At 46.6% G+C, this 122343-nt stretch overlaps 1 protein-coding gene across 6 annotated transcripts; it reads right to left on the bottom strand.

The window, feature by feature from the left end:
* Positions 1-34002: 34002 nt before the first annotated feature.
* Positions 34003-79155, bottom strand: PROSER2 (proline and serine rich 2). 6 transcript variants are annotated; one of them, XM_042991036.1, is made up of 4 exons: positions 79080-79155; positions 57961-58177; positions 39058-39310; positions 34003-37020 (listed from the first exon to the last, which is right to left on the bottom strand). In XM_042991036.1, the coding sequence occupies exons 2-4, from the start codon at positions 58096-58098 to the stop codon at positions 35987-35989; spliced, it is 1425 nt and encodes a 474-aa protein (XP_042846970.1). In that variant the 5' UTR covers positions 58099-58177; positions 79080-79155; the 3' UTR covers positions 34003-35986. The 6 variants fall into 6 exon arrangements, with proteins under 6 accessions (XP_042846970.1, XP_042846967.1, XP_042846969.1 ...); XM_042991033.1 differs by lacking the exon at positions 79080-79155 and adding an exon at positions 78924-79015; XM_042991035.1 differs by lacking the exon at positions 79080-79155 and adding an exon at positions 76474-76527.
* Between the last annotated feature and the right edge of the window lie 43188 nt (positions 79156-122343).

The following is a 122343-nucleotide window of genomic DNA, read 5'->3' as shown; positions in this document are numbered from 1 at the left end:
CCTACACAAAGTTTTCCAAAATTGGGGTTCTCTCAGATTTTAAATGTGAGGTTTCCCACACAACGGTAAGGTTATTAACCCCAAATGTTTTATCTACACAACGTCTCACTAAAGCATCCCTTGTACTTTGTGTACAGCTGTATCCGGGCGTAACTGTCCAGCTCTCAGTCTGGTGCTCGTCCCTAGACTTGTTTTGAGTGAAAACAAAATGGGGGTGGGATCCATTTAAAACAACATTTTAAAGATACTTAGCATGCTGCAAATAAAATCACATTTTTGGCGTTCTCATTTAAGTATTTTATTCTTAATCTTTGGAAATCCAAAAGGCATTTAGCCACTTTCTGTTATCTCAGTAGATACGCTTCTTTCTAGAGGAATAACTTTAAAATTTGTTGGATTATTATTCAAATGTTTGTTTTCCTTGGAAGTGGCTCTAATTTCATAGTTTTTGAGAAAAGCATTTCAAATTTTGTTGAGTGTGTATGTCTGTGTACAAGTACTCATGTTTTTATGTCATTCTGGTTCTATGAACCATTTGCTTTGTAATCTAAGAGGTAAAACTTTTTGTAATCTAAGAGGGGTTTGATGTGTTTCCTCCCCCTCCCAATCCCCCAAGAGCTGTGTGCCCCTGTATACACTTGACATTAGGAGGTGCTTGGGTCTGGAACATATTTTCAGTAGAGCCCCAAGGGCAAGAAATGCCTGCTATATCCAGAGGGGCAGTGAAGGCACCAGGCTGACCACTGGTCACTCACTCATCATCTCCGACTCTTCCTTCCTATATGATTTTAGGTAGTTATTAAGCTCTAGACCTGACTTTTCTTATCTTTAAAATGGGGTAACTTATCAGGGTTATACGAGGAAATAATAGGATAATGGACATGAGGGTCTTCACACAGTGGCTGGTGTGTAGTAAGTGCTCAATAAAGGTTAACTAGTGGTGGTAGTGGTAGTACCAGAGTTTTTGTGTGCCAGATGCAGTGTTGGATACAAAGTTGACCAACATACTCTACCCTTAACTCATAAACCCCTCAAGTGTGCAGAGAGTGCATATCAGGTTCAGACCGGGGTGGCTAAAATCACATGCATGACTTCTAACTATACTGCCCACAAAAAGATGTGCCTGAAACACAATGGGAATGCCACCCTTCAGGTGAATGTGGCCAGTGCGAAGTCCTGTTTTCTTGCCAAGTAGAAAAATAATGCCTCTGTCTCCCTGGAGAATACTGGCCACTTAAATTTAGACATAAGCCTTTTATTTTCTCATCATTTATTTCCTGTGTCTTCCTTCCCCAACAACAGCGGGTTGGTGGTTGGTGGTTGACTTGAATGTTAAGGAAAACTACATGGTGGTCCCAGTTCATAGGACTCCAGAAGTATCATGGAAGCTGTCGAGTCCTCCTACCATTCCCAAGCAAGAATGGGCTGTTGGGTCAAACCACCCCTAGTGTTTTCCCAAGGCATATCATGCATAGGAGGTCATACCGAAGAAATTCCCGGACGCACTTTGGAAGAGGTGGGATGCTTGAAACTGGTGGTGACTTCCTCTTCCAGCAGACAGAGGGTGGGCCAGGAGAATACTTCAAAGTCATGTCGAGACTGAGGTGGGGTTTTTCGTGGGCTCCTTTGAGAGGGTGTTGACAATGAGAAGTAAAGGGGGAGAAACAGGAAGCAGTTTTGAAAAGAGACAGTGGAGTTGTTCCTGGGTCTAACCAGTTTGACTACCCACCTGCGTGTGTAGCACAAGGGCATCTGGGTCTTGGCTTTCAAATCTGTGAGCCTACGTTTACTACGACTTCTGTGTGCACAGGGGCCATTGATGAAGCATTGAGAATATGAGGAATTGTAAGGAATGGCCCAAATGCTTCAGAAATGTATAACCTTGACCAAAGCTGCACTGAGAAGGTATACCCTTCCACGTCATCCCAGGACCATCGACCGCACTGCCCCCTTCCGTGACCCCAGTGTGGTGGCGGGATGCTGGACAGCACTGGCTGGAAACCCGGTTCCGCCCTTATTGGGTAAGTGTCATAACCTAAGCCCCATTGAACTCATTTGTACAATAAGAATCAAATTCTGAATTTTCCAGGGTGGTTTTGAAAATTGAAGGTAAAGCATTCATTCAGCGCCTGGTGTGTGCTAAGCTGCAGTGACAGGGATATACAAGGCAATATCCTGCTTCTAAGGAGCTTACATTCTAGGAGGGAGAGACATGTCATCAAAGCCATTAAGAAAAATGTCAAGAGTAGCCATGAGGGCAACTCTGTTGCACCGCCCAGACCACCTTGACTGAAGGCCTTGTTCTGGGAGCATTACGGGCAGGGAGCCTTCAGCGGTCCCTCCTTGTGTGATGGACTCAGCCGCAGATGTTTCTGGACGCAGCCTGGAGAGGCCCGCAGGCAGAGACTGCTCAATGCAGGAATGCAAAGGCCTGACCATCCTTGGCCTGAGTCAGGATAAGGTGAGGGCCTTTTCAACTGCAGAGCTCCCCATGGGAGTGTCATTGGGCCTGCATCACAGCCGACTTGCCCTCTACCCATCCGTCCTGCCCCCCCTTTGCACAGTGGTGGATCCCAGGAGTCCCTGGTATAAACTCCTCCTGGGGTCTGCTCTCCTGAGACCACAATGTAACCCAGGTGCTGTGCTAGCTGAGGCACCGTAGACAGTCGGCTGCTTGAGATCAGGTCTGTAGAGAAGGGGCCCTCCCTGCAAAGACAGCGGGCTCAGCCAAGACCCAAATGACAAGGTTCGGCCCTTGGAGATGGGGGAACACATATTCCAGATGAGGTTGGAGAAAAAGATGAGAGCATGGTCCACTGAGGAACTAAGGGGAAAATCAGTGGGAGGCAGGGCTAGTTATTAGGATTTTAAGCCCGAGTGAGAAATTTGGATTCCCTTCTGGGTATGATAGCACTGATTTGATCTGATTTTAACGGGTCGCTGACTTCTGAGTGGAGAGCAAGATCGTGGGGGCTAATGTACTGGGGAGACCTGTGAGGCAGGAGCTCAGACAGGACACAGTGGGGGTGATGGTGGGGAGAAGGAACAGGGTCAGACGTATTTCCTGAGGACAGCTGAGGGGACCAGCGGGGGGGTGGGGGGGGTGGGGGGGTGGGGGTGTCTCATGGAGGAGGGAGGAGCTATTGGGTCCCTGGCCTGAGCAGCTGGGTGGTGGGATTCTGGGAAGGAGGGAGCACAGTGTCCAGGGGTATCATTCATGGGGAAAGGGAGCTGCATGGAGGTGCCTGCTTAGTCTGCTGGAATAATTTGCAGAGCTTGGCCCCATACCCAGTGTTTTTATGGGCTGCCTGAGAAAATGACCACCGCCAAATTGACCTGGTTTCTGGAGACCTTCTGGTCTGTGGGTGGGCAGGCAGAGGTCTTGGCCAGAGAGCTGAGATTATGTCTCCCTGGAAAAGGGAAAGGAGGCACCAGGAGTCTCTTCTCCAGAACTACTGCTCCACATGAAGCTCTGAGAGCTCAGTCCCTGCCTGTCCTCTTGGGACCCCCGGGCCTGAGCCTGGGGCTTGAGGAGTGAGGGAACGCTCCCTGCAGGGCTGTGCAGGCCAGTGAGAATGGGGACGATTGCAAACTGATCTCTCTCTGTGTTCTGTGTGACCTGGATTTTCCTTTCCTTTTAATTTGACTTTTGTTTCTTTGCTTTGCATTGTCCATGAAAGACTCAGGAGACATCACAGGCAGCCAGGCGGTGTCGTTGCACACCTGAATCGGGCCAGAGGTCTCCCAGCCACACCTGCCAGTGTCCCTCTCTGAGGCCAGGAGGTCTCCCAGCCACACCTGCCAGTGTCCCTCTCTGAGGCCAGGGTCTCAGCAGCAAAGCCTCGGGCTTCCTAAAGTTTCAGCACCAGGCACACCACACCCACCCAGGGGCCTTGTCCCCTCCCTGCCTCTCAGCATCCCACCAGTAGGGACCAGGAGAAGGTGCCATTGGCTGACATAGCCCCAATGGGAGAAAGGCTTCTGCTTACTCAGAGCCTTGGGAGAGAGGCAGAAGGTAGGAGAGAGGATCTGTGGCTGGCAGAAGCATTTAGGTTCCTAGTGGCAATTCTGTGTGGCTCTGCCCCTTCCATATTCAAGCAACCTCTCTGTGCAGGCCCTCGGCACTCTCAGCTTCTGCTGTCTCCAATCTGAAAACAAATATGGAGATTAAATGCACAAAAGCTAGGCAACCCCCTTGTGTTGCAGGGGGGAGGAAATCCAAAATAGGTACAAAACCCCTAATGTTCCATTTTACTTTTTAAAAACTTGATAGCTGGGAGGAAAAAAAAAAAAAACCTTTGTAGTTGGAAATAAGTATAAACTCAAGAGAGGCTGCAAAAATAGTACAAAGTCCTGCAAGCCCTTCATCCAGCTTCCACCAGTGGTGGTATCTTCTATGACAATAGCACAATATCAAAACTGGGAAATTGACCTTATTAGTTCAAAACTGGTAACTAGACCACAGACTTTGTTCAGTTTCCACTAGTTTTTACATACACATTTGCGTGTATGGTTCTATATGATGTGATTCCACTTACAGATTCACCTAACCCCACCAGAGTCAAGGTACAAAACTGTTAACATCGCCACAGAGGAGCTCTGATGTGCCGCTCCCTGTCACGGGTATATTAGAGTTCTCCAGAGAAACAGAACCAATGGGACACACACAGACGTATAGGAGGACATTTATTACAGGAATTGGTTTATGCGGTTATGGAAGCTGGGAAGTCCCACAACCTGTGTCTGCCAGCCAGAGAAGCAGGACAGGTGTAATTCAGTCTGATTCCAACAGCCCCAGAGCTACAGGCCCTGTGTCTGAGGGCAGGAGAGGATGGATGTCCCAAGTTGAGCAAAAAGAGCAAATTTGTTCTTCCCCCACCCGTTCTATTCAGGCTCTCAACGAATTGGATGATGCCCACTGACATTGGGAATGGCGTTATTCTTTACTCAGTCCATCGATTCAAATACTTATCTCTTCCAGAACCCCTCTTACACACAGACCCAGACATACCGTCTGTCAGCAATCTGGGCATCCCTTAGCCCGGTCAAGTTGACACATAACATTAACCATCACATCCGGAAACTGCTAATGTGGTTTCGTGTCTATGGCTTGCCATTTTGAAAATGTTATATAAATAGAATCATACTAGTATGGGGGGCACCTGGGTGGCTCAGTTGGATAAGCGTCCAACCTTGGCTCAGCTCATGATCTTGTGTTTTGTGGGCTCGAGCCCCATGTTGGGCTCAATGCTGACAGCTCAGAGCCTGGAGCCTGCTTCAGTTTCTGTGTCTCCCTCTCTCTCTGCCCCTCCCTCGTTCTCACTCTGTCTCTTTTTAGCTCTCTCTCAAAAATAAACATTAAAAAAAGAATCATACTAGTATGGACCTATGGTGCCCTAGAAATCTATCTAAGTTGGTGCTGTGTCAATAGTTTATTCTTTTTTTATTGCTGAGCAGTATCCTGTTGAATGGATGTACCAGTGGGTTGTTTGGTTTTGTTTTTTTTTTTAACCATTTACCCACTCAAGGACCTTTAGGATGCTCCCAGGTTGGGGCTATTCTAAATAAAACTGCTCTGAATATTTGTGTACAAGTTCGTTTTTTAATGTGGTAAAATATATACAGAATTTATCATTTTCACCATTTTTTAGTGTACGATTTAGTGTATGTACAGGTTTTTGTGTGAATGTAAGTTTTCATTTCTCTGAGACGGATGCCCAAGAATGCACTTGCTGAATCATATGGTAAAGCAATGTTTGGTTTCATAAGAAACAATTGCCAAGCTATTCTCCAGAGTGACTGCACCAGCAATGTATGAGGGATCAAGTTTCTCCACATTGTTGCCAGCATTTGATCTTAACCACTGCTTTTTATTTTAGTTTTTGTGATAGGTATGTAGTGGTATCACCTTAGTTCTAATTGGCATTTCCCCAGTGGCTAATATGTTAAACATCTTTCTATGTGACTGCTTGCTAATCTATCTCCTCTTTGGTAAAATGTCTGTTCCTGTCTTGGGCCTCTCTGATTTGATGACAAGTAGTCTTGCACTGGTGTTTTCTCTGCATTTGTGTTTTTGAGTTTTTAAAAAAAAAAAATTTTTTTTTTAACATTTTATTTGAGAATAATTCTTTGTATAGATTCTGGATGTAAGTCAGATACCCAGTCTTCAGATATTTTTGTTGCCAACTCATAGCTTGTCTTTCATCTTCCTAATGGGGTTTTTGCTCAGCAAAACTTCTTAATTTTAATGAAGCTCAACTTAACCTTTCTCTTCTCATAAGTTATTTTGCATCCAAGAACTCTGTTCTTTGCCCTGCCCCAGGTCTCAAAGATTTTCTGCCATCCTTCTTTCCTAAAAGCTTTATGGTTTTACCTTTTACGTGTAAGTCTGTGATCCATTTTGAGTTTATTTTGGTGTAAGCTGTGAGGTTTAGGGCGAGGAATTTTTTTGCCTTTGTATGTTTAATTACTCCATACCATTTGTTGAAGAGTTATCATGCTTCCATTGGACTGTTTTTCCATCTTTGTCAGAAACACACACACACACACACACACACATACACACAGAACATACTGTGTGTGTCTATTTTTCGTTTCTTTATTTTCTTCCATTGATGCCTGTGTCTATCCCTCTGTGAATAGCACACTGTCTTGATTATAATAGCTCCAAATAAGCCTTGATATCAGGTAGAGGAGTGGTTCCTCCCGTTTGATTCTTCTTTGTCAAGATTATTTTAGCTCATCTAGTTTCTTTGCCTTTCCATGTAAATTTTAGAATAAATATCTGTGTCTATAAAATATTTTGCTGAGATTTTGATAGAAATTGTGTTTATTTTTGAGCTATTGTGAATGGAATTATTTTAATTTCATTTTCAGATTGTTCATTGCTTATATCTAGAGATGCAGTTGATTTTTTTTTTTTTTTAACATTGGTCTTGTGTCCCGTGACATTGTCTGAACTTGTAATTAGCTTTAGTGGTTGTTTTGTGGGTTCCTTAGGATTTTCATCATACCAGAGTATGTCATTCTGCAAATTCAGTTTTACTTGTTGCTTTCCGATCTGGATGTCTTTATTCTCCCTTTATTACCCGATCACACTGGCTAGGATCTCCAGTACAATAATCAGAGGAGAACTGAGAATGGACATCCTCGCCTTGCTCCTGATCTTAGGAGAAATCATTCTGTTTTTCACCATCAGTATAATGCAGAGAAAACTATATACTGACCAAGTACTAGCGTCTTGAGAAAAGGGGCGGCTGGGTTGGGTGAAGGCATCTGGAAAGGATTCCCAAGGAGATGAGTTGGGCAGATGAGCTCACCCAGATTAGGGAGTCTGAGTTTGTCCTGACAGTGCAGTGCTGAAGCTGGTAGCTGAAGAGGTTGGACACCAGACTGGTGATGTTGTTGCAGGCATGGCTGGGCTTCCCCGGCAAGGCAGTGCTCTCCTTACCACCGTGCCCATGGATGGGACAACCACAGGGTTTGTCTCATTCCCCATCACTCCAGGGTGTAGGGCAGACTTGGGGCAGATGGGCAAACTGAGATGCTCTCTGCTGTTCCAGGGAAGAAATCCAGAAGCCAGCACACAGAACTCTTGTCCTGGGGTGCCTGGGCCAGCTGCCACCAATAGGGACCTGTGGGCCTTCTCCCAGTAGTAGGAAACTGACCTTCATTTGTTCCTTCCTTCCAATAATCCCTTCACTTCTTGAATGCGTTTGTCCAGCACTGACTACATACACAAGGCATCTTTTGAGACATGGTACATGATGAAATAGACTAATAAGATCCTTATTCACCAGATGTTTGTAATTTACAAGAGACCTAAGTCTCAAATACTCATGAACCCAGTGTGAGCTCTGAGACAAGAGAGGCGTAAACCCACTGCTGTGGTCATTCTGAGAAGGGAAACAGTACGTGTGTGTGTGTGTGTGTGTGTGTACGTGCACGCGTGTAGGGGGTGGGTTAGAGTACGTGGGATCGGGAGAGTTCCATGGAAGGAGACACATGAGCCTTAAAAGATGCACAGGATTTTGCCAGATATCTGGCAGGAGCTTTGGGGTCAGCTTAGACTAGTGATTTTCAAACCTTCATGTGGGCGTGGCTCGAGATCTTGTTAAAATGCAGATTCTGACTCGGTAGGTTTTAGATAGGGCTTGAGAGTTCTGACAAGCTCCCAGGTGAGGCCGATGCTGCAGGTCAGAGGGTGGCTCTGAATTGCAAGGGTATAGAGAACATCTGATGTGATTTGACCAGAGACCAGTGGGAGAGAAGGACAGAAGTAGACAAGTGGGTAGGGGCCAGATTCTAGCCTGAGGAATTTGAACTGTTTGGCAGGCAGCACACAACCTCTGAAGGTATTTGGGTCATGAAGTGAGCCAGTCCAGACGTTAGGAAGATTTGCCTGCAAATCACCCAATGGAAAGACTGAGGAAGGCAACTAGAGGCAGGGTGATTTTCTATTCATCCATCCTTCACCCCACCCACACATTCACCCACCATCTATCCACCCACCCATTCACCATTCGTTCACCCACTCATCCATCCACCCACTAACATTTGTTAGATGCCTATTATGCTCCAGACCCTGTGGGAGGATGAAGACCCAGGCTTTCCTCCTGTGGATCCCGGAGCCTAGTGGGCTTGATAAACCCCTATTATGTGTGCAGGTTCTATGTGAGCACAGAAGAAAGGGGTGGGCAAGAGGCTTCCTGAAGGAGGGGACTCTTGAGAGCTTTCAAAGAACCGTGGGAGTTACTTGGATAAAGATTAGAGGGAGCTGCCTGAGCAAAAGTCAGCCACAGCAATGTGATGCGTGTGGGTAGTTGCTGGGTGTTTGAGTTGACAAGAGCTCAAGAGATGTAGTTGGGTCGCTGGTCACAAACAGTAGGGACACACACACACACACACGCACACACACACACCCTCCCTTCTCTCTCCTTCTCCTTCTGGTCCCCTGTGCCTTCAGCTCGTCATGGGCTCTGGGTCAGGGTCCCTTTGCCAGTGAAAAGATTGGGCTGGTGTGGGGGGGGGCAGTGAAGGATGGCAAATGATCTAGACCTAAACGAATTCTGCAGAAGCAGATACTCCCTGCCAGAGAGGGTATCAGAAACAGAGACCCTGCTAAGAGTATTTGGAGATCCCGGGGGTCCTGGTTTTCCCACCCGGGAGTCAAGCCATCGTAATGTCTCTTGATCAAAGGTGGGATCAACCACAGAGATGACACAGGTTTGGCTCCAGGCAAAGTCTCTGGCACGGAAGAGCAGATCCACTTCGAGACCCAGGAAGACAGAGGGAGAAGCCTGTCGGCCTGGGCTGCCACAGCCAAGTCCCACGGACATGAAGTTCTCACAGCCCTGGACGCTGAGGTCCACATCAAGGTATCAGCAGGGCTGGGCCTTGACAAGACCTCTCTCCTTCGCTTGCAGGAGGCTGCCTTCTCACTGTGTTCTCACATGGTCTTTCCTCTGTCATTTGTAGGAGAGGGAGAGAGCGAGCGAGCATGCTCCCTGGTGTCTCTTATCTTATAAGGACTCCAGCCCTAGTGGATTAGGGCCCCACCCTTACAACCTCATTTAACCTCCATTAGAGACCCTTAGAGCCCCTGTCTCCAAATCCAGTCCCATTGAGAGTTAGGGACTCAACGTTTGAATTTGGGAGGGGACGTAATTCGGTCCATAAAAGGGCCTAAGAGACCCTCTAGTCCAGCCCCCTTTTTACTGCTGAGGAAACTGAGGCTCAGAGAGGTTGAGTGGTTTGCCAAAAGTCACACAGCTAGCTGGCGTCACAACCAGAACTGGAAGTCAGGCCTGACATCTAGACATGTGGAGGAAAGGGCAGCGTCTTCTAGCTGATGTGGCTGTGATGTGGCGAGGTCTGCCATAGGCATGCCCTTGACCGGAAGTTCTCTGTGTATGTGAGAGAGAAGAGCGGAGGGGAACAGGGCCACTGTGAAAGCTGAAGGGTTGAGTGTAGACCTCAGGAAGACTTCCTGTTTGAAAAAGATCTGACTCACCGCCAAGTGTGTCCAATGGCAATTACGGGTTTTTTTGTTTTTGTTTCTTTTCTCAGAAAATGGGAGAAAGTTTGGCAAAGGGCAGGAAGATGGGCTTCATAACTGTGAAGATCCTGGTAGACTTAGGTTTCTGTGCTGATTAGGAAACTATTCCACCAAAATTTCCTGAATCCAGAAGTCTTGCCAGGAGGAAATGGTCACCGAAAAAAATCTCCCCGAACATACCTTTGGCCCAGCAGCCCGACCCTGGGGGTGAGGGCAGGGACCAGGCCTGTGCGGGGCTGTTTACCTGGGTTAGGCAATGCAGATAAGTCGCCCCGTTGTCTACATGGGGGCTGATGTTAGGGTGGACAAGGTCAGGTTGGAGCCGGCGGGTGAGGCTGTGGGCAGCTGGCAGCCAGGGCGGGGTTCAGGGCTGGGGCAAGAGGTGGGGGTGGGGAGGGAGGGGGGAATGCAGGCCCAGCCAAGAGAGCCCAGCTCCCCTGTAGGCATCCTTTCACTGTCTACCCTGCACTCTGCGTAGAGGTGTGGCAGCCTTAACTCTGATGTTCCTTCTCTCTCTCTCTCTCTCTCTCTCTCTCTCTCTCTCTCTCTCTCTCTGTCTCTCACTCTCACCTCCCAACACACCCCTGACAGCAAAGTTCTGCCCTGACCCAAACCGAAAAGATTTTTTTTTTTTTTTTTTTTTGTGAAAAACTGGTGTTTTCATTGAAAGATGAATTTGCACAATCCCTCTCAGGAACACAAATGCCATTTTTAGGAAAGTAGGAAGATTCTGAGACCTGCCTTGTCGGGTAACATGAGCGAGTGGCATTCTGAGCAGTGTGACTGCCAGTTTGCAAGGGGAGAGCATGGTCTTTGGAGAGAGGCATGAAGGTGTCTCTTCTCACTACAGCCTGATGATGAGCTGTGCTCAGTGTAAGGAAGCCACGGCTCCCCCTTCAGAAGATCAGGAAAGAAAGGAAGAGGCCCCCAAGCCTGCGAGGCCACAGCTAACATAAATAACATCCTCTCTTTATAAAGAGTTTCCAAAAGACTTTTTTTTTGTTGTTGTTGTTTATTTTTGAGAGGGAGAGAGAGAGAGAGAGCATGAGCAGGGGAGGGGCAGAGAGAGAGAGACATAGAACCCTAAGCACGCTCTGTGCTGACAGCAGACAGGCTGACACGGAACTCGAACTCCCAAACCGTGAGATCATGACCTGAGCCGCAGTCGGGCGTTGAACCGACTGAGCCACCCGGGCGCCCCCCAAAAGACTCTTTACAGAACACGAATCCCTTCTCTCGGAGCCTGCCCTTGGGTCGGGGGAAATTCCCGCTCTGTGAGACCCCATGCTCAGCCCCCCTCCACCACTGTGCAAGATGCTTTGTAATCCGTCCCTCCAGGCTGATGGAGAGACCTCCAGGCTGGCAGTTTGCTCTGTTTCCTGTGGCCGCTCCCTCCCTTGGTGGGCGAGCAGAGGTGCGTGGGCGAAGGAAGGATGTAGAATGTCCAAAGGCCAACACAGGGCCCAGGTTTTGGTTCAGTCCCAATTTCAGACGCTCGGCCCCACTGTCCCTAGAGGAAGCTCTGGGGGGAGACTGGTGATTCGGGAAATGTGGTCAGTGGGCACATAGCCCTCATTCCACACTGTTTGGTTTTCTAAAGAAATGAGTGCATTTTAAGACGGCCTCTACCGAGGAAGGCCCTGCTTCCTGCTGATGTGGCAGAATCGGTTTCCATTCTTAGTGCTCGCCTCGTTAACCAGGGTTGGGTGTGGATTCTTCGGGCCCATGTGCCCCTGCAAGTGTGGGTGTGACTTAGATCTCAGGGCTGCAGGGGTGGAGAATGTAACCCCTTCCAAAGAGCTCTTGAATGACCTTGACCAACATCCTACCCGGCTGGACAGGATATTTGGATGGTGCCCCTGACCCAGCCGTCTGACCTCAGACATGTGGGTGTGGCCTCACCAGCCTTTTGTGTTCCCTGGAAGGATCTCATCCCACCCACAGGATGCCGGGTGGGGCGGGGCGGCTGGCGTCAGACAGCTGGTGTGGTGCCCAGTCTCTGGTCACTTGCTGGCCCTGTGACCTTGGACGTTGGCCTGTCTCACCTTCAGCTTCCTCATCCTTCGGTGGAAATAATAAAGGAAGCTACTTCACAGGCTCGTCACACAGAGGAGTTACGACGACCCATATTAGGCCCTGAGCAGGGTACCTGGCGAAGTACACACAGCCCGTGTGCCCCCGTGGACATCTGAGGGGGGGTCAGGAGTGAGTCCAGGACGTCTGCTGCAGGAGAACTGCGAGGGACCGTTCATTTGAACATGAGGGCATCCACAGGGCCTTGTCAAATGGAGTCCTGGGCACTTGGCTTTGAAATAGCCTTACCTCAGAGGGGGTTTGTTGGCCCTAAATGACAAACTTGGCTTGAATAATAGACTTCATGCCGACTTCCTTAGCACACAGAGGGACGCCCAGGGGCGTTAGTAAGAGCCAACAGGTCTAAAGGCATCCTGAACTGAAAGGGCTCCTGGAGCCCAGCGACTCACTGAACACGCTGCACTAACCCCAGTGAGCCAGCTCAACCCCCTTCCCAACGCCCCCTGGGCCCCCCACTCCAGGGGAAAGGATATGCAGCCTGCAGCCAGTGCAGCACCAGAAGCGAAGACATTCCAGCAGCCCATCCTTGGGGCCTGGGATGGGTGGGCGGATGGAGGAGGCATGATGTCACTTCTGGCCTGGCCTGTGAGTCACCTTCGGGCCTCTTCCTCCCCACGGGTGGGGCCCAGGCGGCCCAGGAGCTGAGACTGAATGAGGAGATGAGGGGATCTCCCAGGTTGATGATTATAGTGGCCTGAACTCCCAACCAGGTCCCAGACAGGTCTCGGTCTCCCTGGGGCTTCCACACAGCCCTCTCTTGGCCAGGGGCCTCTGAATGGAATGTTCTGGGACCAGCAGGTGTGTAACACATGCTACAAATGCCTCTTCAGTGACATCAGAGGATCAGGGCTGGCCCAGAGGCAAAGAGGTAAAGGCTGACTTTGCCATTCCTAACTTCCCTCCTTCTCCACCCCTTTGGCCGCCCCTTCCCACCCTGGTCCTCTTTCTTTCTCTCCTCTCCTGACATGAAAACTTCTCCTTAGAAAGGTAGACTTTCGACTATAGCATTTAGACTATAGTGTAAATGACTGGCAGCATTTCGGTGCTCCATCTGCCTTTCTCTGTCTTTTTGCATGGCCTTTCTCCTGGGTTTTTGAAACTAGGATCGTGACTCTCTGGGGATACTTGGTATACCACTGATATACAAGACTATTCTTTTCCCAGCACTTACATAATATTTTTGAGATTAAGGTTAGACTTTTCTGTCAGCCTAAACCCGCATTACCCATTCCAAACCTAACACAGAGCTTAAAGGGAATTCACAAGAATGTTCTGCTTTTCTGAGCATGTGTTTACTTAACGGCTTACAAGTTTTAAGAAGGGCAAACATGACTGAACCAGCTGTAAAACTCTGTGAAATCGCAGGGGAAAACCTTTAATGAAAACCTGGGAGAGAACACAGACTGCAAGGATGAAATGAAACTACACAGAGCACTCAAGGACACAGCTGACAGTATTAAAGAACAAGGATGGATGCTTGGAAACCAGGAGGGATGGGCCATCACCAGGCAGGCCGAACAGGAGCTGCATGGGGAGAGTCGGGAAGCTGTAATCAAGGCCATTAGGAGTAAGCCGGGACTTCGTCCTTGTTCTGCACCCACACCCAACATGCCTCCCTTCTTTAGAAGCTCCCTAGCGTCTAGCCGTCTGAAAGTCGAAGCCACAGGGACTGACTTTTGACAGTATCTGATTCTAATTCCAAAAGCTTATCTTTGCTCTCAAGACCTCAGTATCATAATTAGTAAATGTATGTAGGAAGGATGAGGTTAGTTGTGTTTATGGTGAGACAGGTGAATAAATAAATAAAATGCATTGTTTTGTTAAGGACTCCATCCTGTCTCACTTCTCATGGGGGTCTCTTCCTGGAACTAGCATCATCCTTTGGAAACCTTCCTCTTTCCTCCTGCGATCCCCTTGCAGGGATCCCCCAGTGCACCTCCACGCAGAGGCCCCTCAGCACCCGTGGGCTCCAGGACTGATAGTGAAGACATTTCTCGTGACGCCAAAAGGGCCTCCCGGAGCACTGGTTCCAGCACTCCCTGGAGTGCCCTTCCTGGGTGGGGATAATCCTTTTCTCCCTCCCACGTATAGAGAAGTCAGACTCCAGAAAGCAAAGCAGGAAAATGTATACAGAGAAAACCTTTCATAGATCCAAGACCCTTTTGCCCTTAATGTCCTATGCGGACTGTAGAAATCATTTCCTCGCTTATGTACAGGTGGAAACTGAGGCTCAAAGAGATTAGGGAATAGGAGTGGCTGATGCTCATCAAGGGCTTGCTACAAGTCAGACACCGACATGTATTACCTGTTTAGTACTCCCCAACCCCACCACATAGGCACAATGATCTCTGCTTTACAGATGGGGAAATGACATAGAGTCACCAGGTAACTTACTCGTGGTCCCAAGGTAATGAACATTGGAGCCAGGACCAGAGTCCAGAAATTCTGACTCCAAAGCATGTGTATTTCACCACCATGCTGCACTGCCCTCCAGGTCACAGAGTTATTAAACACGGGACTCTGAGTTCCCATATCTTTGCCCTCTGCTGAGGCTGTCCTGAATGCCCAGTGTCTGAGGCCGCATGGCACCTCCCTCAATACAGAAGGATGTTCCAAAAGGCTCAGTTGAATAAGAAAGGCAGGGATGCACCTGCCAGCCACGTGTGCAGCTGGCACGTCAGCCTGGCGTCCAAGGACAGGGATCCTTGCTGGTCTTTGGGCACCTGCCGCTGGCACAGGATATGCACACGGGTGAGGGTGGTTTTTACCTTTCCTTATGTGCCGGCAGTTTGGCTCGGACTCCTGCCCACAGTTCAGGCTGCACTGGGGGCTGGCTGATGAGCCTGAACGGTCACCCTCGGCCAAGAGAGGCTTGGTTCTTCCGGGGGCTGCGGGGGCAGGTAGGGGGGGTCACCTCTCCCTAGCCAGATGGAGGCAGGCAAAGTCTTGATGTGCAGAAAGAAGGAGGTGCCCGGCAGCCTCCCCCGCATGACAGAGCAGGAGGCCCCAAAACACAAAACGTGAACAAGACAAGAGGGAGAGTGTGGAATGTTAGCACAGATTCCTGAGAGAGGCGAGGCGCACACACTGGTCTAGCCTGGCTCAGACCCAGCGTGCACTTCTGAGCAGAGAAAATTGGGTCCAGCTTGGGCCTGAGAGTGTGAGTGCTGGAGAAAAAGACTTCTCTGTTAGTTCCGAGCTGCTGAAATGCTTTCCCCCGTGTGGCAGAATTGCTAGTCAATGCCCCACATGCACTTATTACATAGCACTGTATTGCATCATATACTGTTAGTATTACATTGTACCTGGTACTAGGGTTGCTAGGTTCTGAGCCTCGCCTTTACCTGGCTGTGACCACGTGACAAAGTTCTGGCAACTGCATGCGCGTGGGAGTGAGGTGTGTGCAAATTCTGGGTCATGTCCTTTAAAAGGACGTGGTGTGCCCCTGCCTTTGCCATGCCACCTTCCTCATGGCAGGAATGCAAACATGATGGCAGGAACTGGAGCAGCAATTTTGGGCCACAGGATGGAAGCGCATAAGGAGGATGGCAGAGCAACTAGTGAAAGGTCCTGGATGCTGATGGATGTGTGGTTGCCATGCTAGCTCTGTCTACTCATCTGAGCCCGCCTGTGACACAAGTACAGATTTCTGAAAACCAGTATTATTTGGGTCTCTTTGTTATAGCAGGCAAGTTGATGACCTTTTTAAATTATTATTATTACTTTCACATTTATTTATTTTTGAGAGAGAGAGAGACAGAGCGCAGGCAGGGGAGGGGCAGGGAGAGAGGGAGACACAGAATCCGAAGCAGGCTCCAGTCCCCGAGCTGTCAGCACAGAGCCCGACGCAGGGGCTCAAATTCACGCACCGTGAGATCATGACCTGAGCCGAAGTCAGACACTGAGCCACCCAGGTGCCCCAGGCAAGTTGATGTCCTACGAATGCAGCTCAAAGCTCAGATAGGCTCTCCAGGTGCCCTTTGGGTGTGATGGTTTTGTAATTCCTTGTGTGAATGAAACACCACACTGTAAGGGCTCTGCACACAGCCAGGCCTCAACAGCCTGGGATCAAAGGGGGTGAATTTTGGAATTAGTTTATAGGAAAACAGAAGAAAAGACCGTTCCAGGCAGCCTCCTTCTCGGCAAGCCTGTGGCCATTTTCAGGCAAGCTGACTGGTCAGTGCTTCTAGAAAAATGGGACCAGACCTGGTTCTGTTTCATTGACACTGAGGTTATTTTGGTGAAAACAGCTGGTGGGGAAAGAAAACACCCCAAGGGTACAGGGAAGGACTGTGTTGTGGTTCAGACGTGGTGGTGACCAGGTGGTAGAGTGGCCGTGGGCTAGTTTCTGTCTATGTAAAAACAAATTGACAGTAGCTGCTCTTCACTGGGCATGGCCATCAAGGTCTGTCTCTCAGGAGCCTGGCAAGACTTTTTCTACTCATGTCTGTGGCAGGTTGTGGTTTTTTTTAAAGATGAGAGAGAGGAGACCAGAATCGGAAGCAGGCTCCAGGCTCCGAGCTGTCCGCACAGAGCCCGATGCGGGGCTCGAACCCACGAACCGTGAGATCATGACCTGAGCCAAAGCCGGACGCTCAACTGACTGAGCCACCCGGGTGCCCCTGTTGTGTTTCATTTTAGAAGATAAGTGTGGCATTCTGGCATCCAGCGTTGTCTGTGCTGTGCTGTAGTGAGGGGAGGCACGGATGAGACCATCTTTCACTATCAAGGGCCAGACGACCTTCCCCGGGACAGCTACATGTACCCTACGCCTTGCCCTCTATCTCTTCACATTAGTGCTTTTGAGGGACACCTCCCCTAAAATAAACATCCTTGTCTCCCCTAAAATAAATGTCCCTTTCATAAGCAATATTTACCTCTCTCCTGGAGAAGGCTTTTCCTGAATTCCTTCTCCACTTGACTCCTGTACCCCATGGGTGCCCGGGGCTTGAATGGGCCGCAGAGGCAGCTTTTCTTCTTGAGAGGAACTTCAGGATTGATGGTAGGTCCCTGGCCATCCAGGTTCAGCCCTGCCCATCAAGTCCACACTTAATTCCATTATTTTTTCCTCTTCTGATTTCAGTGTGGAAACTGCCTGACTAGGAAAGGACCCCACAGAGTAACGCAGGGTCACGGGGAGAAGGGGTGCTCCGTGAAAAGGTGTGGGGGAAGCCTGGGATGTTCTGACTTCTGCCACGCCCTCCTTCAGCCCCATTTATGAAATGGGTAGCCAGAGGCCCATTGCACTTCCCGCTCTGTCTCAACTATCTCTTCTGTGAAATGGGGATAATAAAAGCCATCCAGGCTCCAAGACAAGGGTCCAGACTATCTGATCTCTTGGCCCCCTGCCATCCCTGAGAACTGTAATTTTGTTTAAAAATTTTTTAGATGTTTATTTATTTATCTTGAGAGATTTATTTATCTTGAGAGAAAGCAGGGGAAGGACAGAGAGAGAGAGGGAGAGAGAAAATTCCAAGCAGGCTCTATGCTGTCAGCACGGAGCCTGATTTGGGGCTCGACCCCACAAACTGAGATCATGACCTGAGCCAAAATCAAGAGTCGGACACTTAACCCACTGAGACACCCAGGTGCCCGAGAACTATAATTTTATGGAAGACTAACTTATTTGTTTATGTATTTATTTATTTATCTGTTTATTTTTTTAAGTTTATTTATTTTGAGAGAGAGAGAAAGGGGGAGGGGCAGAGAGAGAGAGAATCCCAAGCAGGCTGTGCTCTGTCAGCACAGAGCTCTGCTCGGGGCTCGACGCCACGAACCTTGAGATGGTGATCTGAGCCAAAACCAAGAGTCAGACGCTTACCTGACTGAGCCACCCAGGTGCCCCCCTGCCTGATTCATTTAGAAACGACCTCAAACTTTCACAGAAAGGTTGCAAAAGCACGTCACAAATATTTGTCCAGATCCATGTGCGAATAAACTGCTGACATGATGCCCCATATTCCCCCGGACGTTTCGGCACGTGATCTCCACACACAAGGACGTTCTGCTACGGGACCACGACATACCTGTCGAGCCGGGAAGTGTATCTGCTCCATTCCTACCGCCCGGTCGTCCTGGCCGCCTCCGACTCCCCCTCTCTCCCCAGCAGTGGCTTCTCCCAAATGGCCCCAGCAGAGAATCACATTCGGTTGCCAGTTCTCTTCTGTCTGTAGCACACTCCTCAGTCTTGGGCTGCTCTCATGGTGTCCTGACTTTTGAGTCCTACAGACCCGTTGTTTGTGGGGGGCCCTCGGTGTGAGTGTTCTGATGCGTCCTTGCACCTGGATGCGGGTTCTGATCCTCGGGGTGGCATCGCACAAACGTGGAGCTGTGTTCTCGTCGCAGCCCGTCTGGCAGCACATGGTCTCTGTTTGTTCCAACACGGATGTAACGTTGATTCCTTGATTAGCGTCTGTCTGTCTGCCATGTTCTCACATGAAGCCAATTTTGTTATTCAGTGTTTTGTGGGGAGGTACCCTGAAACTATCTAAATACCCATTTACTCATCAAATAGTTCATTAATTCTAAATATAATTATGATTGTAACTAATTGACATAATTAATGAATTGACATATGTGTGGACTTGTGGTTTCCTATTCCATCCTGTGGGTTATGACTCATTATTATCATCATTTATGTTGATGTTCGGATTGTCCCCGATGTGGTCGGTGGGAGCCCATTCCAGCCAGCTTCTGTGTCCTTTTGATGTGTCCCCATCACTCTCTGAGCACTTCTGGACTCTCTGGGACAAAAAAGCATTTTAGGCTGATCTTGCAGTTTTCTGTCCCAAGCTCTGGAACTGGCCATTCCCCACCCCCAAAAAAACCCAAGTCTTTTTGGCAGCCAGTGGATGGTGACAAAAACTGTCCTTGATCAACTTCATTCGGGCTCCTCTGAGCCCTCTGCTCTGCTGGAACCAGGGTGGGCTCTGTCTCTGTCCTTGCAGAATCCAGTTTGAGCAAGAACCATGCTAAGTCAGTTTATCACCAGCACCCCCCCCCCCCAACCCTGACCACCCTTGCTATCTGATCAAATTCCTCGTCCCCAACCTGGACACCATATCATCCTGGTCTGCCTTCAGCAGGAATTCTGTTGAGCTGTCTAGCAGGAATGCCCTTTACGCCCATTTTTCCCCTTAGACATTTTCCATCCTCTGCCTCCCCATCTCTCCTGGGCTGTAACCCCACTTGTCATTGTTGGGGTTGGATCCAGTCTGATGTCTGTCCCCTGCCACAGACCCCCCCCCCACCCCGCCCCGAATCATCTGCCTTCCCATTACTAAGAACTGTGGCAAACCATTTTTCCTTCACAGTGCGATTCGGAAATGCTTGCGGGCGTTGTAATGTGGGCAGAACGTGGGAACATGTGTGTATGAACATGTGTCTACACACATTTATTTACATCTAGTTTATTTCTACTTCTATTGACATAGATTGAAAACATTGAGTGTACATCAACATCTCCGATTCCAGCCCAACCCCAAAGGGTTCATTCTAGTTTTCTCCTTTCTGTCTCAGTCACCCCCTTCTCAGGGACAAAGCTGGCTCTCATTGTCCTTAACACTTTCACTCCTACTGTATGTGACTCATCTCTTGTCACGCTGCCCCCTCATCCATGAAGAGGCCATCCCCCCGCCCTCCCCTGTAGGCTCTGGGGCCCTGTGCTGGGCCACCCACCCTCAACAGCTCTCTCCCCTCCCCCGCCCCCCACAGCGTGGCCCCTCCCCCATGGAGCCTCACCTTACCAGCCCCCCCCCCACCCCCCACACTTCATGGCTTTTGGCTGTCCTTGTTGTTAGGGAAGGGAGAGGGAGGAAGAGCCTATGAGAGAGCCTTTGACCATGGAATCTTCCAGTCGGGGTGATGGTCTCTGAAGCTCAGGAACCTAAGATAACCCTTGGCGATATTCACACAGACTGTTCCCTAGAGACTGAGGCTTTCTGGCTCAGGTCACCTGTGACCCTATCTGTACCTCTTAAAAAGAAGATCTGTTTGTGGCATTCAAGAGAGAACAGGTCCTTTTCCCCTTCTGTGCTTCCAAATTAGCTTCAGGCTACGCGGGTGACCTTGGATGGGTTACATGTTAATGATCCCACCAGCTTCAGGTCTGGTCAGAAAATTTTCCACGTCTTTCCCCTGGTTGTTCATGCTTTTGGGAAGCGGGCTTCGTGCCAGCAGCTTCTGGTCTGAATCTGTCCGAGCAGAGCCAGGGCTCCAGACTCCAGCGCTCATCTGGACGGTGGGCTGAGAGGGGTGAGGGGCTATTTTTGGGTTTCCCTCACACCCCCTTGCAGATTACCCTTCCAGGGTGGAGGAAGACAGACACGGTGCCATTGGACAGGAGAGACTTCAGAACCCCCTAGCATAGATAACTGGAGACTAATAGCCCCAGAGGTTGCAGGGCAAGGGGCCCATCTGCCAAGAGGCCAACGAGGCTTAAAATGCAGGGACCCTCTTCCGATTCTGTGTCTCCCTCTCTCTCTGACCCTCCCCCGTTCATGCTCTGTCTCTCTCTGTCTCAAAAATAAATAAAAACATTTAAAAAAAATTAAAAAATAAAAAAAAATGAAAAAAAAATGCAGGGACCCTCACTTGCTCAGCCTCTTCCACAGCTTGTGTGATTTGCAGTCACAGTTTTCTAGTCTTTATCTTAAAGAGGGACCCCTAAATTGTCTAAACTGTGGGTCCCACAACCTGGATCTAATGCCATGTGCCACATGACTCCCAGCCCCTGTGTATGTTCCAGAGGGCTGGGAAAGGCCCAATGACAGGACCCCCTGTGCCTGGGAAAGTGGCTTCGTGTCTCGGTCAAGAGCATCACTGCCTGGGTTCAAATCTCAGCTCTGATATTCACCTTCTGTGGGATTCTGGAAGTCACCTAACCTCACCATGCCTCAGTTTCCTCAGTACTACATGCCTCACCTCCTAGAACTGATGTGAGGATGAATACATTCATTTGTGTGTGAGCTCTGTCTGTCCATCTGTCTGTCCATCCATCTACCTACCTACCTACCTACCTATCATCTGAAACACACAGACACAGAAAGAGTCCCCAGAATAGCACTTAGGTAAATTATCTATCCACTGTGCTGCCATGAAACCGTACCTGGGTACATGTCCTGCGGCCTGGAGAGCCCTTAATCTTCCCCTCGTTCTTCAAAGCCAGAGATTGTTCCCTAACTTCTTTGCCTTATTTATGGAAGGTTTGAAAGACTCATAAAGGTTTCAGAACATTTAGAACTGGGGCTTGTGGTCCTGGGCTGCTTTGCCAGAGAGCAGCCTGGCCTCGCCCTGACTCATGGGCTCATGCACCCAGGTCAGCAGCCAGGGAGGCAAAAGGCCTGTAGCTCAGCTGTGCTGCCTCCCGGCTCTCTCCCCGAGGGAAGGGCCTGCCTTGCCCTGTCTCCGTGAGGCAGACAATGAGAGGATTGGGGGGCTCGGGAGGGGTCAGGCTTTGGGGCGCTCAGGAGGGCTGCTGGCTGGCAAAGTGAGGACAAAATGAACCGGCTTGTGGGAAAAACCACCACCACCAGTCTCAGAGGATACTCTTACCTGGAAGGTGCCTCCGCTTTGTCCTGGGAATTTCAAGCCTCCCACAGGAGATCGACCACGACCACATGGGGGACTGTGGCCCCTTTGCCACTGTCCTGCCCACCTCTTATTGTTGGAAAGCCAGGGGCTAGACTCTTGAATTTCGTTTGCATTTCTTTCTTCTTCCCTAGCCTGCTGTGTGAGGCTACAGTGAGCAACAGCTCTGGTCCGGGCTCTGGATGAGGCTGGCCTGCTGGGGCCCTGGCTGGGCCTCAGAGCTCGGGTCCTCCCGCAAGGAAACCCTCTCTAGGCACCAGCCTGTCATCCGGGGGGATTCCCTTTCTCTCCCAACTTCCCAGGACATGACCTCCGTGGTCACTACCACCATTTTCTTCCCTCCTCCTCCTCCACCCGCTGCTACCTGGCTTCTCTGCCCACCAACCAGCCTTTCCTTCCCCAACCCCACACGCATCCCGAGGTTCTGGGGTCCCAGGAAGGCTGCGGGGCTTCACTTAGCATAGGGAAGCCGTATCATTTCAGTCCCTAACAAAGCACTTTTGAAAATAAACGGTGACTGTGGGACAGTGACCACAGGCAGAGAGACACTATCCGGGTCACCAGGGCTGTGTGGCCACCCTCTCCCAACACTGGTCATTTCATACTTCCCTGGCTCAGCTGGTGTTCCAACCAGCCTGTGCGGTCCTTCCTTCCCCTTCTGGAATAACCACAATGCTTGCTTCTACTCAGGCGGAGCTCCTGCCTCCTCTGACCTGCCTCTGACTGCAGGCGAGAGCTGGCTTGTCCTGGCTGGCCAGACTGTTAGGTTTTGGGGAATTCTACAGGCCATCTGTGAAACACAGCCAGCATCTTAAAATTAAATGATATGAACTTACAATTAACTAAGGTAGTAAATACCCTAAATTCAGCACTTCCTAATTACATTGCTATTTTCTGTGCTCTTGATGTTGTTCACGTCTCCTCTGTGTTTTGCGGCAATACCATGGGCTGGTTTGCCACCGTAGCTTGCTTTCCACCTCTGTCTCGAGCGATGTCAGGTTGGTGGCTGGAAATTGGCCGTAGTGGGGGGCAGCTCCCCCATTGAAATGGCCCATCCTATAACCCAGGGCTCGATTGGCTGTTTTACGATTGTCTCTACTTCAGAAAGTGACGTGAGAAGGAAGATGTTAGTAATTCGGATTAAACGTAAGAGCATATTTTGCATCCCTTGCTATTACATTATGAATCATCCAAAAAACAGAGGGAACATCACAGCATTTGAAAACTTACCTGGTTTAGCAAAGAAGTTGCTCATATGAAAAGAGGTTTCAGTTTCATAGATATAAATTAGTAGGAAAGGGAGAGTTTACAAACGGATCACATATCAGATTTAAGGAGAATAGGGGGCACCTGGGTGGCTCAGTCAGTTGAGTGTCCGCCTTCAGCTCAGGTCATGATCTGGCAGTCCGTGAGTTCAAACCCCGTGGGCTGTGTGCTCACAGCTCAGAGGCTGGATCCTGCTTCGGATTCTGTGTCTCCCCCTCTCTCTGCCCCTCCCCTGCTCGTGCTCTCTCTCTCAAAAATAAATAAACATTAAAAAAATAAATAAACTGTAGTGTGTCTCACCTTCTGAACTTCTTTATTTTTTTTAATGTTTATTTATTTTTGAAAGAGAGAGAGACAGACAGAGCACAAGCAGGAGAGGGGCAGAGAGAGAGGGAGACAGAATCTGAAATGGGTTCCGGACTCTGAGCTGTCAGCATAGAGCCTGATGTAGGGCTCAAACCCACGAACTGTGAGATCATGCCCTGAGCGGAAGTTGGACGCTTACTTAACTGACGGAGCCCCCCAAGCGCCCCTCACCTACCGAACTTCTTGAGGACAAGGACAACTCTGTAGTTCTAACACTTAATGCCTGGCGCATATTATGTACCCCTCCCTACATGTAATGAAATAATTTATGGATTCAGTAGTTGAGCCAATGAAGGTGACGCTGTGCACTTTCCATGCATTTTCTCTTCCTGGGGAGGGACTGCATTCCAGGCCCTCTTGCACTGGGGTGTGGCCATGTAATGAGTTCAGGTAGGTTATTTGTGTGTGTGGTATGAGTAATGCCAGCCCCTCTCACACAAGACCCCCCAGAAGCCTCTTCCTTCCCTGATCTAGGGACCAAGTGTTCCTGGTGAGGTAGCCACATGACAAAGGAGGATTCCTGACCCACGAAGTGACTTTGAGTAAAAGAAGCTTTTATTTTGCTCAGCCACTAAAGTCATGGGGTTCCCTTGTTACCACAGTGTAGCCTAATCTGTCTTGACCAATACACTGAGGAAGCTGGGATGTGGCAGGTGACTTGGACCAGGCTGCATAGCTTGTCGGTGGCGGGGCCGGGCCAAGAGCCTGTCTTCATTTTCCCTGTGCATACGACCTCCCGAACACTTTTTCAGAAGTATAGAATACAATGTGGATCTGAGGTGGATTTTGTTCAAAGCCGCATTTCAGAGGGGAGCTGGTTAAGACCCACCCGTGGTGAGGCCTCCTGAGGCCACCAGCCCGGCAGGTACGCCCACCAAACATCCTCCTTCATTAGAGGATCAGCAGGTATGGCTGGCGTGTGGGGTTCAGTCTCCCATTAACCGTCATTAGCCTGGCTGATGTTTCACCCATAAGCACCCCTCCCTGGTCCTGTCATTTACCACTTCCCTCTGAGAGTATCTGGACAGGTCTGGGACTTGAAGGGAGAGAGAACCAGGTCTGGAAGGGAGACTCTCAGGACATAGAACTCAAGCCCCAAAGGCAAGCAGAAAAGATACCACCACACCCCCATTCTCAGCTGGAGAAACCTTAACTCAGTCCCACAAATATTTGTGAGTGTGGATTGTGTCGGGCATTAGACTATACTATAGTACAGTATGTATAGTATGGGCTTAATATAGCATAGTATGTATAGTATAACAGGTATAGTATAGTATTAGCATATATGTCTAATATGTGTATAGCGTAGTATAGCACAGTATAGTATATGGCATGGTGTAATATAGTATATGTAGTATAGTATGTATAGCATAGTATAGTCTCTAGTATGGTATAATATGGCATGGTATGGTATGGTATGGCATAGCATATTATAAAGCATTAGTATAGCATAGTGTGTATGGTATAGTATTAGTATAGCATAGTACAGTATGTATAGTATACGTATAGCACAGTATAGCAGAGTATAGTATGTATAGTACAATATGTGTAGCATAATATAGCATTAGCATAAAAAGCATGTATAGTGTAATATGTGTAGTATACATAGTAAAGTATGTATAGTGTAATCCGTATACATATGTATGGCATAGCATATACTACTACATACATAGTATATAACATGCTATATTACACATACTGTGCTATACTATATTATACATATTGTACTATGCATACTTTGCTATACTATACTATGTATGTATGTATATTATGCTATACTATACCATGTGTAGTATAATATGTACAGCATAGTATGCTTGTAAAGTATAATATAGCATTAACATATAGCATTGTATAGTGTGGATAGTATACAGAGTATGCATAATATATGTAAGTGTATTATTAGGATAGCATAGCATAGCAGAGTAATTTTTGTCCTTTTCTTCCTCCCCTGAAGGCGTGGCAGTTTTTCCTTTCTCTGATTACAAACCAGCATTCTGGAACCATCCGGTTGAAGTCACAGAGCCCTGAGTGGTGGGGTGATGTGGAGGTGAGCTGGTATGTTCCTGACTCTACCCACCTGTCATGACACTGCCTTCACCAATTCTCCCTTGCCAGGTGTTCCCTCCGTGACTTCCGCTTACCCCTCTCCTTGAAGCACTGTTCTTGGCTTTGTGGTTTATTTGCTTCTGTCTTGGCCACTAGGATGTAAGCCCCCCAAGACTCTTATTTTGTGCTCTGTCTCTGTTCTGCTGTCTCCCCAGCATCTAGAAAGTGTTTGTTGAATGATGGCTAGACTGCAAGTTCTGTGGCAAGGATTGCTCCCCTGCCTTACATCATGTCTTATACCAGCACTGGGTGACTGCTACCCCCCCACCTGTGCCCTCCCCTGCTGACTGCTTTAGTCCCCACTTGCCCCCGGTCTTTGTACAGGCCGTGCCCTCTGCCTGGGACACTCTTCTCACCTCATAGACCCATTAACTCCTGCGTGCCCTTCAAGTCAGTTTGGCCACCTACCCTGACAGGAGCCCTTTCCTGCCCTCTGCCTCCTCCTCTGTCCTCTGTATTTCCCCTGTCACAATGCTGTCACACCTTCTTCTTTTTTAAAAATATTTATTTTTGAGAGACAGAGAGAGAGAGAGAGAGAGAGAGAGAGAGAGAGACAGACAGAGACAGAGCATGAGCAGGGGAGGGGCAGGAAGAGAGGGAGACACAGAATCTGAAGCAGGCTCCAGGCTCTGAGCTGTCAAGAGAGCCCGACGTGGGGCTTGAACTCACGAACCACAAGATCATGACCTCAGCCAAAGCTGGACACTTAACTGATTGAGCCACCCAAGTGCCCCAATACTGTCATACCTTCTTGCAGTTACTGTGTTTATCTGTCGGTCTTCTCCCTGGGCTGCCAGCTTGCAAGCATGGGACTGTGTGTACCCTGCTCACTAGTCCATCCTTGGTCCTTAGGGACAGCACATAGTAGATGCTCCCATACTCATAGGATGAACCAATGGATGCTGATCACAGCCAACCTGTGACCTCTTGGTCCACTCAAGGCAGACCCAGAGATGCAGTGGGGGGGTTATAGGCCCCTTGTCTGCATGAAGGTTTCCACTGATCCTCTCCCCTGTAGTCGTCATGGGCAGGACCAAGAGAGTGGCCCACGTCCACTGTTTTTTTCTCTCTCTCCCCCCGCACCCCCTTCTCTTCCTTAAATGGGATTATCTGCTTTCTCAGTTATAAAAATAACACACACTCATTGTAAGACTTCTGAGCTACTCTTGTCTTTTAGTGTCCACACACTTATTCTATGTAAGGGCTATTAATTAAATGCCTACTATATGCCAGGTGCCACACCAGGCATTGGGGATGCACATGGTAGGACATGGTCCCTACCTTCCAGGGTAGTACACTCAGCACCTATTCTGCATTTCAGGTTACCTCCCGCAGCTGCGCACCTTAGAAGGTGGGGTCTGTTTTCTGTTCACTAGCCCAGTGCCTCAGACTCACATCCATGGAGGGCTCGCTCACATCAACTCCTGGGTCCCACCTCCAGTTGCTCGTTCAGATCTGAGGTGAGTCCGCTAAGTTGCAATTCTAACAGATTTCCTGATGATGTTTATTCTGCTGGCCAGGGGAACCACACTTTGAGAAACACTGCCCTAGGCGATACCACTCTTACAGTTTTCAGAAGTTATGCACATCTGTTATCTCATTCAGTGTTTCAGAATCGCTCACCCGAGAGTGCCTATGACGGGTGAGCACTGCAGTGGACTTTTAAGCCCGGGTCTTCCTATGGGATGCTGCCCACTCTTAGTCGTACCAGGTGGCACCTGCAATCCCCACCGCCACAGGACTCCTGAGAAAGCCATGATGGGTCCACTCAGAGCAAGGGAGGTCAAGTTGCAGAGGAAGGCTCCAGGAGAACATTTCTTGGAGGGAGGGATGCAGGGTCTAAGCCCTACACTCTGGAAGGAGAACTGGCTTGGGTCCCGATGGGCTGAGAAACGGTGACTTAGTAGAAGAGTTCCTGGACCCCCTCCACCTTTCTGCAAAGGAAGGGAGCCGGCCTGGGGGCCTCCTGAGATAGGTGTGACTGGGGCCCGGATCACTCCACCTGCTTCCCGGCGACCGCTCTGGAAGCTCTGGCTGAGAGGCCCCCCTCCCTCTGCCCCAGCACCTCCCTCTGCCAGGACTGGCTGTGTAGGATGGAAAGTCTGAGGGCCACAGCCTGGCCAGACCAGCAACTCAAAATAGGCACTTCCTTCTTGGCAGTGAGGCAGCCAAGGTGCCAAGGGGTACACAATCCCCCAGTGTTCCCTGGAGCCTTTCGGGCGCTAGGCTGGGCTGCGCACTTCCTCGTCTGGGAGGAGGCCTCAGGAGGGGGCGGGAGGGCCCAGCTCTGAGAGGAGCTCTGTGAGTCCCACAGGGAAAGTAAAGGAGACGTGGAAAAGTGTGAACTTTGAAGAGGGAGTCCTCTGATGTTGTATATGTAAGCAGGAAGCCAGACCTACCCAGTTCTGGGGAAGAAAAATAAGCTCTGGAGACCTATTTTTAGAAAGCGGCAAAATTCTGTTTCTCAGTAGGCGGTGGAATTTAAATCTAAAACTTGTTTCATTGCTGAAGTAACCACAGGACTGCATGTAGGAATGGGGCCATGGTGAGCAGTCATGTCTGAGTGAGGCTATTAGGCTAGTGCCCACTCACCCCTCATGGCACTGTACTTGCTCATGGCCATTCCAGAAGTCTCTGTAGGAATTCTCATGTGGGTTTTGTGGTGGTAATGATGATCAGGTGGAGATGGTAATGATAACGGTGATCAAGATAATGGTGGTGATATTGATGCTGGTGGTGATGGTGATGATGTTGGTGAAGGTGTTGTGCCAGGCCTACACTTGACATATGTGATCTCATTCAGTCCTTACAACAGCCTTATGAGGTGAGTATAGGTCCCCCCCATTTTTTCAGGTGAAGGAAGTGAGGCTCAGAGAAGTTAAGTCACACAGCCAACTATCATAGGGCTGGGATTCAAACTCAGGTCACGATACCAACAAAGCCTGCTCTACATGAACCCATCACAAAATCTCAGATTTGGGAGGGGCGACACTGAGCACAATTCCTATTGCTTTCCTCCTCCAGTGCACTTGCACCGTCTGTTTGCACACCTCCATGGCGATGGGACTCACACTCCTGTGAACACTTCTTTCCTTTCAGTCAGCTCTAGCCCCGCGAGAGCTCCCTGTGTGCAGCTCAAGTCTCTCTTTGTAGAATTTCTCCGGCTGCACAGAATTATCCGTTCTGACAGCCCTGTAAGCCTCTGGAGGCGGCTCCCATAGCCTCTGAAGGCCTTTCTGTCTGTGGGTCCGACATGCTCAGTCTTCTTAGTGCTCTCTGCTCCTCATAAAGCCCTGTGGGGCTCGTGTGGAGCCTGGAATTGCATAGAGCACACTGAGTGCAAAGTATACCTCTGAAGGTGGATCTGACTTCTAGAAATAGCAAGTGGTCATTTGGAATCACTGTGCACGTGGATGATTAAGCTGAGGAAAAAAAAAACTGGTTTAAAAGATAAAATTGAGTAATTTTTAAATCTGGCCCAAACTGGCACTGAAAGTAGTTATTCCTAGAAGAAATGAACCAAAACATAATTTAACCCCAGCAACATTCGTTATTAGATGAAGGCTAGAGCCTCGCAAGGCATGGAGATGCCCAGTTCTCTGAGCTGGCACATCCCAATAAAATGTAGACAAAACTCCACCTGTGAATGTTGGCAGGCTAGTCCTGACTTCCGACATGATCGGGGAAGGACCGCCACTTTGTGCTGCAGTTGTGTCTTGAGTGAAATCTGGTTAGAGATTTAAAATGGGGAGATGGGAGCGCCCGGGTGGCTCAGTCGGTGAAGCGTCCGACTTCAGCTCAGGTCATGATCTCACAGTTCATGAGTTCAAGCCCCGCACAGGGCTCTCTGCTGTCAGTGCAGAGCCGGCTTCGGATCCTCTGTCCCACCCTGTCTCTGCCCCTCCCCTGCCCATGCTCTCTCTCAAAAATAAATGAAGGAATAAATAAAATGGGGTGATAAAGGCTAGCCCCAGCACCCTGAGCTGGGTGACCTCCAGCAGAGGGTGAGGCTGAGGCCGAGGCCAGGCATGGGCCGCTGCTCTGCCTTGCCCTGCTCAGAGCACTGATGCTCTGTGCAGCCGGGTCCCGGACTTTCCACTGGAGCCTGGCTGCCTTTCCAGTAACAACCACAACTTCAAAGGACTGCCAAGGAGCAGATTGGGCAATGTCCCCGGTGAACTCGGCTAGCTGCGTGTGCTGTGTGTGCATGGGAGTCCTGCACAACGTGGGTGTTGGAAACCACGACTGGCAATTCCGGATTCCAAAAGCAAGTCCTGAAGGAGGGAGTGGAGGCATGGAACCTGCTTTGAACTGGATCCCCTGAGGCAAGGGTCACCCGCAGCAGCTCCAAGAACCCCAGCCCGCTGAAAGGCCTTTCCCAGGCCCAGGGACACAGTCCCATTCCTCTCTCCAGCTCTGCACAGCCCACTGTAATGCTCTCTCCACCAAGCCTGACTGGCGGAAATGAGTCCGTCTTCACCTGCCTTCCCTTCTTTCCCTATAGACGCCCTGCCCTCTGGTCCCTGGGAGCTGAGGCGTAGCTGCACGTCAGGGACGAGCCCCAGTGAGTGGCGGGCAGACAGAACGCTTCGGGAAGTGGCTCCGTGCAGGACAAGAAGGGCTGTGTTGAGGGGAAAAGAGATGGTGATCTCGGGGACCCTGGGGAGGGTTAGCCCTCTCCACGCCGGGGAGAAGGGACAGCTGGCAGGCATCAGCCTGCAGCAGCTTGGGCAGCTTCAGAGTGTGTGGAGAGCGGGGCATTTGCACCCCCTGCAACAAGGGTATGGACCTACTAGCCCCCCCATTCCTGCTGAAGAGGAGAGAAGGCTGCATTTTCTTATCTGTAAGGGGTTGTCACACCCCCACCCGCAGGCAGCCACGAGGACTAGGTGGTAATATTTAGTACCACTCACAGTGCCCAGCATACAGACAGGACGCGGAGATTTGCTGAGTGAATCTGTGAACACTGTCATACTCGGCACCACTCGGTTCAACTCCTAAGCTTCACAAATTATTAGTTCCAGGCAACTGTTGTACATTATTAACATTTTAATTGAGTTCATTTGGTCTTTAAGATTGGACTGAAGAATAAAGGGCCTTACAAGAAGTGTCACAAACACACAGACTGTGAGTCGGGAAGAGCCTGGTCGTGCCCCAGCAACTCCGGGAGGCCCTTCCGGAACCTTTCTGCTCTTTGAAAAAATCTTCACAAGGTAGAGGTTATTTCCCCCAAATTCAAAATGTTTCGACACCATCTAAGTGAAAGGATAAACTCTGTCCTATCTCATGGACCAGGAAACTATACAACGAGAGGACCAGTGGGAAGCAGAAGAGAACCTTCTAGCATTGCCCTATCAGTAACTCATCGTGTGTGGCTTCTCTGAGGATTTACATAGTTCTACAAAGACCCCGGATGCCAGAATGCACTTTGGGTAACAAGGGCAAGCCTCTGGCAGCGCGCCCCAATACTCCAGGGGTGCACACCACTCAGAAACAATCAGCAGGTGCCGAGGACAGAAACCAACCAACTGGTCACCTAGATGCTAGTGTGCATGCACGTGCAGGCATACGTGTGCGCACAGAGCTCCCTGTTCTCTGCAGCCTTTATGCCTGACACAGATTCCTCGTCCACTCAGCCCCACCCCTTAAAGGCATTTCCAGAACTCAGGTTATTGTTACCCTTGGCACAGTGCTTCACACACAAATACTGGGAGGCTGGTTTATGAAGTGTGACGTGTTTATCAAGGACTAAGTTCCATTAACCTCTGCTTCCAAATGTGAATTCCTACCTCTGGCCTGGGGTCGGACAGCACAGCCACAGCCTTTACAGCAGGTGGCAGGGGGGGCATGGGAGGGGGGTGACCCCTGAATTCTGAACCTAAGCCACCACGCTAGGAGCTCCAGCGCCCAGAGAGCAGACCCCGAGGCCCTTCCAAGGGTGGGTCTTCCCTTGGAAAAGGTTTTCTGAACCTCAGAAGCAAGTTCAGCTGGGGAAGTAGCTGGCTTCATGGAGCTTGAAGAAGCGGAGGGAGTCAAGAAAAGCTACCTCGAACTCAACCAGTGGGGCCGGGAGATTCCTTCAGATTCGGTTTTGCTCTAGATCCTGGCACACCCCCAAAGCAGAAAGGCCTGGGGACTGCCAAGGAATCTGGAAGGCAGAAAACAACACCAGGAGGCGTCCCAGGATCACACAGTTCTCAGGGAGGGGTGGACCCTGCTCCCACCTTAGGGCCATTTATGCTTCTTACAGCCTTTCACCATTTCGGTTTTCTGGGCCATTTCTGGAAATCACCATGTTTCCCCTGCATTAGCTCATTGTTGACTGAAAGTTCATATGGGTTAGATAATAAGAAGCAATCTTTACAGAGCCTGGCTGGCAGGTGCGGTGATGGGTGTCTGCCTGGCTCCTGGGGTCAGCAGTGGCCTCCCCAAAAGGCCAGTAGCCAGGAAGAGGGTGAGCTGGCTGCTGATGTCAGTGCTTGGTATTTCTTAAGTGTTAGGATCTGGCACATGTAGGGAAGGGTTTTGTTAACTTTTTTTTTTTTCAATAAAGAGACATTTTAGAAGGACTAGAAACATTCACACACAAAGGTTGACCATTCTTAATGCTAAAAAGCGTGGGCTAAAAAGCGTGGGCTGGAAAGTGCCCTCTGGTCTCCATCCCACTGCCCGGATTCTTCTCTGGGTGGAGGGACAGATTTCTCCCCAGCAGCGCTGCCACTCATGGGGAAGAGGGCGAACCCTGTGGGCCTGGTCAGCAAGTGGCCGCATTCCTGGCGCAGACACACGGCCAGCGGCCTCTGTTGCAGAGTCCCCATCTTCCCAGGACACGGCGACTCACAGCCCTGCCTTCTCTTTTCTCAGGTATCTGAGAGCAGGGCTTGTCCAGCGAGGAGATTAGAAAAGGATAGGAGCTCATTCCCATACGGTAAAGCCAGAGAAAGCCTTGCTGTGAAGAGAACAAACAGAACCTGTTTGGTGGCTTGTCATTTCAATGACAACACGAACCTTTCACAGGTGAGCATTCCTCACACGCCTCCCCTTCCTCCTGCCCCTGGTGGGGGCGGGTGGGCGGGCAGTGGGGTCACCCAGCGGGAGCAGGGGAAAAACACGAAAACAAGTTACATGCCTTCAGAGAACCCAGGGGTTTGATGACAAACATTTAAGAACCCAAGGGAGAGTCGAGGGAGAAAAGTTTATTAAAACTTGCCCAGGCGATAAAAATCACTCCAAGAAGAAACAATGCCTCATTCTGCTACCTCGTTTAGGGAAACAGCACAGCAGGTACACGTTTCTTGATAAGAGTGTATTGTTTTCATATTTATCTTGTTTCTCTCTCTTCATTCCTCTTGAATAAACATAAAGAACTGATTTCTTAGATCACCTGTACGAAAAACATCACCACCAAATCCTCTGAAGAGTCAGAGTCCTCATAGCCAGAGCGGTTGGAATTTAACAAGAGAACACATTTCTGATTAAAAAAAATTTTATTTATTTATTTTTGAGAGAGAGAGAGAGAGAGAGAGAGAGAGCGAGCGAGCAGGGGAGGGGCAGAGAGAGAGGGAGACAGATTCCCAAGCAGGCTCTGCATGGTCAGCGCAGAGCCCAACATGGGGCTCGAACCCACAAACCACAAGATCATGACTGAGCTGAAACCAAGAGTTGGACATTCAGTGACTGAGCCACCCCAGGGCTCCCCGTTTCTGATTTTTCACAAATAAAAAGGCCAATCCTAAGGGTCCCTTGAGGCCTCACTTATGAACTCTGCTAAGGTCTCCATGAAAGCTGGTTTCAAAAGGGGAGCCCCTGTGGGGGCCCCCCCATGAGGAATCTTGCATGAAGAACCCCATACTGGAGCAGGCTCAGGCCGTGTGCACTTTGAGAGACTCAGTGACACCCTGTGCCTCAACAGGGCTTGTGAGAGGACAGTGTGAGCTGGGGTGAGAAAAGCAGAGATCAGACTTTCTGCCAGTTTTGTGTGGATTAGCAGGCACAGAGAAGTCACCCAGCGGAGCGGGCAGGAGAGGGGCCGGGACAGATGCTTCACTCTGGTAACTGCTAAGTATTACTGTTTGCAGGTGAGACTCTGGTTTGGCCATGTGTACATACCCTCCTAAAAGCAAAAAATTTTCTTCCCCCTGATTTCAAGTATTAAGATAAATGGAGAATGATTTACAGGTATCACTTTGAAAACAATTAGGCACTTAAGATTCATCTTTTCTTTTCGTTACAATTTTGCTTTGAAATGTGGTCCTTACAATTCCCTTGAAGATGACCCCTTGTGAATGTCTAATGCCTCTTTGCAAAGTAGATGTTTTTGTTAATGTGATATGCACACATACAGGAGTTAGTTCATCAGCAGCTGTAATTTGAGCCTCATACAAAACATGGCTTTCATTACTAGGGTTCGGGGCCCAAGAAATGACCAGATTAATAGCCAGTATAATTATGAATAAATAGAAGGAAAGGTTATAACCACTTAAAATAACTGAGTGTAAGTATAAAATGCAAAAACAAAGCTGTTTATACTTAAATCTCTACATTTATTTTTCCAAAAATGTCATTACGAGAACAAATATACTCCTGTATAGTCAAGTTCACCTTAATCACAATGAAGTCATAGGATAACTTAAAAGAGATAATCCTCGTATTTAAAGGATGTTTAAAATGTCAGCCATAATCAAGACCCTCTAATTTGAAACACCATGTACGGCATCTCACTTTGTAAAAAGGTAATACATCCCTCAAGACTTCTTCAAACAAATCCAACATAAATAGGAGTACAATAAAAACTATTTTCAAAACCAAAAAAATCAAAGCACCTATTTAAATTAAATCCATCAAGAGTCTATAAGATTATTTCAGGAGGACACGGGCCGGATGAGACACTAAAAACTATAGTTCTAAGGAAAAAAATGACAATCATTTTATGTAACTTGCTATAAGGCAGATACATACTATATACGAATACTATAAAGGACGCACTTCACAGCACATTTAAAAGTATGAATTGAAATAATACTCAACAGGAAGAAACTGATTCTGTGACACTGGCTGAGACAGAATAACAGAAGGGCGTGACTTAAAAGCGTGGCCCTTCCCAGTCTATTTTTAGAGGCTTAAGACTCCAGCCTTAAATAGTTTTAATAATGCTTGTGGCTACAACTCAGCTTGTAAAACATAGTCTGGGAGAATACAGTTCTTTTCACATCGTGTAAATCAGTTTGCTGCTTTTTCCCCTTGAAAACTAATCCCAAGGTCTTGCTCCCAGAACACGAAGGGGTCTTAAGAATTTCTTTGTTTCCGTCTGTTAGGTAGCTGCCTTGGAACATGCACAACTAAAACTGGGTGATAAGCTGAAAGCAGGTTAAAATTTGGTGATACATCTCTTAAAAGTGTTCTTCTCTAAAGAAGGAACTGTCTGCTTATCTGGAAGCCTACCTGGGCTATTATTCTTCTTGTGTACAGAGCAACTTATGGGTGAGGAGAAAGCACTTTGATTATGGAGATGTGCCCTTTTCAAGGTGCCAGTCTCGATGTCACCCATCACAGCTGGGACAGCAGCATCTGTCAAGGGAATGGGAAGGCCTGTCTCGCATCCTGTAGTCACTTGATAGGGTTTTAAGAAGTTTATGTATGTGTACTAATGAATGTGCATACGATACCTATGTGTGTGTGTGTGTGTGTGTGTGTGTGTGTGTGTGCGTGCGCGCACATAGGCTTCTATAAACACATATTATGTACACATATATACACAATACACACTCACCCACGTATCCCCCAGTGACATGGCCCCCGCGGTCTGATCAGACTTGCTTTCTGAAAATTACCACCTTTTCCAAATCCACCCTTTTCCATTCCACTCCCAGAACTCAAAATTATAGTAAATCATACTCTAAAGGTTTCATTTCAATTTTCAATTAAAAAACAGGCAAACCAAATTCTACCCAGAAACAAAGGCACGTCTAGGGCTAACACACCATCCTTTATCCTTCAGAACCAAACAGAAGACCCAAAGAAGTATTTGAAGACATTACGAAAATTAAACAGGCATTTCGTTTTTATTTTCTTAGAAAAGGAGGGGGAGATCCCTGTCATAGATAACTGAGTGGAAGAGACCTAAACTGGCTTGCGTGTCATGTCCTTGGGATAAAAGTCAACATTAGGGACTGAAGAATAACAAATCAGACCCAATCCCCCTCCTTCTGAATCCTCAAAAGGTACGATGGCATTTCGGGTGTTAACGGTTATTCTCTGAGCCCCCGGAAAAAGGAAGACAAGATATGGGGCCGGACTGTCTTTCACAGAAGGCTATTCCTACTCAGATGCGGCCACAGAGCCGGGTGGCACTTACTGTCCCCAGTCCCTCGGCCCAGACCACGGAGTCCTGGCACCTGTCACGTGTCTCCCTGCACAGGGCACAGCACGGGGGCTGTTGCTCCGCCCCTTACGTGCACACCCCGTGCCCTGGCCACCCAGCCTCCCCAGCCCCGCTCTCATTCTCCATCACAAGTTCTCCTTGAGGAGGCCGAGCTTCCGCAGGGCCTCCCGGCGGGCCTCCTCCGTGGAACCGCGGCCAGAGAACTGGACGGTGATGCCCTGGGGTCTGAAGCCCACAGCCCTGGGCAGTGAACCTGACCTCTTCCTAGCATCCTGGCCGCAGTCCGGCTGCCGGTGCTCGTAAAAGCTCTTGCTGGCGTTCTGGCGAGCGAGTTTGCTGGTGAGAGCCGGGTCTGGACGGAAGGTGACAGTTTTTCCGGTCGAGACGAAGGCACTGGGCTCGCTCTTCAGGACGTCGTGGATGCTCTGGAAGCCGTTGGCCAGCGGCGGGGACCATTCCGTCTGCACGCCTCGGGACCGCTGAGCGCCGGGCTGCCCGCCGGCCTGCACGGACACGGCTTCGTGGACGGGGCCGGCCTCGCTCCGGCCACGCGGCCCCTGCTCCGGAGAGCCGCTGCTCCCCTGCTCCGCGAGGTCACCCCCGGGGGCCCGGCCTTCGGGGTCCCCCGGGGACAGGAAAGAGACCCCGTTGATGTTGGCCAACACCCGGGCCTTCCGCTCCTGCACGCTGACCGCCGCCCTGGAGATGGTCTTGTTGAACTCCTTCCCCGCGCTGTTGGTCACGCTGATGTTGCTGGGGAAGCGGTGAACCTTGGGCGCCGGCTGCGCCGGGTGTCTGTGCCACGGGAGGCGGCCCCCCGTCCGAGGGGTCGCCGAGGGCAGCGTCCTCCACTCCCCGGGCCTGCCCTCCTCGGTGGGGGACGCCGGTGAAAATGTTTCACTTCCCGCCAACTTCTCGGACATTTTCTGAGCGATAACCAGGGGGGTGGGAACGGAGCGGGGCAGTTTGGGGTGCTCCGCGGGAGCAGCGGGGGCCGGCAGCTCTCTCCTGGGGGGCTCTGTCGCCGGGGCGGCCACCGGCTGGGAGGGCAGCACCGGAGGGGCCTCTGGAGCCTCGGGGTCTGGTGATGGACGACCCTGGGCTTCTGGTTTCCCGCATTCGAGGACCGGACTGTCTTCCTTCCCGGCAGGGCCAGCCCCTGAAAAGGAGGCAGAATCTTCATAAGCTACCACCTTATGTAAAAATAAATGCATCCCATTGCTTTCTTGCTGAATTTAAGAGCCCCCCCCCCCCAGGGGGACATAATGCCATTGTCAGCGGCAGCACCTCCTGTCACCTAAACTCCCTGGAACAGTGAAGGAGAAGGTCCTGGGTGAGTCTCACCCCCTACTTGGCAAGAAGGAAACGATCAGTGATGGTGAAAGACTCGCGTCTGAATGCTCGGGACCTGGGACGCACACCGCGCACGCGCAGGCAGGCTTCTAAGGAGGCGAGTAAACAGGAGGGAACGATAACCCTCCTGGGAGGGGGTGTCACCGAAGGAAAATGGAGACGGGACGGACGGGTGGCATCCTCCTCCGCCTAAACAGATACAGATCGCAGGTCACCCAATACTATTTGCACTTACAATCACGCACCTGTCTCCCACTGCAAAACTGTAAGCCGTGTCTAATTTTTATCCCTGTATCCTCAGAATCTCACCCAACGCCTGCTGGGGCAGGCACTTAAAACCGCTGTGGAAGTATCATGTTAGACACTGATGGGCAAGGCGGCTTTCTCTCCATTAAGTGTTTTCCTTGGCACAAGCAGATGATCTGGCACTTTTAAAGGACCAGCAGGTGCAAATGCATTTTAGGAACTACACTTCAAAGACGTGTGATAAAAACGGGACATCTGTAATTAAGTCTCTTCTTTGAAGACACGGCTGTAAACTAAGCTCCTCATCTGGAGTCTGGAACCCCAGTCTATGAAATCGGTGTAATGCACAGCCTCACGCGCACACACACGCACACAGAGGGAGAAAAAGTATTTCTAGACGCTTGTGACAAATGGCAGTATTTTGTAGTAAGAGCCAAAATACTTTCCCTTCTGTTTTTCCCTCCTCCTTTCTAATCCTTATCCCCTTGCTATGTTTATTTCCAACATCTTTTCCAGTCAGGAGAAACAGTGCAAGACAATCCCACCTCATCCACCCCCTTGCTCTTCTCACAGCACTCAAAGGACAAAAAGCACGCCTCTCCTTTGAGGCTGCCCTGAATCCAACAGACCTGCAAAGTAGACACTAAGCCAAACTCTTGCTGCCCTTTTCCTGTTTTCCTGAACCAGCTAACTTTTTAGCCCAAATACTCCCAACTTGGGAAGTCATGCCATAGAAAGAGGGGGCATAAGATTGTTCAAAATCTGAGATCAAACCTCACAGGCTAAAAATATATATATAAACAGAACCTTGTATGTTCTGTTTGTAGAATGAATTGTTATACCTGGAAGTCAATTCCAATTTTCTTTCTTTCTTTTTACTATACAGTAAAGCCTTGGGTTGCAAGTAACATGTTCTGCGAGTATTCCACAAGATGAGCAAACGTTTCTTTTTTTTTTTTAGTATTAATAAAAATTTTATTCATTTTGAGAGACAGAGTGCAAGCAGGGATGGGGCAGAGAGAGAGGGAGACACAGAATTGGAAGCAGGCTCCAGGCTCTGAGCTATCTGTCAGCACAGAGCCTGACACGGGGCTCAGACTCAAAAGCCACGAGATCATGACCTGAGCTGAAGTTGGACACTTAACCGACTGAGCCACCCAGGCGCCCCAAGACAAGCAAACGTTTCCAATAAATTTTAACTTAATAAACGAGCAAGACTGGTATCAGTAGTACGTGATGCTGAACATCACATGATCACAACCGAGCCAATGGTTCTTGAAATTCGCTTTGATATACGAGTGCTTTGGATTACAAGCATGTTTCTGGAACGAATTATGCTCACAAACCAAGGTTTTACTGTATATGAAATAGATTCGTATGGTCTGCCAGTCTCATTCTTTATTCTAGTTCCTTTGAACTTTCCCTTCATGTGTTATCTCCTAATATGCTACGAAAGCATCTACTGGTTGGATACTCAAACTCCACCCTGCAAAAACCCCCACAGCGTCCACACTGGCACACACACGGGAAGACCACAGTGTCCCGAATGACACTAACGAACCGAGTCAGAGGCTGGGGACTGGGCTTTGCTCCTCACCTGCTGTCTCAGTCGCAGCCGGGAGGAACTCGGGTTCCCCCTCCTCAGGTGCCGGCTGCACTAAATCGATGACATCTCCCGGCTCCGAGTGACTGGAAGTGCTCTCGTCCAGAGACCCTGGAGAGTGGGAGTGCACACCGCTGTCACACAGGACTTGCTCCTCACAATCATCTTCCAGGGAATCAATAGTCTCTTCAAAAAACAGGATGACATCCTTTTCCTCATGTGTCAGGTACTTGAGGCTCTCATCATCCTGTGTAACGGGTGTGGGGGTTGGGAACGGAAGGGAGAAAGCAAACAGTTGTTTTGCTGAAGAGAGAAGCCATGACAAAGTCAGGATCTCTTGCAGAGCCCTGGGTGGAATCCACGTCCCTTGACAAGTTCCCGTCGGGGAGGATCTGCCATTCAGGTGGCCCCACTGACAAACCCGTGCCTGTGTCCTCCCCGTGGTACCTGCGTGAAAAAGAACGCTGCCAAGAAACTGTAGCAAGTAAAGCGTCTTAGAATCTATTATTAACTCCAGTCTTATGGCTCCTAGGGAGTCAATGGCAGAAAAAGAATTCTTCTCCAAGCCTCCTTGGGAAGGAACACTGTTCTCGACTTCCTGCTCTCTGATGTCTTCCCACAATAGCAGTGGGGGACATCTTTGGATAAAGACAATGGCCACGAATGCACATATTTAGCTTCCTCTCCTCCAGAAACCTCACGAAAACAATAATGGGATTCATTTTTGTTGGAAGGCACCAATCACAAAGACAAAAAAGAAGAGGAAAAGAGACAGCAGTAACAGAGTGTGGGAAGTTAGGCAGCCGACTCCGGAGACCCAAGGAATCTGATTTTTAGCAGCTGTGGGAAGCCGGTGACCCACCTGCTGAGTACAAGGGAGCCCCTCGCTGCCCCCCCATTCGCAGGTGCTGAGGGTACTGGGAGCGGGGCCAAGAGGAGCGGGGCCAAGAGGGCCAAGAGGAAGGGCCACTTCTGTATAAAGAGCAGAAGTGGTTCAGCAGGAATGAGGTCATCCCGGCAGAAAACTAGATGTTTTTTAAAAGAAGGTAAAAGAGGGATCTGAAGCAGAGTTGACAGTGAGAGACCACAATGAAAACGAGCAGTAAAGGAAGCCAACCTGATGCCCTCTGGACTGAAGTCTGGAAGTCTTCCCTGAGGTATCTGAATCCAAGGGCCAAAGGGGCCGACGCCATGGGCTCCCCAACGAAGCAGCTCAGCCACATGCCCCTACAGGGGAGAGGACAGTCAACAAACCCCCTGATTTCTGACCAGCTTCTCAACGTTCTCCTCTTAAACACGTGCACACGCCTAAGGATCACGGAGTCTCACCATGAAAGATGCAGCCGAACAGACAAAAAGGAAAAGAAAGCAATTTACAAAAACAAACTATGCAGAATGATGACAATTTCAACAAGATTACCATTCATATCCTCAGGGAGTTGTGGAGATACTGAATCCATCAAGAATATGATCTTATTTAAAAAAAAAAACCCACAAGACAAAAACACAGCTCTTCGAAATTAACACTCGGACCACAGGACTGAAAAACGAAATAAAAGCCTACAAGGTAAAGTGGAGACACTAGTAAAGTAAAACAAATAGTCAAAATTTGTTTTAAAATAAGGAAGATAAGAAAATCAGAGGATAAGTATGGGAAGGCCAACATCTGAAATAATGAGAGCTCCAGAAAGATAAATCAGAAAAGTAGAGGGGAAGAAAGTAATCAAAATAAATAAGTAAAATAAGGAGAGGCCCCTGGGCTGAGAGACCTGAGTTTCCGAATGTAAAGGGGCCGTCAGAAAATCTAATGAACAAGAATGAAACAGACCTATGCGGGCTGAGGGACCTCCCTGTGAAATCTCAGGACACCGACGACACCGGAGGGCAAGGGCAAGATCGTGAAAGCTCCCCAGAGAGAAAAAACAGGTCAAAAAACAAAAGACCAGGAATCAGAACAGCAACAGACTTCTCAGCAGGAAGCCAGAAGATAGTGTCATGATTCCTTTAAGATTCGGAGTGAATGGAGAACTAGAATTCTACCCCTAACCAAATTAAGGTTATGGTAGAATAAAGATGTTTTAAGATACGTGAGGTCTACACAGTGCATCCCCCACATATGCCTTTCTCAGAAAGCTTCTGCAGGGTGGTAGGGGAATGTGGTTTTCCCCTAGATGAGGGAGTAAACCAAGAAACAACACAGGACCAGGGGAGGATGAGAGAAAGCCAAAGGGGATCTCGGGACTCAACTGACATCCCCGGGACGTCAGCTGTGCAGACAACAACCAGTCTGATGCACACACAGCAAGCCAGAGGGCTGAGAGCACAAAGCAAGCAAATAAAACCCGAAAGGTTATTAACCATAGAAAACTATGGTTATGAGAAAAATCACATATCTATGAACCCATTTACCTAGAGTAACGTGCACACATACACACACCTACATGCACACACACACACACACACACGCATATATATTAATTATATTCATGTTCACAGTAGCGAGAGAACAAAAATGTCCAGGGGTGCCTGGGTGGCTCAGTTGGTTAAGCATCTGACTCTTTGATTTCTGCTCTGGTCATGATCTTGTGGTTGTGAGATCGAGCCCTGCATCAGGCTCTGTGCTAACAGTATGGAGCCTGCTTGGGATTCTCTCTCTCCCTCTCTCTGCATCTCCTTTACTCCCTCGCTCTCTCTCAAAATAAATAAACATTAAAAAAAATGTCCAACAATAAGGGTATGGTTAAACAAATCAAGGCACATTCACAGACAGAATATTACACAGGAATCTTAAATGGTGTTTTCCGAACAATGTAATGCTAAGTGAGAAAAATGCAGATGGAAAGTAAGAGTTGTCTCTCAAGTATGTGCATACTTAATATATACCCACATACATAAAATACTGGGAGGATATAGAGTAAAATGTCAATTAGAAAGCAAATAACAAATGGGTAGGAGTTAAAAGTCGTGTCCTCTAGTGAGTAGGAAGTTGGGGGAGGGGTGCTTTTCATAACACTTTGAAGCTACTTGACCCTCTATGAGTGTGAACTTTGATAAAACAACAGAAAAGGTGTGGAAGCAAACTCAGTTAAGAGCTGACCCAGGCGGTGCAGGGGAATGCTTTTCACACTGGGATCTGAGAGGTTACGCAAATGCGCGCCAGCCCGCCCAAAGCACCTGACTCCCAGACCATCCCAGAGCCTGCTGGCTCCACAGATTTAGAGACCGTTCTTTCGTTTAAGGCATCCATTTGTTTTTGGTATAATTAACCCAAGAATACATGCAAATGTCTCCACTGGGCTTGACTGTATTAGCTTGATCCTCAAGGCCGGAGGATTCAGGGAAAGGCACCTGTCTGCACCCGGGTTCGGTGGGCAGACAGAATGGAAAGTCTCTGGAGAGAGATCCACAGCATGGGTTGGGTCAGGAGACAGAGCAGAATGCGGCTCGGGAGAATAAGCAATACACATCCACCAGATATAAACCTATATACAAGTGCTGGGTCACAGATATGTGTCCATTATGGTAGGTACAAACAGTTCTCCCAAATGCCTGTCCCAGTGTGATTCCCATGGGCATGCCTGCTTGTTCTCCCCATGCAGCTGGCATACGCGAGTCTCATTCTGATGTCCGGTCCATTCCCAAGAAGATGAACAGTGTTGGGCCATGTTTTTTCCCCATGATACTTAACTAGCCATTTGGAGATCCTCATACAAAGTGCCTGTTCAAATCTTTTGCCTATTTTTCTATCCAGTTGTCTTTTTAAAAATACAGGACTATACATACTAGAGAGAAATCTTTTACTGGAAATATTTATTGCAAGTATCGGCCACTACTCACTAGCTTCCCTTTTCTCTCTCTTAATGGGAATCTTGTGATGGCTAGTCCTTAATTTTAATGTAGAATAAAGTTTCATGGTTAGAGTTTTTTGTGTCCTATTTAGGAAACCACTACCAACTCCATGGTCATGGAGATACTCACCTGTTTTATTCTAGAAGCATTACTTTTAACTTTCCATATTCAGTGCGACAATTAATCTGGAATGAACTTTTCTGTATGGCGTGAGGTCAAGAGTCATTGTCTTCTTTCTTTTTTTAATGTTTATTTATTTATTTTGGAGAGAGAGAGATAGCAGGCAAGCAGGAGAGAGGGGGAGAGAGAATCCCAAGCAGGCTCCAAACTGTCAGTGCACAGCCTGCCACGGGGCTCGAACTCACAACCACGAGATCATGACCAGAATGGAAATCAAGGGTCAGATGCTTAACAGACTGAGCCACCCAGGTGCCCCTCATTGTTTTCTAAGTTGACATCCAATTGTCCAGCACCGGACCTTGAAAATACTATCCCTGAACACTGCATATTCCCTTGGTTGTAAGTCAAATGACCGTGTACGTGTCTGTCTGTTTATGAATTCTCTTATCTGTTTGTCTACTTGTCTACTCATATACCACTAATACAGTGTTTCTTTTTTTAAAATGTTTACTTTTGAGAGAGAAAAATAAACGTGTACCCAAGAGCAGGGGAGGGGCAGAAAGAGAGGGAGACAAAGATCTGAAGCAGGCTCTGCATTGACAGCAGAGAGCCGAACGTGGGGCTTGAACTCACAAATGTGAGATCATGACCTGAGCCCAAGTCTGTTGCTTAACTGACTGAGCCACCGAGGAACCCCTAAAACATTGTTTTAATTATTACAAGTCTCCAGATCTGGTAGTTTAAAGCCCTCCGGTTCTGCTGTTCGTCTTTAAGTCTGTGATAGCTCTTTCGACCCTTTTTACTTCCATGTAAATTTTAGTATCAGCTTGTCAGTTTCCAGACACCCAGCTACACACACACACACACACACACACACACACACACACACACACACCCTCTGCTGGGACTTTGACGGGGACTACACAGAAGTTCCTCAAGTGGAGGAGAACTGAATTTTCCAACGTTCTGACTCCTCTAATATGGTACACGCCCTCACTTACTCAGATTAGTGGCTCTCACACTGTGGCCTTTCGACCAGCAGCCACAGCACCTAGAACTACAAATGCTTGGGCCCCACCTTAGATCTGCTGCATCAGAAACATTAAGGGCCTCCAGTCTCTGTGTTAACATACACTCTGGGAAATACTGACGTGCTAATGTTGGGTAGGCACTGATTGGGTTCTGTGACTTCTCTTGAGAATGTCTTGCAGTTTCCAGCCCGAGCCACCCAGGTGCCCCCAAGTGTGTTTGTTTGTCTGTTTAAACATTTTTTTTTTACATTTATTTATTTTTGAGAAACAGAGTGAGACAAAGCGTGAGCGGGGGTGGGGCAGAGAGAGAGAGGAGACACAGAATCTGAAGCAGGCTCCAGGCTCCGAGCTGTCAGCACAGAGCCCGACATGGAGCTCGATCTCACAAACTGTGAGATCGTGACCTGAGCCGAAGTCGGACGCTCAACCAACTGAGCCACCCAGGCGCCCAAAGTGTGTTTGCTTTTAAGATAATGAGTGGGTTTTGGATTTTGTCAAATCTCTTTTTATGTATTATAGTGGTTCTCAGCAGGTGGAGAGGTTCCCCTTCACAGGGCATTCGGCAGTGCCTGGAAACACTTCTGGTTGTCGCAGATGGGTGGGCACCGCTGGCATCTAGGGGGTGGAGGCCAGGAGCGGTGTTCCACATCCCATAGGACAACTCCCCACATAAAGGATGATGTGGCCGAGGAGGCTGAGGAGAGACAATCATATCCCTTTTCTCCTTTATTCTGTCCAAGAGCTGAATTGCAATGATTGATTTTCAAATATTAAACCAACCTTGCATTCTTGGAACACGACCAATCTGGTTGTGATGCTATCTTTTTTATACATCACTGAATTTGATTTGCTAATATTTTGTTTAGACTTTCTGCATCTCTGTTCACAAGACAGACTGGCCTGGAATTTTCCTCTTTTTGCCATCAAGTTTTGTATATATCTTTTTAAAATGTCAAGTTTTACAAGCACCTGTGTGGCTCAGTCGGTTGAACGTCTGACTTCGGTTCAGGTGATGGTCTTGCAGTGTGTGGGTTTGAGCCCCACCTTGGGCTCTGTGCTGACAGTTCAGAGCCTGGAGTTTGCTTCGGATTCTGTGTCTCCCTCTTTCTCTCTGCCCCTCCCCTGCTCTCATTCTGTCTCTCTTTCAAAAATTAAATAATAAACATTAAAAAAAATTTTTTAAATGTCAACTTTTGGAACAATGTGCCCTAGGATTTTAATTTTAGTTCTTAGCTTATCTTTTTGCTCCACCTTTCCTGAGATGTTTTGGGGGTGGGGTGGGGAGGAAAGACTGAGTTTAAGAATATTTTTTTCTAGCTGAAATAAGAGCAGGTTCATATTAACTAGATCCGTGTAATTTTATCAGTCTGCATACCTAGCAGTGTACAGTCCCTGAAAACTTCAACACTCCCTGTAAAAACAGGATCAGTGTGAAAGGCATTAGAAGAGGGGCAAGGTACTGTGAGGGAAAATGGGCATAAAGCGTTCCTGACTATTTTCTATTGAGCACTGGACCAAGGGCAAGAGAAATAGGTTTTAAAAAACCCAATATGGTCATCTACAGAACATGTGACTAAGGAATTTACACTTTATTCTGAGAATTCCAGGATCCAGCCCTACCTACTTTTCACATTTCATCTTTACTGCTCTCCCCTTTCTCCTCTACTGCAGGGGTGGTAACTTCCTCCGTAAGGGGACAGGGAGTAAATATTTTAGGTTCTGCAGGCTTTACCATGGCAACTACTCAACTCTGCCCATGTAGTGTGAATGTACAGTATGTTAACGAACGGGTCTAGCTTTGTTACAATAAATCTTTACAAAGGCAGTGAGGGTCCAGGGGTGCCTGGGTGGCTCAGTCAGTTGAATGTCCAATTTCAGCTTGGGTCAATGATCTCGCGGTTTGTGGGTTCGAGCCCCATGTCAGGCTCTGTGCTGATGGCTCAGAGCCTGGAGCCTGCTTTGGTTTCTATGTCTCCCTCTATCTCTGGCCCTCCCTGCTCATGCTCTGTCTGCTCTCTCTCAAAAATATATAAACAACAACAACAAAAAACCACAGGTAGGGGCCTAGATTTGGTCCATAGGCTGTAGTTTGCCAACTCTTGCTCTGTACTCTAATCAGATCAAACCACCTGACATCTCCTGTGCCTGTGTTCACATCATCAGTGCCTGTCCCTGCATAGCCACCTCTTACCTATCCTTTATGGTCCGATTTAAATGTGACCACACTTCCAGCCTACTCCATAGCATCTACTGAATCATACATGCAAATATTTGAGTATCTATTGAACACGAGCAATGTAAATACAACAGCGTAAATAAAGTTCTTGCTGTCTAGTTGGTCATCTAAAGAGGGCTTTAGATGGGAAAACAGGTATTTACTTCAGAGTCTAGAAATGGCTCTGACGAGGTGACTACAGGGTGTTAAGGAAATGGGTACCAATCCCCACTTTTGGGAAAGGGGTCTGATCTGGAAAACTTTGGTGAGGAAATGATATCTGCCAATAGTCTGAAAGAAGTGGGTGAGAGTCAAACACAGGGGGGCAGTTATATCTGTGTCCAAAGAGGTCACGTTGGCTATCGTGTGAGGAATAGCGAATGTGGGAAGCAACCTGGATGAGATTTCAAGGGTCACCTAAACTAGAGCAGGGGTGATGGGAACAGAGGAGGAGACGAGATGTGACAGAGATTTAAAGTGTAGAATCAGGGGCACCTGGTTGGCTCGGCTGGTTAAGCGTCTGACTTGGCTCAGGTCATGATCTCATGGTTCCTGAGTTGGAGGCCGCATCAGGTTTTGTGCTGACAACATGAAGCCTGACTGGGATTCTCTCTCTCCCTCGCCTCTGCCCCTCCCCCACTCACGTGCTCTCTCTTCCCCTCCCTCATTGCCTCTCCACGTCCCCTCTCAAAATAAATAATAAATAAACTTAAAAAAGAGAGAAATAAAACAGAGAACCAGCACCTCCTATTAGCTTCTCTCCCGTAGCTGTCCCTCACCCAGGGCTGCAGCCCCACTGGGGTGTTCACCCTTAAAGAGGAGCCTTGTGTGGGAGGCACCCCTGAACCACCCACAGAGCTTACAGGCTGTCTCGTCACTGTGACCAAAACGTCAGCTGCCTCCTCGCCATGTCTGTCTGCTTTGTCCCTCTGCCGACCAGAACAGGAAAGCTTCCTCCGAAATCCAGCGACACCGTTCATTTTGTGATTTTTCTAGAATTTCTTGAACACTGGTGGGATCATCTGCAGGGTCACAGTGTATGGTGTAGGGCATTCCTGCCTCCCCTTTCCCCCACATACCTCCATCTTGCCAGACCACCCTGTCCCCTATGCATTCAGCACTCAGCCTCCTAACTCTCCTGCTTCCCCAGACTCACCGTAAGACATGTCAAATGTGTCTCCTCTCCAGGCGGAGTAGTTTAGCACAGTGATGGAACAGAAAAACCTTGCAAGTCTAAAATCACTAGTGCTCTTGGCATAACAGAGGCCCCTGTAATTAATAATTACAACCATCATGGGTGGTTAGGATGATGTGATAGTGGTAACAACCATAATCAAATAAGATGTCTGAGGAAATATATTAATGCTCTCTACCCTCTTCCTCCTACTTTGCCTTCCCCAATTCAGCGTTTCGATAGGGCTATGCACAAGTTTCTTAGAGAATCTACTTTGGTTAGGTGTACAGACAGTAAAATTTAACGGGCAACTGGCCTGTACCAGCCCTTCAGCTTAAGACACATGCCGACTTCTGACACCAAGTGAGGGGCGAAAATACGAACAGAGCATAAAACCCCCGCAGATCTAATCCAACATCAAAGCAAGAAGTCCCAACGTAAGATTTCATTTGGAAAACAGGCTTAGGGAGTGCCTGGGTGGCTCAGTCAGTTAAGTGTCCGACTCTTGATTTCAGCTCAGGTCATGATCCCACGGCTCGTGGGATGGAGCCCTGTGTCAACACTGAGTCTGCACTTGACAGTGCGGAGGCCTCTGGGGATTCTCTCTCTCTCTCTCTCTGCCCCTCCCCACCTGTGGGCACTCGTGCTCTCTCTCTCTGAAAATAAACAAACATTTAAAAATATATTATTTAAAAAAAAAGAAAAGAAAATGGACTTAGAAAGGGCAGGCCCCACGCAACCATTTTGTGTTCTGAGACAGATTCCAGGACCCACAGGACGAAAGACACAACACACCGATCAATCAGTCCAGCTCCTTCACTGGAAGATGTGACGCCAGGTTCAGAGGCAATGAAATGACTCCGAGGGTCATACAGCTGCTAACTACTCCATGGCGTGACAGAGACTAGAATTAGTCTATTCTTGCTTTTTGCTTTGTTCACCTCATTTCTGTTTCTAATGACATACTTATCCAAGCTCAGAGGCCGGGGTCCTCAAAAACTCAGATTCTTGCATCCTCACCCCATCTGGGGTCTCTCCCTGGGGCTAGAGGCTGGTACAGGCCGTGAGCCTGGCGTGTGTGCCCACACGCCTTCTCTGTGCTCAGGCTGGCCTTGAGCGCTGACCTGTGGGGCACGGCCCCCCCAAAAAAGCTGTGGGCTCAGTCTGCTGCCTGATTCCCCAGATAAGAAGCTGCCCTCCACATGAACCGGGCCTCTGCCTACACCTGGGAAGGGAGGAGAAGGCAGAAACAGAGAAGAGCCCAGTGCCAAGGGCAGGGGAACAGGGTCTTCAGGGCCAGGAAAGGGGCACATGCCCCGTCTGTTCCTCCTGTTCCCCTCCCCCCCCCCCCCCCCCCCCCGCGAGATGCTGGCGCTGCCCATCCCCCAGGCAGGGATGTGAGAGAGGGAGACAGGCCTTGAGGAAGAGGCAATGCGTGGAGCGCACAGAGGTGGGAACAGGCAAGTGTGTAGAGCCAGGAAGTAGGTGAGAGGGAACTGGAGGGAAACACGGAGTGACAGCTAAAGGGCACGGGGTATCTTTGGGGGTGATGGAAACGTTAAAATAATTTTTTTAATGTTTAATTATTTTTGAGAGAGAGAAAGAGAAAGAATGTGAGTGGGGGAGGGGCAGAGAGAGAGGGAGACAGAGAATCTGAAGCAGGCTCTGCGCTGTCAGCGCAAAGCCCGACGCGGGGCTCGAACCCGTGAACCTCGAGATCATGACCCGAGCTGAAGTCGGACGCTCAGCCGACTGAGCCACCCAGAATGCCCCGGTGATGAAAATGTTTTAAATGTGATTGTGATGGTGGTTGTACAACTCTGTGAATCTACTAAAAACCACTGACTAGCATACTTTGAATGGGTGAACCGTGTGGTATATGAATGACACCTCAGTACAGCTGTCACATACTGAAAAACAACAGCAGCAGCAAGCAAGGCCGGGGGCTGGTGGCTCATGTGGAGGAGGGAGGAAAGCCAGAGGCCCAGCAGTGGGGGTCCCTGGTGCTTTTGGAAAGCGGCATTTGCTAACTCAGCACCAAAGAACTAAGATAGGAAGTGAGGACAAACGAAAACAGCAGCTTTCTCTGGAAGAAACGACCTGAAGAAAACTCCAGTTTGTGCTAGTGTTTGGAAGGAAGTGGGCTCGCAGCAGAACATTTTTTTAAGTTTCTTTTCTATCAGCCAAATTGTGGCCAATTTGGGCTACAAATCTCCAGACCTGTAAGAACTATGTAGAGAACCATACCTCGCCCATTCGACCCTGCCATGTTGGCATCAGGCAATGTCTGTCAGCCTCTCGGGGAAACACTGCTTTGCTTCAAGAACGTGAGAGTATATACTTTTCTCCCCTAATATGTATATTATGGTCATGAACAAATAATCTCTACTATATTCAAACCAGAAAATTCAAAACGCTAAATCTACTTAAGTAATTGCCACGCGTGCTATGTGTCTCCTGTGAGAAAGGCAAAGTCCTGGTGTTGCTGACGTCTGTACCCTCCTACATGAAGAAGACAGGAGAAAGTTCTGCCTAGTCCCAGCGGAGCTCTGAGAGGAACATCCAGATAAGCTGGATGAGAGACTTTGAAGATCTTATTAAAGATCTTATTTTAATCTCTACACCCCACCTGGGGCTTGAACTTACAACCCCGAAATCAAGAGTCAAATGTTCTACCAACTGAGCCAGCCAGGTGCCATGGATGGCGGGCTTTTATAACGAAAGTTACCAACAGTTCCAAAAGTCAACAATCCTCGATACACCTATGGGAGTGCCGATTTGGGACAGAAGTTTCATTCTGCGGGGAGAGTGGAGCGGAAAAAAAAAAAACCCTCTGTTTGGCTGAACAAGAAAGTTGAGGAGCCCTACTCCTTCTAAAATAACGCCTGCCTACAACACTACTGAATTAATTAAGTTCTGAGGCTTTTTTCTTTTAAACAAAGAAATGTGGCTTGACTACTGCAGACTGAGACAATTGTGGTAACTCCTCATGAGGGAGAAAAAAGAAGTAGTAGAACTCTATTCTAGACAAAAAGAAAGTCATGGACAAGATTACGATGGCTAAAAATATTCTTGAAGTGAACCAAGATCTCTTCACGGCCAGTCTCTTAGGTGGGCAGCCTAGAGTAGTTGTTTTGGCTGAGTGTGAAGTGATGTTCACATTTTCTTTTTACACACACCAAAAATGACCTTCCAGATGCTTGAGTCAGGCTTTGCTGATTTAATAATCTAAGCTGATGAGAGACATCCCCTCCTGCCCCCCCCCCCCCCCACCGTCCCACAGCTGAGGCAGAACAGGGGCAGAGAGCAGCACAGAGAAATCAGCCTCTGTGGCCTTCCCGACATGGCTTTAAACGCCGTGCTTACCTTGGCAATCTCCTAAGAAAGACCATAAGTGCCCTGGCGTTCCCCGCAGTCCAGTCTAAGGGCTTAATTATGGTTATCTCTACCCAGGCACCCTGGTGATTCTGCACCAGGGCTAACTCAAGCCTGTACTTCTGGCCGGAAAGAGACACAAACAAACCAGCACGGGAGGAGATGTGTGCACGGTTTTGATTACAGATCTAAAGAACCATGGCTTCGAAGGATTACAGCTGGGCTCCCTGGCGGCCTTAAGCTTCCTTCAAGAGGCAGTATTATAAAGAAGTTCCAATAGGACGGACCCGCCTCGCGTGCCTGGTATCCTGTGCCCTCCCAGATCCCTTCTGAAACCTGTCACGCTGTCCCAGGACTTCACACTTGCCGCTGAATTGCGAGTTTCCGAAAAGATGAAAACCGTGTCGTACTCCTCAACCGCGCTGTGCTCCTGTACGCAGCAGCCATTTATTAAACGTTTACTGAATTTAACTTTTATAAAAGCTATGCAAGCTTTGTCGTAAAATGGATGCTTCGACCAGCAAGTTGTGGGCTCAGCGAGGCTAAGGATCCAGAATGGCAAGGAAGATGGGGTTACTGCTGACCAGTCTGCCTCTCCTTTCTATCCTCTGTTGTTTCCTCTCCTTGAAATCATCCAGCCCCTGCTGTGTCCAGTCGCTGTGCTTGACCCTGTCTTCACCCGTCCCAGCCACGCAGACAGTGTTCACTGCTCTACCTTCTTATTCCATGAAGATCGGGTGAGGCCAAAAGGCATCAAAGGCTTTTGGAGAAGGAAGGGCGTAATCAGGAGCTGGCAAATGCTGTCTGATCACAGACTTGTTATGTGACTCTAGGGCCACAACATGTGTTAGCTCAGGGAGAAGGGAGGGTTTCCGGACAGTTCACTGAGTAGTAAATCTCCAAACAAACCCAGGAATGAATCGGGATCACTGTTTTTGCCCAAGGTGGAGATAAAAATGAACAAGGGGTATGCTTGGGAATTCGAGATGTTTCCAGCCCGCCGTCAAAGAAATATGTGCATTAAAAAGTCTCTTAAGAGCTGTGGGTATTAAGAGTTTCCCACTCTGTTCAACCAGCCAGTCACCTTCTGTCCTAGAGAGAGCTCCAGGAGGCCCGCCGGCTACAGGACCACATACAGAAGGGGCACCCAAGCACAGCAGCAGGAAGCAGCCTCTGTCCCTGGCACCCAGGGCAGTTTTGTGAGACATATGCTCCAGAAGCCAGCCCGACGGGGTAAGCCAGCCCGACGGGTTAACCCCGTAAGGTAAGGGGAACCCTACACCCAAAGCTTCCTCTGTCCCCTTAAACAGCCATCATTGCTGAACGTCTCCAAATTCTTCTTGAAATTTTTATTCTGGATCTGTATCACCTACCGAGGTAGCAAGTTCCAGAACCGCCTTACTTAACTTTGCAAAGACGCGCTGCCTTGTGTTGCACTGAGGCCATCCTGAAGTTTCAAAGGAAAAAACAAAACAGAAACACATTTGAAAGATTGCCTCTTACTCAAGTATTTCAGGATTTGGCCAATTTGTTCTTGTTCTAGCTATGCCTTCCATTAAATAAAGCATTCAGAGGAAGAATTCCTTACAAGAAAAACAAAATACACATACAAATACAACTAGCCCTTTGATGATAAAGACCACATCCTTTGCCTTCTTGGAATGGCCCTGGTCATGGCGGTGGCCGTGTGGGGAGCCACAACAATCCTATTTAAGCAGCTACTTTAATTTCTAGCTTGCACTGGCTCAGAAGGAAAGTTTCTAAAGGGTAGAGATCTGTTATACCCCAGGCAACCCCTCAGCTAGTGTGTGAAAACTTTAGGATACTCTAACATCAGGCATTAATGTTTTATCTTCTTTCAAAAATAATCCTTGCTTACAAAAGAAATGCTTCTATAAATCGGAACTAGGTTATCTCTTATTTAAAGAGCCCTCCAAGAGGCGCATTTAACACCATACAACTTAGAGGCTTAAAAGCACTGTCCTTACTAGTCTTTTTGAGGTCAGGGATTAAGCAAGCAGAGAAACTACCATGGTTGATTCTCATTCTAAAAAAGATGAGCATTTTAAGGTCTTTTTGACCTGATGACTTAGAATAAACACATATAGCTCCTTTCCACATTTAGACTCCCCAAAAGTTCACAAATTTTTTAATAGTGTAGCTGGTTCTGGTGAAAGGGGCTGGCTGCTAATATATTGCTTTTGTGTGAAAGTCAAGTGCTGCACAGTTGTTTAGAAAACTTCAGTTCCATTTAAAGTGAAATGCCAGGGTGCCTGGGTGGCTCAGTTGGCTGAGCATCCAACTCTTGATTTCAGCTCAGGTCATGATCCCAGGGTCGTGGGAGTGAGTCCCATGTCAGGCTCTGTGCTGACAGTGTGAAGCCTGCTTGAGATTCTCTCCCTCTCCCTCTGCCCCTCTCCCCTGCTCATGCTCTCGCTTTAAAAAAAAAAAAATGAGGGGCGCCTGGGTGGCTAAGTCAGTTAAGTGTCCGACTTCGGCTCAGGTCATGATCTCACAGTTCGTGGGTTCAAGCCCCACGTTGGGCTCTGTGCTGACAGCTCCGAGCCTGGAGCCTGCTTCAGATTCTGCATCTCCCTCTTTCTCTGCCCCTCCACTGCTCACACTCTGTCTCTCTCAAATATAAACAAACATTAAAAAATGAAAAAAAAAAAAAAAAGAAATGCCTAAAAATTGAAAAAAAATTTTCAGGGTGCTGGTTCTAAGGCAAATGCACAAATGTGAGGTAACAACGGAGGACAACTACTGTTGGCTCGATGATCTCCCACAAGGGAAAGTGCTTGAAAACAGGCAGGGGTCCACACAGAAGGCACTGAAACAGGACTGGGACGTGTCCACCAACAGGCAGAAATGGGTAGTCAAGTGGGGTATGTGGCAGAGCTATGTGGTCACGCCCATATCATGAGAATTTGATTTTTTTAATGTTTAGTTTTGAGAGAGAGAGAGACACACACACACACAGCACAAGTGGGGGAAGGCAGAGAGACAGGGAGACACAGAATCTGAAGCAGGCTCCAGGCCCTGAGCTGTCAGCACAGAGCCCAATGCGGGGCTCGAACTCACAAACCATGAGATCATGACCTGAGCTGAAACCAAGAGTCAGAGGCTTAACTGACTGAGCCACCCAGGTGCCCCAATTTAATTTTTTTAAGTTTATTTTGAGAGGGAGTGAGAGAGAGCAGGGGAGGGGCAGAGAGAGAAAGAGAGAGAGAGAGAGAGAGAGAGAGAGAGAGAGAGAGAGAGAGAATCCCAAGCAGGCTTCCTGCTGTCAGCACAGAGCCCGATGTAGGGCTTGAATTCACAAACCATGAGATCATGACCTGAGCCGAAACCAAGAGTCCAACGCTTAACTGACTGAGCCACCCAGGCACCCAAGAATATAATTTAATTGTGCACTTCCTGAAAGTAGAACCTATCACGCCGTGCCCACAATTATCCTCCACTAGGTATAGTGACGGGCACTGGGGGGAGCAGAGATGCGTCAGACACATCACCGTGCTGCTTTAGGACATTACCAGATTGAAAAGAACTGTGGAGGGCGGGCATTCTTTAAATTCAGTTCAAAGCGATGCCCCAGGGGGAGACTGCCAGAATTAGGAACTTTGCGAGATGCTGGGGGAAGGGGTGTTTTCCCTTTAGTCTCATCCCAAAGAAAAAAATCTGAAGACTACTAATGAGACAGAGATACCAAATCCAACAAGAGGCAGCAGGATGAAGCGGAATCACATGCAGCCTGGAAGCTACAAGGGCGCCTGCCAAAGAGGCTGGTGTTAGTAAGCCCGATTACGTGCTGGCCAGTTCGTCCTTACGGTGTCCCTTGGAAAGAATTATTGTCCCATCACCTTCTTTTTAACTAATGAAGAAAGTAACTAATGGACAAATTCACTGAATAACTTATCCCAGGTTACAAAGGAGACAAAGTTGAATGTGAACTTGGGCTTGTCTCTAATGCCCTTGTGTTTATTACTATCCTGAGCTGATTTTTAGGATACAGACTGGTTAGTAAAAAAGAAAGTAACTTTGAACATGCATAAGGATTTTTTTTTTTGAGAGAAATTATAAGTATACTGGAGAATGTCCTGCTGATGCCTATTCAACCTCACCATAAAACCTTGCAGGCCAATGCTGACAGCTCATAAATCTTTATTAGAGGTAGTTAATGTTGTCCTCACTTCCCCCACCTTGTGGCAGAGCTATGTTGACCTGACCTATGTTGGCAGAGCTATCACCTTGACCTCCTGATACTTATAAATGTAAGATTCACCTTTTGAATCTAATGATATTTCTTTTTTTTTTTTTTTGATGTTTATTTATTTTTGAGAGAGACAGAGACAGAATGCGAGTGGGCTAGGGGCAGAGCGAGAGAGAGACACAGAAGCAGAGGTAGGCTTCAGGCTCTGAACTGTCAGCATAGAGCCCGATGTGGGGCTTGAACCCACAAGCTGTGAGATCATGACCTGAGCCAAAGGGGGATGCTCAACCGACTGAGCCACCCACGCGTGTGATATTTCTACTATATTACTAAAAATGCCCATGGCAGGGGTGCATGGGTGGCTCAGTCAGTTAAGCATCTGACTCTTGATCTTGGCTCAGGTCATGATCTCTCACTTTGTGGGTTCGAGCCCCGCATCAGGCTCTGTGCTGATAGTGTGAAGCCTGCTTGGGATTCTGTCTCCTTCTCTCTTCCCCTCCCCAACTTGTGTGCTCACTCTCTCTTTCTCTCTCTCTCAAAATAAATAAACATAAAATAAATACCCATGACAAAAGGCTCCAAAATAAGTCACTTCTCTTTGTGACTCTGGAACTGATACTTAATCGTATCCCTTAATAGGGACACTTAAGAGTACCTCCCTTCAAACAAGAGCTTTTATCCCTGAAGATGTATTCCTGTATATGACATCCTGACAAAGCATCAACATGGCGCATAGTCTCCCAATTTGCCAGATGACAGACCTTAACGTCCCGTCTGCCTATACCTACGTTCTATGAAAAGTTGTAGTTTCTATGGCAGTATCTTGTAAACTCCTGAGTTCACTTTACAGACTTGCTTCTTCCAGTAAAGATACCATGCGGGTACTCTGGTAACCGTGATCCCTCCAAAAGGCCCTTTTTCATCTTCTTCTAAGCCTTCTAAGCCTGGGTGATGATGCACCACCCAGATCACCTGCTGGGAATGAAGGACATGTTCCCCTATCTGTTGGCTGTGCACCTGGAAGGTGGCCCCCAGCTGCCAGTCAATCACACACACAAGAGAGACAGAAGGTAGTGGAGCAAAGTCATTTCCTGCCACTCCTCATGGGACATAGAGGTCACTCGAGTCCTGTATGTCTTTGGAGCATGTGAGTGTGAGCCACCCTTAAGACTTGATGAAAGAGGGCATTAACTGGTTAGCATGAAGAGTGACCCTATGTGACCAGGACAGAGATTCAAACACAGCAGCTTTCCTTTCTGAAATTCAGAGCACTTGACATGCGTGGGATTGTGGTCTCTCCTAGGAGGAGATGGAGGGGGGTTCTTTATTATTTCATTCTCCTACAAAAGAGGCCATGCTACGAAGCAAGCTAAGAGACTCAAGTTCAACAAGAAAATAATTCAAATACCCTGACTGCTAACATGCTACACCCATTTCTTTAGCTACCATGGGGCGTCTGAGAAAACTCTACACTGTTTCCCATCACCACTGGCACGGGTGGTCCTGTAGACTATAGGACCTAAGTCACCACCTCAAGTCCTAGAAATACCATCTACAGGGGCACCTGGGTGGCTTAGTCGGTTGAGCGTCTGACTTTTGATTTTGGCTCAAGTCATGATCCCAAGGTCGTGGTATTGAGCCCCGTGTTGGGCTCTGTGCTAAGCATGGAGACTGCTTAAGATTTTCTCTCTCCCTCTCCCTAGCTTGTGCACTCTGTCTCTTTAAAATAAAAAAAAAATGGGGGTGCCTGAGTGGCTCAGTCAGTTGAGCATCTAGCTTCAGCTCAGGTTATGATCTCACTGTTTGTGAGTTCAAGCCCCATGTCTGGCTCTGTGCTGACAGCTCGGAGCCTGGAACCTGCTTCAGATTCTGTGTCTCCCTCTCTCTCTGCCCCTCCCCTGCGTGCACTCTGTCTCTCTCCCTCTCAAAAATAAATAAACATAAAAAAAATTAAGAAAAAGAATTTTTTTTAATATTAAAAAAAAAAAAAGAAACACCATCTACCAAGCAGGCTGCTTCGTGATACTTTGGAGCATACACTCTGCTAATCACTGCCAAGTTCATCTGTCATTTCTACATACTTCTCCATTCTTAAGGACTTCTAGTCTCCTGGATATTCAGAGAGTAATTTGTACTATATTTTTTCTTCTGGTGAATGCAATCAGGTAACATTTCACGTTACTGTGATGGTTTAAGAGAACATACAAGTAGGAGTCTATAAATTCTATCATTACTATTAACTGCTCTCTACACCATATGAATCTGTCTTATATTCAACACAACTGGCATTAATTTTAGGGCTGAAGGAAGTTCTGCTCCCACTAGAAGGGCCTGAGATAAACAACAGAGACCATTCGCAGTGCGGCCAACATTAACTCGCTCCTGTCCTTCCCTCTATGAAAACAAACGTCTCTCTCCTGCAACATGAGTATCTTGAGGGGCAAGGGGTGCAGACGGGTCACCTTTAAAGCTAAATGTCCTTTCTGTGAACGTCCCCAAAGCTTTCTCAGGCTGTGTAAGGGCCTGGATCCTAAGAGAGATGGATACAAAAGCACTTGTATTTGCAAAGAGGTAAAAATCCGCTTCGAAGTGAATTTGCTTTGCCCCGTGAGGCCTTCTCTCCTTTCAACCCTCCGCGAGCTGAACGGCAGCAGGCCCCCGCCGGTGTCCTACGGCCTTCGGGGCAGGGTCCTCTCGGCGGCCGGGTCACCGGCCACCACTGCGAGATCCGCCTGGCTGCCGAGCAAGGCTCGGCATCTGTGCAGACCCTACGACGATGACGAATCAGATGCCACCTGACAGAGCACGGATGCGGAGACGCCGAGCTAGCGAACCCAAGAGGATGCCCCGAGACGTGCCTCCGGGAGGCGGGGGGCCGGCACAGAATCAGCCAGCCGCCGCGGCGGAGCGAACGGTCACTCACCAGCGTGACACTCCTGGAGCGGGAACCGCTGCTTCCGCTCTCCAAGCTGCCCCCTCGGCTCAGGTCGCCGAGCCTGCCGCCGGGTGACGCGTCCGGCTCCATCTCCGAAGACTCTGACTGCTGGCGGCTAACAGGCATCCCCGCGGACCCCCGGGCCCCCGGGCCGCTCACAGGGAGTGGGGAAGGGGCCCGCGTCCCATGCTGAAGCAGCAGCTACCTGTGGAGAAATGGAGCACAGGCGGACAGGGTTAGGGGGCCTGGGCCTCAGTCCCAAGAGAAAAGGCTGGGTGTGGGTCACGGTCATCCGGGTTCGCAGCCTCGACCATCAAGACGAAGGGAATCAGGGGCGCCTGGGTGGCTCGGTTGGTTAAGCATCGGGCTCTTGACTTGGGCTCAGGTCATGATCTCATGGGTCGTGAGTTTGAGCCCCGCATCGGGCTCTTTGCTGACAGCGTGGAGCCTGCTTGGGATTCTCTCTCTCTCTCTCTCTCTCTCTCTGCCCCTCCCCTGCTCTCTCTCTCTCTCTAAAAATAAATAAACTCTAAAAACACAAAGGGAATTATGAGCCCCTAAGTTAATTTTTGTTTGCTCATTTTCATTTCTCCTTTATATACCTTTCCATTAGGAAGATGTAAGAATCATTTTTAATAGACTTTATTTTTATTAAAAATTTTAAAATTATTATGTTGCTTTAGAGAGAGAGAGAGAGAGAGAGAGAGAGAGGCAGAGCATGAGTTGGGGAGGGACAGAGAGGGAGGGAGACACAGAATCCAATGCAGGCTCCAGGCTCTGAGCTGTCAGCACAGAGCCTGACATGGGGCTCAAACCCATGAACCGTGAAGTCATGACCTGAGCTGAAGTCGGACACTCAACCGACTGAGCAACCCAGGCACCCCAATTTATTTACTTTTTTAATGTTTACTTTTGAGAGAGAGAGAGAGAGAGAGAGAGAGAGAGAGAGAGAGAGGGAGGGAGGGAGACAGAGCACAAGTGGGGGAGGGGCAGAGAGCCAGGAAGAGAATCCTTTTTAAGGAAAAGATGGATGGATGCACTAACAATGACTTTGGTGCTGGAAATTTGATAGAGTAATGTTCTGAGCCCCTCCTTTATACCTAGGGCCAGCACCTTCATGCACCTTCACACTCAGATTCAGGATTTCCCTGTGCTGATTATTGATTCTAGTCTTTTCTACCTCAGACACCACAAAATTATGGTTCCTTTCCAGCTTCACTGCAGTTCAGAGTTGAGCAGAGTGACAAGAGTTAGGAAGTTGTGAAAGGAAGTCTGGTGACATCTCTGAGATTCTAGACTCTCTGGAGGCTGTGATGCTCTTGCAATTTCTACATAAGATACTAAAGTATCTTAAGTTAACACAACAAGGAAGTTCATATTTTTACTTTCAGGAACAAAGACATTGAAATTCCCCCTATCAGCCCCTTAGTTTCATACTCTGACTCTTTTAGCAGGAAATTCAGCTCAGTCTCTGAACAATGGACAATTGAGTTCAACAAAACCTTCTAGAAGACCAAACAAGATTAATAGGGAATAAGGGAGTAAGCCTCTTGTGGAGGCTTATGGCAAGTGGAGAGACACAAGCCCACGTTCTTCCTTCCTAAACTGAAAATACTGCCAGGTGGCCTCACAAGCCCCTTTAAGAATACTGAGGGGTACGTGAGCTCAGAGATCCATCAGCACAACTGTGTGTGTGTGTGTGTGTGCGCGCACGCTTGCGTGTGTGTTCATTTTTAATAGAAACATGAACATCTGTGGAGAAAGCTCAATCAGTACTGAACACCTTTAGGTGGACTTTGTCACTTTAAGACCTCAAAAATTACGGGGCACCTAGGTGGCTCAGTCAGTTAAGCGTCCAACTTTGGCTCAGGTCATGATGTTGCAGTTAGTGGGTTTCAGCCCCGCATCAGGTTCTGGAGCCTGCTTCAGATTCTGTGTCCCCCTCTCTCTCTGCCCTTCCCCTGCTCACTCTCTCTCTCAAAAATAAATAAACGTTTAAAAAACTAAAAACACTTCAAAAATTACTGTGAGATCTTTTAGGGAAATCCCAAAGGTGTTAGAACAGCTCAAAAATGGAACTAGTCCTCTTGGTTTCTCTTCATTCTTCAGGTGAATCAGCCCAACTCAACTGGCAATTTAAGAGCAAGGCTAGGGAACAGAAGATTCTGGGCATATATGTACTTTTTGAAAGTTGGCCATTATTCCAAATGTTAAAACAAAAAGACTTAAGAAAACGTTAAAAGTTAAAAAAATTTTTAATAGTAAGCAAGCCTCAACAATACACAGACTTTATCTAAACTGTCCACACAGCCAGTAACATTCCCCATCGCTGGGACCGTGAGTAGCCAGGGCCTGGGTGAGGTGGGCAGGAAATGCGAGAAGACACGCGGATGCTTCGATTCTTTCTGATCTGCACATTCCTACCCACTGACTCTGCTCTAGTTCCTTCCTGAACTACAGTTAAGTCATGCTCCAAGGAAAGGAGGGAGATGTGGGTCACTAACTTCCCCAGACACAACAGGGGGATGCAAGATGGGCCAGTGAGATGCTGATTCAGCCCCACGTGAGGCAGGAACCGGGTGGAATTGCCTCGTCCACGGGGAAAGGTCTGGAATTTCGTGCTTGTGCGCAGTAAGAGCAGCATCTGAGGCGCTCACGGGACGGCCGGAGGGTGCTAACTTAGCACGCCACTCGAGAGCAGACCTCTCTCTTGTGTTGCTACACTTTTAAAAGCTATTCTGACATGGTAAAACTATAACCTTGAGACTTTGACAAATTACTGTCTTGAAAGAACAGGAGGAAGCTGACCAGCATTCCTCGGAAGGCAGAGGTTGTCGGGGAGAGAGTGAAAACCCTGGTCTGATGTCCTTCACAGGCTCAATGTGGCAATCTTCTGTGGTCTCCGAAGGATTAAGAACGAGGGGCTCCCTGGTCCTAGTTCCCTAGCAACTGAAATATGAAATCCATGGCGGTCCGTGGTGGAGAGAGCTAAGTTTTCTGAAGAGGAAGGGCAAAGAAGCAGCCCTCTCTCCTTTTCCAGTCTGGCCTGGAAAGGGGATGGAAGGAGAGAAGTAGCACGCCACACAGGGCAGACAGGTTTGACGGGAGTGACCACAGCTAGGAGTCCGGGATGGTCATTACCACCCTAAAATATTTAGCCTCCTTGTCCAACCATGGGTTCACTCTGGGCTTGCAAACAGCATACTTCACAACAAGGGAGACTAAGAGACCCCACAGATGAAGAAGCTTCTACCAGAGGAGCAGAACCAGCCTTGCTGAGAAGTCCCGACAGGCCCAAAACTACAGGAGCAGGAATTTGAGACACGTGTGCTCATTTCCTGTTTATTCTCTCATACCTCCTGCGCTTATCTCTCATTATTTACTAGTTACGTCCTTCTCTGGAGAGGTCTAGTATATCAGTTGAGCAGAGAGAAGGAGGTCAAGGCCACAACTGATCTACAGTCTTAGTAAATCTCCATCTGCCAAGCATTGCGGGTGGGGAGGATGGGCTATTTGGGGTTGCGGGACCTGGTGGGGCTGGTGGGGCTGTGGGACTTAGGCAAGTGAACACCCTCCGGTGAGTGCACTGGAGACAAGGGAGGAAGGCATCTCCTCTTCTTCATCTTCCCCACGCATTCCAGAAAGACCTACAATGACCTGGAGGCATCAAGCATGAAGCCCACCTTCACCGTCAGCCCGCCCCATCTCAGTTCCAAATAGCTACAGTCAGGTGTACAGAACAGCCTCAGGAGCTAGGTCTTTCCATCATGCGTCCGAAAGCACCCCAACCTCCAAAGATGAATGATGCCAGTCAAAGCCCATCCACAGACGTTGGCGACTTTTGGCTGTGGCACATACGCCCAGCTTGGGAGATGTCCCTGAGGCCTGCCCCTCCCCACCACTCGCCATCAACCAGCAGCCAGCCCTCCTGTACTTCTTCAGATGGATCCACCCCTTTTCTAGTCCCACCACCAAGTTTGGGACCAGTTTCCCCGGTGCCCACGTGATGGCAAAGCCAGCTAACTGCTGTCCTAGCTTCTCCATCTCCCTTCTTCCCTGTGCTGTTGCTGTGTTCTCACAGGATTAATCCTGGAACAGCACTTTGACCATTCTCCTAAAAGCAATCAACTTTAACCCATTCCCAAAAAGGCTTCATAATTCAAGTTTTTTCCCTACCAATCAATACATGCTTCAATTTGAGGCCTACCTTCCTCTCTGGCCTAAGCATATTCTTTAGATGTTTGCTATTTTCCTACTTCACAGTGAGCAGACAACAAATTGATGGGTAAGAGTCACCTTTTCCACAGAGGAACCTGATACAGGCACTGGTTTTTAATTCAGCGAGGTATCTGACCTAGACCTACTGAACGTATTTGTGAGGGTAAAGCCTGAGCATGTGTATTTTTTTCTGTTTTGAATGCTGCATATACTCACGATCCAATAAATAATCTATTTCAGGGGCAATAAAAGCAGTTATCAAGTTATTTTCCTAGTTCACCTAAGAGATGATATAAAGACTTTGAAACTGCTGTGGCCATAAGGCTGGAACAGAAAAACATGAGGGATTAAAGGGAAGGGATTTTGAAATTTTCGTGACTAACAGGCAGGGCGGGAGTACAGTTCAAGAACAAAAAGAGAAGTGAACCGTGGCCGCCAAAATGCGAAACAGACTAAGGACCAAAAACTGTCCACTGAACTCACCAACCAAGGTGACCTCATAAAGAGCTAGCAGTACAGAGACAGTCGAGCGGAAAGCACACGACAGCAGACCAACGCGGGGACGGAGGAGTGGGGTGCATGGTGAATTGTTTTAGAAGCTGGGGTGTGATGTCCGGAGCGGGGGTGGGTGAAATAGGTGATGGGGATTAAGGAGTGCACTTGTTGTGATGAGCGCCAAGTACAGGAAGCGCTGAATCACTGTATCATACACCTGAAACTAATTTAACACTGTATGTGAACTACCTGGAATTAAAATGTAAAAAGTTGAGGTGTGACAGGAAGGACAAAAAGGCAGTAGCTACAGGAACTACTGGGTTGGAGAAAGGTATTTTGACTCATTGGTTTTGTTTACCTATTTTGTTTTGCTTTTAGGACTAGGAGAAGCCTACTGATTAGCTACGAGGCGAGGCGGCGGCGAGAGAAGGTAAGCAAAGCCCCACGGAGAAACCCGCATTTCCAGGGTCTGCTGGATGAGATAGCCTGGTTGGCCCGTTGAAATGGTTTTCAGATGCGGGATGCGGTATGAAAATACCTCCGAGGACCCTCTCTTCCTGGCAGAAGGAAACTGTCCCATCATACAAAATGACCAGGGTAATTTAAAAAAGAACCAAATTGAACTCTTTTTTTTTTAAAGAAAAAAAATTCATAGCAATTTAAAAATTCAAGTGGATGGGGGTAAACAGAAGATTTAGCATAGCTAAAGTGTTGGACAAATTTAATATTAGGCATAATTTTTTATAAACGTCACAAAGGATGAGGGGAGAACTTCTTTTAACCCAATTTAAGGTGTCTATAAACAACTACAGCAAACATCACACTTAATGACAAAAACTACAGCGAACATCACTCTTAATGACAAAACATTAAAACCATTCCCATTATTACCACTGCTGTCCTCTACTGCATAGTGTATTTTAAGTACTACCCCACCTATAAAGGCAGGAAAAAAAAATGCATAAGGATCAAAAAGGAAGAAACAAAAATGTCAGTATTTACAGGCAATTATGGTATTTGTAGAAAACTCCAAAAATCTCATAAATTATTAGCATCAACAAGTGTGTTTTACAAAGTCACTAGATATAAATTAATATATAATAAAGTCAATTTCTATATGCTAGCCAGAAACAATAACTAAAAAAACATTTAAAATAACATAAAATAAAAAATAATAATATAAAACAAAATTGCATAAAGTATATATGTGTATATGTATATATTACTTAGAAATAGGTGTAACAACAAAAAATAAATTTAACAAAAAATATGCAAACTTTTTTGGAAAAAATAATAAAATATTATTGAAAGTCAGTAAGGAACTAATAAAGAGATAGCCACATTCAGGACTAAAAGAGTCAATACCATAAAAATGAGCTGTTCTCCTAAAATTGAATTGCACTGAAGCTATAGATGTGGGTTGTCCAATGAACTCTGGTTATTTAAATTTAAAGTAATGTTTTGTTTTGTTGTTTTTTTAGAGAGAGAAAGAGAGAGAGACCGAGTGCAAGTGGGGGAAGGGCAGAGGGGGACAGAGAATCTCAAGTAGGCTCCACTCAGCACGGAACTCCACGTGGGGCTCGATCCCACAATCCTGGGATCATGACCCGAGCCAAAATCGAGAGTCGGATGCTCGACTGACTGAGCCACCCAGGAGCCCCTAAATTTAAATTAATTAAAATTAAATTAAAATATTCAGTCCCTCAGCTGCACTAGCTGTATGTCAAGCAATAATTACTGGAAAATTTCCATCATCCTAGAAAGTTCTATTGGACAGTGCAGCTAATAGAATAATCAAAATCACAACAGAGCTATTCTTAGAGAAATCCAACAGGCTGGTTTTCTAATTTTTTAGAGACTTAAAAAAAGGAGAAAGAATGTATTCGGAAGAACAAAGAGCCACGAACAACCAGAAGACTCCTAAATTTCTTAATTTGTACTTTAACTTGGAGAGTTTTTATTTTTATAAAGTTGTATTCATCAATCTTTTGGTTTATACCTCATGGGTTTTGCAGACTTGGAAAGGCCTTTCCTATTCTAAGGATGTCAACAAAACACTTCCTATATGTTCTATCTAGCATTTTTATGGTTTCACTTTTCATATTTAAAGATTGGATCCAACTTGAGAGCTCTATGTCCCCACAGTTATGCAGTTACTCAAATGCCATGAATTGAAAAATGCATCTTTTCCACTGTTTTGAAATACTAAATGTTATTTCTAAATGTTTACATGGTAGGCTCTATTTCTGAATTTCCTATTCTGCTCCGTTGATATTTCTATTCATGAGGACTCAGAAAACACAAATCCTCAGGTGAAAATTGCAGTTGCAATGAATCTATCTACATAAAAATGAAAGACACTGTAAGCAACGCTAACAGAAAAGAGGCAGGCTGGTAGACGACGGTTTACCGTCTCATAAAAGGAACCGATAGCTAGAATATACAAAATATTCTTGTGAACCAACAGTAACAAGACAGGAAACTCATCAGGAAAAAAATAAATAAGGAATATGATTAAGCAGTTCACAGAGAAGAAATCCAAGTGACTAAGAAGTGAAAGATGTTTAATGTTACTGGTGAACGAAAGAATTAGAAGTTAAAACTATTAACTATTGAAACTACCACATGCCATTATTTTATACCTACTGGATTGGCAAAAATTAGATAACTAAAAAATAACAAATACCAGCAAGAATGTGGGGCAACAGGAACCTTCATGTCCCACGGTTGGGGACTGTGAAATTAATACCACCCCTCCATGGAGCCGTCTGGCAGTGCTTCATTCGTGAAACTACGTCCTATGATCCAAAAATCCCACTGCTCAGTCTACGCCGTGGGAATTCTCCAGGAATACAGGGGAACTTTGCTTGCTGTGGAGTAGAGCCGGTGGGAATCTAGATTCGTCGCCCACTAGGGACTCCAAGAATAATCAAACCCTGGTAGACGCTTTTCCTATGCAATACTGTATACCAGTCAGAAGCAATCAACTGGACAGTGGCAGGGATAAGTCTTAAAATGTATTCAGTGAAACGTTATAATCAGATTCTTAGCACAATTCCATTTACATAAATTTCCCACCCACACACAAAACACTGTATTTTACACCCATACCCAGGGACACAGGCCAGTGGCAGGGACAGGTGGGCACATGACTGTCCTAGAGTATACACCTGCTTGTACCTCACTCCTACTGCTGGAGAAACAGAAAAGGAAGATGACCTGGAAGTTTGGAGAGGAATGATTCATCAGATCATTGGATCACCTGGGAAACGTGTGAAAGGTCCGGCATCTGAGGAAACGATGCGGGACAGATGGGTTCCCACTTAATGACGGAAGAAGAGAGACCTGTGTAGTCTAGAAACCCCAAGGCAATGCAGGAGGGAAGTGCTTTCAAAGGAAGGAGAAACCACTTAAGATAAACTTTTCTTGGATTACAATTTAGCTCGAAATTAACCACGGAAAGGTTGATTTGATCCAGTTTACCGAAGAATCGAAGCTGGAACAAATATATGAAGTTCCCTCACCTTCAACTATTCGGCTTTATACCCACTAGGTGGGGGAAGGGAATCACACCTTACAAGAAAGACTCAGATGCCCTCCAGACAGGCTACACAAAACCACAAGGGTGATCGCTGCCTTTGTTAGTGCTGAACATGAATGGAAAAACTATCCATCTTAACCGAGTGATGTGGAACTAATTTTGCTCAGTGTGCCTTTGTGACACTTTCTAAAAAAGAGAACTGCCCCCACTCTTTACCAGGGTAAACTCTTCATAAAAGAAAAGACCCGGATTGTGTCCTAGGATGCTGAACCCCACGGACCTGTGGTTCAGACCCTCCCTCTGTCTAGATGCCACCTACCAACAGTGCTAAGATTCAGCCAGCAGAAGCACAGCTTAGCTGGGAAAGGGATAGAAATAATCCTAGAGACAGCCCCCTTCCCACGTCAGGCTGTGCAGGAGGGAGGGTCAGTGTGCACACCTATGAGTAACGGGCAGAATCACTCTCCACACTGAGTCCGTCAGCTGAGTCCCCCTACTTCCACTCACAGGAATTCTGTAAAGACTTGTTCCAAAATGTAGGAAAACAATCTTAGGAAAGTAATTATCTTTAAAGCTCTCTCCCAAGAAATCTCAATATGATGATTTAAAAGCCAAGCTGCTTTCAAAGGTATGGGGGGAGGTTCTGACCTTCAAGAACATTAAAAATGAACGAGTTTCACAGTGGGAACTGTTTCTGAGTCACCACAGCTCATTATCATGAATGGGCTTTTTCATATGGGTAAGCAGTGGGTGAAAATAAAGAGAACAGCCATTTTTACTGGAATGTACACACTCCTAGATGAAATAATCAGTAAACACAAAATAGCCATTGTTGGCCTTAATGCTAGTAGTTCTGCATTCATTCATCTGAACACAAAAGGAGATGATCGGCACTTAGCTCTGATTTACTCAAACAAAAAAGGCAGGAGTCCTACTTTTTTCATTCCTATCTGGTTCTGCCTTAATTCCTACTTTTATGTAAATAGTGTGTGTTAAAAATGAGTTTTTTATAACAAGATATTAACTAGAAGATGAAGCTATGAATGATACCGACTCTTTACTTTTTTTTGAGTTTATTTATTTTGAAAGAAAAAGAGAACAAGCTCAGGTGAGGGGCAGAGAGAGAGAGAGAGAGAGAGAAAGAGAGAATCCCAAGCAGGCCCCATGCTGTCAAGTGCAGAGCCTGACTCACGGCTTGATTTCAGGAACCATGCGTGAGATCATGACCTGAGCTGAAATCAAGAGTCAGATGCTTAACCAACTGAGCCACGCAGGGGCCCCTTTACTTTTTTTTTTTTTTTTTAAGATTTCATTTTTAAGTAATCTCTACATACAAAGTGGAGCTCAAACTTACAGCCCTGGGATCAAAAGTTGCACAGTCCACTGACTGAGCCACCCAGGCGCTCCCTCTGTTGTTTTATTAACCCAATCCAGAAGTGGGACAGAAACTGAATACAGATATTCTCTTTTCTATTATTCAACTTCATTAGGGCTTTAACAGAAATTCTTAGACTAAACGAACCCTTTCATTTCTCCCCTAAAAATAAAGTACCAGGCTGACTCCCTAAAAATGACTTCACGGCGGGTATCGCAGCACGTGGGGGTCTCTGAGAACAGCTCCGCTTCCGCCTTGCGCCCGCGCAGACGCACACAGAGACGCCGCGTGGAGCCGCTGCTGGTCCCGCACATCCTCTTTGGAGTTGTCGACTCTCAATATCCTTGTTAAAAGTAAAACACGCAGGACAGCCTTCGCCAGTGAGTTGTAAGGACCGAAACAAGCCTTCTAAAACCCAGGATTACTTCTCCCACCACAGGCCCGCCAGAGCTCGGAGGTTTTCGGCTTCCCGATCTGTACTGCCAAGGGACCCACCTGTCCGTAACACGGGGCTTACGGCGCCTCCAGCCCCGGCCCAACCTGGTCTCGTCCACCCTGTTTTCTACAATAGAAACATTTTATCTGCCTGGTCCGCGTAATGTTCTGGGCAGGCTTGAGCCAGGTTTGGACGGGCTCCCCAGTTGCTCTCCTCCAAAGCCTCGCTCAGAAACGCAACCAGACCTTCTCAAACCCTGCTTCCTGCTGCTGCTCATCACTGGCCTCTCCACCGGCTCCTTCAGGACCCACTGCTTGTATTTCACCTCTCGTTGACCACATCTTGCTATCTCTTGGTCGCTCTGATGCGTCAGATCACATCCGGTTTCGCTGTGCAGGGAATTCTTTTTTCTTCGATTAGACTACAAGAGCGTCGTGAGCAAAGCTCGCTCGCTCTCTCCCTCTCTCTTTTTCAGTGTAACCACAGGACTTTGGAAAACATTTGCCACAAAGTAGAGACTTACTATTCAGTCCTTAACAAAATTTACATGTTAAAACCATCTTATTATTTTTTAGTTATAATATCCTTAAATCAGACCTTTGATCTAAAAGAAAAGCTTAGGGGCATTTGGCTCAGTAGGTGGAGCATGCACCTCTTGATCTTGGGGTTGTGGGTTCAAGTCCCACGTTGGGTATAGAGTTTACTTAAAAATAAAATATGAAAAAAAATAAAAGTTTAAACACTTAGGAGTTATTTCATACATGATAACTTCGGGGGCACCTGGGTGGCTCAGTCAGTTAAGCTTCTGATTCGGGCTCAGGTCGTGATCTCGCTGTTGGGTGGGATCGAGCCCCGCATGGCCCTCTGTGCTGACAGCTCAGAGCCTGGAGCCTGCTTCAGATTCTTTGTCTCCTTCTCTCTCTGTGCCTCTCTCTCTCAAAATTATAACTAAACATAAAGTAAAAATAAAACATGGTAACTTCGTTGTGGTGACCCATCCTTTATCATATCCATAGACCAAAGCGGTCAAATTTAGGACAAGGTACTCTCATTCAACCTATATATTTCATATATATTTCGGTCAAGGGCAAATGAAGAGCACAGGGGGAGTAACTTTAAATACAGCCATAGAGGAGATGCTTCACTTAGCTTCACGAATAATGATCTGTTAAAAAGTTGGTACCAATAAATACATTAGACTCACCCAACCAGTAATGCTACCCAGTATTAACATGTAATAAATATCAGTATAAATGCATGCATGTGTACATCTGTAAGTGTAATCCACACCCAAAATTAACTTAAAAAATAAGCCCCTAACAAATAAACACCTGAAGTAAAATAGATACATAGTAACTATTCTTTAGTAGAGGCTTTTCTCAATGTTGAGAAAATAAAAACCTTGGAAAGACAAGAAAGCTTCCAAAAAACACTCAGAAAGCCAACTGGCAAACTGGGACTGGACCCCAGCCCTGAAGATCAAAGGAAAATCTTCCTCAGGCAGAAGCTGGTCGGTGCTGGGGGTAGAGACTTAGTTTTATTCTGGAATTTTAAATTGTTGATGCAGTCAACAGTTCAGCATCTTTTCCATGCAATTTTTGCTTTTCCTCTGAGTTGGTTTTCTTCCTCTTCCCACTAAAACATCTTCTGTAAGAATTTAGGGCCTTAAACTCTAACTGGCACTCAAGGGTATTAAATACAATTATACATTTTAAAGACTGGTAATTTTACTTCCCCAGAACAATTACCATGCTTTCATTTAGATTTTTTTTTCTTTTGAAAAGCTCTTTCTGAACCATGTCAAAAGCCAAGATTCATTTCAGACTGTCTCAACTGTGAATAGTTTCAGCTATTTATAGGAGACGGTAACTTACTGAGGGCGGGCAGCACATGAGAGTAACTGATGAGCCTACATTTAAGCAAACAAGTTCAGGGTAGAGGCCTCACCTAGCTAGGCTGGGTTAACAGGCCCTGAGGGCCTCCTACAATCCCTTTCCTATCACTGAACAAAAGATGTGGAAATTAGATTTTCCTAAAATGAAACCTCATCTGAAAACAACCTTGATGGGGCACCTGCTCAGTGGCTCAGTCGGTTAAGCCTCCCAACTTCGGCTCAGGTCATAATCTCAGGGTTCATGGGTTCCAGCCCGGAATTGGGCTCTGTGCTGAGAGCTGGGAGCCTGGAGCCTGGAGCCTGGAGCCTGGAGCCTGGAGCCTGCTTCAGATTCTGCATCTCTGGCTCTCTCTGCCCCTCCCCCAATGGCACTCTGTGTCTCTCCCAAAAATAAATAAACATTAAAAAAAAAAAGAAAACAACCTTGACTACATTTCAGAGGAGTTCCCTGTGACAAAAAGGAATGATCCACACAACATGAGGAAGCAAACAGAAAAGCTTCAACAAGAGCAAAATCTAGTTCTTATTCTTAGCTCATCAAAAAAAAAAAAAAAAAAAAGTGACATTCTATACGCCCATTGCATTTCTGGATTCTTAAATTAAAAAATTTTTTTTCTAGGGGCGCCTGGGTGGCGCAGTCGGTTAAGCGTCCGACTTCAGCCAGGTCACGATCTCGCGGTCCGTGAGTTCGAGCCCCGTGTCAGGCTCTGGGCTGATGGCTCGGAGCCTGGAGCCTGTTTCCGATTCTGTGTCTCCCTCTCTCTCTGCCCCTCCCCCGTTCATGCTCTGTCTCTCTCTGTCCCAAAAATAAATAAAAAACGTTGAAAAAAAAAATTAAAAAAATTTTTTTTCTATTTTAATTTTTTTTTTGAGAGAGAGGGGGATGGGGAGAAGGGGCAGAGAGAAAGAGGGAGAGAGAGAGAATCCTAAGCTCCACACTGTTAGCACAGATGCCAGGCTCGATCCCATGAACTGGGAGATCATGACCTGAGCTGAAACCAAGAGTTAGATGCTTAGCCAACTGAGCCACCCAGACTCCCCTTAAACAAATTTTGTAAAAGAGAAGAAAATGCCCATTTAACTTCTACTTTTGTTAAACAAGTTTGTGTGCTTTCTCTGAATTTATTCAGCAAATATTACCAGAGCACCCACTACATGCTACAATGGGGAGATAAAATGTCGTACTTCTTACTTAGAAGTAATAATTATGTCTTATTATTGTATAATGCTCTTTTTTTCTGAGAAACTAAAAATTCCTAGTTGAATGTTTCTTTCATCCTCACAACAAAAGTAAAGCTGAGGTAATGCACATTCATGTAGCATTGGTATTTATAACACCTGGTTAGACTGGAAGTAGAGATCTGACTGACATAAGCTTATCTCAGATCGTACAGATCTAAATCCAAGCCAGGGGGGAGCAAAGCTCACACAAGACATCCTGCTGGGTCAACCCACCCACTGCCTCGGACATTTAACTCCGTCTTCCAAGACTTCCTATAGCCAGCCCTGCTGCTTGGATATATAGACAGAGGCTCCCTTCTTAGACACTTCCTGGGAACACCTTCTGTAAGAACTTACATCCCAATAAAATGGGAATTAGCTAAGAAATAAACAATATTTAAATACACTGTTTTTACATGAGTTTTCCAAGTTCACTGACTGCATGCTTACAGGGGTTGAAAAGGGAAGGGTCTAACAAGCCCACCGTTATTAAATTGAAATCACATAAAGTTGCCATTTGTGTAGGTCAAAAATAGCCGAATATTGGTAATTTTACACGGTTAACCTAACGTTCTTGGAATAGAACTGATAACTAGCCACGGCAAAAAAAAAAAAAAAAAAAAAAAAGGTATTCTTTAAAATGAAATTGTAGTGTAAGTATGGTTTTACTCCATGTTGATACTAAAATGTTTTTTCTCTGAAGACACCTCTAACATCACACAAAGAGTCTGCAGGGGGAAAGAATGCCCACTATACAATATATTCACCATGTATACATTGTAAAGACATCTGATTCATAAAGTGAAGTTGCCTGCACTCGTAGGAGCTCAGTCAACAAAGTCATTGGTCATCTAGGGTGTGTGGAGGGCAATTTAACATACAAGGAAACTATGGTCTGAAACCCGTAAGTCGATTTGGCAAGTCAGAAAGAGCTGGGTCCAGGTCCTTCGTTCTCTGCTCTGGAATAATGGGTGGGTTTTGTTTGTTTTTTTTTTTTTAAACTCTTCTTGCACCAAAACATCTATTCAAGATTTGACATCTTTGGCACCATCCCCTTGTTTGTACCATCTTATCTCATATTTCCATCCTCCCTTCCTCAACCCTGAACATCCCATTCAACGTCAAGTTACTCCCTGGGTATACAGACGTCTACGCCACAGTGAAGCCAGAAGACGGGACCTGCTGTCATAACCCAACCCGCACGCCTTCCGTGGTTCATGGCCGCAGACACAAGGCTAAACTCCTCAGTGTTGTAACCAAATCCACATTTCTATCATTCTGATTTTCCAGCAGCCTCCCCTTGTTGGCCCAGCTCCACCATTACATCCTCCAACAGGTATTCTGATGCCCTGAAGGAAAGAGCATCTCTGCCCTCTGCTCCCAAAAGAGAGCAGTGGGCCTCTGCTACGGATTCCTATGGACGTTTATCCTACCTCCTTTATTAGGTCAGCGCTTTTCAAAGGCAAGGACCACACCTTATCCTTCTCTATATCCCCCATCGTGCCTACCAAGGTAGGAACTTAAATGTTCGCTAAAGTTCCTCAAACCCTCTGAATCTCTACAGGAAAAAATACCAAGCGCACCATTTTGGAAGGAAGCAAGTGACCAAACTCGCCTGTGTATAGTTTAGCATAAAAGCACAGGCATCTTTTTTTCCTACACGAGATAATTTCTTTAAGCAAAATTGGGCAACATAAACTATTTTAAGTACACTCACAGAATTAGGTTTGTAAAAGAAAGCAGTCACGAATCCTTAATTTATCCTCTTTAGTTTCAAGGTCTGAGGGGCCTGAGAAGTCATTTAGTCCTACCCGAAATTTCGCAGACCAGCAAACCAAGTTCCAGAAATGCAAAGTGAGGAATCCTAGAAAATAGGAGGAAGACGCCCTCACTTCCAGCTGAGTGCTGCTCTTTTTCCCTATGTCAGGCACTATTAATATGTTAATTAAAAAAATAAAATAAAATAAAATAAAACGTAGCTGCAGACATCAAAAAAGAAGCATGTAAGGACTGGTATGTCTGTATACCCAGTGACTAGCTCAGGGCACAGCACAGTGCAGATGGTCAGGCTACAAATATTGCTTGAATGAACAAAGGAACACCTGAGGCCTTTGGAACAATAACTAAAATGGGCAGAATATTAAATATTTCAAAGCACTAGTCAGAACATTAGTCTCCTAGGAGGAGCAGCAGAAGCCTGCAAAAAGAGGCTGGGGAAAAAAAAAACCCAAAACAACAGAATGAAGGTTTCAGAAAGAACATAACACACAAACCAAGCCCTATAAAAATAACTAGACTGGGGCACCTTGGTGGCTCAGCCGGTTAAGCGTCTGACTCTTGGTTTCAGCTCAGGTCACGATCTCAAGGTTTGTGGGTTCGAGCCCCACGTCTTTTAGCGCGGAGCCTGCTTGAGATTCTCTCTCTCCCTCTTTCTCTGCTCCTACGACGACTTGCATGCTCTCTCTCTCTCTCTCTCTCTCTCTCAAAATAAATAAATAAATAAATAAACCTAAAAAAAGTAACCACACTCGCTCACATGCAAGATTTTGGCAATACAAAAGCTAATACAAAAGCGAATCAAGTCCTTGAAAAGCTATTTCTCCAAAGACCTATTAAGTGGCTAACAAGCACATGAAAAGTTGTTCAACACGATTAGTCTTTAGGGAATCGCAAATCAAAACCACAGTGAACTGCCACTTCATGGCCACAAGGATGGCAATTTAAACACACACAAACACAAACACACACACATACAGAAAATGACAAATGTTGGCAGGACGTGGGGGAATTGAACCCTCACGTGTTGCTGGCAAGAATACAATTTCACTCTTACTCAGGAATTTCACTCTTAGGTGCAGACCTCCAAAGAGTTAAAACAAGTGTTCAAACAAAAACTAGTAAACAAATGTTCATAGCGGCACTACTCACAACAGCTGAAAGGTAGAAACAATCCAAATGTCTACAAACTGATAAATGGGTCAACAAATTGTGGTCTATCCAATGAAATATTATTCAGCCACTTAAAAAACAGATGAAGTATGGGACGCCTAGGTGGCTCAGTCAGTTGAGCGTCCGGCTTCTGCTCTGGTCATGATCTTGTGGTCTGTGGGTTCGAGCCCTGCATCAGGCTCTGTGCTGATGGCTCAGAGCCTGGAGCCTAATTCTGTGTCTCCCTCTTTCTCTGCCCCTCCCCTGCTCACACTCTGTGTCTTAAATAAATAAATAAATAAATAAATAAATAAATAAATAAATAAATAGGATGAGGTACCAATGCATGCTATCACATGGATGAATCTTGAAAGCATTGCTAAGTAAAAGAAGCCAGCCACAAAAGACCACATACTGTATGATTCCATTTATATGAAATATCCAGAACAGGGAAATCCATAAAGAAAGAAAGCAGATTAGTGGTTGCCAGGGGCTGGAGTAGGGAGGAAATGGGGAGGGACTGCTTAAAGGAATGGGGTTTCCTTTCAGGGTGATGTAAAAGTTCTGGAACTAGATAGTGGTGAAGGCTGCACAACATTGTGAATTTACTTTTTTCTTTTTTCACACATTAAATAAGTGCAGTTTACTGAATGTCAGTTATACTTCAGCAAAGGCATTTAAAAGAAAATAAAAGGGATGGGAAAAGATACACCAAGCCAATATTCACAACAGCAACGAGAAGATCACTTCTGGCTATGTGACATCAGGCAAAATAGATTTTAAGGCAAAATCCTCATTAATGGTGAAGATAACTACGTAATAGTAAAAGTTCAATTCCTATCAGACACTGTATTGTCTACCAATATAAACTTACAAATGCACATTGTTAGTTAGATATTAACATATAAAATAGTAGGCACAAAGCCTCAGAATATTTTCTAGCTTACAATACAAGGAGATAGAGGGACACCTGGGTGGCTCAGTCAGTTAAACGTCCGACTTCGGCTCAGGTCATGATCTTGGGGTTCATGGGTTCAAGGGTTCGAGCCTCACGTCAGACAGCTGGGGGCTTGGAGCCTGCTTCGGATTCTGTGTCTCCCTCCCTCTGCCCCTCCCCCACTCACACTCTCACTCTCTCAAAAAATAAACATTAAAAAATATACAAGGAGATATTGACAAAGCCCCCATTACAGTGGTATCTTTCGATATAGATCTTCCTCGACTTATGATAGGATTATATCCCAATGAACCCATATTGCGTTGAAAATATTTTAAGCTGAAAATGCATTTAATACATGGAACCTACCAAACATAGCCGAGGCTACCTTAGAAGTACTCAGAACACTCATAGTAGCCTACAGTTGAGCAAAAATCCTCTAACACGAAGCCTACTTGATAATGAAATGCTAAGTATCTCACATAATGTACTGAACACTATGCTCAAAGAACAGAATGGCAGGATAGGGTTGTCGGTGGATGGATGTCTGTCCTCGGCTGCCAGCTGCCTGGGAGCTGGGTCTCACTGCCCAGCATCCGAGGGAGGACTGACCACAGGTCGCTAGCCCAGGACAAGATCCAAATTCCAAATACCAAGTATGGTTTCTACCGAATGTGCACCACTTCTGCATCATCGTCAAGTCTAAAAACCATCAAGTCGGGGACCTCTTGTACCCCTCTCAGTTATTGACATGTTAAGTGGACACAAAGTTAGTGAGGAATAATTCAATTAATAAGGTTCATTTAATGGATATCTTCAGATCTCTACAGAAAACATTTTTTTGATGTTTATTTATTTTTGAGAGAGAGAGAGAGAGAGAGAGAGAGAGGCAGAGAGAGAGAGAGGCAGAGAGAGATGGAGACAATCCCAAGCGGGCTCTGCACTGTCAGCACAGAGCCCGACACGGGGCTCAAACTCCTGAACCGTGAGATCATGACCTGAGCCAAAATCAAAAGTCTGAGGCTTAATCGACTGAGCCACCCACATGCCACTCTACAGAAAACAAATTAAAGAAAACACATTCTTCTCAAACACATCGAATGTGCATGTACTCGATGCCACCGATTTGTACACTTTAAAATGATAAACTTGATAATATATATGTATTTAGTACAATTTAGGAAATAAAGAGATTCAAGTCTTCACAGTGCTAGGATCTTTGGAAATATCCAGTCTGAAGATCTGCATTCATAAAGTGCTATCACCGCTCTCTCCAACAAGGGGGAATGTTCTGCCCTACACATTCCTTTACCACGAATCCTGACCACATGGATTATAAACCCAGCACCTACTTTCTTAAAATAGGTTTCAATATTAATGCTGCGTGTCTAGAAGGGGGACAAGGGGGTTACTGAGAGGCGCAGCCTCACTGCGGCTCTCCACAGAGGCTACTTACTACTAGTGAGTCCACTCTAGTGATCCTGCTGTGCCAGTGTGGACAGAGGCTTTTCTGCAATGGCCAGCAGATGCACTCAACGACTCAAGGCGGGGCGTGCTGCGGTGTCTCACGGGCAGAGTGGCAGGGCCCGTCCGCAGAGCACGCAGGCAGCTAGGAAGCCACCGGCATCACGACCAGAAAGGGCAACGGAAACTGAAATGCAATGCTGCCCTTCGGCGAAGCAAAGAGCTCAAGTTCTGGGATGCTCCTAGGATTCCCTGGCACCTACCCCCGCATGGCCTCCATGCCCCTGGCGACTGTCCTGCAACTGTGAGATAAGGTGCACCTGAACTTCTGTTTCAGAGGCTCCCCTGTTCTTAGCTCTGCTCCACCCAAGACTTTCACCTCTCTCCCTTCAGGCTTCAAGGCTCCACTCTACCTCATGGGGTTAGTTATTTGAGATGATCGTTAGAATCAACACACGGTGCCAACTACAGGCTCCTTAGGTGTCTGAGAACTTTGGAACCAGGGCCAGGTGTATCTTCAGCTCCTGATGAAGGCTTACTTGATCTGATTTTAATCAGTCTGGGCCATATGGCTGTTATCTAGATATGTCTGTGTGCCCAAGAATGAACTCAGAACTCAGCCTGGTGTACGTGGTCAGTCTCTAAATATCACTGAACGAATTAATGAACACTCAGCCCCTGCACCAAAGTAGGCAAAGGGGGACTGTCATAGAGTCTGACACACTCCAATCTTCTTAAAAGCATCTCTCATCTTTCCAGCCTTCTTTAAATTATTACTAGCCAATATTACTCTAATTTTGTCTTCCTGATTTTTAGTAATGGAGAAAACGTGTTGCTTTTAGATTATTAGTGTCCAAAATTTTCAAAGAAAAGCTCATTTGAAACGCCGTTACCAAGGAACCTATCCAGTCACTTAAAAGTGGCTCTTATTGGTCTGGGCAAGAAAATACACAAGATTCCATACATACGCTGTCAAGTCTGGCAAGAAAGATTTGAGACAACTTCCGTCCTTCCCACCCAATCCCAAGTAAATAGGACATTTGTTTGTATTTCCACATTGGCCTCATGAACGAAATACCTCCTCCACCTAGAAAAACAATCTGTAACATTCACACATGGAACTTTGAGGGCTAACTTTTTAGTGCATGCTAGAACCCTAAGTATGCAGTGCTTTAGAAAAATAAAGTAGAAAAGTATCTTTAATAAACATCTCTTCTGTGAGCATCTTTCTCAAGTTTGCACTTACACCTGGCTTGGCATTTCTGTATTTTTCAGAAATACAGATTAAAAGAAAAAATGTTCTCCATTAAAATTAGAGCCAGAAGGAACTTTCTTCCTACAGTCTTCCTGCAACAGACCTGAACGTTTGTTTTATTCTGCTGGGGGGCGGGGAGGGAGACACAAAAAATGACTTTCCTTTAAAGTTTTCTGCTGGTACCAACCAGACTGCCTGGCAAAGAGTTAAAGAGTTTTCTGAGGTTAGTTCCTGCGGTTTAAAAAAAAAAAAAAAAAAGTTAGATGCTTAAATTTAGACTCCGTAAAACAATACTGGGAAACTTAAAAAGCCTTGGAGAAATACTGGACTTTACTGTATTGCCTTTTGTTAAATTGCATCATTTCGGCCACATTTTCTTCTCCTGTTTTAATCCCTTCCGGCCCCGATTCACTGCAGATCCTACGCATTCCCACTTGATTCGGTTACCTGCTGGTGATCCGGGCCTGGGGGGCGGAGGTGGGGGTGGGGACAAAAATCTGGTCACTCGCGCAGGACCCAAGCTTAACAGGTGGCTTTGCCTACCTCCTGTCAATATTAGCCTCCCACCCTCCTCTCCGCAGCGGTAAGGAGCAGAGCTCCCGGGAGTTCGAGGACCGCGGCGGCAAGGCAGGCGACGAGTCCTGGAACGACTCCGGGGAAGGGCCGTGGGGACAGGGGAAGGATATTAGGGACAACTCGTAACCGCTCTGCGCCCAAAGCTAAACACGTGCCTCGGACTACCTTGCGCCCCCCAAACAGGACATCCTCGGAGCCGAAAATAGCCGCGTTCTCCCCACCTCCCCAATTTAGGGCGCAACCGAATCCCTGAAATCCCAAAGGGAGGCACTGGGTTTCCCGTAGGTGAGGCCACCGGGTCGACTACGGTCCCTCGGATTGCGCGTCTTTCCTAACTTCCAGGAGGCTTGGGCAAGCGAGGCGGAGGGGAGCAGCGCGCAGGGAGAGATCCACGCAACCAGGGCACCGGCGGGGCAGCGTGGGAAGTACAGAGAACCGGGCCACAAGAAAAATGGGTCATCCTCGTCTATCTGAAACCCATCCGAGCCCAAGCCTCCCTCTACAGACTCCAAACGGCGCCCCGCTCACCGACGTGCCAGGCGAGGTCACCGGCTGCCAGGGCACCCTCCCGCCTCTCGGACCCAGTAGGGGATCGCACGGTCCGAACTCACCTGGAAGGAGCCTCCGCCCCGGGGACCGCAGGTGCCCACCCGGACCGCGACCCGGAGCCCTCGCGCCGCCCGCTCCCGGGTCCGCCCGCGCGCGCGCCTCGCCGACAGTCCCAGGCCGCCCGGCCGCGCGCTCCCGCCGCCGCCCGCCGCTCGCACCTCTGCCGCGCGCTCCCCACCGCACGCTCACAGGCCGGCCGCGCTCTCGCCGTCCCGCGCTTCCACCCGCGCCGCGCCCTCGCACCCCCGCCCCTCGCTCCCTCCTCCCCCACACGCCGCGCGCTCGCTCCTGCGCGCTGCACCGCCCCGCCGCGCGCTCCCCGCCGGGGCTCAGCCCCCCAAAACACTCAGCGCGCGCCCGGGGCATTTAAAGGGACAGGCCCCCGCGCCGGAGCGGCCCCGCGGCCGCCTCTCGAAGGGGTCCTCGGTCGCCGCGCGAGGTCTGAATCTGGGGACCCTCCCCTCCCCCGGCGCCACCTTCGAGTTACACCCGCCGAGAAGAGCAATAGGGTCTGCGTCTGGAGCTCCGACAGGGTCGTCGTCAGCTTTGAGAGGGCGTGTTACTCGATAGTAACTCCCAAGTACGGACTATTTATTACCCTCGGAGGAGCCATGTAACGCACACGTTATTTCAGGCAATCCTTAGTACGAGCCCCTGATTTCTGTGCCCCTTTTTGCACCGAGGGAAAACTGAGGTCCAGAGAGGCGAAGAAACTCCTCCCGGGGCTCCTGACCCCATTGCTCGGTGCTATTTTCTTCTCCGTGGCTGTGGAAATAACGACTGAGGTTAATAGCCGGTGGTGGAAGGCTTTCATTAAGTTGTTGAGAGCTAATGTGCCCAGTGTTTCCACGGGGCAGCACAGCTTTCGAGAGAGGGAGAAAGCAAGAATTACGGGGCTTTATTAATTGTAGGGTTGGTTGTGCACCCAGCCGGCAGGCATTCTGAAACCCGTGTTCCGAAATGCTGTGTGTGTGTATGTGTGTGTATGTGTGTGTGCGTGTGTGCGCGCGCATCCCCATTTTACAGAAAACGGGGGAAGGAAGTGGCCGCACGGAATGACTGAGTCACGGCGGCGCTCAGGGCCGAGCCCCAATACCTTCGTCCTTAGCTCATTTCTTTGCCCTCCCCAGGAAGACGGACCTGATTAAAGGAGAGACACCTTTTTCACTAATAACACATTGGCCTCAACTAACTCCCTGCATCTTTAATTAATGTTTACAAAGCACTTTAATCTACCCAACATGCTGGTTAATTAGGCAAGTATTATTATCCGCCCCTTTCTGAACCCAATCCAGGAGGGAATCAATACTGTCGGTCCTTAATCCTTGATGAATAATGGGTCTAAGCTTTCTGCTGTTTATTTATTTATTTTTGAACATATTGTGTTAAATACTAATTCATTTAGCATGAATTGGCTTAGTAAAAATTAAATATTAAACACCCGCCAGTGAGAGGTAATACAGGTAACCCTTGTCTTTAAGGATTTCAGATAAAGAAAAAAGACATTTTGTCAAGTGCGTCCCAGAATTCTTTTTTTAAACATTTTTTTAACGTTTATTTATTTTTGAGAGAGAGAGAGAGGCAGCACAAGCGGGGGGGGGGGGGGGGGGGGGGAGGGGGGCAGAGAGAGAGGGAGATACAGAATCTGAAGTAGGCTCCAGGCTCTGAGCTGTCAGCACAGAGCCCGACGACGTGGGGCTTGAACCCACAAACCGCGAGATCATGACCTGAGCCAAAGTCAGAAGCTAACTTACTGAGCCACCCAGGTGCCCCTTGTTTTCTTTTTATTATTGTGCTTTTTGCTTGGTTAAGTTTTCATGATATGTAAACTTATGTTTGGCTTACTTTTTTAAAGTTTACTTAAAATCTCCGATTTACACATTATCTTTTGTGTAGAAATTAAATTTTACTCTATCTTTTCTTACAGATGAAGAAGAGATAAAAAGGAAGAAGCTGAAGGATGATGGGAGTAGGAAGGAAGAGAAGAAAAGAAGAAGGCAAAAACCCACCAACCGAACACCACTATCACCACCAAAAAAAAGAGGTGGGAAATGAACAGGGATGAAAGTTTCAAGCAGGTGGCTTTGGGGCCATGAGCCCAGCCCCTGGCCAGCACACACCCCAGAGCTTTGTGGGAATTGCAAACAGGTGGACCTTCCTCCAGCTGGTGCAGACCTACCCAGGGCCGCCACGTGACTACCTGAGCACAGACCGGCTTCCAGTCCCCGGTGCACCCTTGTCTAGGCACCTCTGTGCCCACGGAATAACACAAACGGACTAAACAACACAATGAGAGGTAAGAAGACAAGAAATAGCTTAGAGGGGTAATTTAAAAAGAGTTATTCATGAAAGTACTTAGATGACGTCAAGGGAGAAAAAAGGAACAAAGAAACATCTGGGAAGTCTTTGTATCTCCTATTGTTATTACTTTAAAAGCCATGGAATTTAGAAAATTTTACTTTATATTCACTGGAGTTTTATATGTCTTCTGAGGCTGCTCTTTGTTAAGAGAATCCCGGCAATCCATGACCCCCAAACAGTAGACAAATATTATTATGAACTTTGTGTCATGAAAATTTTTGAAGTAAACTAGAAAAATTAAGCTGAACATACATTTTTGTTTTATAAAAATAATTACTGTGTAGCGTCCACTTGAGAAACTGCAATATCCATGATGGCCACTAGAGGGGGCACACACGAACAGGGTTCGAACTCACAAACTGTGAGATCATGATCTGAGCCCAAGTGGGGCGTTCAACCAACTTAGCCACCTAGGCACCCTGAAAACAAAATTATTTAAAAAAAAATTTTTTTTAACGTTTATTTATTTTTGAGACAGAGAGAGACAGAGCATGAACGGGAGAAAGCCAGAGAGAGGGAGACACAGAATCTGAAGCAGGATGCAGGCTCCGAGCTGTCAGCACAGAGCCCGACACGGGGCTTGAACTCACGGATTGCGAGATCATGACCTGAGCCTAAGTCAGCCACTCAACCGACTGAGCCACCCAGGCGCCCCGAAAACAAAATTATTTTAACGACCTGAATAAACAGCAGATGAGAAGTTAAGAAATGGAGAAAAATATGATAAATTGCACCATTTTTAATTGAAACATAGTTCAGGACTATAATAATTAAAAGTGTCAATAGAACAGTAACAGATGTTGAGTGATACAAATAATAGAATAGAATCAATAATCCAGAAAAGGATAGTGTTGGTATAGTGTCGACTGTGAGATGTGATGACAGAGTCATCTAAAATAAATTTAAAAAGGACAGATTCTCAATAAACCGGCTTTAGAAAACTAGTAATTTGAAAAAATACTCACTGTAAGCCTTACCTTTCATTATGTGCTAGAACAAATTTCAGCTACATTAAAGAATTTTAAAACTAGGAGGAAATTTAGTCAGATATTTTTGTGATCTCAAGATGAGGGAAGAAAAGAAATGGAAAAATCATAGATGAAATGGCCATTAGACTAGATTACATAAAAAATTTTAAATCCTGACAACTAAAAATATTGTGAACAAAATTTGGAAAGAAAAAAACTCTATAGAACTATGCATAACAAATCTGACAGTTAATATCATCCTCAATACAAGAATACCCATAAATTGACAAGAAAACTTAAAAAACTCAATGGGGAAATTACCACAAAAATAGTAATTGATTAGCTTCCTCTCTCTGTATGTATTATATTTTAAAGTGTTTGGACTAGCTAGTAATTGAAAAAGTAAAAATTTTAAATTGTATATAGTATCCCTATTAGAAAATAGTTTTTTAAGTTTTAATATTCAATAATGACAGGGGTGCAGTGAAATGGGAAATTTTATATACTATTAGTGGAAGCATAAATTAATATAACTTTACTGGAAAGCAATTTTATAAAATATTTCCCAGCTTTAAAAATGTTTATACACTTTGATCATATAATTCCGTATCTGTACGGAATTCTATAGAAGTAGTCAGAAACGAGCACAAAGATGTGTGCCTAGGGATATGTACTGCTGTCTCCTTTTTATAACGTCACAAAATTGGAAACAACAAAATATCCAAAATTGGAGAGAAATAAAATATTAATAGCTTTTTAAATTGAGAACTTTTTCTGGGGTGCTGCAGTGGCTCAGCTGGTTAAGCATCTGACTTTGGCTCAGGTCACGATCTCATGGTTTGTGAGTTTGAGCCCCGCATTAGGCTCTGCGCTGACAGCTCAGAGCCTGGAGCCTGCTTCGCATTCTGTGACTCCCTCTCTCTCTACCCCTCCCTCACTCATGCTCTGTCTCTCTCTCCTTCAAAAATAAAATAAACATTAAAAAAGAATTAAAAATAAAAATGAGGAATTTTTTGTGGCTACAAGAAAATATCTATATATTGTTAAGGGGGGAAAGAACATTACAAAATTATATTTAAATTATTATTTCATGGAAATACATTTCCACATACTTGGAAAACGCACGTATGTATGGAAAATTAGAAAGAAATCTGTCGAAATGATGGCAGTTACTGTTTCTGGCTCTGATTACATGATTCTTATTTATGGTTCTGTTTATGTTCCAAATTTTCTGCTATGACTCTATATTACTTTTAGAAATCAACAAAAACTAATAAATATTATATTTCTGTATGAGACAGGAAATGCCAACGTGTATAGCATTGAGCCTGGCTCATATCAAACATTCAATATATACTTGATGGACAATGAGAGAAAGAGAAGAACGCTGTTATGCTGCCAGGAGATTTCTTAGTGAAGTTTCTTGATTTGAAAGAAGAAATAATTGGGGTGCCTGGCTCAGTCATTAGGCATCTGACTTCAGCTCAGGTCATGATCTCATGGTTCGTGAGTTGGAGCCTCGTGTCGGGCTCTGTGCTGACAGCTCAGAGCCTGGAGCCTGCTTTGGATTCTGTGTCTCCCTCTCTCTCTGCCTCTCCCCTGCTCGTTCTCTCTCTCAAAAATAAATAAACGTTAAAACTTTTTTTTAAATAAAGAAAGAAGAAATCATTTAAAAAGTTAAAAAAGAAATATTTAATCTACTTCTACAGATGAAGAATTTATGACCTGGAGGTTTTTTGGTGGCACATTTAGAGGAAAACTAGAAAAGATGATGGTGGAATGGTTCCATACTTCCTGAAAGCAAGTGGATGAGGTCTGTATTCCCGGGCAGTATTTTGAAGGAGAAACATGTAGAAGAAACAAATATGCAAGAAAACAGTAAACAAGTTATTCTTTAAAAAGAAAAATTTAATGTTTATTTTTGAGAGAGAGACAGAACAAAAGCATGGGAGAGGCCGAGAGAGAGGGAGACACAGAATCTGAAGCAGGTTCCAGAATCTGAAGCTGTGCTGACAGCTCAGAGCCTGACACTGGGCTCGAACCCACAAACTGTGAGATCATGTCCTGAGTTGAAGTCTGATGCTTAACCGACCGAGCCACTCACACACCCCTAAACAAGTTATGCTTGAAACTTAATGGTAAGCATTCAGAAAGAGAAGCAAGACCCCCCCCGAAAGATCCCTGGGGAACAGGAAGTGCTGGTCAGACAGGCTTTAGGACCTGCCAGTGAATGAGGTCCATACAGGGAGACAGGAGGTATGGTGCCCATTCATCCTTCACCCAAATATTCTTTGTGGTCCCAGGTGGCAGGCACTATTATGGGCAAAGTCCAGGAGGTACAATGGTGGACAGCACGCACAACCCCCCTGCCTACCTGGACTTTATGGTCCAGGAGGGCTTGGGGAGACACAGACAAGACTCAGGTGATAAAATGGTTAATCACCAACAGTCTGTTAACCCACAGATAGAATGTAAGTGATTCTGTAAATAAAAGCAATAGTGAGATGAACTACATCTCTCCCCAGAGATAAGCCTAAGGCATAATTCGTAGTTAAAATTTGACCAAGTTCAACTTGTTTTGCTTCGTGCTGATCTCTGGCTAGTTTTCAGTTTACAGATGGAGTATGCGAGGCCGACAGGGTTTGGAAATGGCTTGTGTCTGAAGAGACTGGGTATGGGGCAGCTGCTGAGGGAAGGACTTTTATTTATTTATTTTTCAAATATATGTATATATATATATATTTTTTCAAATATATATATATATATATATTTAAGTTTATTTATTTTGAGAGAGAGAGAGAGAGAGAGAGCACAAGCAGGGGAGGGGCAGAGGGAAGGAGAGACAGAATCCCAAGCAGGCTCTGAGCCATCAGCACAGAGCCCAATGTGGGGCTTGAACTCACAAACTGTGAGATCATGAGCTCTGAGCCAAGATCAAGAGTTAGAAGCTCAAGAACTCACAAACTGTGAGATCATGAGCTCTGAGCCAAGATCAAGAGTTAGAAGCTCAACTGACGGAGCCACCCAGGTGCCCCCCCCCCACCTCAGCGAAGGAAAGGAGAGTCTTGGAAGTTTCCTGTGCAAGGTGTCTGTTAACCCTCACCACCTTCCCACCAAACCTTCACTACCTCCTCCATTCCTCCTGAGTGTTTTTGGTGTCAGGAGATTTGAAGACGGGCCAACACCAGCCTCAGGTGAGTGTCGGGTAAGAGCAGGACTCAGTGAGACTCGGTCCTGTTTGTGTCACAGAGCGAGTACCACATTTGGAAGGAGAGAGAGTATAGTAGGTGGAGTACTGTATGTGTGTCATTTGTTGCCTTTCTGCGAAGTTGAACTTCTGTAAACCCATTTCAGTTGAAATATTTCATGACATCAACAGCTAAGTTTGGAGGTGGACATTTTTCTATACAATTCTGTTGTGAACCAGTAGAACTTCCTGCTTGACCTGACCCTGAACTTGAGCATGTTAATTTCCTGAATTGTGAGTGAGCTCTTTCCTAGTGTTGCAGTCAGAGTCAGGATAAAGGAATCACCCAACCTGATAGGTGGCCACTTGTGGGGCAGCAAAGTCCCAGTCTGGCTCCCAGCTTTACAGATGCAGCGGCTTGATTCCCATCGGGGCCACCTGGGCGTTACCAGGCTCTCAGGCACTGAGTGTCAATTGTATTTCCGAGTTTCAATATTGGTGGAAGGAAGGATAGGGGAAACCTTACTGGCAATCCTTGGATAAACTTAAAAATTATTTTATTTTATTTCATTTCATTTCATTTCATTTCATTTCATTTCATTTCATTTCATTTCATTTCATTTTATATATTTTTAGAGAGAGAGTGCAAGGGGGGTAAGGGGTGAGGGGGAGAGAGAAAGAGAGAGAGAGAGAGAGAGAGAGAGAGAGAGAGAATGAATCCCAAAAATCCCAGCGTGGAGTCTGGTGTAGGATTCGATCCCACAACCCTGGGATCATGACCTGAGCCAAAATCAAGAGTTGGACGGTTAACTGACTGAGCCACCCAGGTGCCCAAGCTTGAAATATTTTATTTCAATTTCTAGATTGTTAAATAGGATAAAAATCACAACAGGAAAAGAAAAGGGAAATCAGACCACACGCTACCATTCGCTGTGAATAATAAAATGTTGTGGGATGTGTTTCCTGTTGTCCTAAAATTAAAACTAAGGACTAACAGTACTTACCACCTCTTACATTCCAAATTCAAGACGTCACCAGCAATTAACCAGGGACTATTTCCTCAGGATTTATTGACAGTCAACAAATGTGAACTGGCCCTGCCACCAACAGCCCCCTCCCCCATTTCCTAACTAAGAAGAGGCTTGAGGGTCCTAAGCTTTGTGGAAATGCAGTTAGTATTCATGTGGGGAGGCTGTTCTCTCCCTCTGCTGGGGAGGAGGGATATATGGCTTTTGTATCCACCCAGGGTAACCTCCCTTCCAATTATCTCCGAGATTAGGGACTTTAGGTCTGCAGAATCCCTTTTGCCACATAATGCGACGTAATCACAGAGGTGACACCCCGTTGTGTTCTCAGGTTCCACTGATACTCAAGGGGAGAGTATTATACAAGGATGTGACACCAGGGAGCTGGAGTCTTAGGGGGCGTCCTAGAATTCTGCCTTAGAAGGGGTTCCTCTCATCCCACGGCCAAGCATGGGCCTGAGACAAATCGCTCAGAAAGACCGGAGTTCAGCAAGACGGGGAGCACATTACCCCACGTTACCCTCAGGCCACCAGGAACTGAGTGGGGTAAAGTCATGCCAAGCATTTGAGGAGCATGGCACAGAATGTCTTTCCTGCTGAGGTTTGAACACGGATTTGGAAGACTGGTGCCTGCTCCCAGGCTGGAAATTTCACGGGAGTGTAAGGAAGGGGACCTTTTAGTTTCCGGGGCTCTACCTGAAGGAACACAAATTATCTGAGAGGCAGACCCAATAAGCTGCTTTCCAGGGGGCCAATAAGCCAGGCAAATGAGATTGAGGTGGAAGGTTTTAAGTTTTTAAGAAAAAAAATTTTTTTTTATTGTTGTGAAATATACATGATATAAAATTTATCATTTTAATAATGTTAAATGTATAACTTAGGGGCATTGTTACATTCACAACAACCATCGCCACTTATCTATCTCCAGGACGTTTTCATCTTCCCAAGCCGAAACTTTATCTCCATTAAACACTAACTCCCTATTCTGCCTTCCTCCAGCCTCTGGCAACCACTGTTCTGTCTATGAATTTGCCTACTTCATATATATGGAGTCATACGCTGTCTTTCTCATCTGGCTTCTTTCACTTAGCATAATGTTTTCAAGTTCATTCACGTTATAACATATATATTAGAATTTCCTTCCTTCTTAAGGCTGAATAATATTTCACTGAATGGATATACCACATTTTGTTTACTCTTTCATCTGTCAACAGACACTTGGCTTGCTGCTACCTTTTGGCTATTGGGAACAAGGCTGTAGTGAACATGGGTGCACAAGTATCTATTCAAGTATCTGCTTTCGGTGGTTTTGTATATTCACCCAGAAGTGGAATTGCTGAATCATACTGTGATTCTGTGCTTGAATTTTGGAGGAACCGCCATACCGCTTTCCACAACAGTTGCATCATTGTACATTCCCACCAGCAGTGCGTGTAGGAGAGTTCCAATATTTCCTATCTGTTGTTGCTGTTAGTTTTAATAATTAGAACTGAACCCGAAAAACAAACATAGACTGGTTTAATAACCAAAACTGTTAGAGAAGTTATTAAATCTGGCCAATCTGATCCCTGATGTACTGCCAGTCTGTGGGAAATGGCAATTTCACAGAGAACAGCTGGGGGCAGATACTGGCAGCAATAAAACTGATTCATGCTTATGCCCCAACAGGGTGAGACTCTTGAATAAGCTAGTTACAGGAACAAATAAATAGGTAAAAGAGAATTTTTCCCCCTTGGCTTTTTCTTAAAATGCTTGCTAACTTTGCTAATGATTCACATAAGAATATAGCAGGCTAAACATATGTATTGCCTTCATCACTTCACCTCCCATTCATTTCTTTTTTTTCTTTAATGTTTATTTATTTTTGAGAGAGAGAGAGCAGGGAAGGGGCAAGAGAGGGGGGACAGAGCATCCCTAGCAGGCTCCACGCTGGCAACAGAGAGCTCGATGTGGGGCTTGAACTCACAAACCATGAGATTGTGACCTGAGCCAAAGTTGGATGTTAAACTGACCGAACCACCCAGGCGCCCCCCCCCCCATTTATTTCTTAAACCCTTATCATCTGGGTTCTAGTCTCACAACTGTTCTGAAGCTGTGTTCTCTTAGGTCCCAACCTGATTTTCAGTCTCTGACAGTTGGGATCATCCATTAAATCTAAGTATTTTTCCCCAAGTTGAATCTTTCAAGCAGAGCAAAGATGCTCTTTGCTCCTTGGGCAAAGACATTCATCAGCCTGACCTCACATATTACTTCCATGACGATGACCTGAAAAATCGCCACCTCTGGGCATTATTCATTCCATTGAACAAGCTGAATGTCTCTTCTGGTTTCCATTGGGAACCTTGTTTTAAACTGTGTGCCAGGCATCTCATTCATGAAATTCATTCGTCCATCCATCACCCTCTCTGGTTGTGAAAGGCCAGCCTCTCTCCTTAGATTTCTTGAGCTGGGAGGAGTATAGACACACACAAATCATTCTGCATGATATGGAAACAGGGGTACTCCACTGGCAACTCAGGAAGGAGATTGGGATCCTAAAGGAGGAAATGGAAGGGTCAAGAGAGGCGGGAAGCAGGGAGGGCTAGCTAACAACTTGACAGAAGACCACGGTCTATGGAGAGACACATAAAACATTCCCTTTGTGGGAATGCGGGACTTCAGAAGAACGATGTCTGACAGTAAAGTTGAAGAGTTTGCAAATTGTGTGGCATTCCTGTGCAACTCCTGAACTTCCTAACACTCTTTGGGCTCTTTGGGGGAATGAAGAGGGTCATAGCCCAGGATTTTCCGGAAAGCAAGGAGAAGTAAAATAGAGCTGGGTATAATCATTTGGAGTCAGAGGACAGCAGATAAATCAATTGCAGTGTGGGTAAGAAAGCAAATCCCCGTGCCCTTAGGTATGTTAGGCAAATATGTGTTCTTAAGCTCTGCCATCATCACTACCTAAGTCATTGACTTTGATATTAAGTAAAAGAGTGACCTCAAGAAGTAGGAAGCCATGGAGATTCTTGGATTATATAATATTCATAAATAGGACATCAACCTGTGGCATGAGGTGCCTGTGCTTCATAGATGTGAGAACACTCACGGGGCCAGCTGCATCTGTTTACTGCCATGAAGGGTTCGGCCCTCACCTTTTGGCTTCCTTCTTGGGCTCTAAGCTTCTTTCTTAAGCTCTTTAAGAGGCCTGGTGACCCTCTCATATCTCAGGGGTATAGTAAGAATCATGCTGCATATCTTTATATCATTTCACAGTTTACAGAACTCATTCACACACATTTTATTCTCATAATAGTCTTTAGAAGGTATTATTCTTCCCATTTTACAGGTGAGGAAACTGAGGTTCAAAAAGGGTTCCATGATTCGCTCAAACTCACGCATGTAGTAAGTGTCTGAGTGAGTGAGAATTCTGTCTGTTGCGCTCCCCTTACCCCTGGAGCTGCCTTCCGAACATGAGTTCTTCTGACTGATTCAAGCACCTCTCTCTATAAAGTTGGTTAAGGGATTTGTGCTTCTGTTGCTGACTATTTTCAAGGTTTCAAATTAGTATTGGGGAAAAGTATGACCTTTATGAGAGTTTAGGGAATAGTTACAAACATTCAAAATGTGGAAATCTCACCTTAAGTATTCATCTGTGTGGAGTCAGCTGAGGAGGTACTAAGAGGGACAAGAAAAACCAGAAGATGCATTTCCCAGCTACAGAAAGGTTGAGAACTGCGTACAAACCCACCGAGAGTTTGATGGAAATATTCGAGCATTTTCCTTAAGGATTTCATAAAGAATTGCTAAATGCTAAATACAAAGCACTGTTTCATACTTATGAGAAGATTCTTTGCTTCCATGTTTCAGGCAAATCTAAAGCAGAGCAATTCTCTGAGTCAAGCTCACCTATGTAAAGTGTCACGTCTTTCCAGGGCAGACTGAAGCCCTGCATCGAAGCAAAAGCCCAGAAACTGTAAAGGGATAAGGCTACAGGATTCATGCTACACAGGCTTCATCGTCTTGCCCATCTTCACGTCTTCGTTTGGTTTTACTCAGAAGCCCTTAACCAGACTGGTGGGGGGACAAAAAGGGAGTGTGGGCCATGCAGGTGATAGGGAGAGCTGGCCAGGGCACAGAGTTTGCTTCAGTCTCTGTCTCTCTCAGGAAGGGCAGACGAACCCTTAGGAACTATGCGTTCTGGTGGGAGAAAAATTATTCTCAATGGGGGTATTTAAATATGCACATTTCCAACCAACTATTTGAGGATCGCAGGGCCAGTTGACATATCCAGTAATTCTTCCCTCTCCCTCAGCCATGGTTTCGGTCACCCGCAGTCAAGGTCCAAAGCAGATGACCCTCCTTCTGATGGATGGTCAGAAGGTCACCAGGAGCCTTGTGGTATGTCATTCACCTTGCTTCATCTCATCATGTAGGCATTTGATCATCTCACGTCATCACAAGAAGAGCGAGTACAGCGCGATATGATACATAACTTTTATTATAGTATATCATCATTGTTCTACTTCATTATTCGTGTTGTTAGTCACTTACTGTGCCTAATTTAGAAGTTAAACCTTATCATAGTTGTGTATATACGGGAAAAAATGCAGTGTATGTGGAGTTGGGTACCATCTCTGATTTCAGGCACCCAATGGGGGGCTTGGAACGTGTTCCCATGGATAAGGGGCACAACTATACCAACAAGTCCCTAATAGGCTTGAGTTTTGTCTTTCATCAGCTCATTTCCCAAGTTTAGGAAGAAGAGCAAAATTAGGTCATTTAATTTTCATTGACTTTCCCTTCCCCTTCCTCTCCTGGGAAGAGGAACAGACCCGGTAGATTCATAAATTGAATAGTTTAAGCAATTAAAATCTGACTCGAGCTAACTAGGATATACTAGTAAGGAAGGAGTCATCTAATTTAATAAGTGGGAAGACATGATGATCAAGAATAAGCCATTCTAACTTCCATTCTGTTAAAAAAAAAAGTTGTGTTAAGAAATTCCAAGTGTTTGAAACATTTCTAAGAAGGCCAAATAATTTTTTTTTTTATCAGTGTATTTACTACAAGGTATCTTTAAGTTGTGAGGGCCTTTGGTGCATTAAGAATGTCCAGGTTGTTGGCACAAAAACAGACACTCAGATCAATGGAACAGAATAGAGAACCCAGAAATAGACCCACAAATGTATGACCAACTAATCTTTGACAAAGCAGGAAAGAATATCCAATGGAATAAAGACAGTCTCTTCAACAAGTGGTGCTGGGAAAACTGGACAGCGACATGCAGAAAAATGAACCTGGACGACTTTCTTACACCAGACACAAAAAATAAACTCAAAATGTATTAAAAACCTAAATGTAAGACAGGAAGCCATCAAAATCCTTGAGAAGAAAGCAGGCAAAAACCTCTTTGACCTTGGCTGCAGCAACTCCTTACTCAACACGTCTCCAGAGGCAAGGGAAACAAAAGCAAAAATGAAATATTGGGACCTCATCAACATAAAAAGCTTCTGCACAGTGAAGGAAACAATCAGCAAAACTAAAAGGCAACTGACGGAATGGGAGAAGATATTTGCAAACGACATATCAGATAAAGGGTTAGTATCCAAAATCTATAAGGAACTTATCAAACTCAACACCCAAAAAACAAATAATCCAGTGAAGAAATGGGCAAAAGACATGAATAAACACTTCTCCAAAGAAGACATCCAGATGGCCAACCGACACATGAAAAAATGCTCCACATCACTCATCATCAGGGAAATACAAATCAAAACCACAATGAGATACCACTTTATACCTGTCAGAATGGCTCACATTAACAACTCAGTCAACAACAGAGGTTGGCGAGGATGCAGAGAAAGAGGATCTCTTTTGCACTGCTGGTGGAAATGCAAGCTGGTGCAGCCACTCTGGAAAACAGTATGGAGGTTCCTCAAAAAATTAAAAAATAGACCCACCCTATGACCCAGCAATTGCACTACTAGGTATTTATCCAAGGGATATAGATGTGCTGTTTTGAAGGGACACATACACCCCAATGTTTATAGCAGCACTATCAACAATAGCCAAAGTATGGAAAGAGCCCAATGTCCATCGATGGATGAATGGATAAAGAAGATGTGATATATATATATACACAATGTAGTATTACTTGGCAATCAAAAAGAATGAAATCTTGCCATTTGCAACTACGTGGATGGAACTAGAGGGTATCATACTAAGCGAAATCAGTCAGAGAAAGACAAATATCATATGACTTCACTCATATGAGGACTTAAAAAATTTTTTTTAATGTTTATTTATTTTTGAGAGAGAGAGACAGAGCGTGAGTGGGGGAGGGACAGAGAGACGGAGATACAGAATCCGAAGCAGGCTCCAGGCTCCGAGCTGTCAGCACAGAGCCTGATGTGGGGCTCGAACTCACAAACCGTGAGATCATGACCTGAGCTGAAGCTGGACGCTCAACCGACTGAGCCACCCAGGCGCCCCAAGGAGGACTTTAAGACACAGAACAGATGAATACAAGGGAAGGGAAGCAAAAATAATATAAAAACAGGGAGGGGGACAAAACATAAGAGACTCTAAAATATGGAGAACAAACAGAGGGTTGCTGGAGGGTTTGTGGGAGGGGGGATGAACTAGATGGGTAAGGGGCGTTAAGGAATCTACTCCTGAAATCATTGTTGCACTATATGCTAACTATCTTGGATGTAAATTAAAAAAAAATAAATTAAATTTAAAAAAAAGACTTCAAATATTCTGCACCTAAAGCCATATTTCTCAACTTTAATATGCATACAAATCACCTGAGAATCTTGTTAAAATAAGGTCCTGATGCATTCTGGAGTAAGGCTTGAGATCCTGCATTTCTAATAAGCTCCTAAGGCATGCCAATGATGCTGTCATAAAGACCACACTTTGAAGAGCAAAGTCTCATAAGGTCCAAGTTTTGGGTGAGGAGGAAGTCCCCTGGTGATTCATATGCATGAGAATCTTTGCCCAAGGTAAAGGGACATTAAAAGAATATCCTTACAAAACACTAGCTACATTTACTCAAGGAATGTTGATGACATGGTCAAGATTTTTTTTTCAATTTAATGTATCTCTAAGCAACTAGACTGTTTTTGGGGCACCTGGGTGGCTCAGTCAGTTGAGCATCTGACTTGACTTAGGTCATGATCTCCCGGTTCTTGGGTTCAAGCCCCACTTCAGGCTCTGTGCTGACAGTTCAGAGCCTGGAGCCTGCTTTGGATTCTCTCTGTCTCTGTCTCTCTGTCTCTCTGTCTCTCTCTCTCCCCCTCCCTCCCTCCCTCCCTCTCCCTCTCGCTCTGTGCCCCTCCCCCACTCATGTTTTGTCTCTCAAAAATAAATGTTAAAAAAAAAGCCTATGTTGCACACAGGAATGCTTCTTTTGCTTAAGATGAGCTACTTCCGTACCTCTGGCCCTATAGTGGTTTTCATGCCTCTGTCTCAGAATGTTTTTCCAACACTAATTCATTAAGTAGATGATGGAGAAACTGAAGCTCCAAGAGAACCAGAGGAAGGACATGGTTCCTGATCCCCAACCTGTAGCTTTCTTCAAAAAACAAGAAAAACCTTTGCCAATTCAGGGACACTGCCTGACAGGTAGAGTTGCTATAAAAGCAGTGCATTATTATTATTAAAATTTTTTTAATGTGTATTTATGTTTGAGAGAGAGAGAAAGAGAGAGCCAGAGAGAGCACAAGCAGGGGAGGGGCAGACAGAGAGGGAGACACAGAATCTGAAGCGGGCTCCAGGCTCCGAGCTGTCAGCACAGAGCCCGACGCAGGGCTCAACCCCACGAACCATGAGATTATGACCTGAGCTGAAATCAAGAGTTGGACTCTCAACCAACTGAGCCACCCAGGCACCCCTAAAAGCACTGTATTATTAAAACAAGGCTATAAGATGACAGGCTATGATTTTTGGCAAAGTAGATTTCAGATAATTAATTGAAAAAAAAACAAACCATAGGGGCACTTGGGTGGCTCAGTCGGTTAAATGTTCGACTCTTGGTTTCAGCTCGGGGCATGATCTCATGGTTCATGAGTTCAAGCCCCACATGGGGATCTGCTGACAGATGGAGCCTGCTTGGGATTCTCTCTCTCTCTCTCTCTCTCTCTCTCTCTCTCTCTCTCTCTCTCCCTCTCTCTCTCTGCCCCTCCCGTGGTTGCTCTCTAACTCTTTCTCTCAAAAATACACAAATAAACGTTTAAAGAAAAGAAAAGAAAAAAGCCATACACATTGGCTTGCAGAGGGAAAAGCATATTTAAATGTATTTTAAAAACATATAGCTTTTGTCTTCTTGCCCAGTGAAGGCATACCTGTAGGATGGCATTGACTGGATATGTTTAAATAAGGGAAAAAGTATCCAGTAACTGAAACAGGAGGACCGGCGTGTGCCAGCGCGGTGTGACATTTCAGCAGCAGCCTGTGGTGACCACCCTCCTCAGGGCTATCAGGGGATATAGCCCTGATCGCTATCCCCTGACGCACCGTTTGCCATCTCCACCGCCTTCCGTTTCACCCGCGCTTGCCGTCCAGGAACAGCCAAAACTGGCCTCCGGGGACAGAGCCTTCTTGGCAGCCGTCTCAGGATGGTCAAGTGATGACCCGGTTCTCCCCCAAGTCAGATCCGATGAGGAGAGGGGTTGAGGTGGGAGGGCCCGAGGTCCCCCCCACCACTGCTGCTGGAGCAGCCCCTGGCTTTCAGAGAGGGGCTGGGGGAGGGGCGGGCAGCACCCCAGTCCGCTCCCCAGGCTTGGATGGCCCGGCAGGTGCTCACACTTTCCTCAGGGGAGACTCACAAGGAAGACTCCTGACCCGCTCACGTGCAGATTCTGAAATCACTGACTCATTATGAGCCCCCTGAATTACACTTTTTCAGTTTTCACGAACGCCCCAGGACCAAGAAGGTTGACATAAAAGAACTTGGGGATCTCGCAGTTGTAAGAATGATTCAATTCCTTTGTGATTACTAGGCAGTCGAGTTGGAACAAAGCCTAGTCGGTGAGAAGTTACTGACCTGTAAATACTCCTCCCAGTGGGTCCTGCTCATTCACTCAGTGGCTCACCAGGCTCAGCCGGCCTCTCCAGGGCGACATTCCTCTCCATCTGACCCCCACATCCCCTCCTCCCTCAAATCTCTCCCTTCTTCTGCAGCCTGGATACTTTCTGTGCTGCCCCTGCCCACCCCCGCCCCCCACCTGCCCCGCTTGTAGGGATGACTCATGTCCTGGCCTGTCAAAGACCTCGTTGGTCCTTGAAGCTCATCTTAAATGCCGCCTCCTTCATGGCGATTTCCTGAGTGTCCCCCAAACAACTACCTCTCCTTTCTTCCTCTTTCTCTTTTTACAGGGCTTGGATTGCTCTGCCTGGTGGCGTGGCTGTTTCTGTGCACCCCACGGATCTCATCTCTCTGTAGCCAGGGCCGTGCATTCGTTCCCCCGTGGCACCTGGCACATGGAATTAACTCGCCATTTCTAAAATGAAACTGACTTGCAGTACACGGAAACCAGACGGAAGGGGGTAAGGAAGAGACTAGGGGGTCAAGAAGGGAGGGCAGAGGCTGGTGGGCAAATGCAAGGGAGCAGGAAGGTGATTGCTGACAGTGCAGTCAGCCAGTGTGATGGCAACCAGGAGGAAAGGACACGGTGGATGAGTCTAGAGAGTCGAGTCGATTCTGAGTCACTGATGTATCTCGCCCCTTACAGGGGCCCACGGGAACCCGTGCGTGGGCAGAGCATTAGCATCTCAGAGCACGAGATCCGCAGAGTGTGGTATCACCAGCGGGTCACTGCAAGCAAAGCTCACGGTCAGTGTTCTTGGACCAGCGAGACCCCAACAGCACGGGAGCCGGGTCGGGGAGAGGCCACGGTGTCCAGAGCAATCACAACTGAGGGACACGGTTCCAGGTCCGGAGGAGGAGTCCCTGCTGAGCTTGACCAGTGTTAGGGGGCCGGGCGCAGATCCAAGGAGAACGCCGGGCCCCAGGAGACAGTCCCCTCTGGAGTCCCATGTCCTCCAGCTCAAACAAGATGAACCTCTCGCCGATTTTTAGGGATTTCCAGAAAAGGAGATGGTATTCCTTTCTTCCACAGGGAAGGTTGCTTTCTTGGGTTAGTTAAGGGTGCGTCCGTGAACTACTGAGACTGCCTGCACACTGTTTTGTGAGGCCCTGATTCAAGGTCATTGCACAGGACTGCCGTCCAGCCCTAAATTCTCCAGGTTGAACAGCGGAGAGGACACCCCTGGGCGTGGTGGCCACTGAGTGGATGGAATACGTGTAGAATTTACCTCGTACTTTCTGGATTCCGAAACCAGCCCAGTGACCAGGGTAGTGGGGCCGAGGCATGGGGTGGGGTGCAGGGGGGGATGAGAGGCCATTTATCTGAATCAGGGTGTGGTCACACAGCTCAGAGAAGAGGCTGAAAGCCGGGAGCTGCTCCTACCATAGGGCCTTGGAGTGATGGCAGTCCACAAATACCTCCAGCCCGTGCTCAGTGACAGTCCAAACCTGACACAGGGCCGTTCTTTTACAAAGGTATGCAGCCAGGTATCCCTCAGAACTAAAGCCTGAGGGACGGCCTCAATCAGAGAGCTGGGCTAGCTGCCGTAGAGATCTCTGTGATCCCCAGGATGCAACCAGGGGAGGAAGCAAGGGCCTTTGCTTTTATTTCGGTGCTGGGGCAATTTTTCCCTTTAATTCTCAATTGCTCTCGTTTCTGGTCAGCTGCTGGCAGGAGGCAGCTCTCTGCCTGGGCCCACAGCTCCTCAAAAATCCTAGTGTGCCTGTCACCAGAGAGGCCCAATCCAGACAGTTGTCCCGTGGGATAGTTCCCGCATGGAACCCAGTTGTTCAAGCAAACAAACTCACAAGTTGCAGGCAGGTTGGCCTCCAAGTTTAAACATACTGTGTCCTGCCTAATGTTTTTGGGAGGCTGGGGGGGCGGGGAGGGGTGCCGTTCAGACTAGAAAATTCTGCCTCAAAGAAACCTGTTACAGTAAATTTGAAGTGGATTCAGGGTCAATATTTCAGAAAAGGAGTCAAGAGACTTTAAGGGGACTCTTTATTTATTTTTTAAAGTTTATTTATTTTTAGAGAGAGTTCATGTGGGGAAGGGGCAGAGAGAGAGGGAGAGGGAGAGGGAGAGGGAGAGGGAGAGGGAGAGGGAGAGAGAGAGAGAGAGAGAGAGAGAGAGAGAGAGAGAATCCCAAGCAGGCTTCCCACCGGTAGCACAGAACCCGATGTGGGGCTTGAACTCACAAACTGTAAGATCATGATCTGAGCTGAAACCAGAGTTGGATGCTGAACCGACTGAGCCACCCAGGTGCCCCTGAGGGGACTCTTTAAGGCCAGATATTGTTGTGGACTGATTTGGGTTTTCCCAAATTCACATGTGAAGCCCTAACCCCTGGTACCTCAGAATGTGCCCAAATTTGGAGACCGCTGTTAACAGAGTAATTAAGTTAAAATGAGCTCATTAAAATGGCCCCTAATCCAGTGTGGCTGCTATCTTTATTAGAAGAGATCGGGAGGGGCGCCTGGGTGGCTCAGTCGGTTAAGCATCCGATTTTGGCTCAGGTCATGATCTCACACTCTGTGAGTTCAAGCCCCGCGTCGGGCTCTGTGCTGACAGCCTGGAGCCTGCTTCAGATTCTGTGTCTCCCTCTCTCTGACCCTCCCCTGTTCACGCTCTGTCTTTCTCTGTCTCAAAAATAAATAAACATTAAAAAAAATTAATAAAAAAAAAAAAAGAAGAAGAGATTGGGACCCAGACAAGGGGGAAGGCCCTGTGGAGATATGAAGAGAAGGTGGCCGAGGAATGAGGCCTCAGAAGGAACCAGCCCCGTCCGCACCTTGATCTCAGACTTCAGTCTCCACAATGGTGAGAAGTGAATTTTTGTTATTTAAGCGTCCCAGGCTGTGGGACCTTGTTGTGGCATTCCAAGCAGACTCATACAGGGCCTGGGAGAGAGGGAGGGCAAGGGTTGCAGTGCTCTGGAATGACAGTTTAGGTGGAGGGTTCCAGATTAGGGAGACTCAGAAAGGTGGGGGATTAAGGCCAATAGTAAGTAAGGCTGGATTAAGGTAAAAGTAACCAGCTGGTCTAACTCTGCTCCCTTTACTTCTCTTCCACATACCCTTCTCAGCTTGCTTCTTGCAGCTGGAGGTCTTATCAGGTCTCTCAGGAATATATACCATTTATTAGGAGGCCCCTGAAAGTGGAAAAATACCTTGTCCTTCCCACCTCCGTGCCAGTAATCGCTACTGGTGGGACTTCATAATGGTGGTGGAGAATGTAGAGTGAACACCTTTCTCAAGTGGCTCTCAGATTGTATCACTTGGGGAACAGCCTGCTATTTCTACTCTCTTTAAGTTTACTTATTTTATTTTGAGAGAGAGAGAGAGAAAGAAAGAGAGCATGAGCAGGGTGGGAAGAGAGAGAGAGAGAGAGAGAGAGAGAGAGAGAATCCCAAGCAGGCTCTGTACTGCCCAACGTGGGGCTCAAACCCACAAACTGTGAGATCATGACCTGAGAGCAAACAATGATTCGGACGCTGAACCAACTGAGCCACCCATGTGCCTCTATTTCTACTCTTAATTAAGTGTGCCTAATGGAAGAAGTAAAAGATTTAAAGAAAAAAAGTGATCATGGACGGTGGGACGTCGCAGTGAGTTTTCAAATGGAACAAAATCCCCTATGCAGAGTCCCCATGGAGAGTCCTGGCTCCTCTTTACTCTCAGATCTTGAGTCCTCTCTTTTTTATTTTTAGTACTTGAAAACAAAATCAGCAGCCTCACACAAATAAGAGTTGGACCAACATTGGAAGTTCTGCCATCGAGTGGACCCACAGAGCCCCAGAGGTGAGTTATTTCATCAGTTCGTGTCTTGATTTCTCCATGTGCAAACCTGTGGGCCATGCTCCCCACTGCCTCCTTGCTCGAAATGCAGTCAGGGACATTCAAGCTAAAATAAATTCAGGTTCCCAGTAAGTATAAAGTAAATATCTACCTCCAACGTAATTTTTTTAAATTATTTTTTAAAGTTTATTTATTTGAGAGAGAGAGAGAGAGAGCACATGGATGGGGCAGAGAGAGAGAGTCCCAAGCAGGCTCTACACTGTCAACGCCGAGCTCAGTATGTGGCTCGGACTCATGAACTGTGAGATCGTGACCTGTGCCAAAGCTGGACGTCTAACCGGCTGAACCACCAGCCGCCCCCAACATACTTCTTACTAGAAGTGGGAAAGATAGTGAGCCAAAGCTTAAGTTCCTCCTTTTAGCTTTTGAGTTTGAAAAGGACTACTTCTTTCTTTTTATGAAAAACAAAAACAATAACAACCCCCCTCCCCCGGAAAACAACAAAACAAAACAAAACCCCAACCACTCATTTTGCTCATTAAACTGCTACGATTTTCTTTTAATAACAGGCCTGGAATAGGTAGAAATTCCCTAAACCCATTGAAAAGATGGCTGTCCTCTCACTATAATTTTGATGATTACAGCTAACAGCAGCTCACTTAATTGGCTTCATTTGGGAGGACTGAAACTTATCTCTTGGAGTGTCTACCTTATAATAGTCGCTGTTTTGATAGAATCTCTTCAAAATCCGTTGAACATCCCTTTTTCTTCTAACCATTGTCCACTGGATGTAGGGTCATCATAATATTACCGTTGCATTAGGAGGTGTAATCCAGTCCTGTCACCAATGAGCCACTGTGGTTTTTTTCCCCTTAGGGCTAAATGATCATGTTCTTAGGGATCGTGTGTCTACTTGGTGCCACTGCCTGTTTTCGCCAATCTATCTATTTTGAGTCTCTGCCCCTTGCCGTGGGCTGTGAGAGCAGACGCTGAGCTTGTTAGACTGTGTCTACAGCTAGATACAATTGGCTCTGAACTCCAGGTGTCGGGGCTCTTTGGCGAACAGCGGTACAGTAGACATTCATGAATACCACCCCAGCTTGCATTACTGCCTTTCCAACAGCCCCTGATTTCTGCTGGAGGATCCACATGTTTCTACCTGGGGCTCCGAGGTTGGAGCCCTTGAGCATAGCTAAGCTAGTCAGCACATTGCATTCCCTAGGCATGTGATTGGTCCAGAGGTGATACATGGACCCAAGAAGGTCCAATCAGAGTGTTCTCAGCATCTCTAGCTTATGATGCCTTGATAAAGGCATACCTGCTCTCTCTTGGACATGGAACAGAGCATATGGCCTGCATCTGTCCGCAGTTATCTTGTCACCATTAGTGAGCTAGCTTTAGGATGAGGTTGATCCCAATGAAGGCAGAATGGAGAGAAGGATTGAAACAGTTCTTTGGTGCCACCTTCTTTTTTAATGTTTATTTTTGAGAGAGACAGAGACAGAATGTGAGTGGGTTAGGGGCAGAGAGAGAGGGAGACACAGAATCCGAAGCAGGCTTCAGGCTCCGAGCTGGCAGCACAGAGCCCGACGTGGGGCTTGAACTCATGAACTGCAAGATCGTGACCTGAACTGAAGTTGGACGCTTAACCGACTGAGCCACCCAGGTGCCCTGTTTGATGACATCTTCTAAGCACTGGATTAACCATTGCCTAAAGGTCCCTTGACCTCTGGATCTTTCTTTCTATCTACCTTTCTTTCTTTCTTTCTTTCTTTCTTTCTTTCTTTCTTTCTTTCTTTCTTTTCTTCCTTAATGAGGCTTTATATGATAAATCTCCTTATTGTCTAAGCCAGTTTAAGTTAGCTTTTCTGATATTTACATCAAAGAGAGTCCTAACTGACTCATAATGTGAAAGAATTTGGACTTGACTTGGTCTGAAATCTATTTTGGTACTTCAGAAGATACTGTTGATATACTTCCTGGTAATACATGGGTATCCACTTATTTTTTAAATCATACATATGCATTGTATGTACTTTTGTATGTATGATATTTCACTATGTAAAAGAAAATAAGCATTACCAGTATACAGCTACTTAGGCAGAATACCCAGTAACATTAATTCAAAAAATATTTATTGAATGTCTATTCTATGCCAGACACATTCTTGGTCCTAGGACATGGCGGGGAAACAAGACAAAAATTCTCACTCAAATAAATAATTTTAAAAACATAGGATATATAGTAATGTTAGGTAATGATATTGCCATGAAAAAAAAACAAAGAAGGTTAAGGGAGAGACAAAAATGTGTTATTATTTTAGGCAGCGTGGTAGGGAAGGCACCTCTGATGAGATGATGTTTGAGCAGAGACCTGAAGGAAGGTGAGGAGGTGAGCCTCGCAGCTATTGAGGGATTTGGGAAGAGCTCTCCAGGCAGGGGAAACAGTATGTGCAAAAGTCCCGAGGTAGGAGTGATCTTGGAGTGCTCTGGAAACAGCATGGAGGCTGGCAGCCTGGAGGGCAAGGGCTGAGGGAGAAGGTGGCAGGACGGCGGCTAGGAAGACGGCCTCACAGGCTATGGCAAGGACCAACTAAGTTCAGAGAGAGATGGGATGTTTGGAGGATTTTGAATAGGAGGTGTTAGGATCTAACTTAGCATTCAAAGGATCACTGTTGCTATGTGGAGAATAGTGTGTAGAGAGTCAAGGTAGACCAGGGGAGGTCTTGCATTATTCCAGGTGAGAGAAGCAGTGGCCTGGACTTTGCTGTAGCAGAAGGGGTCGTGAAAGATGGTCGGACCCCAAAAGTAGAGCCTAGAATTTGTCAGGGAACATGGTTAGGATGTGGCATGGGAGGCAGTAAGAGGAATCAAGGGCACTTCCAAGTTTTTCCCTTAGGAACACTTGGAGAAGGAGCAGGTTTGGGGAGAGAATCAAGAGTTCTGTTTGGGGGCACCTGGGTGGCTCAGTCGGTTGAGGGTCTTGATTTCAGCTCAGGTCGTGATCTCATGGTGGGTGTGATCAAGCCCAGCATCAGGCTCTGCACTGACAGCGTGGAGCCTGCTTGACATTCACTCTCTCCCTCTCTCTCTGCCCTTCCCCCCGCTTTAAAAATAAATAGGCAAACATGAAAAAAATAGTTCTGTTTTAGATTTGTTAAATTTGTGATGCCTGATTAGACACTCAAGTGGAGCTCAGGTGGGCAGATGGATGTGCAAACGTGGAATTCGAGAGAAGATAGGGCCGTGTTTAGGGAGACTTCGCTCAGCCTCCCCACTGCTTCTCCTATCAGTGACTGGTGGAAAACTCAAAACAAATGAAACGGATGGAAACTTTATGAACACTGGTGGTCTTAACTACAATATCCATGTAGAGGTGCTAAAACTTCCAAGTGAGCTGCCTAAAATGGACCGATCCGCTGTATCTGATCCAGAAATCGTGTTACTGGGGGACGGAACGGAGATGACACGGAAACTCTCCGGAAGCGTTCCTGCGTGGCACTATCCACCACTACCAGACGATTCAGACCACGCTCAGGTGCTGCTTGCTTCGACGACCTTCTAGATAGCAAAAGCACAGCTCTGGGTGCCAACACGCAGGCTGTTGTATTTTAGTTTTTCTCCCAAAGTCCTTAAGCGCTGTGGGTTCTGTCCTTCTGCATCTGATGCCATACCCCTTGCCAAGTGACCAAGGGAGCCCCTAAATGCAGCTGTAGTACTGCACGCAGATAATGACAGTATTGCCTGTGACCGTGACAGCCCCTGCCCTGGGTACTTGGCTACCTCTGACCTTTGACACACCAGCTCTGGGCAGCACACATCATTAAACGTGAAAGCAAACATGGAACCTGCTGGCCCCTGGGCTCAGGCTCTTTTATCCTCAGTGTGGGTCTCTATCAGACACATTTTTACCCTAGGTCTTGAGCAGGTTCTCTATAAAAGTATCTAGTCTAGATTTCAAAATGAACATCAAACATAAATGTTCTAGAAGTTCAAACAACAAATCCTCACCTAGGGCACCTGGGTGGCTCAGTTGATTAAACCTCCGACTTCGGCTCAGGTCATGATCTCATGGTTCGTGAGTTCAAGCCCCGCGTCAGGCTCTGTGCTGGCAGCTCGGAGCCTGGAGCCTGCTTCGGATTCTGTGTCTTCCTCTCTCTCTGCCCCTCCCCCGCTTGCACTCCATCTCTCTCTCTCTCTCTCAAAGATAAATATTAAAAAAAAGAAGGAGACGAAGAAGAAGAAGAAGACAGTGGAAGATACTTAAAAAAAAAAACCAAAACGCTCGCTTAACCTGGCAGAATCTTTTCTCCATTTTCCCAAAGGAGGAGGGCAAAAAGAAGAGGCATGATGGAGCCTTGTGACTCTTCAAATGATCTCAGAGTACTCTTGCTATGGAAGGATGAAAGCCTTCTTGAGGCATCCAAGCCCAAACACTCCCCTGTAGTTTTGCATTCAAATTAACTAATGAGATAAGCCCCCCTGGTTCAGTTTCCTGTCTTTGGTTATAATTGCTGTTGCGGTCTTACTAATCATTTCCTGCAGTTTTTCCTTCTTTTGCTATGGGAAGTATTAATGTCTTTAATTTTCCATTCCTTCTTTGGCCTGGGGAGTCTGTTAAGAGAGGATTTCGTATTCTCTAGCCTGCCTTTCTCAGCCATAAACAATTTTCATTTTTCTAGAACAGACTTTTCTAGGTTACTTTTTAATTCGAACCTTCACTTTTGTTTTACTTTGTTCTAAAACGAATGAGAAGCTTACAATAGCCAGAGTTGAATCCAAGAATTTGAGGCTCTTTGTGATCTCTTTTCCATCATTTTCTCTCAAGAGTCTTTAACTTGGGTTTCTAGGGGTGTGTCAGTCCCCTGAGGTTATGTGCAACCTTTTGTGCTTATATGAGTAACATTCCCCCCAAGCCCCAGTAAAGATGTCATAATTGTCATCAGGTTTTCAATACATGTTACTAAAATAAACTCAGAAACCTTGAGGGGCCCTACTTAATCATTCTGGGGATTATTGCTTTGGGCAAATCTGGTGACCAATCCTTACCTACCTGAGAACAAAGAGAAGATCATCTCAAGACTGTAGGAAAAAGGCTACCTTCCACACAACATATGAACTGCAAATTTACTTTTCCCCAACTCTTCCTCCTTCTACAGAGGCAGGAGCTGCTTTCTTAAAATGGTAGATGATGTGCCCAGAGTCCCAGAGCTAAGCAGTTGTAGAGGTAGGACTAGAGTCTATGTCTGGTTCTTGATTCTGTTCACCCTCCACTTTCCATCACCAACAGCAAGGTGACCGCTAACACTCCATAATATTCCACGCTGAAGCAAGTTAATTCTAAGTACCTAAGTAAAAGTAACCTAAGTGGGGAGGCTGGGTGGGCTCAGTCAGTTGGTTAAGCATCCTACTTCGGCTCAGGTCACGGTCTCACAGTTTGGGAGTTTGAATCCTGCATCGGGCTCTCTGTTCTCAGCACTGAGCCTGCTTCAGATCCTCTGACCCCCTATCTCTGCCTCTCCCCTGCTTGCATTCTCTCTCTCTGTCTCTCTCAAAAATAAAAACATTAAAAACAATAATTAAAAAAAGAGAAATACCTAGGTAATATTTAGTAATTGAAAAGAAACCTTCTGAGCCATGTAAAGGGTGTGTATGTCATAAACTCAGGAAATCATTTCTTGTCTTTCCCAGCCTACAGAGAACATTCCCGTGTGTATCGTGTACTGCAGGCATTACATTGTGAGCTACCTCTTTGTATCCATGCTCCTCATTTCTCCCAGGGTTTTAGGGCCTTTGAAGATGAGGACTTCCTATTGAATGGGTTTCTATCTCAGAGAATTTGGCACACAGGCCTTTTAGTAAGGCAGATGTTTGTGGAAGGATTAGCACTATTTGCACATTCCATTACACTTTTAGGACATTATCTAGCTGTCACCCTTGTGCACCATAATTCATAAGCTCAAATGCCTTCGAGGGTCAGGCAGGTAATTTAAATTAATGAAGCAAAACAAGTGTAGGGCTCTGGGGGAAGTGGAGAAAGTGGACAACTGGGAAATTTATGCTCCATCCCATTTAATGTTTAAGAAAAAGCACTTTGGAGGCCAACCTTCCAGCTATGGCAGCATAAAAAGGTCCAGAGAACCCACTCCCCATAGAACAAGTTGAAAACTGGAAAAAACAAACAAAACCAAACAAAAACCCAGTCATTTTGGGGCCCTGGAAATTGGCCAAAGGCAGATAACAAATTGAGAAGCATTTACTCGTGAAAAATAGCTAGAGCTTCAGGAAGGAATGGCGGGGCCTGTAGCCTTTTTGTCTGTTCTGCTACTATCCCTGCCCTCCTCCCCAATTCTGTCCCCAGCTTTATCAGCAAGGGGTGACCAGAAAAAATAAAACAAAAAAACAAGTTTGCTGCCAAAGGGAGCAAATCAATTTTGGGCAGAGGGCGAAAGGCTGCAGTGTGGACAATAACAGAGGACTTGGCAGGAAACTAATGGGGAAACTTCACTGCACTGCAGGTGTGACAATGTGCTCCTGGTTGGGGTAAGCAACAGACCAGCCATAAATTTAACAGGAAATCTTGGAATGGGAGAGCCGTAGAAAGACTGAGATGGGCTCTCACACATCCCCGACTTCCTGGGAACCTATGTGCATGTGCATGAGAGACCCCAGACAGCCCAGCAGAAAGTGAAAACCAAAGCAATTTAGCACTGGCTAAACCTCAGACGCCATCCCCAACCCTCACACGCATCTATGTGCGGGATGGAAGCTTCACGGGCCTGTGGTGTTGGAGAAAAACCTCTGCCCAAATTCACTGGCTGACCATTGGGCCACACAGAAGCAGGGAAACCCCTAGGAAATAAGGCTAAGAAATAAAAATAATAAGAATAAACCTACACATACACACACATACACACACACACACACACACACATATCAGTAGCTACACAAATGTGGGGAAGAGAGGTTCTGCCATTCAAGTGCAGATTAGTGTCAAATGATAAAATGAAATCCTCAGGAAGAGAAATCAGAGTTTAGAACCCAGAGTTACTAAAATATTACCTAAAACAAATATTACCTGAAACTTTCAGTTTTCACCAAAAAAAAAAGAAAGAAAGAAAGAAAGAAAATTATAAGACATGCAAACACATAGCAAAGTGTGACTCATACTCAGAAAAAAAAAAGCAGTGAATAGAAATTGACTCTGAGTGGGACCAGATGTTGAATTTAGCAGATTAAGGCTTCAAAACAGCTATTTAAAATAGGTTCGAGAAACTAAAGGAAGCCATATTTTAAAAATTAAAGGAAAATCTGATATTAAACAAATATGGGATCTCAACAGGGAAATAAAAACTATGAAAGGGAACCACACAGAAATACTGGATTACTGAAAAGTACCAATAATCAAAACGAAAAATTCACTAGTGGGCCCAGGAGCATATGTGGGATGGCAGAAGATAGAATCAGTGAACCTGAAGATAAAGCAGTAGAAAGGATATAATCTGCAAAACAGAGAAAAAAGATAGAAGAAAAACAGATCTTTAGAGACATGGGACAATATTAAGCACAGCACAATACATGTAATGGGAGTCTCAGAAAGAGATGAGAAAAGAGTGGAAAATATCTGAATAAATAATGACTGAAGATTCCCAAATCTGATGAATAGCATTAACCCACAGGCCCAAAAGCTCAATGAATTCCCATATCATGAATACAAAAAGAACTACACCTAGACACATTATAAACAGACTGCTTAAGGGCAAAGACAGAGGGGTGCCTGGGTGGCTCAGTTGGTTAAATGTCTGACTTTGGCTCAGGTCATGATCTCACGGTTCGTAAGTTCAAGCCCCACATCGGGCTCACTGCTGTCAGCACAGAGCCTGCTTCAGATCCTCTGTTCCTCTCTCTCTCTGCCCCTCCCCTGCTGGTTCTCTCTCTCTCTCTCTCTCTCTCTCTCTCTCTCTCTCAAAATAAATAAACTTGTAAAAAAAGACAAAAACGAAGTAATCCTGAAGACAGCAAGAGGAAAACAACTCATCAAATACAGTACAAAACTATGAATGGCTGACTTCTCATTCAAAGGAGACCAGAGGCCCTGGAGGGAAAGCTTCAGAATACTCAAACAGAAAACAGATGTAAGCCAAGATCTCTTTATCTGGCAAAACTACTAATGAAAATGAAGGTGAAATAAACATATCCCTGGATATTACCCAAAGACCCTGATGGAATGTGTTGCTAACAGATATTCCCTGTATGAGTAAGTAAATGATGTTTTTTAGGCTAGAATTAAATTACACCAGGTAGTAACTTGAATCCACACGAAGACATGAGGAGCTCCAGAAATTGTGTAGGTGCGTAGATATAAAGACTTCATGGCTTTGTTTCTTGCTGTTTCTCCAGACCTGGCACAGTGCCTGGGACATAGGACGTCCTCAGTGCATACTGAGTCAGTGAATGCTATCCTGCCACATGCAATATATCCATCTAGGAGTTGTCTTAAATACTTTTCACAAGACAGGGTATAAGTAATTAAATTCATTAAAAACTATTACTCTTGAATAATACATGTTAGAGAGGGTGGGTTCAGGAGATAGGAGTTATTATGTACCTGATGGTCCAGGTACACAGGTGCATATCCAGTGAGAAGCAGTTGATATGTGATGGAAAAAGCATTTGATCACCTGGCAAAGCTCTTTCCCTGACATGGACCTGATTCTTGCTGCTTTTGTCGATGCAGTCTGGGTCCTCTGTGTTACAGAAATCTTTCTTGGGAGAAAAAAAAATGTATGTGATGTGCTTAACACAGTGTTGGCAATGCGAGAACTCTGTGGAAATGTTATTAGGAATGATGTAATAAGTCAGTCCTACCTTGAGCCCAATTTCATGACACCACATAATTCTTCCAGGAATTAGAAATACCCAGATGGTAAGACACATCCTCTATCTCCAACTCTTGGCTTGGAACTTCCTTAGGGCATACAAGTAGACCAGCAGTTTATGCGAACTTGGGGTGCTAATTCAGCCTGGACATTGGGCAGAAGACCGACTTTGCGTGGGCTTTGCTGCTCAGGGCAAGGACTAAGAAAACAACTAAGAAAAGCCTTTTCTTGAGGTTGGAACGGGGTCCAGAAGTATGTGAGCAGTTTGGTACGTTGGGCTGGCCTGAGTGACTGATGACACCCAAATACATACCCTCCTTCTTTCCACAGAGTACAGTGGCTTCTGTCTACACACAGGCAGCGAGTCCCCAGAAGAGACACCTGGCTGAATGCCTGTGGAAAGCTTCTAAGCACCAGATTCCTGAAGAGATGCCTCTTTCAGGTGTCTTCTGATCAAAGACTTTTCAGTGGGAGGCCCAGGCTTGCCTCTGTGCAAGAACCAGAATTCTGAGGATGTTAGCTGCATTATTCTGCTCAGGCTGCCATAACAAAGTACCTCACACTGGGTGTCTTAACCAACAGAAGTTTATTTTCCCACAATTCCGAAGGCTGGAAGTCCAAGGTCAAAGTGTTGGCAGGTTTTGTGTCTTCTGAGGACTCTTTTTTGGGGGGCGCCTGGGTGGCTCAGTCAGTTACGCATCCAACTCTTGGTTTCGGCTCAGGTCATGATCTCGCAGTTTGTGAGTTAGAGCCCCACATCAGGCTCCGTGCTGACGGTGTGGAGCCTGCTTGGGATTCTCTCTCTCCCTCTCTTCTGCCTCTCTAAATCAATCAATCAATCAATCAATCAATCAATCTCAGGACTCTTTTTGTCCTTGGCTTTAGACAGCTTCTCCCTGTATCCTCACATGGCCTTCCCTCTGTACCCGTCTATGTCCGAATCTCCTGTTCTTGTAAGGACACCAGTCATGTTGGAGTAGGGGCCGCCATATGGCCTCATTTTATCATAATTACCTCATTAAAGCTCTGTCTCCAAATACAGTCACATTGTGAGGCACTGGGAGTTAGGACTCCAACATATGGATTTGGGACATTGAAGTAAACAGAGGGGTCGACGCCACTTAAGGTTGTAACTTACTGGGCAAGACTAGAAGAGTGTACAAAAGAGGGTTTTTGAGGAGAAAAGGAGGATTATGTGCAGGAAATGTCCTAGAGGCTCTGCTTAATGAGACCTCACTGAAACCTCCTTAACCCTCACTTAAACAGCCACCTTACAAGGCAGTTTTTCATCTTGTGTAGTGTCGTTTCCCTTTCCTTTTTGACTTTTCTGTCTTATTCTGATGGTGGTTGTTAAGTCTGCTAAAGAACGTAACTTACACTTGTTCACTCTCATTTTGAAGTTTTCTCTTGCATTCACTGAACCGTGGTAAAAATGCATATAAGCCTGTCTGCTGAGTCCTAATTTATTTCCCTGAAATGCAATGGAATACTCTTTCGCTTCTCCAAGTGATGGCGTGGTCCTGCCCGGATGTGACGGAGCTACAGTTTGGGACTGGCAGTTGTGCAAGGGGGAAGCCCGGGGTTGTGCTTGTGCGTGTGCTGAGGGGCTGGGAGGGAGGGGGGAGAATTCTCTGCCGAGTTTTGTCTGATGTAGTGAACAGATCAGGCATCTGCCTTGTAAGTTGAGACCCCGAGCATTTAGTTGCTGCCTTAACCCTTAGTCCTACACAGACACAAGTATGACATGCCTGTGGGACCAGCTACCTGATTTGCAGGGCCCGATGGGAGATAAGGGGCAGCAGAGTGTTATACCAAACGTGAGGTCCTTCTGAGCGTGGGCCCTGGGGGACTGCCCCCATTACACACCTGTGAAGCCAGCCCGTGTAAGGAGAAGGACTTTTCTTTTTTTTTGTTGTTTTAATTTTTAAATTTTATTTAAATCCAAGTTAGTTAACATATAGTGTAATAATGATCTCAGGAATAGAATTTAGTGATTCGTCACGTACATATAACCTGGTGCTCATCCCAACAAGTGCCCTCCTTAATGCCCATCGTCCATTTAGCCCCAAACCCCCCCAGCAACCTTCAGTTTATTCTCTGTATTTAAGAGTCTCTCATGCTTTGCCTCCCTCTGATTTTATCTTATTTTTCTTTCCCTTCCCCTGTGTTCATCTGTTTTGTTTCTTAAATTCCACATATGAGTGAAAACATATAATATTTATCTTTCTCTGACTTATTTCACTCAGCATAATACCCTCTAGTTCCATCCACCCTGTTGCAAATGGCAAGATTTCATTCTTTTTGATCCTGAGTATTATCGAGGAGGACCTTTCAGTTGATTATTATCCCCCTCCTAGACTAGAAGATCATCCATCTTCATTTGGAGAATCTGCATCATTCACTTCAGGTTGCCATTAAACCTTTCTCAGCTGGATTTCTCAGAAGACGCCACACTATCAGGAAAATCTGGCCTTTGGCTCCATGGTTACTACTCTTAGTTTGCTTGATGCTGGGGCGCTGGGGGTGAGGTTTGGATTCCTGATCATAGCTAACACCCTTCTGTCTCCTTCTGCTGCCTGGCTCCTCCTCTCAGAGGTCCGCAGCTTGTCTAGGAGCAAAGTTGTAACATCACTGGGATTCTGTCACTCCTGCAGAAGAAGGGGGAGGAGGCCCGGACAAGACACCTGAGGCTCGCAGGATGCCTGGTGTGTGTTTTCTGGTCATAGTGCCCTTCTGTTTCTTCTCTAGTCAAGACTTCTTGGCTAAGGGGTTCTGAGTGAGATAGGTGCCAGCCCTCCCCCGTCCCTGTGGACACTGCCTCTCTTGTCCTGGCCTCACATGGACCTCCCCATGCTGTCAGTTCAGCCTGCCTCTCCTCCTGATTCCCTTATCTGTTGGTTTCTGATCAATATGGGCAGTACACAGTTGCATTAGTCCCGGGGTTGCTCCCGGGGCCTTGTAGACACCGAGGGGTTTCATTCCATCGTACTCAGGCTCCCACGAGCTACACCAGAAGCGAAGCAGAACTATCTTCAGTCCTGGAGGAGGAGTGTACCCCCCAACCCTTTTCAGTGAACCACCAAGATACATCTTGATCCAAGGGGCACCCCCCTTCTTTCTGCGGAGTTAGGTAATATGGTGGGGGGTATGTGGTACCAGGGATATATGGCGTGTGCACAATGGTAAACCACCACTTCAAGAAGAAATCCTCTGCTCTGTGTAACCCAGCTGCTGTCTCTGCTGTCTCAAAGACGATGTAGACTCTGAGGGGCCCAAGCAGATGGTTGGGGCAGTGAGGACCCGAGATCTGTAGGGGGTCCCTGGGCCAGAAGTCAACACACCTGAGTTCTGGTCCCGTGAGGTAGGCAGAATAATGGTCGCCCGAAGATGTTCAATTCCCCAAACCTGTGAATGTTACCTCATGTGGCAAAAGGGTCTTTGCATAGGTGATAAAGGGTTGTGAGATGGGAAGAGACGCCTGGGTTACCCAGGTGGGCCCAGTATAATCACAACTGTCTTTATAAGGGGCGGGGAGGTAGGAGGGTCAGAGCCAGGGAAGGAGATATGAAGAAGGAAGAAGTTGAAGTGGGGTTGTGGTTGCTGCCTGGAGTCACCAGCCAAAAAACATGGGTGGCCCCTACAAGTGGGAAAAGGCAAGAAAACAGGTTCTCCCCTAGAGCTTCCAGAAGAAATGCAGTTTGCCAACACCTTGATTTTACTGCAGTGGAACCCATTTGGACTTCTGACCTCTAGAATTGTGAGGTAATGCATCTGAGGGTTTTTTTAATCACTAGGGTAGCTGTAACTTGTTACAGCAGAACAGGAAGGGAATATACCCTACATTTGCCATTAGTGAGCTATTTGATTCTTGGGAAGGTAATTCCTTTTCCTCGGTCCCAGATACTGTATTTTAGGCACAGTCAAACATTTAATAGAAAATTTAAAGGAGCAGGATGCTCTTATTGATTGAAATCATATGTGGAAGGTCAGTGTGAATCAGATGGGTGCAGCTTCTTGGCAAAGTTGCGGACCCACTGGGTAGTGCAGACAGAAGGGCGTTGGGTCTCAGGCTATCTAGTGCTATTGACTTTCCCTGGTGGGGAGCCTGGGCACTCTGTGGACTCAATTGGTTGACAACCTTTGACACACACACATCAAAAAAAAAAAAAAAAAAAAACAAAAAACATTGGAGGGGCGCCTGGGTGGCTCAGTTGGTTAAACATCCGACTCTTGATTTTGGCTTAGGTCATGATCTCCTAGTTCAGGGGTTCGAGTCCCACGCTAGGCTCTGCTCTGAGAGCGCAGAGCCTGCTTGAGATTCTGTCTCCCTGTGTCTTTCTCAAAATAAATAAACATTAAAAAAAAACTTACTGGAATTAAGTAGAATTTAAACTTACTGTTGATATTAGTAAGGCTTACACCTGTATTTTATCTTGGGTGTTATATACAACTCATAAGAATAGAGCTCTTGTTCAAGGCATCTCCAATTCTTCAAAGGTGCTCATTTTAAATCCCTACCCCTCCAGGAACTTAAGCAAGGAGATGGTGCCCATCCCTCTCGTATGAATAGCCATTAATGCAACACATCTAGAAAGAATCACGCTAGTTTTTCATTGTTACTGAAATGGACTTCTGTAGCCTGCCAGCATCCTCAAAGTGTTCTTGGGGAAGATCCTTTTTCCCTGGATGTTTCCTTTTGACTTTCTTCTGTTGCTCTTGGAGGCTAGCCAGGATCTCGTGCACCTCTCTGTGGCTCTTGGTTTCAGATGCTTAATGTTGGGGACATCCTAGGACATTGTGCTCAGAAAATGGAATGGGTAGGCACTTGGGTGGCTCAGTTGGTTGAGCATCTGACTCTTGATTTCAGCTTAGGTCATGATCCCAGGGTCATGGGATCCAGCTCCATGCTGAGTATGGAGCCTGCTTAAGACTCTCTCCCCCTCTTCCCCTCTCCTCCTCTCTCTGAATAAAATAAAAATTAATAAAAATAAAAATTTAAAAATGGAAAGGGTAAGTAAGGAAAGAAGCAGAGACGTTTTCTTATTGGCACTAAAATGCTCTGGGAGGACACCAAGGGCAATATAAACACAGCCTGTGAAATCAAAGCATCATTTAAAAAATAAACAAGCTCAATAGGCTAGGATTACTACTCCCTTATGAAAAGCAACTTTAGGACTCAAAAAAACAAACACTAAATTGGAGGAGGGTTCTTGAATGTGAACTTGACTGTGCTGTACAGGAAAATGTTCTACTTGGTCGCTTCATGAAGAAATACACAGAGTGAGATAAAAGGAGAAATATGTTACATAGAATATGTATTTTCTTAGTGTTGACATAATGCCTATTAATCGGTGGAGGGCCTTGTTAAAATCGGGAATTCCTGTGTTCCTCCAGACGCAGTGATTCTGCTTCAGCAGGACTGTAGTGAAACACTCCTGGTGATTCTAAATGGACCGTCCCAGGCGGAGATTTTGACAATCCCCAGCGACTGTATCTGAGCCACCAAAGTGCTCAGTCCAGAGATTAAAGTCCACTCTTGGAAATTCATTAGCAAGGACCCTCACGCATCCTTCTTTTTGTTTCCCACGCTGCGTTCCTTCTAAAATATTTTATCAGGTGACTAAGTAGTCCGTCTAGTAAAAGCAAAAGTATCTGTTGTTGTTAGTGTTGTACAATATTATGCTGGGTAATGGTACCTCGAGACACATTGCAGTCCAATCAACCATTAGATTGTTCTTTCTGAAATTAATAAGCTTTCTGTTCTCTCTGCTCATTTAAAATCACTTGAAGAGTCAAAGGTTTACACATCAGAAGATGTGAGGTTTGGGGAGGCCAGGAGAACCACTGAATTCGTTCACAACTCTTTTGAGTATTCTAGGGGACTTCCTTTCTTAGGTCATAGTTCATAGGTCAGGCTCCCCGCCTCAGCCCTTTGCCTTATTCAGACCTCAGTCTACCGGGGCGAGCCTAACTTTCCAGATCTGGGCTCTTCTCAGTCACTCTGGACATCAGCAGGACTCCGGCCTCTCGCATCCTGGAAATAAACCTCGTCACTGCAAGGAGAGCAGACCAGCCCACCCCTCCGCCTGCGTCCTCTGTGCTCTCCTGTCCGGCGGCTATTTTCCCTCTGCACCTACCTCCTCTTTCTGGTTTCCTGCATAATTGGCCTTCTAGGGGAGGAAAAAATAATTGTCCCTGTGTTTGTGGCTGAGACCCCTACAATAAAGGTTAACGAGAAAAACAGGTTTATTAACATGTAGACCTCATGTATATGTGGGAGACACCCTGGGATGTCTCTCCAGATACCGTCCTAATAGGGAAATTGGGGAGGACGTAGGCCCCTTAGGGGAGAGCAAGTGATTATCGGAAAGGATGAGGGGTTTTAGAAGAACAGATGGGAGTGTGGCAGTTTGTGACAAAGTCTGGGTGTGTCCCCTGCTGTGATGAGAGCCACTCGTCCCGGTTGATGAAACTCCCAGGGAAGGGATCTAGGACACTGAGTTCCTTTTGGAGAATCTGTTCGTAGGCAGATAAGAGGAGCTGGGAGAAAGCCTCTCCCTACATATGCTGTTTTTCAAGTGTCTAGGGCTTAAAATAATCAATATACCGAGGCGGCAGGTTTTGAGGTGCCACGTCCTGAACTTCTGTTCCTATTTCGGGCAGCGTATTTCTGCTACCCTTCAGTCTTGGTCTCTAAGACGTGTGCTGGCCCGTGCGGGTGGGGGCATTTGGGTGTTACAGGTGGACTGCTTGTGGGCAGGGCCCTGGCACTTGCCACTCCTTCATCTGAGCGGATGCAGCTCTGTGCAGGGCGCAGGCTGGGTCTGTGTCTCTCTGTCTCTCTGTCTCTCTCTCTCTCTCTCTCACTCACACACACACACACACACACACACACACACACACACACACACACACTGCACAGCCCCTACTTTCCAGCCTGTTTTTATTTTTATTTTTCATGTTTATTTATTTTGAGAGAGAGAGTGCTGGGGGTGGGGGGCGTGGAGAGAGAGAGGGAGAAAGACCCAAGCAGGTTCCGTGCTGTCTGCACAGAACCTGACATGGGGATCCATCTCACAAACCGTGAGATCACGACCTGAGCCGAAATCAGGAGTCAGAGAAGCCTCTGACCAACTGAGCCCCCGGGCGCCCCTCCAGCCTGCTCCGTACCTCCCTCTGCAGCCCTCCCTACATGTCCACTCTGGTTTTGGCCTCTCAGCACCTTCCTGGTGGGCAGGAAATTCCATTCTTTCCCAAGGATGGTGCTTCCTGGGCAGGCCTCTCAGAAGAGGGTGCCTTCTCTTCCCCACCTGGGGTCTGGGGATGGGAACTGGTCTTCTCCATCTTCTTCAGTGCTGCTTCTAGAGCATTCATTACCTAGTCCTTTTTTTTTTTTTTAATTTATTCATTTTTGAGAGACAGAGTGTGAGTGGGGGAGGGGAAGAGAGAGAGGGAGACACAGAATCTGAAGCAGGCTCCAGGCTCCGAGCTGTCAGCACAGAGCCCGATATGGGGCTTGAACTCCTGAACTGCGAGATCATGAGTCCAAGTCGGACACTTAAGCGACTGAGGCACCCAGGCGCCCCCTACCTAGTCATTTTTAAAGAAAAAGCAAAACCCTTTTCTCTGTAACATCTAGTTTTGGTATGTGATAAGGAGGTTTCGGGATATGGAGTGGTTCATTCAAGAATTAGAACTCTCCTCTTCATTGCTATCTTTTGCAAAGACCTCAATTCAATAAATAGGCTTTTTGGCCCTGCCAGACTGACTCTCCTCTCGTGTGTGTGCTCGTGCTCCCCTGAGGCTGCTGCTTCCTGGTCCTGTCACACTCTCCTCCTCCTCCTGCCCAGCTGTCCTCTCCCTTGGGACCTGCTTTACAGTCCAGGTCCACATCTACTCCCAAGGTCCTGCAGTGTCTGTAAAGACAGCCTGGCAGTACACTGTCCCCATGATCCCGACCTCCCTGCCTCCTTCACATCTGCCCCACCTGCGGGGTCCTGTGATCTCCTACCCTTCTCCACCTTTGAGACCTTCAACCACACCCTGCGGTTTTATCAGTCTGGCTCTCAGGCTTAATGCGTTTGGTCTTTGACCTCACAGAAAATGCCGGGGCCCAGGTTGTTCCAATTTCTTGTGACACATTAGCTTGCAATCTGGACTTTCTGCCTTTCGTGCTCAGCCCGAACCCCTGATTGATCATTGCAATGACTCTTACCAGACGCATGCCTTGCACCTGTCCTGGGGAGACCCCGCCCATTCAAACCCCAGCCCTGGACTCAGCGGCAGCCTGCTTTCACTCTTACTGGATTTGTAAATTCTGCCTGTATGCCCCAACACTTAATTACACACCCAGTTGTGCAAGGTATGTGAATGTACAAATATGATAAAAGTCCTTGCCACAAACAGATGAAACTATTACTGGAGAAAATCTCTGGATTTTTGTCAAAGGGAATCCTTGTTTCTCTGTTTCTTTATTCTCTTTCTTGTGTTAAGAATTCTTAGGGCACCTGGGTGGCTCAGTCGGTTAAGCGTCCAACTCTTGAGTTCAGCTCAGGTCATGATCTCATGGTTAATGGGGGTTCATGGGTTCGAGCCTCTGAGCCATTAGCGTGGAACTCTTTCTCTCTACCTCTCTCTGTCTCTTCCCCGCTTGCGTGTGGGTGGGCATTCTCTCTCTCAAATAAACTAAAAAAAAATTCTTTCTCATTGGACTTGATTCCTTTTGCAGTCCTCTTATTGACCTTGAAGAGCTCTCCATGCAAAGACAGAAGCTGCTGATAAAAAGCCTTCTCCTCAGAGAGAGCTCATTCATTCATTCATTCACTTTCACTCATTCATTTGTTCGCTCCACAAATAATTGTTAGGCACCTCCTTTGTGCCAGGCGTGTCCTTGTGATGAGGGATACGGGGATGAACAAGACGGACAAGGTCCCTGCCCTCATGCAGCTTATGTGGTAGTGTGAGAAAATAGACAAGAAAGAGAGGGAGGAGGAAGGAAAGAAAAAGAAATCAGGGTTGTAGGTGCTAAGAATAATATGGTAGATGGCATGCCCCAGTGGCTCTAGATTGGTGGCTGGAGGACGGGGGGTACGGGTCTCAGGTTAAACATGGAGCCAGTGGAGAAACCACAAAGGCTAATTGTAGTAGGAGGGGCACATAGGCAAGAGGGGGTATGTGCTCAGAGAGTGTAAACTTAAGATCAGACCAAACAAAACCTAATTAGCAGTGCAGTTGGATGCGCCCCACTATTAAAAAAAGAAACACCTTAATTCCCTTATTCTTAGCTCCATTGGAATGGACTATTCAGAATTCTAGTCACCTGTGGGGCAAAACAGCTTTGCAGCAAACACCCAGACACTGACAAATGTTAACTGCCAGGTGGCCTAGTCAGTTCTGATAGAATTTCTTTCCGAGGCAAGAAATGTGCCACCTTTCCTGGGCGGGAATCCTACCACCCTCTTCTTGCTCTCCGAGTAGGAGAGAAGAAGAAAGCAAACCAAACCAATCAGACCCAAGCCGAGAAGCCAAACCCAAGCCCAACATCTCACTTCCCCTAAACAGAAATAACTCCCGTTTCTCACAACTCTAGCAATGAGAGAAGGGATGGCCATCAGACACGCTGTCCTGATATTCTGCGCCATGTGGAGCAAAAGGGGCAGAGGAGAGGTTTTAAAAAGATGGGGCACCTGGGTGGCTCAGTTGGTTTGGTGTCTGACTCTTGATTTTTGATTCCGGCCATGATCTCACGGTTCATGGGATCGAGCCCTGAGTTGGGCTCTGTGCTGAGACTGCGGAGTCTGCTTAGGATTCTCTCTCCCTCTTTCTCTGCCCCTCCCCTGCTCAAACTCTCTTCCCCACCCCCAAAATTAATAAAAAGTAGGCTCAAAGAACGACACATTTCCTCCTTGATTGTTGAGAACAGCCTTGCAATTAAAATACTAAAAATACACCAGCTTTAAATTGTTTGACCAACCCACCTGCTATGGACTAAACTCACTCCCAAATGTAAATGTTGAAACCTCAGCCCCCTCGTGTGACTATATTGGAGGTTTAAGGGACTTGTAGGAGGTGATTGAGAGTCAATGAATTCATAAGGGTGAAACCCTAATCTGTTACAACTGGTTTCCTTACAGGAAGAGGAAGAGGAAGAGGCCGAGATATCTCTCTCTCTCTCTCTCTTTCTGTCCTCCGAGGACACCCTGAGAAGGCAGCTACCTGTAAGTCAGGAAGAATGCTGTCACTAGAATCCGATCATGCTGGCACCTTGAAATTGGACTTCCAGCCTCCAGAACGGTGAGAAACTAAATTTCTGTTGTTTAAGCTACCCGTGATGCTGTGTTCTGGCAGCCCAAACAGACTAAGATATCACCTTACCTCTAGTTGGCACAGAGAGGGTGCAGTAAAATGAGTGGAACATGACCTCACCACCCCCACTTCCCCACCCTGGACCCAGTGTTGGAAAAGTAGATAATAAGATTGTGGTAACTCAAGGATTTAGGGTAGAATAAAAACAAAAATTCTCGGGGCACCTGGGTGACTTAGTTGGTTGAACGTCCGCTTCGGCTCAGGTCATGATCTCTTGGTTCGTGAGTTTGAGCCCCATGTTGGGCTCTGCGCTGCCAGTGCAGAGCCTGCTTGGGATTCTTTCTCTTTCCCTCTCTCTCTGCCCCTCCCTGCTTGCACTTGCTAGCTTTGTCTCAGAATAAATAAGCTTAAATTCTCTCTCTCTTTTTTTAAGGTTTACTTATTTTGAGAGAGATAGCAGGGGAGGGGCAGAGAGACAGAGAATCCCAATCAGGTTCTGCACTGTCCATGTGAACCCAGACATGGGGCTTGAACCGAACTCACTGTGAGAAGTAAGTGAGATGATTCGTTTTCAGAAATACCAAATAAAAGCTGTGCTGTCTAATTAACATTGGTTTGTAACCTACTGGAAATATGTATGGAACCACCCCCACCCCATCCCCACCATGGAGTCCCAAACCCTTAGACACTTTCCTTCCTGGTTCTTCTCCCCTTTCCATTTTATGGGTTTATTTTTCACAGGCTTTGCAATGAGCCTGGGCCACAGAACTGAAAGTCTCTTCGTCACCTCAGGGAAGGTACATTTGTTCCAATCAGACTACTATTTGGGCTTAATGTGGGCATAGGTAACTTCCGGGTAAGGCTGTAACCTCTGTAGTATCAGCCAATGAGCCAGGGGAGGAACTTGTGTGCTAGGAGCCAATGAGGAACCAGGGGAGGGGTTTACGTGTTAGGAGCCAATGAGGAAGCAGAGGAGGGACTTGCATGCTGGGAGATAAATTGTCTGCTGTAACTGCTCTGAGTCAGACACCCGTTCTTGCAAGATCATTGACTAAAACCTCGCTTTCCTGTGTTCTGAGTCTCAGTGTCCCTCCTTTGACTGGGTCAGTGGGCTTATTTCTCACACTCACAAACCATGAGATCATGACTAGAGTTGAAATCAAGAGTTGGATGCTTAACCCACTGAGACACCCGGGCATCCCCAAAATTTTCTGTTTTTTATAACTTGGAATTCATGTATTTTTTAAACCAAAAGTTTATTAATACATATTTTTTACATTTAAATTCAAGTGAATTAATATACAGAGTAGTCTTGGGTTCAGGAGTAGAACCCAAGTTTATTCATATTTTTAATTTTTTTTTTTTTCCAACGTTTTTTATTTATTTTGGGGACAGAGAGAGACAGAGCATGAACGGGGGAGGGGCAGAGAGAGAGGGAGACACAGAATCGGAAACAGGCTCCAGGCTCTGAGCCATCAGCTCAGAGCCTGACGCGGGGCTCGAACTCACGGACCGCGAGATCGTGACCTGGCTGAAGTCGGACGCTTAACCGACTGCGCCACCCAGGCGCCCCTTTTTTTTTTTTAATTTTTTTTTTTTATTCATATTTTTAAATGCGTTATTTTTTCATTTATAGCAGGCCATTGGAAATGTTTGCTGAGTGAATAAATGAACATTTGAGAAGGATACCATTGACCCCATTATAGAAAAGACCTATACTTCTACATTTTTGCCCTAGCATTGAGATTTCGCTTTATGTTTGACCAAGACTGGGCCTAGATCCAGTGGGTGTGTGCCAGTGACACCCTCACTAAAAACGCCAGCACAACATCGAGGGTGTAGGGTGACTTTAGGGGACTCGAGGCACATTTGTCTTTATGGGACCCTTTCTCCAAAGAAAAATTAGAAATCCTATTTTACAGCGTCATGTTTTTTTTCTGATTTTAAAGGAAATGAACATGAAAACATTTTTGTGAGCTGTGAGAGTGTCGTGGGTCCTTGGCACTGCTCCTCTATGCCCTGATGGGCTTGGGCCATGTGATGGGGGTCTGAGCCCTGCTCCCATCACTTCCTGGCTGTGAGATTTGGGGACAATCACATGGTATCATCATCTATAAACTGAGATGGATGCAGGTTTCACAAGAAGGGGGAAGTCTTCCTTGTTAGCAGGAGATTTGGTTGGGGGTACTCAGGTGTCTTAGGATGGAATGTGCTGGAAGGGTACTGCCTTGTCTTGCAAGGGTGCTGGGTGAGTGGAAGCTGAAGGCAGACTCTATGCCCCCCACCGAGAAATTTTGGGGCCACAGGTCAAGGGCAGAAATGTCAAAGGGAGAATCCTGTGAAGAGGCATCTCTTCTCCTTTGGACGTCTTCAGTGATCTTTCCATTTTTCTGTAAAGTTTTCTGGGAGTTCAATCTATTTGGGCAAAGCTGAAGGTGCTGCGTCCTGCTTGGAGGTGGGGTTGGGTCTGGAGCAGAAGCAGCTGCCCCAACTTAGGTGCCTGAAACTCCGCACAGACACCCTGCTGCCTCTTCACATGGGCAGCCCTGGGCAGGGCGCCAAGCGCCGAGCGGGCCTCATTTGCATCCGTCTATCCCAGGATTGATGCACTGACCGATGATTATTAGGACAGTGGTTCTCAACTGGGCGTGGCTTTATTCCTCCTCCTCCTCCGAACATTTGGCAATGTCTGGAGACAATTTTTGCTGTTGTAACTGCAGGGAAGGGTGCCACTGGTGTCCAGTGCGTGGAGGCTGGACTGCTGCCAGACGTCCTTCCGTGCACAGGAGGGCCCCGAAACAGGGATCACCTGGCTCAGGGCATCCATAGTGCCTGGCTTGAAAAACCCTGATATACAGCCCTTCTGCTAAGGGGTGCCCGGGAATAAAAGCTCCCAAGCAATCTTTTATAGCACACTGTGAGGTCAGCCAATTGTATCAGGATTATTATTTTTTAAATAATTTATGAACTTCTTCCTCTCCACTGCCTGGCCTGAACTAACATCTAACTAAGTTCACCATATAACCTGCTAAATAAGTTCCATTTATTCTCAGGACTAAGAAGCAAATGTGACTTTCCGTTCACAGTAACCAAGCAAGTTAGGCAGCCGAGATTTCTGTCCAGAGGTAAAGCACTAATGCCCTCTGCTGGAAAAGTTTATAACTGCTGCTTTGTGTGCAGGACAAGAACGAGTTGATGCCTGTTATTCTTTTTTTTAAAAATTTAAAAAATTTTTGAGAGTGAGAGAGTGTGAGAGGGGGAGGGGCAGAGAGAGAGGGAGACAGAGAATCCAAAGCAGGCTCCAGGCTGTGAGCTGTCAGCACAGAGCCCAACATGGGGCTTGAACCCATGAACCGTGAGATCATGACCTCAGCCGAAGTCGGAGGTTCAACCAACTGAGCCACCCAGGTGCCCCATAATGACCTTTTAAAAAGTTATTTTTTTAAAGTTCATTTATTTATTTTGAGAGAGAGAAAGAGGGAGAGAGCGAGAATCCCAAGCAGGTTCCACGCTGTTAGTACAGAGCCTGATGCGGGACTTGATCCCATGAACTGTGAGATTGTGACCTGAGCTAAGATGAAGAGTCAGATGCTCAACCGACCGAGCCACCCAGGTGCCCCCAGAATTATTTTTATTGTTTGCTTTGCCTAATTGTTACATGCTATAGATACAAATGTGTGTCCTTTTTCCCCCTCTGACTACATCATAACTGTTTCCATGTTATAATGAGCATATATTATTCCTGTGGGGGACGTGCAGACATGTCACCTAGATTCCGTTTCTGGGGAAGGATGTGCTGTCCCAACTTCTGCCTTTGGCCGCCACCC

The sequence above is a fragment of the Panthera tigris genome, chromosome B4 (genome assembly GCF_018350195.1).
Source record: "Panthera tigris isolate Pti1 chromosome B4, P.tigris_Pti1_mat1.1, whole genome shotgun sequence".
Classification (NCBI taxonomy): Eukaryota; Metazoa; Chordata; class Mammalia; order Carnivora; family Felidae; genus Panthera; species Panthera tigris.
This window is presented reverse-complemented; position numbering and strand designations above follow the sequence as displayed.

Excerpts from the sequence above, each read along its gene's own strand:
- PROSER2 (XM_042991038.1), bottom strand. Across the intron at positions 37,021-39,057 it reads GGCTGCGACTGAGACAGCAG|GGGCTGGCCCTGCCGGGAAG; the intron begins GTGAGGAGCAAA and ends CCTCCTTTTCAG.